Below are 144,179 nucleotides of genomic sequence, written 5' to 3' on the forward strand. Positions count from 1 at the left end.
TGGTGAGAATGTGGAGAAATTATAACTCTTGTGCACTGTTGGTGATAATGTAAAATGATGCAGTCATTATGAAAACAGTATGGAGGTTCCTCAAAAACTTAAAAACAGAAGGCCTATATAATCTATCAATTCCACTTCTGGGTCCAAAAGAACTGAAAACAGGGTCTTGAAAAGGTATCTGTACACCCATGTTTATAGCAGTGTTATTCATAGTAACCAAAAGGTGGAAATAATCCAAGTGTTTCTCAATGGATGAAAGGTTAAACAAAATGTAGTATATACATATATTATGGAACTAAATCCTTGTACTGCCCCAAAATTCATATGTTGAAACTCCACCAATGGGATGATATTAGGAGGAAGGCCTTTGAAAGGTAATTAGAATTAGAAGAGACCATGAGGATAGAGCCCTCATGAATGGAATTAGTACTCTTATAAGAGTCATAAGAGAGCTTGTTTTCTCTCTGCTCTCTTCCATGTGAAAATACATTAAGAAGCTGGCAGTGCACAACCCAGAAGAAGGCCCTCGCTGGAACTCAATCATGCTGACACCCTGATCTCAGACTGCCAGCCTCCTGAACGGTGAGAAATAAATTTCTGTTGTTTATAAGTCATCCAGTCAATGGTATTTTTAATTTTGTAGCCCAAGATAAGACAGAAATTGGCACCCAAGAAGTAGATGTGCTGCTTTAACAAATACCTAAAAATATAGAAGTGGTTTTGGATAATGAGCAAAAGCTAAAAAAGTTTTGAAGTGTATAGTAAAATAAACCTACACTGTCATAAATGGACCATTAAGGAAGATTCTGGTAAGAGCTCAGAAAGAAAAGAAGAAAGCTGTAGAGAAAGTCTCAGTCGCCTTAGAGAATACCTAAGTAATCTTGAACAGAATGTTGGTAGAAATATGGCGAATGAAGGCCATTCTGGTGAGGTTTCAGACAAAAATGAGTAACGTGTCACTGGAAACTGGAGGAAAGGCAATCCTTATTATAAAGTAGCAAAGAACTTGGCTGAATTGTGTTTGTGTTCTAGTATTTTATGGAAGGTAGAATTTATGAGAGATGAAATTGGCTATTCAGCTGAAACTGTTTCTAAGCAAAGTGTGAAGAATAAAATGTGAGGAGAGATGGGGTGCCTGGGTGGCTCAGTCAGTTAAGCATCTGCCTTCGGCTCAGGTCATGATCCCAGGGTCCTGCTTCTCCCTCTCCCATCCCCCTGCTTGTATGCTCACTCTCTCTTTCTCTCCCAAATAAATAAAATCTTCTGAAAAAAATGTGAGGAGAGAGAAATGACTTAAAGATGGAATTGTTAAGCAAAATTAAGCAGAATTTTTGATGGAGTATTTTGGGTTTTCTATATAGATTATTGTGTCATCTGCAAATAGTAAAGTTATAGTTCTTCCTTGCCGATTTGGGTGCCTTCTATTTCTTTTTGTTGTCTGATTGCTAAGGCTAGGACTTCCAGTACTATGTTGAACAACAGTGGTGATCCCTGTCTTGTTCCTGACCGTAGAGGAAAAGCTCTCTGTTTTTCCCCATTGAGGATGATATTAGCCGTGGGTGTTTCATATATGGCCTTTATTATGTTAAGGTATGTTCCCTCTAACCCTACTTTGTTGAGGGTTTTTATCATGAATGAATATTGTACTTGGTCAAATGCTTTTTCTGCAACTACTGAAAGGATCATATGGTTCTTATCCTTTCTCTTGTTGATGTGATGTATCATATTGATTGATTTGCAATTAATGAACCACGCAACATCCCAGGAATAAATCCCACTTGATAACAATTTCCTTAATGTATTGTTGGATTCGGTTTACTAGTATTTTACTGAGAATTTTGCATCCATGTTCATCAGGGATATTGGTCTGTAGTTCTCGTTTTAGTGGAGTATTTATCTGGTTTTGGTATCAGGGTAATGCTGGCCTCATAGAACAAATTTGCAAGTTTTCCCTTTTTTTCTATTTTTTGGGATAGTTTGAGAATAGGTATTAACTCTTCTTCAAATATTTGGTAGAATTCAACTATGAAGCTGTCTGGCCCTGGACTTTTGTTTGTTGGGAGTTTTTTTATTACTGATTCAATTTCTTTGCTGGTTATTGGTCTGTTCAAGTTTTGTATTATTTCTTATTTCAGTTTTGATAGTTTATATGCTTCTAGGAATTTATCCATTTCTTTCACATTGTATAATTTGTTAGCATATAGTTTTTCATAATAATCTCTTATAATTGTTTGTATTTCTGTGGTGTTATTATCTTTCCTCTCTCATTTGTAATTTCATTTACATGGGTCCTTTTGCTTTTCTTTTTGATAAGTCTGGCTAAAGGTTTATCAATTTTATTACTTTTTTCAAAGAACCAGCTCCTGATTTCATTGAGCTGTTCTACTGGGGTTTTTTATTTCTATATCATTTATTTCTGCTCTAATCTTTATTATTTCCTTCCTTCTGCTGGCTTTAGGCTTCATTTATTGTTCTTTTTTTAGTTCCTTTAGGTGTAAAATTAGGTTAAGATTTTTTTGCTTCTTGAAGAGGTAGGCCTATATTGCTATATACTTCCCTTTTCAGATTGCATTTACTGCAATCCAAAAGTTTTGGGCCACTGTGTTTTCATTTTCATGTATTTTTTTTTATTTCTTCTTTGATTTTCTGGTTGACCCATTCATTGTTAAGTAGCATGTTGTTTAACCTCCATGTATTTGTGGTCTTTCCAGATTTTTTCTTGTGGTTGATTTCTAGTTTCATAGCACTGTGGTCAGAAAAGGTGTATGGTATGATTTCAACCTTTTTGTATTCATAGAGGCTGTTATGTGACCTAATATGTGATCTATTCTGGAGAAGGTTCCATGTGCACTTGAAAAATACCACTAGAACTGATAAACAAATTCCATAAAGTCACAGGATACAAATCAGCATATAGAAATCTGTTGCATTTCTATGCAATAATAATGAAGCAGGAGAAAGAGAAATCAAGAAAGCAATACCATTTACAACTGCACCAAAAACAATAGGATAGGAATAAACCTAACCAAAAAAATACTGATGAAAGAAACTGAAGATGACACAAAGAAATGGAAAAACATTCCATGCTCATAGATTGGAAAAATAAATATTGTTAAGGGGCGCCTGGGTGGCTCAGATGGTTAAGCGTCTGCCTTCAGCTCAGGTCCTGATCCTGGGGTCCTGGGATCAAGCCCCACATCGGGCTCCTGGCTCAGCGGGGAGCCTGCTTTTCCCTCTCCCTCTGTCTCTGTCTCACCCCCTGCTCATGCTCTCTCTCTCTGTGTCTCTGTGTCTCAAATGAATAAATAAAATCTTTAAGAAAAAAAAAACCAAATATTGTTAAAATATGTCTATACTATCCAAAGCAAACTACACATTCAATGCAATCCCTATCAAAATACCAATAGCATTTTTCACAGAGCTAGAACAAGCAATCCTAAAATTTGTATGGAACCACAAAAGACTATGAATAGACAAAGCAACCTTGAAAAAGAAAAGCAAAGCTGGAGGCATCACAATTCCAGACTTCAAGTTATATTACAAAGCTGTAGTGATCAAAACAGTATGGTAATGGCATAAAAACTGATGTATAGATGAATAGAACAGAATAGAAAACCCAGAAATTAATCCACAACCAAATGGTCAATTAAGCAGAAAAGAATATCCAAAGGGAAAAAGAGTCTCTTCACAAATGGTTTTGGGAAAAACTGGACAACATGCAGAAGAATGAAAGTAGACCACTTTCTTATACCATACACAAAAATAAATTCAAAATAGAACAAAGGCCTAAATGTGAGACAGGAAACCACAAAAATCCTTGAGGGAAGCACAGGCAGACCTCTTTGACATCGGCTATAGCAACTTCTTTCTAGGTATGTTTCCTGAGACAAGGGAAGCAAAAGCAAAAATGAACTGTTGGGGGGACGCCTGGGTGGCTCAGTTGTTAAGCGTCTGCCTTCAGCTCAGGTCATGATCCCAGGGTTCTGGGATTGAGCCCCGCATAGGGCTTCCTGCTCAGCGGGAAACCTTCTTCTCCCTCTCCCACTCCCCCTGCTTGTGTTCCCTCTCTCGCTATATTTCTCTCTGTCAAATAAATAAATAAAATCTTTAAAAAAATGAACTATTGGGACTTCATCAAGGTAAAAAGCTTCTGCAAAATGAAGGAAACAATCAACAAAATTAAAAGCCAACCTATGGAATGGGAGAAGATATTTGCAAATGACATATCTGATAAAGGGATAGTATCCAAAATCTATGAAGAACTTACAAAATTCAACACCCAAAATGAATAATCTAAATAAAAAATGGGCAGAAGACATGATACATTTTTCCAAAGAAGACCTACAGATGGCCAACAGACACATGAAAAGATCCTCAATATCACTGATCATCAGGGAAATATAAAGCAAAACTATAATGAGATTTCACCTCACATCTGTCATCATGGCTAAAATCAACAACATAGGAAATAACAGGCATTGGCAAGGATGTGGAGAAAGGGGAACCCTCTTGCACTGTTGGTGGGAATGCAAACTGGTGCAGCCACTCTGGAAAACAGTACGGAGGTTCTTCAAAAAGTTAAAAATAGAACTACTCAACAAATCCAGGAATTGCACTACTAAGTATTTACCTAGAGAATACTAAAATACTAATTCAAAGAGATATATGCACCCCAATGTTTATAGCAGCGTTATCTACAATAGCCAAATTATAGAAACAGCCCAAGTGTTCACAGACTGATGAATGGATAAAGAAGTGTGTATGTATGTATGTATGTATGTATGTATCTACACACACAGTGTAATATTACTCAGCCATAAAAAAGAATGAAATCTTCCCATTTGCAACAACATGGATGGAGCTAGAGAGCATTACGCTAAGTGAAATAAGTCAGTCAGAAAAAGACAAATACCATATGATTTCACTCATATGTGGAATTTAAGAAACAAAACAAATGAGCAAAGGGGAAAAAAGAGGGGGGACTGCAAACCAAGAAACAGACTCTTAACTATAGAGAACAAACTGATGGTTACCAGAGGGAGAGGTAGGTGAGAGTATGGGTGAAATAGGTGATGGGGATTAAAGAGTGCACTTGTGATGAGCACCGGATGTTCTATGGAAGTGTTGAGTCACTACTTTGTACACCTAAAACTAATATTATACTGTATGTTAAGTAACATACAATTTAAAAAAAAATACTTAAAAATAAGCAGAATTTAAAGATTTGGAAAATTATAAGCCTATCCATATTACAAAAAATGAGAACATTAAGGTTGCAGCCAAGCAAACCTTTCATAAGGTGATTAGTATAGATCAGCCATCTGAACAGAAGCCAGGAACTATTTCAAGGCAACTGAAGAATAACAAGGTAATTGAAGAATGACCCCCCAAATCAAATCAGACACTATCAGGGCTGCCACTCCCATCACAGGCCCAGTGTACAAGGGCCTGGGAGATGAGCTGGATTAACAGGAGGGGGACACCTATCCAGTAAGACAGGCCAGGATGCGGAGGGGGAAAAGATGGTGTAGTAGGGAACCCTATTTCAACTGGTCCCCGGAATTGAGCTGGACATCTACCAAACCACTCTGAGCACCCACAAAACCAGCCTAAGATGTAAGAAGATCTGGATCTCTACAAACAGAATAATCGCAGGTGGTTGGTTTTGAGGTACGAAGCGAGGAGCCGTGATTCCGCGGGCAGATATCGGATGATAAACGCCAGCGGGAGGGTGCCTGGCTGTGGGGATCCTACACTGCCAGTGAGTGACAGCCTCGCACGCTGTGGACCAGGCACAGACTCGAAGACCAGTAGCGGCGGGGAATGGACTCTAGGGCAGGCCCCCCGCCCCTCCCCGGGACGGAAACCCGGAGTAGCGGTGTCACGCGCGCGCTTGTGTGCAAACTGAGGGCAACTGGCGGTTTTAGAAGCACAAAGGGCAGGGCGCCTGGTGGCTCAGTTGGTTAAGCGACTGCCTTCGGCTCAGGTCATGATCCTGGAGTCCCAGGATCGAGTCCAACATCGGACTCCCTGCTAAGCAGGGAGTCTGCTTCTCCCTCTGACCCTCCCCCTTCTCATGTGCTCTCTCTCTCTCATTCTCTCTCTCAAATAAATAAATAAAATCTTTGGGCGCCTGGGTGGCTCAGTTGGATAAGCAACTGCCTTCAGTTGGAGTCCCAGGATCGAGTCCCGCATCGGGCTCCCTGCTCGGTGGGGAGTCTGCTTCTCCCTCTCCCACTCCCCGTTTGTGTTCCCTCTCTCGCTGTGTCTTTCTCTGTCAAATAAATAAATAAAATCTTTAAAAGAAATAAATAAATAAATAAATAAATAAATAAATAAATAAATAAATAAAATCTTTAAAAAAAAAAAAAGAAGAAGCACAAAGGGCAGAGACGTGCTCCAACCTGGAGGCAGGGCTGGGAGCGCTGCAGAGGGGCGCACAACCCAAAACGCTGCAGTTTATAGCAGCACAGACAGAAACGGAGATAGTGTGGCCTGGAGAGCTCACTGAAGAACAGACTGTGATCTCTCTGCTCTGAGGCAGAGGGTTGGAAACCGTCTCTTCTGCTCTGACTCGCGGAAGAGACGCAGAAAGCCCCCAGGGAAAGGTGCCAGAGAACAAAAGCCCCAAAGACTGATTCCCGCTGAGCCCATCCCCCACCACAGGGGGGCAGGGCAACTCCGCCCAAACAGGGTTGCCTGACTAACAGTGTGGCAGGCCCCTCCCGCAGAAGACAGGCTGGGGAAACAAGAGGCCAGCAACCCTAAGGTCTCAAGAAAACAGGTGCATCTTGCTTGGGTTCTGGTCAATAATTTGGACTCTATACATTCCCTCAAACACCCATCAACAGAATGACTAGGAGGAGGAACCCCCAAAATAGAAAAGACTCAGAGATTATGACTTAAGCTGCAGATTTACAAATGGATGCAGATATAACCAAGATGTCAGAGATGGAATTCAGGCTAGCAATTGTGAAGACAATGGCTAGAATGGAGAAATCAATTAATGGCAACATAGAGTCTCTAAGGGCAGAAATGAAAGGTGAATTGGCAGAACTTAAAAATACTATCAATGAGATCCAATCCAATCTAGATAATCTAACAGCTAGGGTAACTGAGGCAGAAGAGCCTCAGTGACCTGGAAGACAATAGATAAAAAGGGAAAGGAGGACGCCAGGGAAAAACAACTCAGAATCCATGAAAATAGAATCAGAGAAATAAGTGACACCATGAAGCGTTCCAGTGTCAGAATAATTGGAATCCCGGAGGGAGCAGAGAGAGAGAGAGAACTAGAAGATGTATTTGAGCAAATCGTAGCTGAGAACTTCCCTAATCTGGGGAATGAAACAAACATTCGAGTCCTAGAGGCAGAGAGGACCCCTCCTAAGATCAAGGAAAACAGGCGAACACTCCGGCATGTAAGAGTAAAACTTGCAAATCTTAGAACCAAGGAAACCATCTTAACGGCAGTTAGGGGGAAGAGATTCCTTACGTACAGAGGGAGGAACATCAGAATAACGTCAGACCTATCCACAGAGACCTGGCAAGCCAGAAAGGCCTGGCAAGACATATTCAGGGTACTAAATGAGAAGAACATGCAGCCAAGAATACTTTATCCGGCAAGGCTTTCATTTAGAATGGATGGAGAGATGCAGAGCTTCCACGACCAACAGAAACTGAAAGAATATGTGACCACTAAGCCAGCCCTGCAAGAAATATTAAGGGGGGTTCTATAAAAGGAGAAAGACCCCAAGAGTGATCTACAACAGAAATTTACAGGGACAATCTATAAAAACAACATCTTCACGGGCAACATGATGACAGTTAATTCATATCTTTCAATAATCACTCTCAACGTGAATGGCCTAAACACTCCCATAAAACGGCACAGGGTTGCAGATTGGATAAAAAGATGGGACCCATCCATATGCTGTCTACAAGAGACTCATTTTGAACCTAAAGATATATCCAGACTGAAAATGAAGGGATGGAGATCCATCTTCCATGCCAGTGGACCTCAAAAGAAAGTTGGGGTAGCAATTCCTATATCAGAAAAATTAGGTTTTAAACTAAAGTCTGTAATAAGAGACACAGAAGGACACTATATCATTCTTAAAGGGTCTATCCAACAAGAAGATCTAACAATTGTAAATATCTATGCCCCCAACATGGGAGCAGCCATCTACATAAGCCAACTGTTAACCAAAATAAAGAGTCACATTGATAACAATACGTTAATTGTAGGAGACCTCAATACTCCACTCTCAGCAATGGACAGATCATCTAAGCAGAAAATCAACAAGGAAACAAGAGCTTTGAATGATACATTGGACCAGATGGACCTCATAGATATTTACAGAACATTCCACCCTAAAACAACAGAATACTCATTCTTCTCGAGCGCACATGGAACTTTCTCCAGAATAGACCATATACTGGGTCACAAATCAGGTCTCAACCGATACCAAAAGACTGAGATTATTCCCTGCATATCCTCAGACCACAATGCTCTAAAACTGGAACTCAATCACAAGAAAAAATTTGGCAGAAATTCAAACACTTGGAAGCTAAACACCACTCTGCTCAAGAATGTTTGGGTCATCGAGGAAATCAAAGAAGAACTTAAACAATTCATGGAAACCAATGAGAACAAAAACACATCGGTCCAAAACCTATGGGATACTGCAAAGGCGGTCCTAAGGGGGAAATACATAGCCATCCAAGCCTCACTCAAAAAAACAGAAAAATCCCGAATTCACCAACTAACTCTACACCTTAAAGAACTAGAGAAAAAGCAACAAACGATGCCTAAGCCATGCATTAGAAGAGGAATAATTAAAATTAGAGCAGAAATCAATGAATTAGAAACCAGAAACACAGTAGATCAGATCAACGAAACTAGAAGTTGGTTCTTTGAAAGAATTAATAAGATCGATAAACCACTGGCCAGACTTATCCAAAAGAAAAGAGAAAGGACCCAAATTAATAAAATTATGAATGAAAGGGGAGAGATCACGACTAACACCAAGGAAATAAAAACAATTATTAGAAATTATTATCAACAACTATATGCCAATAAACTGAGCAATCTGGATGAAATGGAAGCCTTCCTGGAAACCTATAAGCTGCCAAGACTGAAACAGGAAGAAACTGACAACCTGAATAGGCCAATAACCAGTAACGAGACTGAAGCATTGATCAAAAACCTCCCCAAAAACAAGAGTCCAGGGCCTGATGGATTCCCTGTGGAATTCTACCAAACATTCAAAGAAGAAATAATACCTATTCTACTGAAGCTGTTTCAAAAAATAGAAACAGAGGAAAACTTCCAAACTCATTCTGAGGCCAGCATTACCTTAATCCCCAAACCAGGCAAAGATCCCACCAAAAAGGAGAATTTCAGACTGATATCCCTGATGAATATGGATTCCAAAATCCTCAACAAAATCCTAGCTAATAGGATCCAACAATACATTAAAAGGATCATCCACCACGACCAAGTGGGATTTATCCCCGGGATGCAAGGGTGGTTCAACATTTGCAAATCAATCAATGTGATAGAACACATTAATAGGAGGAGGGAGAAGAACCATATGGTCCTCTCAATTGATGCAGAAAAAGCATTTGACAAAATACAGCATACTTTCCTGATTAAAACTCTTCAGAGTATAGGGATAGAGGGAACATTCCTCAAGTTCATAAAATCCATCTATGAAAAACCCACAGTGAATATCATCCTCAATGGGGAAAAGCTGAAAGCTTTCCCTTAAGATCAGGAACACGTCAAGGATGCCCACTCTTGCCACTACTGTTCAACATAGTACTAGAAGTCCTAGCAACAGCAACCAGACAACAAAAAGAAATAAAAGGTATTCAAATTGGCAAAGAAGAAGTCAAACTCTCTCTTTTCACAGACGACATGATACTTTATGTGGAAAACCCAAAAGACTCCACCCCCAAATTACTAGAACTCATACAGCAATTCAGTAATGTGGCAGGATACAAAATCAATGCACAGAAAACAGTTGCTTTCTTATACACTAACAACACAACTGTAGAAAGAGAAATTAGAGGAACGATTCCATTTACAATAGCACCAAAAACCATAAGATGCCTCGGAATAAACCTAACCAAAGAGGTAAAGGATCTATACTCTAGGAACTACAAAACACTCATGAAAGAAATTGAAGAAGACACAAAAAGATGGAAAAATATTCCTTGCTCATGGATCGGAAGAATAAACATTGTTAAAATGTCTATGCTACCCAGAGCAATCTATACCTTCAATGCCATCCCAATCAAAATTCCAAAGACATTTTTCAAAGTGCTGGAACAAACAATCCTAAAATTTGTACGGAATCAGAAAAGACCCCAAATCGCCAAGGAAATGTTGAAAAAGAAAAAGCTGGGGGCATCACGTTGCCCAATTTCAAGCTATATTACAAAGCTGTGATCACCAAGACAGCATGGTACTGGCACAAAAACAGACATAGGGACCAATGGAACAGAATAGAGAACCCAGATATGGACCCTCAACTCCATGGTCAAATAATCTTTGACAAAGCAGGAAAAAACATGGAATGGAAAAAAGGCAATCTCTTCAATAAATGGTGCTGGGAAAATTGGACAGCCACATGCAGAAGAATGAAACTCGGCCATTCTCTAACACCATTCACAAAGATAAACTCAAAGTGGATGAAAGACCTCAATGTGAGACAGGAATCCATCAAAATCCTAGAGCAGAACATAGGCAGTAACCTCTTTGACATCGCCCACAGCAACTTCTTTCAAGATACATCTCCAAAAGCTAGTGAAACAAAAGCAAATATGAACTTCTGGGACTTCATCAAGATAAAAAGCTTCTGCACAGCAAAGGAAACAGTCAACAAAACAAAGAGGCAACCCACAGAATGGGAGAAGATATTTGCAAATGACACTACAGATAAAGGGCTGGTATCCAAGATCTATAAAGAACTTCTCAAACTCAACACCCAAAAAACAAATAATCAAGTCAAAAAGTGGGCAGAAGATATGAAAAGACACTTCTCTGAAGAAGACATACAAATGGCTAACAGACACATGAAAAAATGTTCATCATCATTAGCCATCAGGGAAATCCAAATCAAAACCACATTGAGATACCACCTTACACCAGTTAGAATGGCAAAAATGGGCAAGGAGAGAAACAACAAATGTTGGACAGGTTCAGAAGAAAGGGGAACCCTCTTACACTGTTGGTGGGAATGCAAGCTGGTACAGCCACTTTGGAAAACAGTGTGGAGGTGCCTCAAAAAGTTAAAAATAGAGCTACCCTATGACCCAGCAATTGCACTCCTGGGTATTTATCCCAAAGACACAGATGTAGTGAAAAGAAGGGCCATATGCACCCCAATATTCATAGCAGCAATGTCCGCAATAGCCAAACTGTGGAAAGAGCCGCGATGCCCTTCAACAGATGAATGGATAAAGAAGATGTGGTCCATATATACAATGGAATATTACTCAGCCATCAGAAAGGAAGAATACCCAACTTTTACATCAACATGGATGGGACTGGAGGAGATTATGCTAAGTGAAATAAGTCAAGCAGAGAAAGTCGATTATCATATGGTTTCACTTATTTGTGGAACATAAGGAATAGCATAGAGGACATTAGGAGAAGGAAGGGAAAAATGGGGGGCGGGGATTGGAGGGAGAGATGAATCATGAGAGACTATGGACTCTGAGAAACAAACAGGCTTTTAGAGGGGAGGGGGGAGGGGGGATTGGTAAGCCCGGTGATGGGTATTAAGGAGGGCACGTACTGCATGGAGCACTGGGTGTTATACAAAAACAATGGATCGTGGATCACCACATCAAAAACCAATGATGTATTGTATGGTGACTACCATAACATAATAAAATTAAAAAAAAAAAAAAAAAGGCCAGGATGCCCCTGCCCTGTGCCTCAGGGATTGGACCCTCCAATGAGCTTAGTGTAGGCTATACTCGGCAGAGCCATGAGTGGCATGGCTACCTCAACCTAGATTTCAAAGGATGTGGCTGTGCATTGGAGCTACAAGCTAGGACCCCAGACTAGGAGAGCTAGAGGCACAGGGCAGAGAGCCCTGAAGAGCCACAGGGCCCAGGCAGAGAGCTGCTATAGGGGTAAAGCCACTATAGAGCCACTGTCCTACTAAGCTATGGGGAGAAAACTGCCACCCAAGTGGGACTAGAAAGTGGAGCATCAAACCAAAAAGTATTATACTTGAGCCTTAAGGTTTATTACTGTTTGTCCTGTTAGGTTTTAGACTTACTTGGGATCCATTACCTCTCCTTGCCTATTTCTCCATCTTGGAACGGGAATGTCTATCCTATGCCTGTCCCACCACCATAATTTGGAAGCACATTTGTTTTCACAGATTCACAGCTGAAGAGGCATTTGCTTCAGGATGAGCCATACCTTGAGTTTCACTCATATCTTATTCAGATATTTAGGTAAGACTTTGGATTTTAGACTTCAGAGTTGATACTGGAACAAGTTAAGACTTTTAAGGTTGTTGAGATGGGATAAATGTATTTTGCATGTGAACAGAACATGAATTTTGGAAGCCAGGAATGTAATGTTATGGACTGCCTGTTTGTCTCCTCCCCAAATTCATATTTGGAAACCCTGTCCCCACTGGAATATTAAGAGGTAGAGACTTTGGAAAGTAACTGGGATTAAATGAGGTCATATGGGTAAAGCAAATACGAAGAAACCAGTATGCAGAGAGAATCAGAGTCAAATGTTGAGGAAATCCTGATACTGTCTAAACCTGGATTCCAGCTATCCAGAGCCACTGCCAACACTGTTCTTGAAATTTGGCATTGTGACTTACTTTGTCTCACTGAATTGATAATGTTCCTTGAATTAGAAAGAGAGCTAAGAATTATGACTTCCTCTACCCTGCTTAATGGCAGGGCTGGAAATGTTGCTGTAATGGCAGACAAACATCTTAAGAAGGGGCAACTAGGGAGTCACCTTCCAACATCTATAGTTGATATGGCTATACTCTCTCAAGAATTATTAATGTGTGGTAATAAAAGCACTCTATGTCTATGATTCACTTTACAGGTTTTAAAACATCTTCCACACTTACTACCCCAAAATACTAACCTATAAACAGTTAAAACAGATTATCAGCAAACCAAGACAGAACGGCCTGGCTTGAAACCCCATTTTTCCCCACCATCCATCCATCCATTCTTTTCCACAGAATAATGCTTCTGGATTACTGATCTCATAGAAATTCAGAACACTGACTGCTTAGTAAATGTTCTTCGGGTTCATACACAGAAGTATTTCATTTCTCATACAACTCAAGTATCAATAGCTTACTTTTAAATCAAGCACACTTCTATTCCCTCTGGTCATCTGGACTTCTTATTTATTTTATTATCTCCAAACTCTGATACATATTAAAGATAATTTAGAATAGTGATATGACATTTTTTTCTCCCCCAAGGTTGGGATTAAAGGCATAAACAAATTTAACCCAATAGATACTCAAAATTTAGATAGTGAACCAGCTTTTAAACTTCTCACAGAAATTAATCCCTTGTTTGCCTTTATACCACAGGCAATTAATTTGACTGAAACAAATATTCTTTGATGACCATCAAGCAAAAGCAGAGCAATTTCATATGATAGAATTATTATTGGCAGGGGAATATTATGCAAAATTGGTATAACCAAGCAAGATCAAAAAGGCTTCTGATTGTAAAACATCAAAGGCTTCAGGCAAGTCCTTCCTCAGAGAAAAGCCTAAAATATTGGAGAACCCATTTATACCATTACATTAAGGAATGATTTTAATGATGGCCCCCTGAGATGACAGACTGAGGTGAAATTTCAGAATTGCACTAAATCAATTCCATGGACTGCTTAGTTAGGGAAATGGTTCACACTAAGCATTTGTCACTCAAGCCTGTACACATTATTTTTAAATGCATGGTACTGGGAAAAGTATATGATTTTTAGTTAGTCCCAGTTGGTTCAATTACTAGACATGTGACCCCAAGTTATTCTCAACATTTCTGAACACTTTTTTCCTTTGTGAATACATTTTTGTGAGAATTGAAGGGACAAACTATGGAGCAACCAATAACCATTCATTTATAAGCATGAATTTCTATATGAATGTTGGTTACTATTATCTAGGCTATATATTTCTGAAGTAACAGATAAGAACAAATTTCTTAAACTTCCTTACTGGAATTAAACAGGTTAAAACAGTACTTTGGAACTCTGTTTTTAATAGAAGTCAATAAATGCCTAAAACACACACAGAATATGCAAATTTAATGTTCAAACAAAGTAGCAAAACCCTTGTTTACCATTTTAATATCTCCCTGTATACCTGAAAAAATACATATATATATAGATATATATATTTTTGCCAAGCACTTAACTTTAAGTCAATACACATGTCTCACACAATTCTCCTAGTCTTATGCGAGCCTAATATATCTAAGAATCAATACTGCTGGGGAAGTAACAGAGAGAAGAAGCACATTTAGTTTTACTAATGTGCAATACTCTGGAGCTAAATAGTAACTGCTAACTGACTCTCTCAATCCTGCTTGAGTCTTGGCAAAAGGGGAGTACAATGATAAACAGGGTCAAATAGAATTTAACTACCTGTTTTCTTACAACATGTGACAAGAATATAAATTCTATTTCCAATCATTGAAAGAGAAAAAGATAAATGAGTTAAAATGGGTCAAAGTGTAGAGTAGCATGTAGATTATATGTTTCTGTTTCATTTTGTAGTAAAATATACCCACTGTGTTAAGATATTAATACTTCATATATTTGGATTCTTATCAGTAAATATTCTATGTTAGTATTTGTTAAAATCCTAAAGAGAGTGTTCTTAACAAAAAATGGCATAGTCTGTCCAAGTCTGTCCTTCCATAAAGTCAATAAAAACACTGGCAAAACGTGTCCATCAACTTCTTTGGAATTCTGGAAACAATCAGAAACTTGCAGCAAGTAAGATAATGTGTAATCAAGAAAAACTGGGAGTATTAATAAAAAATGAGAGCTTTGTGGTATTTGAACTTACCCTTATCCCATTACTCAATAACTGGATCAGATTTGGCCTTGAAGATAACAACTCACATCCCAATGCAGAGAGCAATACCAGAGAGAACAGAACAGATCCCATTCACAAGGAGATGGGGGTGTTCTGTTGACCTGTCTGGTGCTCCTTAGATCAAAGGGCTGGCCTTTATGTTACCTAACTCAGGATGTTCACAGCACTGAGTTGGCTATCTGAGGAACAGTGACTGTCAAATTTACCAGGAAATATATTAGTCACATCTGCCAAAGGACAATGGATAACAGTTTGGAAAATAACAGACTAACCAAAAAGCTTGAGAAAGGTTGAGAAATGAGATGCTTTGAGGAATAAAGGTTTTCAAAAGATCCAAGATGTTACTGGTAATCTAGGAGGCCATGTTCATACCCAGACTGTGCACATATTCAGTAAAGACATGAGAAGGCCCTACATGCTGAGCTCTGGCTTTCTTCAGGCTTGTACAAACAGGAAGTAAAGGCTGAGGTAGAGTTGTAAAATGCTTGGCTGAGTGTCAAAGATATGCCCAAACTCACTCAGAGAGCCCATCTGAAAAACTGGGAGATTTTGTTTTAGTTCCAGTCATTTAACAAAGTATTTGTCCAATCATCAGCTGATCAATAAATTAACAGAACAGAATTCAGTGGCCAAACATGATAAAGAATACCAATTTTACAAAATTAGTTTAGAAAAGCCACCAAACAACCATCACTATAAAAAGCAGCGACAAGAAGCCCAGCAAAAAAAAAAAAAAAAAAGAAAATATGATTTCCAAATTTGCATGATCATAACATTCAAAATGCCCACTTTTCAACAAAAACTGCAAGGCATGGGGCCCCTGGGTGGCTCAGTCAGTTACATGGCTGCCTTTGGCTCAGGTCATAATCCCAGGGTCCTGGGACAGAGCCCCACATCAGGTTCCCTGCTCAGCGGGGAGTCTGCTTCTTCCTCCCCCTCTGCTGCCCCCAGCTTGTGCATGCTCTCTCTCTCTCATAAATAAATATAATCTTTAAAAAAAAAAATACTGCAAGGTATGTAAAAAAAAAACAAAACAAGAAACTGTGGCCCATACAAAGCAAAAAAAGGAATGAATAGGAACTTTCCCTGAAGAAGTTCAGGCACTACTAGACAAAGATTTAAAATAGCTATTTTATATATATTCAAAAAACCAAATAAAGTCATGTTCACTGATGAAAGGAAACCATGTACTAAAGCATCTTTAAAAAATACTTTTGAAATAAATTTAACCAAGATATGCCAAGACTTGAAACCGAAAAATACAAAGCATTATTGAAAGAATTGTTGAAAGAATTAAATAAATGGAAAGACATCCCGTGTTCATGGATTAAAAGACTTAATATTGTTAAGATGGCAATAATCTCCAAATTTATCCATAGATTCAATGCAATCCCTATCAAATGTCCAACTTCCTTTTTTTGCAGAAATGGACAAGCTGATTCTAAAATTTATATGGAATTGCAAGGGACCCAGAATAACCAAAATAATCTTGAAAAATAAAAACAAAGACAAAAGATTCAAACTTCCAAATTTTAACACTTTCTATAAAACTACTGGAATCGAAACAGCAGGGTATTGGCATAAGAACAGACATATAAATCAATGGAATATAATTGAAAATCCACAAATAAACCAACAGAGTCGATTTTCAACAAAAATGTTAAGACGATTCAATGAGGAAAGAACAGCTTTATGGGGTAACTGGATCTCCACCTGCAAAAGAATGAATTTGCACTCCTACATCACATAACAAAAAAATAAACTCAAAATAGGGGTGCCTGGGTGGCTCAGTCGATTAAGCGTCTGCTTCAGCTCAGGTCATGATCCTGGAGTCCCAGGATCTAGTCCTGCATGAGGCTCCCTGCTCAGTGGGGAGTCTGCTTGTCCCTCTACCCCCTCCCCCCTGCTTGTGTCTCTCTCATGTGCTCTTGCCTTCAAATAAATAAAATCTTTTAAAAATAAATAAATAATAAATGTTATGACTCAAATTTAAGAGATAAAACTAACATTCTTAAAAAGAAACGTGTAAATTTTCATGACCTTGGATTCGGTAATGGTTTCTTAAACAGGACACCGAAAGCATAAGCAACCAAAGAAAAAAATAAACTGGATTTCACCAAAACTAAAAACTTTTGTGCATCAAAGGATACTATCAAGTCAGTGAAAAGACAAATCACAAAATGGAATAAAGTATTTGCAAATAATATATCCGTTAAGGGTCTAGCATCCATAATATATAACAAACTGAGTTGTACAACAAAAAAGACAATCTTTTAAAAATAGGCAGAGTTTTTGAATAGACATTTCTCCAAAAAATATATACAAAGGACCAATAAGTACATGAAAATATGCTCAGTATCCTTATTCATAAGGGAAATGAAAAACCAAACCACATGAAGCTACCATTTCACATCTACTAGAATGGCTGTAATTTAAAAAAACAACAACAGAAAATAAAAAGTGTTGACAATAATGTGGGCAAGCAGGAACCCTCATACATTGCTGGTGGGAAGGTAAAACAGTGCAGCTGCTATGAAAAAAAATTTGGTAGTTACTCAAAAGTTAGACATAGGGTTAACAGCAATCCCATTTCTAGATACATATCTAAGAGAAATGGAAGCATATATCTACACAAAAATCAAAGATGAGTGATCAGAGCATATTATTATTAATAATAGCCACAATGTGAAAACAACCCAAGTGTCCATCAATCACTGAACAAATAAAGAAGATATGGTATATCCATGCAATAAAGTATTATTCAGCTCTAAAAAGGACTACAGTCCTGATACATGCTAAAACAAAAAACAAACAAAAAAAAAAGAGGATGAAATCATCCATAATATCTAGCTTGCTAAAATGTTACACGGAGGCCGCTGGGGGCGATGGAAGGTTTTGGAGGAGGGCGTAGGCCTTTGGAATGCCAAGGCCTACGTGACCACTCTGCCACAGGGATGCTGCAGGGAGCTGCCTTCCCCAAAGCTTTCTTAGCCCAAACAGCTGCCTGTGATCTAAGAGATGTATGTATTTCCCTAAGCTATGTTTAGTAGAACTCATAGAACACACTGATCAGCACATTGTATCTTTCCCGTAATCAGACTCTTCTATTTTCTGTAAGACCCCTTGCCACACATCACTCGTTTGAGAAACAGAGTAATAAAGATTTATGATTAACCTGAAGCACCAATAAAGGTGAGAACAAGGAAGAGTGAAGGGTCTTCGTCTCTGATTGTTGACCCCCTTGCCTTCTCTCTTTCACAGCAAAGTCTGGAGTAATCTTTCATCAGTCAGTACAGGCATTACTGGCCATTCCTGGCAATGAATCTTAAAAACATTATGCTAAATGAAAGAAGCCAGACATAAAATACTACATATTGTATGACTTCATTTATTTGAAATATTCAGAATAAACAAATCCATTTATACAGAAAGTCGATTACTGCTTGTGAGTAGCCTGGGGAGAGGGAAGAATGGGATACGACTGCTAGTGAGTATAAGAATACTTTTTAGGGTGATGAAAACATTCTAGAATTAGATAGTGGTATTGGCTGCACAACTTTGTGAATATACCAAAAAACACCGAATTGTATACTTGAAAATTATTGAAGTAGTGTATTTTATGTTGCATGAATGTTCTCAATTTTTAAAATCTTAATATTCTTTATGTTTAAAAGTTAAACATTAAAGTTAAATGTAAATAGCTAAGTCTAATATTAATGAGAGGTAAATGCATATGTTCTGGAACTTTTTTGTAGTATGGTTATACAGGTAGCACATTCTGGATCAGAGGTTTTGCTAAATACTTCTTTATATATATACTTTTTCAAGATAGCTCTTAAAGAAACTTATCACTCTATTCTTATATTACTGTTTTTTATTTTTACCCTGTCTTATTCTGAAGAAGATTTCAAAAAGTCACAAGGAGTAGGAAACCTTATTGTATCAGATTCAGTTATCCAAGACATATGACAAGAGAGAGAAACCACAAATATATACCATATCTTGGTAAAGAAGAGTTCAAATTGTAGTTCAGACTTACTGCTACATTAACTAGTCTAAGAATTCTAGCATTACCCTTATTTAGACACAGTTAATAGTACAACAAGCACACCTTGTTAGATGGCTTCCCTATTTTCGACACAAAACTTTATTGTATCAAGAAGTCACAATATTTTTGGAAAAAGACTCTATATGATGAGAATTAATTTAAAGACATAAATTCTTGCTTACTTAAGTGTATTCATTCACATGAACTGAAATTTTCTATTGAAAATAATGCCAAAGAACATCTTTTCAAAATGTTATTTCCCAAATCATTACAATTTGGACATCTTCTTGGATTCTTAGAAGTCTCCTGAGAAGATGATCCCTGTCTTCTGAAAAAAATCATACGAGCAGCTCAATACAACTGTTGCCAGGTCGCTCTTTCTCCATAGTGAAGCTTATCCAAAGGTACTGTTGGCCTATTTTCAATTACTTTATACACTCAAGCAGAAGCTAAAACAGATGCTACTGTACACATAATTAGCCTTTGTAAAAGATTTTGTGGTTTCTCTCTTGTCACACTTCTTGCTCATTGCCTGATTCCCCAAACATATCAAGTGACTGATTGCCAGGCAACCAAGCAATGCCATCCAGAGAATTCTCCTATCCATCTCAACAGATGCCATCTCATTTAGATACAACAGGGTTCAAAGCTTCAAATTTGTTTATGTGACCCAATAAGTCAATGTTATTTTGGTGGTGCATTACTGATGAGTAAACCATAAAGGTGGATCACACTGAAAATGCTGATATTGAGACCCTTTATAATCAATACTTCATGATTATACTGTACCTGTAAATAGTAAAAAATTTTGGAAAACATGTAAATGAAATTTAGCTAATTTTTAAATAGCACTTTTCGGGGTACCTGGATTGTGCAGTCAGTTAAGCGTCAGACTCTTGGTTTTGGCTCAGCTCATGATCTTAGGGTTGTGGGATCAAGCCCCACATATGGCTCCATGCTGAGCCTTCTCCCTCTGCCCCTCCTGCTTGTGCGCTCATACTCTCTCTCTTTCTCTCACTCACTCTTTCTCTCTCTCTAAAAATAGATTAATAAATCTTTAAAAATAAATAAATAAAATAAAATAACACTTTTCTCACTCCTGAGACAAGCGCTAATGCCATGTAGGTTTTTGCCTTACTTGTTTAGAAAGCATATAGTTTAGAATCAATTAATTAATAAATTAAGAAAATTGATAAATACTGCATTCTATAAGATCTAATACAGTAAATAGAAGCACTTGTAAAACATTAAATTGTCTGCTTTAGAGACCTGAGATGGCTATGTTTCCCTAAAAGTGTGATTTTTCCCAACTGCTCCTAAATTTATCAAATTCAGCTGCTACCTCTGATTTGATTTTACTCTTCATATAATTGAGTATTACCTTTTGTGCACAGTTAATCAACTCTTCTACAATTTTTTTTGACATATCAGGTCTCTTTATAGACACTAACTGATGTTCAGATCAAAGAGAATTCAATAAAAAAATGTCTTTTGTAGTATTCTTTTAGTGAGCTATTTATAGCAATCCTTTGCAAAGATTGTTAGGACCTGTTAATATATGACAGAATCTTTTATTACTACATCAAGTAAGCAACTACAAAATATTAAAGTAAATGATGGCATCTCTGTGAAAGATGACAAGCTCAAATATTTAATTTTTCTCCCTCTTACTTCAGGGTTCCTTTCCAAATCTTTAAAGAAATTGTGCTTTTAAAGCAGTTAGTTGTCTCAAACATAGGTTTCAACTCAGAGGTTACCCAAAGTAGATGAATGAGGCTCAGAATTCCAAAAGAGCAGATTAAGTCTGCAATACCCCACTGTGAAGACCTGACTTTTAATTAAAAAAGAATGAATCAACCAAATCTGAGAAACTTTCTCAGGTGCCAAACACGAGAAAAACTGCATATTAAAAGCAAAATAGAAATGCCTTTCTTGTTGAACAAAGAGTAATAATTATATATTTATTGTGAAAAATAATTATGATGACTACCATTTGCCCAATAAGGGTAACTGGCAATACTCTTTGACCTAGTTTTTTTTTTTATTTACTCAAAACAACCATATTAATAGATATGTATTTCTATTTTAAGAAAGAAGAAACTAAAGTTCAGAGAAACAAAGATCTCAGGATAAGAACCCTGACCATGTGACTCACAAATCAGGGTTTTGCATCTACACTTAAATCCTAATAGGTAATGACATGCACTTTAGAAATTCTTTTGAATAAGCCGCTCCTTTTTACTTAAAAATTCAGAAATAATGTCACATTTTTCAATATTTAATATAATCTGGATGCTAAAGAAGTTAAATTGCATATTAGGGCAGATATTAGAATCAATCGGGCAATCACCACCACAACAAAAATATACTAAGATATTTTGGAAAGGAACAAATTCATTACATCAAGGACTTCATGCTCCTCTGTAAACAGATTCACAAAGGGAAAATCAAATTAGAGATGCTCAAAATAAACTCCAACAGTCAAGCAGTTTCATAAAATCATAAACCTGACCATGCACTATTTGTTTGCAGATTTGTGCCACCAGTATTCAAATCCTGTGTTACAAACAAAAGTTACTTTATGAGGCCGAAACTCCTTTTCTGCCTTATTCAGATTCTATGAAGCTTTTATGTAATAAAACCATCTGCATTTGGTTTCTCCTAGGTAGATCCACCTTGAATTAAAAGTATTTACACTAGCATAAACATGGAATTAATATGTGTTTGAAAGTTACCTGTATTTTAAAATTGCTGATTCTTTGGAAAAACTAGGGTTAAAATTATTCCTACTGAGGTTTTTCTTTCAGTAAATCAATCACTGTAGAGCACGCCCAAACAAAGCTTTCTTTTCTCTTTCAATACAAAACCTGATGTGAGCTATAACTTAAAGTAGTAATGATGTACATTGAAATGTGGAGGCAAAAAGACTCAACTGATTTTCTAAAAAGCATTTTCTTACAAACAAAGAAAATCATTATCACATGACTTTACTTTTATAGTCATATAGCTGCATCAAAAATCTCCAGAGTCCTATACATTCAGACTGAATGCAATTACTTCCAAATCTTGTGAACTTCTAAGATAGCATGGAGAGCAGCTTTAAACTAAGGGGAAAATTAAAGATGTAGTGTAAGAGCCTATATTAAAAAGCTGTCCTTTATAGGTCACAGCCAGACATCTGCTATTACCATATGGCTATTTGATTGGCACATACTTGATAGATATGAGAATATTGTAGTCCAACTCATTTTGCAAAATTTCAACAAAAGCTATCCTTTAAGCCTGATGTATAAGTGAGAAAGCTAATTGGTTTATATATGGAAGCAGGAGATCAGTTTTTGTATGTATTTGAAAAGAGCAAAAATTTAATCAGTGTATTTTTTAAATCTATACAGGAAAAAATATTCTGGACTTGCTATCAAATTGGAACTGCAAGGGGAATGTTTAAAGGAGGAAGTACATTACAAGAGAAGAGAAAGAAGGTGGTCTTAAAGTACTCCAGAGAATCAAGATAAACCCAAAGACCGTCTTTACCATTTTTTGGCAATTAATCATGTACTGCCTACAATATTTCTAGGTTGTTACACTGAACTATGATTTAGTCCATGTACTTTTTAACTGTTCACATTTTTTGTTGTGAAATTTAGGGTGGCAATAGGTTGTGGCAGTAAAGAAAACAAGCTCTACTATGAGTAGAAATCTCAGCTTTATTACTTAATAACTGTGACTTTAGGTAAGTTCATTAAAATCTTTAGGCCTTAGTTTGCTTTGTGGTTAAATACAGGTAATAACTACATCTACCACATAGAGTTTTTTGTAATGATTAAACTATAATGTTATATATACTTATATATAAAAATATATAAATTCCTTGGCACAGTGTTAGACACATATATCAACATATAATATTGTTGTTGATGGTCTCAAAATTAGGAGCAGTAATACTGGTAATGTCTTGAAATCAATCTATAAGCATATTGGAAACAAGAGCTCTTTCTAATCAATCACTCTCAAATTTATTACACATAGCAGGAATAACTCAACTCAACTCAAAAGGTTGGTTGATTTATTGAACCTAGTAATACTGCTATTGTAACTCTTCAGAAGCAAGAATTATATGCCCAGCCAATAAAATATTAAGGCAAAAAGATATCTGCTTAAGTGTAATATATAGTAATTTGGATACACCCAGTAGCTATCCATTCAGGATCCAATTTGGGATCTTGACAAGATCAAATCAAGAGGTCAAATATAACCCTGTGAGCAACAAACGATATTTGGGCACTTAATTTATCCTATTTTGTTCAAGATTTCTTGCTTAAGGATTTCATCATTGATCACATTTTCAGCACATTCCCCAAAAAAAATTTATAGTAGATAAAATTTCACACTCTCAGTATAGAATCACATTTTATGCACATAAGGCACTTTTTATTGCTAAGGATTGATGGCCAATGCAAATTTTGACCACTATTTTGAAGTAGAAGAATAAATCATGTGTATATAAAATTTAGAAATAGTTAAATGCACAGACATCTACAAACTGTGTGTGGCACAATACTAGAAAATCCAAATAATTGATTGATATGCTTTGAAAATGATGAAACTACATAACAGTTGATATGTTTTCTATATCTGGATAATTTGAACACATTTTAAAAGTTGATTCTTGTCTTGATTGAGTTTCAATGCATTATGGAATCATGAGTCTGGAAAGTTTCATGGGAGATTACTCAACCTAACTCAGCGCATTCTATTTCATTCTATTTATACAGTCATTCTTGCATTAAAACTTTGTGTCCAGGGATTGGCTAGGGCTTGGAAAAAAAGGTTAATCTTGTGAAGAAAAAAGACATATGAATTTAAAACAATAACACACTTGGTAAGTACCAAAAGGAATACCACATTGGATGGGATATCTGGAGTGTTGTCACTGGAGAGGACAGAAGTTAGCTATCAGTGAAGGCTTTAGAAATGAGGTGGAATTTAAATTGTGTCCACACCAACAAATAAAAAGTATGAGAGTTTTCCTATGAGAAAAAAAATATGTACAAAAGCAAAAAGATGTAAATAATTTGGAAGAACTGCAAGTAATGTGGCATTAATGAGTGCATTTGATGAAGTAATCAGAAATGAGACTGGTTACTTGGAGGGAGGATACAATGAAGGGCTTCAGGTGCTTCCAGATAAAACAAATACTGTGTTTTAAACATGGAATCATATCTGCATCTTGGAAATATTCTTCTGGAATCATGGTAGGGAATGACTTCAAGAAAAGGAATCTAGTTACGAAACTACTGTACTAGCTCAGGCAAGGTATAAAGAGATAGCAGCAATAGGGAAGAGAGAAGAGAGAATATAACAGATGTTCAGGAGGTAGGCTCTATAGTAGTTAATGACTGGAGGAAAACAGAGAAAGAGAAATTGAAGAGAGTATAAAAGTCCGGTTTTATAATTTGAGTAACTTGGGGGCTGGTGATCATATTTATCAATAGTAAATGCAAGTTGGGGAAAGAAGCCAAAAAAGTAAAATAAAACAAGAGACAAAAAAATAGTTATATTAATACTAACAACTGTACTTATTGCAAACTTACTGCATGCCAAGGATTACAAAAATTCTTTCCATATTATATTTCATTCAATCAGGGGTGAGCTACAGTAAGAGTGTAAATCAGAAAGTGACTGACACCTCTGGGTAGACCTCTACCAAGTATTACCTTATGGGTTTTGGCCAAGCATGTGGGTAACAATTTAGGCGTTCTGGGGATATTGTTTGATGGGCATACCACTCCAAGCAGTAGAAAGCAAAAGGAGGTGTTAAAGTCCTAAAACAATAAAAAGGGTCAAGATAGGGAAATCAAGGTCAATCTCAAGTCAAAAATATAGGCACACGCCTGAAAATTAAGAGCTAAAGTCAATAAGGAGTGGATCAGAAGTTTCAATAATAGTCCTTGTTGACCATTAGCCACAGGATGTGAGGGTAACAGAAGCATAGCTAGAGGGGGCCACAGGTAAGTTAACAGAGAACTGTGGGTCTGGGTACTTTCTGGAAATCTGGAAACAAAAAATTGTTTCTAGCTTAACACCATTAGGGTCCCAAGAACATACTGTGTATGACTCCTATTGCTTTAAGTTTGTAAAGTTTATTTTATGGCCCAAATATGGTTAAGGTTGATAATTATTCCATGTACATTTGCAAAAAAAAATGTGTATTCCTCTCTCTCCCCCCCTTACCCCATGTGTGTGGGGGGGGTAGGGGTGTGGGTGTAGGTGTGCCTGGAGGGGTAAATTAGGTCAACTTATTTGCTATTATTCAAGTCGTCTATATCCATGCTCATTTTCTATCTGACTGTTGTATGTTAATGGAATATTGAAATCTTCAACTAAGATTGTTTATTTGTTTATTCTCTTAAATTCTATCAGCTTTTGTTCTTTTTTTAAGTGTATAATTATTTATAATTGACAGGCCTTCTTAGAGAATTGATCTCTCTGTGTCATGTAAAGCTCTTCTTCATTTGTGGTACTACTTATTCTGAAGTCTTATTTGTCTGATATTGATACAATTACTGTAGCTTTCTTTTTCTTATTATCTATATGTTTTTCAATCTTAATAGTTTATCTTTTCTATTTTTAAAGTGAGTTTCTTATAGAGAGCATAGAGTTGGGGTTTTTTGTTATATCCAATCTGACAATATATGACTTTTAATTGATGAATTTAAAGCTTTTATGTGATTGATAGGTTGTAGTAAAATCTGCAACTTTCTAGCTATTTCTATGTGTTCCATCTGTTTTATTTCCTTTTTTTGCCTTCTTTTGCACTAATCCAGCATTCTTATGATTCTGTGTTATTCCCCCTCTTTTTATACATTGTTATTATTTTGCAGTGATTGAACTAGATTTTACAATATACACTCATCTGTAAGCTGCATCTTTAAATAATATCCCCATGCTGTAGTGTAAGGACCTTACCATAGATGTTTCCCCAATGTTTACCCTACAACATTTATACTAATGTCATATATTTCACTTTTATATGTTCTAAACACAACACATAGCTATAGTTTCTGTTTTAAATATCCAGCTATCTTTCAGAGCAACTGAAAATCAGAAAATAAAAATTTTTATTTTCATTTATTTTTGAGCATTCTTCATTTCTTTGCAAAATCCAAATCCTTTGGCCTGAAATACTTCCTTTACCATTTCTTAGGTAACAGGTCTGCTGGCAATGAGTTCTCTCAGTATTTTCAATACTTTTTCATTTTGGAAAAGTCTATTTCTTGTTCTTTTTCTGAAAGATATTTTCTATGGGTATAGAATTCTGAGCTGACAGAGTCTTCCTTTCAATATATTTTTTTAAAGATTTTATTTATTTATTTGACAGAGAGAGACATAGCGAGAGAGGGAACACAAGCAGGGGGACTGGTAGAGTGAGAAGCAGGCTTCCCATGGAGCAGGGAGCCCGATGTGGGACTCCATCCCAGGACCCTTGGATCATGACCTGAGCCGAAGGTAGACGCTTAACGACTGAGCCACCCACGCGCCCCTCCTTTCAATATTTTAAAAATATCATTCCAGTGTCATCTGGTACCAAGGCTTCTAATACAAAGTCTGCTTTAATTCTTATCTTTATTCTTCTGTATATGCCTTTTTTTCTCTAAATGTCTTCAAGATTTTCTGTCTCTGATATTCATTAGCTTGAATATGATATGCCAAGATGTCTTTGGTATTTATCTTACTTTGTGTCCTCTGTGCTTCTTCATCTGTGTTTAGCATGTGTCACTAGTTCAGAAAAAATCTCAACCATTATTTCCTTAAATATTCCATCTGCCCAGTTCTCTCTTCTCCCTCAGAATTTTAATTATGTTTATATTAGAGATTTGGTATTTTCACAAAGATCCTGGATGTTCTCTACTCTACTTTTTCTCCTTGTGTTTATGTCTGGGTTATTTCACTGACCTATATTCAAGTTCCCTGATCCTTTTATTGATATATCAAGTCTACTGATAAATCCATCAAAGGCTTTTTTTCATCTCTGTTACTGTGTTGTTGTTTTATTTCTAGCTTTTCAATTTGACCATTTCTTATAGTTTCTATATTTCTGCTGATAGTACCCATCTGGTCATACATGTCCACCTTTCCCAATAAGTCCCCCATCAATCAATGTTATTTTAAGCTTCCTATTATTTCTAGCTTCCTGTCATATCTGAATCCAGTTCTGTTGCTCACTTGACAATGAGTTGTTTTTTTCTTTTTTTGGTAAGCCTCATAATTTTGCTGCAAACTAAATGATACTAGAGATTGAGGTAAATATTATTAACTATTAGAAATAAGCATACCTTTTCCTTTGCTAGGCCTTTAATGTAGAGGTTTGATCCAATATAATCAAGAGTTGAGCAAGGTTTGGGATTTTTGTTTCCACAGCCACTGTCTGTACCACAGGCTTCAAATTCCTCTAACATTACCTTATGTGTATGGTGGGGACTGATTTGTCAGAGAGTTTTTGTCAATGTAACTCCATTCTCAGCTTTAGATGTTTCTTTTGTGTTGTACCTTAGAAAGAGTCTCTCTACTTTCTTGTAATTTTCCCAACACAATTCCATTATTAAATGTTCTTTGACAAGTTTTAGCCTGGTGGTTGGAGCTCTCATCGCCATTGTTCTGATTAGTCTTCAGCCTTAGAAGCAGTGTCCCTGTATCCTATTGTAGCCTTCTCAGTGTTCCTGCTCCTACATCTGTTGCAGTTATGGACTCAGTACACATTTCTTCACCTCCTCCAGGGTTAGAGTGTATTTCTTTTCTCTTCCCCTAACTGAAATGGTTTTCCTATGTCCTAAGTGTGACAACATCTGCCCATCCCCCAGCAGTTTAAGATGATACAAGGAAGAAGGCTCTCAGAAGGATTTTGTCCCTTTGCCGAGGTGGCTACTCCCCTCCCCACTTCTGGCCTATACCATAAGGGACACTTTCTTAAGACTCCCACAAATCTTTTTGTGAGTACCCCATGAGGTCATGGAGAAGAGCCTACAAGTGAGTGCAAATTCTTTTATATTTTTATCTTTGGGCCTCAGGGGTTCCATATCCTCTTCCAGCCCAAACTAGGCCTTACCAACTCCTTAACAATTTTAGCTAAAGGGGGCGCCTGGGTGGCTAAGTCAGTTATGTGTCTGCCTTTGGCTCAGGTCATGATCCCAGGACTGAGCCCCAAGTTGGCTCCCTGCTCAGTGGGGAGCCTGCTTCTCCCTCTCCTCCCTGCTATCTCTTGCTATCTCGGTCGCTATCTCTCAAAAAAATAAATAAAATCTTTTAAAAAATCCATATTTTGACTGCTTAACAACTCTACCATCACCACTCTAATCTAAGCCACATTCATCTCTCATCCAGATTTTGTGATGGCTTTCTAACTGATCTTCTTGCTTTTGCCCTTACCTCTCCATGGCCTTTGTATAACACAGAAACTAGATGATATTGATAAAAATCAATTCAGATCACACTATCTCTACTCAAAGTAAAAGCCAAAGTTCATAATAGTTGCCAAAAATGTCCTGTATGATCTGTACCACCTTTCACTGAATGCTCAAGCCACTATAACCTCCTTCTTGTTATTACACATGGCAAGAATGCTCCTCTTTCAGGATCTACACTCTTACCTCCTTTGTACAAATTTCACCTTCTCAGTTAAGCCCTTCCAAACCACCTTATTTTATGAACTCTTCATTAGTAACCATCACCAGAATCTAACTTCCATGGAAGTAGGTATTTTTGTCTATTTCATTTAATACTATACCTCTAGAACCTAGAAAAGAATTTGTCATCCTATTCTTTTTTTAATTTTATTTTATTATGTTATGTTAATCACCATACATTACATCATTAGTTTTTGATGTAGCGTTCCATGTTTCATTGTTTGCATATAACAATTCTTAATAAATAATTGTTGAATTAATGAGCATTTCGTTTTAAGATTTTATTTATCTATTTGAGAGAGAGAGAGAGAGAACACAAGCGGGGGAAGGGGCAGAGGGAGAAGGAGAAGGAGACTCCCTGCTGCTGAGCAGGGAGCCCGATGTGGGACTCGACCTGAGGCTCAATCCCAGGACTCCGGGATCATGACCTGAGCCAAAGGCAGACACTCAACTGACGAAGCCACCTAGCTGCCCCTTAATGAGCATTTCTAAGTTGAAAAAAGGAACCAGGGAAAAGGGATAGAATAACAACACAGAATAGATCATTATTATGGATATAATAAGAAACTAGAGGTAGCAGGATGTGATGGGGTACAGAACACTAGAAAATGAATCAGTCTTGACACCCTTCCTCTATAATTGCAGTATACAGACGTAGATAAATTTATAGGTAAAGGTTGGAAAACTGAGAGAATTTTTGTTGGGTAGCTCCTTTTTCCTTCTAATACAGCGTCATTTGCTGAGATTTGGGCTGAGGAGAGCAGGGATCAAGTGGACATTCAAAAAGCCAAGATCATTCTTGTGTTCTCCTGGATTACATAAATTCTACTAAATGAAAGGTAAGCACAAGTTTAAGGAATTATATTCCTATACACTATCTATGAAGCATTAAAAGTTAAACCCTGAGGGGGTGCCTGGGTGGCTCAGTTGGTTAAGGGTATGACTCTTGATTTCAGCTCAGGTCATGATCTCAGGGTCCGAGGTCAGGCTTTGCCCTCACATGGAGCCTGCTTGCTCAGGATTCTCTTTCTCTCCCTCTCCTTTTGCCCCTCCCCCATCCCACTCTATCTAACATCACTCCTTCAGGCACACTCTCTCCATCTCTCCATCTCTAAAAAAAAGTATAACTCTGGAATGACTGCCAATTTTATCTTCATGCTATCTATAACCTCAAAAATAAAAGCAATTAATTTTGTGTTGCTTATCTTGTCTTGAAGTATAGTTAAAACGTTTCAAGGTTTTCAAGCTTAAACACTGTTTTAAACACCAAATTTACTTGCATTCTGCATATAGAAGAAGATTATGAAATATTTGCTTTGCATTACCTACCAACCATCTTCAAGTAGAAAACATAAATTCAATTTAACTAACTTCGTGTCTGAATTATTGGATTTGGTCAAGGCTGAAACTGACATACCAGAATATCTCAAAATCAATTATTTTTTTCCATTTTACAATCATTTTAGAGCTGTCATATTGGTGCAGCTGCAGAATTTCTGGTTTTCTGTGCCCTGTCTGCAAGTTTTGGCAGGTGGACACAAAGATAATAGCACTTCCACTCTTGGGGGTCATATTATTAATATTCCCTAGCAACTGTGAATGACTTCATCTTTCAACCATGCCTGATTCTATCACAGATATGCAGACCTTGTCTTTCTATAGAGTAAATCCATATGCAACTTAATTAGAAAAATATAAGTAAATCTCTGTTATATGGGATGTCTTTTCAAGAGGATATCCAGGAATCTAATGCCATTGGTCTTTTGCTTATTAAATGCCCATAAAATGAATGTGTTTGCTTTTGGAGTTAAACAACAATGCTATAAAATAACCTGTATAAATCATATCCCTCTCTACTATACCTGCTAACTACAAAATCAATACCATGGATTTCTTGACATTTAAAATGGACAGATACATATTTACCAATCTTAATCAAGCAGGTATGTAGGCTGAAGTAAAGTACACAGGCTCAGCATAAGAAGGAACAAACAATTAATAGGAAATGATGAAGATATTTTGGTGATAGCAAAGAACACAGACCCAAGAACACAGTACATTCCATGACAACAGGATTTGCAGTCTGATAATAGACAAATGGAGCAAACATTTCACAATATCAGCCGCCAGCTGTGTAACTGAACAAGTTTCTAAAACAGTCCAAGATTCAGTTCCTTCGTCTGGTATATGAAGATAATGAGACCTACTTGACTGGTATCCACATACCATTAAATGAGATAAGTGCATATAACAATTGCACAACATTAACCTCACACACAGTATGTATGTACTTACTTAGCAATTATTAGTTCCCTTTTTGCATTCTCAAGCCTCAAAAATTTGGTTCAGAGACCATTGATCATTTTATGAACAGATATTTTAGAGTATGAATTGAATCAAGAATTTCCTTGCATTATCTAGATAATAGGGTTATAGATAAAACTGATAATAATGTGGGACGTATTATTAACATTTTATAGATGAAGACACTAGGTTCAGAGAAGTTCAGTAACTCATAGGAGGTCACACAGCTAATCAATAGCAAAGCTAGAATTCATGACCTCATAATCAAAGAGTTAAGTTCAATATAATCTCAGAAATAGATCAAACATATTTTTTTTTTAGATTTAATTAATTTATATATGGTCTCCTTAGCCCTCAAAAACTAAAAAAGTAAGAAACCTCAGGATCCAGCTCCTCTTCACACTCAATCCCACCTGGGAAAACTAACCAGTAAATATAGTTTATAAGACAAATCTGAATATGTCCCAACAGAACAGCACTTCGGGGACCATTAAGTCATAACTTCCTTATCAGCTATCAACACTATCTTCCTGAATATATAACCAAAATATAGAAGAAATGGCCATGCCCCTACTGCTGAGTGATTTTTTTTTAATGTTACTCCTATTAAAACATCTAACAAAAATGAGATACAGTATGGAAATGCTTGTATCTTTAATCCTCGATGTTTCTGCTTTGTAAACCAAGAGTAAAGGATATTTGGTTAATTGAGTAGGGAACGTTGCAAAATAAAAACTTCACCCCAACAAAGCATTCAACCCAGCATTAACCAAAAATGTTCAACACAAACACTGATTAAAAAAATGTGAATATTCCATTAAGACATCTTAGTTGTTTTTATTAATGACAGTAACTGCCATTTATTGTGGAACTATTATATGCCAGACATTGAAAATTAACTTGCCTGAGTAAACACAACTACTAAAAGGGAGAGCTGGGAATTAAAACCTGTGCTATATGACTCCAAAACTAATACTCTCACCACAAGGGCAATGTTGCCTACACTATTTGGTTACCTAATAAAATGATAGGAAATTTTCCTCATCCATTCCTGCCAATGCTACAACTAACATCTGCACAGATTGTTGATTTTGTTTTTGTTTATAGACAACTGCTACAATGGCACTGCTATGATATACTATCTTATTTCATCTTAAGGCATCCCAGTTCTTTTTAAGATAAAGCATCAAGGTATTTCTCTCTGGTTCTGCTTCACGGGTGAAAGCACAGTGCTATGAATTCATCAAGTCCCAGATAGTAAATATAAAAAGCCACAAAATTCTGCAACCTAGTACATATCACTTCCCACAGAACCATATTAGAACTATGTCTGTGTTGAAGCATCACCAATATTCCATTTACAACAGCACCAAAAACCATAAGATGCCTCGGAATAAACCTAACCAAAGAGGTAAAGGATCTATACTCTAGGAACTACAAAACACTCATGAAAGAAATTGAAGAAGACACAAAAAGATGGAAAAATATTCCTTGCTCATGGATCGGAAGAATAAACATTGTTAAAATGTCTATGCTACCCAGAGCAATCTATACCTTCAATGCCATCCCAATCAAAATTCCAAAGACATTTTTCAAAGTGCTGGAACAAACAATCCTAAAATTTGTACGGAATCAGAAAAGACCCCAAATCGCCAAGGAAATGTTGAAAAAGAAAAAGCTGGGGGCATCACGTTGCCCAATTTCAAGCTATATTACAAAGCTGTGATCACCAAGACAGCATGGTACTGGCACAAAAACAGACATAGGGACCAATGGAACAGAATAGAGAACCCAGATATGGACCCTCAACTCCATGGTCAAATAATCTTTGACAAAGCAGGAAAAAACATGGAATGGAAAAAAGGCAATCTCTTCAATAAATGGTGCTGGGAAAATTGGACAGCCACATGCAGAAGAATGAAACTCGGCCATTCTCTAACACCATTCACAAAGATAAACTCAAAGTGGATGAAAGACCTCAATGTGAGACAGGAATCCATCAAAATCCTAGAGCAGAACATAGGCAGTAACCTCTTTGACATCGCCCACAGCAACTTCTTTCAAGATACATCTCCAAAAGCTAGTGAAACAAAAGCAAATATGAACTTCTGGGACTTCATCAAGATAAAAAGCTTCTGCACAGCAAAGGAAACAGTCAACAAAACAAAGAGGCAACCCACAGAATGGGAGAGGATATTTGCAAATGACACTACAGATAAAGGGCTGGTATCCAAGATCTATAAAGAACTTCTCAAACTCAACACCCAAAAAACAAATAATCAAGTCAAAAAGTGGGCAGAAGATATGAAAAGACACTTCTCTGAAGAAGACATACAAATGGCTAACAGACACATGAAAAAATGTTCATCATCATTAGCCATCAGGGAAATCCAAATCAAAACCACATTGAGATACCACCTTACACCAGTTAGAATGGCAAAAATGGACAAGGAGAGAAACAACAAATGTTGGACAGGTTGAGAAGAAAGGGGAACCCTCTTACACTGTTGGTGGGAATGCAAGCTGGTACAGCCACTTTGGAAAACAGTGTGGAGGTGCCTCAAAAAGTTAAAAATAGAGCTACCCTATGACCCAGCAATTGCACTCCTGGGTATTTATCCCAAAGACACAGATGTAGTGAAAAGAAGGGCCATATGCACCCCAATGTTCATAGCAGCAATGTCCGCAATAGCCAAACTGTGGAAAGAGCCGCGATGCCCTTCAACAGATGAATGGATAAAGAAGATGTGGTCCATATATACAATGGAATATTACTCAGCCATCAGAAAGGAAGAATACCCAACTTTTACATCAACATGGATGGGACTGGAGGAGATTATGCTAAGTGAAATAAGTCAAGCAGAGAAAGTCGATTATCATATGGTTTCACTTATTTGTGGAACATAAGGAATAGCATAGAGGACATTAGGAGAAGGAAGGGAAAAATGGGGGGCGGGGGATTGGAGGGAGAGATGAACCATGAGAGACTATGGACTCTGAGAAACAAACAGGCTTTTAGAGGGGAGACTGGGTTAGCCCGGTGATGGGTATTAAGGAGGGCACGTACTGCATGGAGCACTGGGTGTTATACAAAAACAATGGATTGTGGATCACCACATCAAAAACCAATGATGTATGGTGACTAACATAACATAATAAAATTAAAAAAAAAAAAGTTAAAAAATAAAATAAAATAAATTGAAGATAGGATTTAGCTTCTCTCTGCAACTCCAAATAAAGCCTTTTAACTGTGTGAAAAAATAAAAAATAAAAATAAATTTAAATTAAAAAAAAAAACAGTATAGTACAGGCATAGAAGACACATGGAGCAATGGAACAGAACAGAGAGCCCAGAAATAAACCCATGCCTATATGGTCAATTAATCTACAATATAGGAGACAGGAATATATGATGAGGCAAAGACACCCTCTTCAACAAATTCAACAAATGGTATTGCAAAAACTAGACAGCTACATGCAAAAAAATAAAACTGGACCACTTTCTGACACCATATACAAAATAAATCCAAAATGGATGGAAGACCTGAATGTGAGACCTAAAACCTTAAAACTCCCAGAAGAAAACATAGGCAGTAATTTCTTTGGGATCTGCAGTAGAAACATTTTCTAGATATGTCTCCTCAGGCAAGGGAAACAAAAGCAAAATTAAACTATTGGGACGGCACCAAAATAAAAAACTTTTGCACAGTGAAGGAAACCATCAACAAAACAAAAAGGCAACCTACTGAGTGAGGAGATATTTGCAAATGACATATTTGATAAGGTTAATATCCAAAATGTATAAATAACTTCTACAACTTAACACCAAAGAAAACACAAATAATCCAATTAAAAAATGGGTAGAGAACCTGAATAGACGTTTTTCCGAAGAAGACATATAGATAACCAAAGAGACACATGAAATGATGTTCAACATCACTACTAATCAGGGAAATGTAAATCAAAACCACAGTGAGATATCACCTTACACCTGCCAGAATGTCTAGCATGAAAAAAAAAAAATCTTGACAAGGATGTGAAGAAAAAGGAACCCTTGTGCACTGTTGGTGGGAATGGAAACTGATGTAATGTGGTAATTCAAACAGAATTACCATATGAACCTTTTGTTTAAATGAATGTGTTAATTTTTACACTGGATGTGTGGGTTCACATGAAATCTGCAAAATAAAAGGATCAGGGACATTATTTTACACATATTGCATTATATGTATGTATATGTTTAGGTAGAGTGATAAATGAGTAAGTTATACCAAGCAATTAGAATTATGAGTTTATGTATATGCTTTATGTTGGAGGGAAAGTGGGTATAATATCATGCTTGATATGGGGTCTGTTTAAAAATTCTGCCTTGCTTCTGAATTTTTTCTTTTCCCTTCCTTTTTCATCAGATCTACCAGTCATTTAACTAAAAATTCCTGGATTTCTACAAAACTGAGTCTGCTGACCATGTCTTTAAAAATAAGGGGAGGGGCAGCCAAAATAAAAGTTACAAGTTCTCCTGAATGAACCCTGGTACTCTAGTGAGACAGAAAGATGGCCACACATCATGGTTTGCAAACAATGGCTGCAGGGAAATCTAGAGGAGTCAACCAGAATACTCAATATTAAAATCCAGGTAATGTTGCTATGGACTAAATTGTGTCCCCTCCACATTCATATGTTGAAACTGCACCTCCCAGTGTATCTATTTGGAGACAGGACCTTTGGGATGTATTAGGTTTAGGTGAGGTCATGTGAGTGGGCCTTCATGATCAAATTACTGCCCTTATAAGAAAGACACCAGAGCACTTGCTCCTTCTGCTACGTGAGGACACACAGAAAAGGTGCCTTCTGCATGCCAGGAAGAGATGCCTCACCAGAATCTGACTATGCTAGCATCCTGATCTAGACTTTCAGACTCCAAAACTGTGAGAAAATAAATTTATTTTAAGCCACCCAGTCCATGGTATTTTATAATGGCAACCCAAGTATATGAATACAATTGTTTAAATTTTTTAGCATTAAATTTGGAAGAAAATAATAACTATTATTATCAGCAGCCATAAACTGCTGAGCCATAAATCTTTAAATTTGTATGTTTGAATTGGGAGCTTATTTAAAGAGAATAAATGTATGCTTCCAGTCCATTCATCTACTTTCTGAATATTCAGTTTCCTATGGATATCAACAAGAACAAAATTTTCCATGTGTGCGATCAAATAAAAATAGGCATCTTTACCCATACCAAGGAAAACAGAGAAATGAACCTGGATGTACATCACAAACACCATAAAAATTTCAGTTACGGGGATATAATCATGATGACTTGAGAGATAAGTAACCCTTCCATATTCCTGAATGTCTTAGGAAGAACTGAATTTCCTATAGAAATTCTACAGAATCTTAAGGTTCCTTCTACTCATGGTACTGCAAAGAACCTAATGGATGTGCTGACATCCATTTGTCTGATTCCCCAAGATCCATTCCTCTATTAAACCATAAGACAGTAAAGCACATTTACCACATTATCTCAGACCTTCAAAGACTTGTTTTCACTGAGGCACAGCTTAATGTAATGTTCTTTGCCTCTATTGAAGGTCGATACAGGAACCATTCGTTTGGGCAATGTTTTTTTATGTTTGAAGATTTTATTCATATATGTTCTCCGTATAAAGAACCAGAAAACAAATTTCCATTTTTTTTGCACACACATGCAAAAATTATCCTCACATCTTCCTATTGTCAAAAAACACAAATAAAAATTGTTAAACTCTGCATTTATATTTTTTTCTTTTCCTTAACATCTGAAAACTTAAAGCCAAATCTCACGGCTTTTTTCTTGGTTTTGCTTAACCCAAGATACTGTAATCTATTTAATCAGAGTGCAAAAAATTTTCTACTCTTGAGACATATAATGCAATGTACTTCTTAATAACATGAGTTAGCATTTCTGTAAGACACAGGATATGGTAGCTGAAGTGAAGTAATTTCCTTTATCCAGGGATTAAATCCTATTACATTTTACCACAGCTTTTCACTGCTGCATTTTGAAAATAATCAAAAATCAAATGCAATTATTTATTCCAATATGGCATTTCAAAGACTATGTCATCTAAGAAGTGACTTGCACTTACCAGGCAAATATTGAGCTAAATTGAGGCAAGTACAAAATGCACTAGGGATTCAGTACAATCCAAATAATAAGGCCATTTCACTAAATTTATGACTTAAGGCTTGTTGCATAGTGCCTCACAAGTCAGGCAATGTAACTGCTGAAAATAAGTTGAGTAGGAATCCTCCACATCAGTCATATACTAGAAAATTAGAAATAAACTCTGACCACTGCAGATCTCCTCCTCCCTACTCTTCTACTCCTACTCCTGCATCTTCCTACCAACGCCATGCTATACTAGTAAGGTGTAACCCATTCTAAACTTCTCGAATTAAGGGAGCTATGTGGAAGATCCCCAATTGTTCTCATTGAATTTCAATTCAAGATTGGGTATGAGATAAGATAACTCATAAATTCTTTATTCATGATAGCTAATGTGAAAATCAGTTTGGAAGTGAAGGGTAGAAGTGACACAAAAATACGTTAGCTCCAAGTTACATTTTATCAGATAACCACATAGATGCCTATCTTTAGGCACAAAGACAAAGATGCCTATCTTCCAAATCGTGGCACATTTGACTTACTCATCCTAACAAAGGTAGCAGCTGTACAAGTTATCACGATAAGGAACACCTAAAGTGGGGACTAAATTATACAATCTTGCTATGTTTTGTTGGCCAAATAATTCATGGAACTGTCAAAGCCCCTTCAGCTAGACCAGCCCCTGAAGTCAGCTCAGGGTAACTAGTTTTTTCCATTATCTTAACCTAACCACATTAAAATGCCCTTTTTCTTTATACATTTGAGGCCATTTAAATATTACCCTGGGAAATTAAAACAAATTAATGAAAACTCTGATAAACACAGCAGACTGAACATAATCATTTATCTTCAGCCTCCAAGAATAACAAGAAAAAAATCATTAAAAATGGACAAAGCACAAGTGCAAAGCAAATGAAAGAGTTAAGTAGAGTTCATAAGATACATCAGTAAAGACGTAGAAGACAAAAATAAGATTCATGAGTGGTAACTGTCCTAGAAGAGGGAGACACTTGAAACCAATTCTAACCATAGAACCCTAGGGACTCGGTGACTGAATGTACAGGTACTTATATAGGCAGATATGTAGGCGGAAATAGAAGATGGGTCTGAAAAAGGTAAGATTTATTGAAAATCTTTACAAAGAGAATTTAGAGCCTCATATCAGCTCCCTTACCACACAGAAATCTGGAGTTAAGTTTCTGGAAAATTTGAACTTAAAAACCTGTGGATTTGAGGCTGCACAGATGAGGACAGGAATACTGTGCCATTCTGAAACAGGAAAAGTAACTGAATTATACATCCTAAAAAAAGAAGCTAGCATTCCAGTTCTCATGCTCTACTCCCAGAATGCTATCAGCCAAGTTTATATCTCTCTTCTGAGCAGGGGGTTAGAGTAGTCATCCACAAGAAGTCTGATCAGAACTAGGAAACACAAAATATATGTCAAATTGTTATGTTGCACATCTTAAACTTATATAATGCTACATGTTAATTATATCTCAATAAAACTGGAAAAAAAAAAACCGTATCTACAGATACTGACTTAGGGCTTTTCCCAATGAAATGGTCAAGTCCCTACCAAATAGTGCTAAAGAAAGATGACAAGCTCTGTAAAAAGAAAGATCTTCTAATTACCTTTTAAACACCTCACTCTTAAAGAGGAACAGATTATCAAAGCATTACAAGATATTTCAGGACTGTCTCTTAATGAAAAAGAAAAAAGAAATAAACAGGGAAAAGGCACCTTGGAGAAGTAAAGAAAATGCTAAAGTTTCATCATTCATGTGTTCAGAGAAATGGTAAGTTATTGAAATCACGATGTAAAAACAGATTATAAAACAGAAACAGAGAACAAGAAAGAAAATACAATTGTACAGCAGAAATAAGAAATTTAAGAGAAGGTTTTGAAGTTAAAATTGAAAAACTTATCAGAAACACAGAACCAAAAAGAAAATAATTAAAAAATGGAGGGGGGAAAGAAGAAACATTATAGAATCAATTCAGGTGTTCCAACATTCAACTGATTAGAGTCCTAATCCAGAATCAAAGCATAGAAAAAGTAAAGGGGAGTAAATTATCAAAGAAATACTGTAAGAGGGGTGCCTGGCTGGCTCAGTCAGTAGATCCTGTGATTCTTGATCTCAGGGTTGTAAATTCAAGCCCTATGCTGGGTGTAGAGATTACTTAAAAATAAAATCTTAAAGAAAAAAAAAGAAATACTATAAGAAAATTGTCCAAAAGAACTTGAGTTTCCATATTGAAACGCTCCTCCAAGTGCCCAGCAAACCAAATAAAAAAGATCCAAACTAAGAAGATTGTCATGAAATTTAAAAACAGTAATGATAAAGGAAAGATGCTAAAAGCATCTAAAACAAAACAAAAGAATTAATCACAAAGAATCAGGAATCAGAATGATATGAGACTTTTCACCAGCAATACTAAAACCCAGAAGACAATGAAGTAATAGTTGCAACATCTTAATCTAAGAGAACATGATTTCCAACATAGAATTTTATACAAAACAGTAACAAATTTTACACAAGATCTTTTTTGTCTTCTCCCCACATTTCCTCCTGTTTCCTGCTTTGAGTGCAGAGACATCAGAGATCTAGCAGACATTTTTTTGAACATCAGAAGGCAAGCCGTGCATAAGCATGGTGTCACAAAAAGACTTGGAGCCAGAATCCAATGACTTTTGGAGCTATCATAACTGCAGAGAACTAGCTCTCTATACTTTTACATCAGCAAAAAGTCAGTTTATTACTTGTTTAAGTCACTAATGTTTTGGTATCTGTTACAAGTAGCCAAATGCAATTTATAGCCAATACACACAAACACAGGAAATGGGTTTTACCAGATTACTGAGGCAAAGGAAATTCTTAGTATGACAAGAAGCTGCATAATGACACCTTTATATCTAAGAGAGTAATCAGTCCATACTGGAGCAGAAGGACGGAGGAATACCTCCCAGAGAAAATGGAGCTGACATATTAGCTGATGTCTTTGACATATTAACAGAGGTTTTCTAACTCTGTCAGTGAATTTACACACAAAATGAAGCAAACTCATACATACACACACAATGCAATCAACTCCCAATAAAAACAAAGCTTGTATGGAAAGACTAAAATAATTGAATGATGTGTAATTTCAGTGGTAAATAATATTTAAAAGCAAAACTCACCATTTATAAGATGAAATTAGTAGTTCTCGACTGGAGGAAATCTTGTCCTCTAGGGGGTATTTCGCAATGCCTATAGATATTTTTGGTTATTACAACTGGGAAGTATTACTGGCATCTGGGAGGTAGATGCAGGGATACTGCTAAACATCCTACAATGGACAGTATCACCCTTCCCAGGGTGATAATTTCATACACTGAAATAAATAAAATCTTAAAAAAAAAAAAGAATTTTTTTCAAAAACATCTGTTTTCCCTACCTTAATTCTCACAATAAAGAATTATCCAGCCCCAAGTGTCAACAGTGCCAAGACTGAGAAACCCTGAGTAATGGTTATACATTAGAAACTCACAAAAATGATTTAAACAAACACTGTAATTTTGAGAAGATAAAGTATAGGTGTTTGATATGTGTGTGTATGTATATGTATGTGCATGTATGAGAGTATAATAGAGTGAAAGCCCATCTTTCTTAACATCGAATCAATTCATAATAGCTAACATTTAAAGACATTTAAATATATTCTTTAGGGGCACCTGGGTGGCTCAGTTGGTTAAGCGTCTGCCTTCAGCTCAGGTCATGATCCCAGGGTCCTGGGATCGAGTCCTGTATTCTCCCTCTGCCTCTGTCTCGCTCTCTCTCTGTCTCTCATGAATAAATAAATAAAATCTTAAAAAAATAAGTAAGTAAATATATTATTTAGAAATATGCAGGCAAATACTTGTCTTGATAACTTAAAGCGATGAGGGTGGCTGCTTTTGTATAGTGGGAGTACAGGGTAAGGAGGAACAGGGCAGGATATGCTGCTGCTTTTTCTTATAAGCTGCTTCAAACTATCTGAATTCTAAAACTATATTAAATTTACACTTGTAATAAACCAATATAAAATAACAAAATTGGAAAATGTAACAATATGAATTATAGAGCCAGATTTACTGCTCTAAAGCAATGTAAATTTAATCACAACTTGTCTTGGTTAAAGCAGCCTTTCAGGTATAAAGACCCTCTTTCTTTTTCTTCTATCTTCCTTGGCTTGATCACTAAACAAGTCCTTCAGCTCAGCTGTCACATCTATTTTGTTCATCTTGTCTATTTAGTGCCCTCCATGTGGCCTCAAACAGAACATTGGTCAATAAATAATTTTCTCATTGTTATTAAATTGAGATGAAGTTTTAATATTTTTTCGGGTAAGATGTATTCATAAGGGAGAATAGGTTGAAGACATCAAACAATAATAGGGAAATTATATGAACAAACAATTCACAAATAAATGTATTTGTCCATAAATATAAGAAGTTTATCTAAAATTATTTGTAACTATACACAGTAAAACAAAAATTATTTTGGATTGCCACTGAGATTGGTAAAGGGTAAAAAAGAATGATGACAGTGAATTAGCCAATCAATCTCCTTCACATACTTCAGGGTAAAATACATATACCCTCTGTGGAGAGTTATTTGACAACGTCTATCAAAAGCTTTAATGTACGTTTATTTTAAAATCAGTAATTCCACTTTGCTGAAAATGCTTTAAAGTAATAAATGGATGAGATTCTAAAGATTTACGTACAAAGATGTTTATCTTGACATTATTTATGGAAGTAAAACATCTTAGATATCTAAGAATGTGATATAAATCATAATGACTATATTAAAGTATATGCATATACCAATGAAATGCAACCCTAGATATGTATTGACATGGATAGATATTCACAGTATATTAAGTGGGGGGTAAAATTTAAATATATATATATATATATATACACACACACACACACATAAATATACATACATATTTACATTACATAAGCCTGAAATATATATATACACACATGCACAGAAGTACTACAGCAATTTTTCTCTAGGTATAGGACTGTAGGTAATTATCATCTCTCCATACTTTCATAAAATTTCTAATTTATATTTTGTCACAAAAACATATTTTTGTATAGTTTCTTAAAATGCTATTTGTTTTGAAAAAAAATTTGGCCCACAACCAAATTTCCAGGCTGAGGGATTCTTGGATCTCAACTAAACTATAGCACAGAGACCACTGATAAAACCTAAGTCCAAAGAAAGCATCTTCCAGCTGTCCTGCCCACTTCCCCAGGTCTCCTCTCATTTCCTCTCAGTCTCTTCAGAGTCTGTGGAAGAGCTCTGCAAAATTTTTCAGCACTACAATAACTTACACATTCAGTAACAAAATTAAGAGGGATGTTCTGGTAGAAGAAGAGTGAGAGGTACTCAATAAACAGTATTTTCATTTATTAAAGGTGCCTTTGCTAGGAAATCATCACAGATCTAAATGCTCATAAAACAGTGCTTTCTCTTTGACTTTGTAATTCTGTTCTATAAATTTATCTTAAGAAACTATATTAAGTGGACAAATGTTCAAGAATGTAATCACATTAGACCCACCCCTACAATCTGCAAGGCCCAAAGCAAGAATACAAATGAAGCCCACATACCACATGTCTGAATACTTAAAAATTACAAACCAGGCTAACACACTGTTAAATAAAAATATTTTTCTTCTGCTTTGATAAATCTACCTTCATTATTTTTTAGAAGTGGAAAAATATGTATAAAACTATATTTTTATGTGACTGAAATTAGGTAAAATATCAAAGATGATTGAATTTAATCAATATAGTGTATATCTGAGTGTTCTCTTTTGAGGCGGCAGTGTTTGGCCATGTAATAAACAAAGGCATACCTAATTCACAAATTATATTCCAAAGTATTTTTGCCTTTATTTCATCAAAATCACAAATTATTTTTATAAGCAATATCATAATGTTATTTTTGTTCTACTGACTGGAATGACCTAAGAGTTAAAATATAAAATGTCATTGTATTCAAAGCATCCAAATTTTCAGCGTCTTTTGATCAAACACGTAAATTAAAGCAAAGAAATTAACCATTATAGTAATGTGGTTTGTTTAATATTACAAACCAATTCTTAGCTGCACGCAAATGCAGCAAACTGTGTACTATTTCTGAGTGCCTCCAGAACCAGGAATTAGAACACAGAGGAACAGAGACTATAGATGCTCAGAACTACTGGGAGTAATACTTTGTCATGCAAGAATCTATGACATTTTCCCATGTGAGAGAAAGAATTTGACAAGTTAATATCTTTTTATTTTCTTTTACCTAACCACTTGCTCAAATCAGTCCTGCACTTTGAAGGTATATCCATCTATGATTTTGACAATGGCCTGACACAAAAATCTTCATGGCATTCAGACACTGTCACTTTTTGTTTCAAGGACATGGTGCAAGAGATGAAGAGAAGCATTTCTCTGGAGACTGAATGGATGGGTAGGTATATGGGTGAAACAAGATACTGATTTGAACTGGGACAGTAGGTTTTATTCTCTGTTTGGCTGGTAAACTACTGTGTGTGTTTATGTGTGTATGCATGCATGTATATGCAAGTGTTTGTGTTTGGTTTTAGTAATTGAGCATTTTGGCCTTATATATGCTGAAAACAGAGTACACAGCGACTAGAGATTAAAATTTAGGAGTAAAATAAGTAAATATAAAAGAATAAATCTGTAACCCTTGACATTCTGATTAAATACTAGAATGACAAGCCTCTATTATTTCTGTTAGTAGGATGCTAGATGCAATGTTGAGAAGAATATTCATTTTTATATGAAATAAACATCGATATAGAATATATGAATATAAAATATTGCCATGTTGACATCCAGGATATATACATTAAACAAACATATATATACATACATATTTTATATATATACACACACACTGAATGTCAACACTGCAATATTTTTACACCATGAAAGCATTTCCCAAACTATATTCTACATATTCCACAAGGTTGATTCATTAGTTATTCAACAAATATTTCATGGCCCTACTATGTGTCCAGCAAATTTAAACCATTAGAGATACAAAAAGGAAAAAAATAGTCTTTTAGTTATTTCCTCCATGAGGTTTTAAATTTGTTCATATGGTCTTACACATTTTTACTGAGATTATTCCTAGAAATTTCACATATTACCATTTTAGTGTAATTTTTTGTTCTTTTTAATGTTTATTATTGATAAAACCACTTATTTATAATATTTATTTGAAAGTGGCCATTTTACCAATGTTCTTAGTTTTAATAGTTTTCCCACTGATATGCTTTGCTTTGCCTAGTAAACAGTATCATCTGCAAACAGCACCTGCAGATACTGAAAGCTTGCAATCAAATATACTCTCTTAAGTTACCAAGAAATGTTGTCTTTTCATTACTTTCTATCAAATAAAACTATTCCTAATACAGTATTTAAAAACTAGATATATTAGTTCTATTCATTCTCTGAAATTTTCAGGTGGGAATTCAATACAAAACAACTTTTATATCACTTTTTAGCATGCATTCTTGTTAAAGTTTTCTATTCTTTCTGCCCCTGCCTATGCACCATTTAATAAAATGCATATGAAGCACATTAATATTTTTTTATCATAACTTAAGTGAGAAAGAACTTTTTAAGAGGTCCCTTTTTCTTAGGTAAAGGAATTATCTAATTACACACTGAACTTACAATACTAAGTTCAGATAATTTAATTAAGTTACCAAACAAATTAGAGTACTATAAAGTGTTTTATTTTAAACTATAATTTTCATTACTTGGTTTTATATTTATGATTTTTCTAGTGCTTATTAAAAGACTTTATTATTCTATTATAAGCACTATGAGAATACAATTTATACTAAGAAAATACTATTATATTTATGATCCATTATAGAATTTTCTACTACTAAGCCCCAGTTTTACAGAATTATAGTAAAATATGCAAATGCAGGCACACTTTATTGATGACACTGAAATTCTGTATTCACCCTCTCTTTCCTACCTTCTTCTTTCTCTAACTAACCAGACGTGGTAATTAAGAGGGAGAAGAATGATTAAAAAAAGATATTTTGGGGGACGCCTCGGTGACTCAGCCGGTTAAGTGCCTGCCTTCGGCTCTGGTCATGATCTTGGGGTCCTGGGATCGAGTGCCGCATCAGGCTCCCTGCTGTGCTGCTTCTCCCTCTGCCTGCAGCTCCCCCTGCTTGTGCGCTCTCTCTCTCTAATAAATAAATAAAATCTTAAAAAAAAAAAAAAGAATTTTTTTCAAAAACATCTGTTTTCCCTACCTTGTCTCTCATTTTTGATCAGTACTGTTTCCCATCCTTGGTTTCTTATTTTCTTGTAAGAATTGCATCCTAACCTCAAAGGCATCAGCAACAAACGAGAAATTTTTTTTAGGAATAGTAGGAAATTTGTTAGGTCAGTCAACAGTCCTCCTCACCCACCATTCCCACCCACTGCCACACAAACACATCTACTTTCAACTCTGGGTCCTAAAAAGTTTATTAAGGCACCTAATGCAGTAAGCAATTTGCCTATACAATGATATAGGTCACTGTGGTAAGGTATTAACTAGTAGGAAAAGAAATTCTGATTTCATTAAGGTTTTATCTAAAACTCACAAGGATTATCAGTTTAAAAAATACAAAATTCATTAAATCAGTTCCTCATTTCCTCTTTTATAACAACAAATAATTAACTTGATATTTGCTTTACTAAATTGACTGGCTCTGTGTCTCCAAAACACTGAATAACAACTCATCCAAAAAAAGAAAAGAAAAGAAAAGAAATCAAACTGGTTGCAAATAGTTTCATGCAGTCAAAACTTCATGTTGAAGTTTGGGGCTAAAATAATTAAATCAACCATATACTCTGAATGCTTTTTGTTTCTTTTTTCTTGTTGTTGTTATTGTTTGAAATAAGATCTCAGACTAACAATTTGCATTTAGTTATTTGGAGTACATTTTGAGGAGTTTTGAAAACTTATTTTTTGAAAACAATATTCATTGCTCTAAGTCTGGTTCCATTTGAGTCACACCTTCAAAAAAAGCCAAAATTCACATGAAAAATTTTTAATTTACTCTTCTTACATTTCACAGACTTCTGTATTTAGCATTCTTTGCCATAACTTTAAATCTGTCTCAGGCTCGCACTAATTCTTCTACACACAATATAAGTATACATACACGTACTTAATTAGTTTTTTTAAAAAACATTCATTCCCCAAATAAAATTAGCTGATTCTATTCTAGATACATATAGAGAACAATAAATTGTATTCTCAATAATTATAATATGAGTAACTAACATTAGTTAAGATTATTACACTCAGCTCATCAAAGCAACATTAGGAAGTGGGCCTATTTATCTTCATTTTACAATAAGAAAACTAAGGTACAGAGAATTAAGTAATTTCCCTGTATTCGTCTTCTCAGGCTGCTATAACGATTGCCACAGATTGGGTGACTTATACAACAGAAATTTATTTTCTTACAGTTTTGGAAGCCAGAAGTCCAAGATCAAGTTTCCAGCTGATTCAGTTTCAGGCAGGGCTCTCTTCCTGACTTGGTATCCTCCCATGGCCTTTGCTCTGTGAAGGGAAAAGAAGGGGGAGAAGAAGGAAGAGGAAAGGAAACTCCTCGGTGTCTCTTCTCATATGGACACTCATCCTGTTGGATCAGAGCCTCACCCTTATGGCTCCATTTAAATTTAATTACTTCCTTAGAGGTCCCATCTTCAAATACAGCCACACAGGGAATTACGGCTTTAATATACGTATTTTGAGAGGACACATTCAGTCCGGAACATTCCCTAAAGTTACACAGTTAGTAAACTGTAGAACCATGACTGAAACTCCAGCAGTCAGACTCCAGAGCCTGACCTCGTAACCATATTCACCCTTTATTGCGCTCCTTATAATCAAGCTTTTACTGCATATTAAATAGATTAAGAATTATCGGTACTTCTTACCCACCCCCCAATTTTATATTGGAGGGAAGGGAGTAGAAAAGAAAGCATACTTGGCCCTACTCAGTGGCAACTTCCCGTTCCATAGGGTTAAATAAGAATTTGAGGAAATAAGTTGTTCTGGAAAATCCAGGTGTAGCTGCCTCGTATGTTGTAACTGGTAGAAGGGTGATGTGAAGTGTGAAGGCTCCTCATGCCCTCAGACACACCCGAATATCAGCCTCAGACTATGTCCTGGATCCCTGCTGTGGCAAAAGTGCCACTTCCCTTCCTGCTTCTGTGGCCCGCCCGGCCGACACCGCTTCGTGATAGTGAAGACAAGCAGGAAGAGCGACGGGCGGAACCCAGCACATTGGCGAAGAGGACAAGCGGCTCTTCAGTCATCTTCCGGATCAGCTGGGCTCAACTCCTACACAATCAGCTTACCAGCTGGAAGTAGGAGACCTGCACCGGAAGTTGGCCCCGCCAGCTCCCAGCTGGGCGCTTTCAGCCACACGCTTCCGGCGAACGGCCTCTCTAGCCCCGCCGTCTCGCCGGCTCCGCTGGGCGGCTCCCGCCAGTGAGAAGCACCAGTGTACCCACATCTTGATAGGTTCTTCTCTTTCCGGATTTATTATCCCGAGGAAGAGACCATTCATTGCTATTTTGCCTAACTTTGAAACTGTCTCACTTTTTTCTTTCATAAATTCCTAAATATTCTACAGGTGCCACGCCAAATCTTCTTTGCTGCGTATCAGTGGATACGTGCTATAGGTAATGCCCAACTGGATGTTTCATTTTCAACGTGGTGAACACTGAATCTTAGTTTCTCAGATTGACTGAAATCATTATCATTGGCAAATGCTTTCCTTTATTAGAAGTATTTAAAGTACTCTTTATTTAGAAGTATGATTGCCTTTATTTCTATACATTTGCTCAGTCTTAAAATAAAAACTTACCTATTTCTACAATTAAAATATATGCCAGTTCTCTCATTTGTGTAAAGAATTTAACAACACACAAATAAGTTAATTTCCTATGCCTTTATTGAAAAGCGCTAACATTCAATGACCCTTAATGTATATATAGTTAAATCAAACCACCCTTCATGTTTTATAAATGTTATTGGCTAGCTTCATTTCCTTTGGTGATTTTTGACCTTCATAATTTTGAGACATCTTCTCTAATTTAATTGGCACTAACATTAATTCCATAAAGAGAACTAGCTAATTTAAAGCAGCTGAAATCTTAACATAATTTTGAAGCTATTTTATGATATCCTATTAAACAAGCGTATGGTACTAGAGAAAGCAATAGATTGCATTTCAGCAAGAAGGGTTTAGGATAAATATGATATTTCCTGATGGATATTTCCCATTATTTTACATTTTAAATTATAGAAGTAATAAATATCCTTTTATAGGAATGTTAAAAGCTTTCCTTTTCCTTGATACATAAGGCATCTATATAGAATGGACTGTGGGTGCCAAAAATAATACTTAAAGAAATATATCCCTAAAACTGGCCCACCTGCAGCCAACAAAAATCTAAGCACTATTTGTATTTGTAGTAAATGGATATTTGGTCTTTGTCCCCAGTTCCTGACACAGAGTTTTTAAAATTCTTGGAATTTACTGAATGATAGGGGTGATAATAACATTCATAACAAGCCCCTTTCAGCCAGTTAATGAGGTAACTCTTAGTAGGCCCCCAGAGATAGCTTTAGGAGGGGGATGATTGCCAGAGAACCTAATCATATTTTTAGAGGATTGGAACTTGCAGCCTTACCCTCAGACTTCTGGGGAGGGAAAGGGGACTGGAGATTGATGACCAATAATTTAATCAGTCATGCCTATATAATAGAAGCTCCACAAGAAACCTTAAATGGCTTATGTTAACTATAGTGAAATTAAAATTTTAAAAATACAAATGTGAAAAAAAAACCCTAAATGACAAAGTTCAGAGAACTTCTGGGTTGGTGAAACATCCAGATGCTAGGAAGGAAGCATGGAAAAGAGATGTCATGAAAGCTTTGTACCCCTTTCCCCTATCTTGCCCTATGCATCTCTTCCATTTGGCTGTTTCAAAGTTATATCCCTTATAATAAACCAGAAATAATAAGCAAAGTGTTTTCCTGAGATCTGTGAACCATTCTAGCAAGTTATTGAACCTGACGGGGGTTATAAGAAGCCCCAACTTGTAGCCAATTTGGACATAGTGTGGGTAATCTGGGGACCTAATACTTGTGATTGACATTTGAAGTGAGGGCAGTCTTATGGGACTGAGTCTGTAAACTCGTGGTGTCTGACACTAAAACTCTGAGTAGTTAGTGCCAGAATTGAATTGAACTGTAGGGCATCCAGTTCATATCCTCAGAATCAGGGAATTGGTTGTTGGTGTTGGAAAACTCCATAGAACTCTTTAAACATCTTCAAAGATGTACATAATATAATGCAGAAAGTCTCACCACAGCCATCCTATACTTGTTATTTTTGTCCAGCCTGGTCTAGGCCACCATCACCTGTTACCTCTCAACTCTGTTTTCTCAACAATCTCTTCTTTCCAGAGCAGCCTGGGTGATAAATGTATAAATCATCTACTCAAAATCCTCTTCCCATACTAAGAATACAAGCAAATGCCTTACTGTGTCATAAAATATCACACATTCCTCTTTAAACTGCTTTTCCTTAGGTCTTCTCCTCCCTCTTCTTTAGCCCCACTGGACTCTTGTTCTTCCTCCACAAATTCCACCTCAGAGAATTTGGCCTTAAATGTACTTCCTCAAATAGACTCCCTCCCCATGTCCTTCAGGACTCCGCTCAAATATCACATCATCAGAGAACTTCTTCCTGATCACTGCTATGAAAAAAACCCCTTCACACAATATGTCTCCTATTCTTGTTCTTATTTTTTTACAATGAAAATACAAAGTATAAGATGGTCTCTATCCCGCTTCCAACTAGAACACAAGCTCTGTGTTTGCAGGCACATTGTTTTGTCCCCTACTATATCTCTAGCTCCTGGACAGAACCTGTTACACACATGAATGAGTGAATATTATTTGGCAAGAATACTGGGCAGTAGTGGAGGTAAACTATTTATTGTCATTTTTCCATACATTTGGATTTAGTAGAAGCTACAGGTATGTGACAATGTATTACAAGACCTAAGTCAGTGTTCTTAAGAAGTTGTATGGGGACCAGCTGTATCACCTGAATTTGTCATTGTTAGGAGAAAAATTCTAGGCTCAATCCCATACAGAAAAATCAGTCTCTGAAAATGAGGACTGGGAAGCAAACTTTCTTGGAGATTGCTTGGAAACTGCTGCCTTAGAGAATGAGTTTCAAAAGTAAGGCCTCTTCATCTCTCACTAGTCCCTAGCGCATTTCCATTTTCTTCACTCAGGGCACACCCTATGCTAAATTCCTACACAACCAATTCCATGATTTCCCCTGCAAACATCCCGCCACATACCTTTTACTTTGCTTGCTCCTTTGTTCATTTCAGCAGTTAATGCATTGAAAATATTCCTGCTCCCAAAAGTACCTATTAGAAATCCTATTCATCCTTAGAAAGCCATGTCAAATGCCCCCCTCTCCAGGAGTTCTATCTGGAAAACATTAATCAGTCTTCTCATAACACTTTCATCATCAATACTGTATATATCTATAAATTCGTGTAAATTTATGTATCATCTATATCATAGAGCCAAAAATTCAATTCTCAGTATTTTTGTAAGAGAATCCAAATATTGAGATGGGTTTATGTGAATCTGGAAAGAATTTTAAAAGCCTTTTATTAAATATGGGCATGACCTAGATTTTTTTCCCAGAGTTTTTGAAAATATGGAAAAGCATAAGTTGTCATGTCCTCATTGCAGTGCTGAGACACAGTTTCAGTATTGGTGAACACAGGAACAGAAAAGATGCCACATCGTCCAACACTGAGCTACTAAGTAAGCTTAGACACACAGATACCCCAAAATTTGCATCTTCTTCAAAATAATTTCTAAATTTTTAAGAAGTTCTCCTGGGAAAAGTGAAACTTTTCTTCCAGTTCAGACAACTCTAGTTTGCTTGCTTTCAAATGAACAAAAAGTGAAAATATTCAGTCTTAAAAAAAAAATCTGCTAACACAAACCATTGGAAAGTTTAATAAGTATTATTGCTCTCACTTTTTCCCTGAAGAGATTCAACACAATTATTGCTAGAATTTGCCCTCGATTTTTAGGCAGCTGCTGCAAGAGAAAAATAATACTGTCAACGGAGTTAGTTAAAGCTTGTGTTAATAAACTACAGTGGAGTAAAACAAAAAATGGCCAATAGTTTTCAGTATTTCTCATTGGCAGCAATTACATTTATTTTTAAGAATATGTAACTCCAGTGACGCCATCCATAATTTTCATGTTGGGTTCTCTTTCCAAGAAGACCCACTCACTTACTTCCTGATGTTTCGTAGTATGTCAATCTAGACAGCCCATGAAGATGTGCTTTCCATGTTAAGACCTCACAATGCTTCCTTAGATGATAACGTATTTCCAGGTATACCATGTATCCCTTCAGTTTCCCTTTATTAATTTCAGAGGTAGGATTCCATTTTCTTCCTCCATTTTTTCCCATACAAATACTCACAGCCTTAGTCAAGTGAGGACTGCCATGACAAAATACTGCAGACTGGGTAGCAGAAATAACAGACATTTATTTTCTTGCAGGTCTGGAGGCCACAGTCCAAGACCAAGGCAACATCAGGGTTGGTTTCTGGTGAGAGCGTGTTCCTGGCTTGCAGACAGCCACCTTCTCACTTTCCCTTTCTCCCATGTGCAAGAAGTGAAAGGGAGTAAGCTCTGGTGTCTTTTCCTCTTCTTATAAGGACAGCAAATCCTATCAAATTAAGGCCCCCATCCTTATGACCTCATTCAGCCTTCATTGTCTCCTTAAAGACCCTATGTCCAAATACATTATATTGGGAGTTAGGGCTTCAACATATGAACTTTGGGAGTGGGGGGGCACAAATCAATCCATAACACTCACTTATTAGGTTTATTTAAAAATCTAAAAATTTAGAAGTAAGTTTTTCACATATTAAGAACCTCAAACAAGTTATATCTCAGCTTGAAAACATTCCTTTTATAAGCCTGTAGAGTCTTCAGCAGAAACCAAATAATAGCATAGAATTGTATATTATCATATATCAGAGTATTAGAACTTCAAAAGTTAAAAATTTACTTTCTAATACCTGGGTTCATATACAAGACCCTTATTTCAGAAAACAGAGTTCTCTCCATTTGGAGTTTTCTGTTTCAATATTAAAGCAGCTGTTAATATTCATAGCAGAAATATAAGAAAATAATATTCAATAAATCCCCTGGTATCTACAAAATGAAAGTCAAATCACTGTGCCCAAATCCAAGGCTACTATAATCCTGATGTGTGCAATCTTACCTCCCATCCTGGGGAGTCAGGGCCAGACTTCCCAGGTTCAAATCCCAACCCCATTTATTTTTAGATAAACAACCACGAACACGTTATCTGACTTCTAAGTCTCATTCTTGCCCTCAACTCATATATCTCCCTTAACCTCTCCTTTGTAGTCATGCCAGTACATACCTAATTCCTTACCTTTGCTCATATCACTGCCCTACCCGGAGTGTTTCCTCATTTCCTACTCTACCAGACCATCTTTCTTAAAGCACCAGCCAAAACTACTCCATAGTCTTTGATTATCCCCTAGTCATCTATAAACAATCTACTTCCCATACATCAAGCTCTCTGAGGTCCTCTCATTAGATTCTACTCCCTTATTTTGGTTCATATCAGTCTGTGTTTCATGTATGCATGCATCACCTTCTAGTTAGGTCATGGACTCGACGCTTTTTTATCACACATAGCACGTAGCAGAGTGTATAGTACATAGTAGATGCTTAGTAAATATCTGGTTTTTCTGTGTCATGTTAGGCTTATCTATCAAATTTATGAATATTTTAACTAACCTCCCCTCCTAACTTTCAGAAAACAAGAATATTCTGTTTTTGGACATCTAGTGTAGAGCCTTAAAAATAGCGAACACTCAAAAAAATTGTGGAATGAAGATTTCCTTCCATTATCAGCATCTTTTTTTTTTTTTAGATTTTATTTATTTATTTTGACAGAGAGAGACAGCGAGAGCAAGAACACAAGCAGGGGGAGTGGGAGAGGGAGAAGCAGGCTTCCCACAGAGCAGGGAGCCCGATGTGGGACTCCATCCCAGGACCCCGGGATCATGACCTGAGCCGAAGGCAGACGCTTAACGACTGAGCCACCCAGGCGCCCTCCATTATCAGCATCTTAAGCAGCAGGCTAAGGACTCCTGGGAAAATGGAAAAAGCTGATCAGTGAGCAGTGCCTTGTGCACCTTAAGATGTGTACAAATTCACGGAGAATGGTTCAATATAGACAGTAGCAGTTCCTCTGTTGAGGTGACTGGAAAGAAAAGAAGGGGACTGACTGAAGGTTTCAAGGGAAGCTGGTGAGAAACTTTTAGCACAGGCTCAAGGCTCCATGATTTCTAGTCCCCTAAAAGGAAAAGTCAGTTGACTGCTTAATTATAAAAAAGTCTCTAAGAGAACAGAATTGTAAATGGTGTAAGGTTAATCATCACATTTAAATGACACTGTGAATAAAGACTTGCTCACCAATAGGACTAAGCCCATTGTATTTTATGCGACAATTCAAAAATACGTTTTTTATTCTTATGTTTCTCATACACTTAATTGATTGTTGGAACTTTCCATTCTGTCCAAGTAGCTCTTAGAGGTCTAAAAGAATCATGATCCCCATCTTTAAGTATAATTAGTCAATTGCCATGTCAGCTGAAACATGAGTTTTCTAGGCATTATATGTGTTATTGTCTATGAAAGGCAAATTCAAGCAGAAAGAAGTACTTAGAAAATGTCCTCAAGCATGATTATTAAAAAGTGTGTCCAGTTTCTATGTGGGGGGAAAAAAAACCTACCACAGTCAACCCAATCTAGCACTATTTTACAACTTCTCCAAACCATCTATGAGGTTAATATTTAAAAAACGGTCATAGCTACAGCCCCACAGCGGATAGCCAGCCTTAAGGGTACGTGGTGTGGGAAGGCCAGGCTACCCATACAGCAAACTGTCATCAAAGCTGTCTTGTGAGCACTCCAGCCTCTCAGCCCATTTCTCTCTATTTCTCCCAATTTTATGACACTTTGTCCTTCTTCCATCAAGTGTCCTCCTCTTCTCTTTACTCTTCTTCCATCCATCAGACACTGCTCTTTGGAAAAGATCTTTTCTATCTTGGTATGAATTTGAATCAAAATGGTCCCTGTCCCAGAGACATTTATGTTTAATTTTCTTTTCTCATTATAGAAGAGAATGTTTTCCCATATGAAATTAATTTCTGCACTAGGAATGAGGTTGTGGTATTTTCTTCACACTAAGTTAAGTAGAGATGCCCATTAAGGCTTCAGAAGAAAATCATCATCCTTCCAAACACTGATTGTGGGGAAAATAGACTTCTCAACCCTCTTCCTCAGTGAAACCTTTCTAGAAAGCTTCAGTCTGCTGAGATCATCCAGCATATAAAGATTCAGATAGACTCTGAAAAAATAGAGTACTTTTAATAAAAATGAAAATGTAATCCCTGGATTTGGCCTCCTTGGTCTCTGGGTCAGTGAAGCTTCCAAGCATCTGGTGGCTGAAACACTAATACTACCAGAAAAGTTAAGAAAACTTCTCAGGTCACTAAAACTTTCAGGCCTGGAGGCAGTTTTAATCTTATCTCTGCAACTGCACTGAAGGCTCCTTTCTTTTTTTTTTTTTTATTTCTTTTTTTAAAATTTTTTTATTGTTATGTTAATCCCCATACATTACATCATTAGTTTTAGATATAGTGTTCCATGATTCATTGTTTGTGCATAACAACCAGTGCTCCAGGCAGAACGTGCCCTCCTCAATACCCATCACCAGGCTAACCCATCCTCCCACCCCCCTCCCCTCTAGAACCCTCAGTTTGTTTCTCAGAGTCCATCATCTCTCATGGTTCGTCTCCCCCTCCGATTTCCGCCCCTTCATTCTTCCCCTCCCGCTATCTTTTTTTTTTTCTTAATATATATTGCATTATTTGTTTCAGAGGTACAGATCTGAGATTCAACAGTCTTGCACAATTCACAGTGCTTACCAGAGCACATAACCTCCCCAGTGTCTATCACCCAGCCACCCCATTCCTCCCACACTCCACCACTCCAGCAACACTCAGTTTGTTTCCTGTGATTAAGAATTCCTCATATCAGTCATATGATACATGTCTTTCTCTGTTTGACTTATTTCGCTCAGCATACTACCCTCCAGTTCAATCCACGTCATTGCAAATGGCAAGATCTCATTCCTTTTGGTGGCTGCATAATATTCCATTGTATATATATACCACTTCTTCTTTATCCATTCATCTGTCGATGGACATCTTGGCTCTTTCCACAGTTTGGCTATTGTGGACATTGCTGCTATAAACATCGGGGTGCACGTACCCCTTCGGATCCCTACTTTTGTATCTTTGGGGTAAATACCCAGTAGTGCAATTGCTGGATCATACAGTAGCTCTATTTTCAACTTTTTGAGGAACCTCCATACTGTTTTCCAGAGTGGTTGCAACAGCTTACATTCCCACCAACAGTGTAGAGGGTTCCCCTTTCTCTGCATCCCCGCCAACATCTGTCATTTCCTGACTTGTTAATTTTAGCCATTCTGACTGGTGTGAGGTGGTATCTCATTGAGGTTTTGATTTGGATTTCCCTGAGGCCGAGCGATGTTGAGCACTTTTTCATGTGTCTGTTGGCCATTTGGATGTCTTCTTTGGAAAAATGTCTGTTCATGTCTTCTGCCCATTTCTTGATTGGATTCTTTGTTCTTTGGGTGTTGAGTTTGATAAGTTCTTTATAGATTTTGGATACTAGCCCTTTATCTGATATGTCATTTGCAAATATCTTCTCCCATTCTGTCGGTTGTCTTTTGGTTTTGTTGACTGTTTCCTTTGCTTTGCAAAAGCTTTTTATCTTGATGAAGTCCCAAGAGTTCATTTTTGCCCTTGCTTCCCTTGCCTTTGGCGATGTTTCTAGGAAGAATTTGCTTTGGCTGAGGTCAAAGAGGTTGCTGCCTGTGTTCTCCTTTAGGATTTGGATGGACTCCCGTCTCACATTGAGGTCTTCCAACCATTTGGAGTCTATTTCTGTGTGTGGTGTAAGGAAATGGTCCAGTTTCATTCCTCTGCATGTGGCTATCCAATTTTCCCAACACCATTTGTTGAAGAGACTGTCATTTTTCCATTGGACATTCTTTCCTGCTTTGTCAAAGATTAGTTGACCATAGAGTTGAGGGTCCATTTCTGGGCTCTCTATTCTGTTCCATTGATCTATGTGTCTGTTTTTGTGCCAGTACCATACTGTCTTGATGATGACACCTTTGTAATAGAGCTTGAAGTCCGGAATTGTGATGCCGCCAGCTTTGCTTTTCTTTTTCAACATGCCTCTGGCTATTCGGGGTCTTTTCTGTTTCCATACAAATTTTAGGATGATTTGTTCCATTTCTTTGAAAAAAGTGGATGGTATTTTGATGGGGATTGCAATGAATGTGTAGATTGCTCAAGGTAGCATTGACATCTTCACAATATTTGTTCTTCCAATCCATGAGCATGGAACATTTTTCCATTTCTTTGTGTCTTCCTCAATTTCTTTCATGCGTATTTTATAGTTTTCTGAGTACAGATCCTTTGCCTCTTTGGTTAGATTTATTCCTAGGTATCTTATGGTTTTGGGTGCCATTGTAAATGGGATCGACTCCTTAATTTCTCTTTCTTCTGTCTTGTTGTTGGTGTATAGGCATGCCACTGACTTCTGTGCATTAATTTTATATCCTGCCACTTTACTGAATTCCTGTATGAGTTCTAGCAGTTTTGGGGTGGAGTCTTTTGGGTTTTCCACAGAAAGTATCATATCATCTGCAAAGAGTGAGAGTTTGACTTCTTTGCTGATTTGGATGCCTTTTATTTCTTTTTGTTGTCTGATTGCTGTGGCTAGGACTTCTTTTTTTTTTTTAAAGATTTATTTATTTATTTGAGAGAGCGAGAATGAGAGAGAGTACATGAGAGAGGGGAGGGTCAGAGGGAGAAGCAGGCTCCTCGCTGAGCAGGGAGCCGATGCGGGACTCGATCCCAGGACTCCAGGATCATGACCTGAACTGAAGGCAGTTGCTTAACCAACGGAGCCGCCCAGGCGCCCCAGGACTTCTAATACTATGTTGAATAGCAGTGGTGATAGTGGACAACCCTGCCGCGTTCCTGACCTTAGGGGGAAAGCTCTCAGTTTTTCCCCATTGAGAATGATATTTGCTGTAGGTTTTTCATAGATGGCTTTTATGATATTGAGGTATGTACCCTCAATCCCTATACTCTGAAGAGTTTTGATCAAGAAAGGATGCTGTACTTTGTCAAATGCTTTTTCTGCATCTATTGAGAGGATCATATGATTCTTGTTCTTTCTTTTGTTAATGTATTGTATCACATTGATTGATTTGCGGATGTTGAACCAACCTTGCAGCCCAGGGATAAATCCCACTTGGTCGTGGTGAATAATCCTTTTAATGTACTGTTGGATCCTATTGGCTAGTATTTTGGTGAGAATTTTTGCTTCCATGTTCATCAGGGATATTGGTCTGTAGTTCTCCTTTTTAATGGGGTCTTTGTCTGGTTTTGGGATCAAAGTAATGGTGGCCTCATAAAATGAGTTTGGAAGTTTTCCTTCCATTTCTATTTTTTGGAACAGTTTCAGAAGAATAGGTATTAATTCTTCTTTAAATGTTTGGTAGAATTCCCCTGGGGAGCCATCTGGCCCTGGGCTTTTGTTTGTTGGGAGATTTTTAATGACTGCTTCGATTTCCTTAGTGGTTATGGGTCTGTTCAGGTTTTCTATATCTTCCTGGTTCAGTTTTGGTAGTTTATACATCTCTAGGAATGCATCCATGTCTTCCAGGTTATCTAATTTGCTGGCATAGAGTTGCTCATAATACGTTCTTATAATTGTTTGTATTTCTTTGGTGTTGGTTGTGATCTCTCCTCTTTCATTCATGATTTTGTTGATTTGGGTCATTTCTCTTTTCTTTTTGATAAGTCTGGCCAGGGGTTTATCAATCTTGTTAATTCTTTCAAAGAACCAGCTCCTAGTTTCGTTGATCTGTTCTACTGTTCTTTTGGTTTCTATTTCATTGATTTCTGCTCTGATCTTTATTATTTCTCTTCTCCTGCTGGGTTTAGGCTTTATTTGCTGTTCTCTCTCCAGCTCCTTTAGGTGTACGGTTAGGTTGTGTACTTGAGACCTTTCTTGTTTCTTGAGAAAGGCTTGTATTGCTATATACTTTCCTCTTAGGACTGCCTCTGCTGCATCCCAAAGATTTTGAATAGTTGTGTTTTCATTTTCATTGGTTTCCATGAATTTTTTAAATTCTCCTTTAATTTCCTGGTTGACCCATTCATTCTTTAGTAGGATGCTCTTTAGTCTCCATGTATTTGAGTTCTTTCCGACTTTCCTCTTCTGATTGAGTTCTAGTTTCAAAGCATTGTGGTCTGAAAATAGGCAGGGAATGATCCCAATCTTTTGGTACCAGTTGAGACCTGATTTATGACCTGATGTGATCTATTCTGGAGAATGTTTCATGGGCACTAGAGAAGAATGTGTATTCCGTTGCTTTGGGATGGAATGTTCTGAATATGTCTGTGAAGCCCATTTGGTCCAGTGTGTCATTTAAAGTCTTTATTTCCTTGTTGATCTTTTGCTTAGACGATCTGTCCATTTCAGTGAGGGGGGTGTTAAAGTCCCCCACTATTATTGTATTGTTGTCGATGTGTTTCTTTGCTTTTGTTATTAATTGGCTTATATAATTGGCTGCTCCCATGTTAGGGGCATAGATATTTACAATTGTTAGATCTTCTTGTTGGATAGACCCTCTAAGTAGGATATAGTGTCCTTCCCCATCTCTTATTACAGTCTTTGGTTTAAAATCGAATGTGTCTGATATAAGGATTGCCACCCCAGCTTTCTTTTGGTGTCCATTAGCATGGTAAATAGTTTTCCACCCCTTCACTTTCAATCTGGGGGTGTCTTTTGGTCTAAAATGAGTCTCTTGCAGACAGCATATCGATGGGTCTTGTTTTTTAATCCAATCTGATAGCCTGTGTCTTTTGATTGGGGCATTTAGCCCATTTACATTCAGGGTAACTATTGAAAGATAGGAATTTAGTGCCATTGTATTGCCTGTACGGTGACTGTTACTGTATGTTGTCTGTGTTCCTTTCTGGTCTATGTTGCTTTTAGGCTCTCTCTTTGCTTAGAGGACCCCTTTCAAGATTTCTTGTAGGGCTGGTTTCGTGTTTGCAAATTCCTTTAGTTTTTGTTTGTCCTGGAAGCTTTTTATCTCTCCTTCTATTTTCGATGACAGCCTAGCTGGATATAGTATTCTTGGCTGCATATTTTTCTCATTTAGTGCTCTGAATATATCCTGCCAGTCCTTTCTGGCCTACCAGGTCTCTGTGGATAGGTCTGTTGCCAATCTAATGTTTTTACCATTGTAGGTTACAGATCTCTTCTCCCGAACTGCTTTCAGGATTTTCTCTTTGTCTCTGAGATTCGTAAGTTTTACTATTAGATGTTGGGGTGTTGACCTATTTTTATTGATTTTGAGAGGGGTTCTCTGTGCCTCCTGGATTTTGATGCCTGTTTCCTTCCCCATATTAGGGAAGTTCTCTGCTATAATTTGCTCCAATATACCTTCTGCCCCTCTCTCTCTTTCTTCTTCTTCTGGGATCCCAATTATTCTAATGTTGTTTCATCTTATGGTATCACTTATCTCTCGAATTCTGCCCTCGTGATCCAGTAGTTATCCCTCTTTTTCTCAGCTTCTTTATTTTCCATCATTTGGTCTTCTATATCACTGATTCTCTCTTCTGCCTCATTTATCCTAGCAGTTAGCGCCCCCATATTTGATTGCACCTCATTAATAGCCTTTTTGATTTCTACTTGGTTAGATTTTAGTTCTTTTACTTCTCCAGAAAGGGTTTCTCTAATAACTTCCATGCTTTTTTCAAGCCCAGCTAGTATCTTTAAAGTGATGATTCTGAACTCTAGATCTGACATCGTACTAATGTCCGTACTGAGTTGGTCCCTGGTAGTCGGTACTACCTCTTTTTCTTTTTGTTGAGGTGATTTTTTCTGTCTTGTCATTTTGTGCAGAGGAGAATAGATTAATGAGAGAACAAAATGCTAACAGGATAACAATGTTCCTAGAAAATATATTCTAAACAAATCAGAAAAGACCTGAAGCAGTGGGAAAAGAAATGGAAAGAGAGAAAAAAGAAAAAGAAAAAGATAAAGATAAAGATAAAAGCAAACAAAAACAGAACAAAACCAAAAAAAACAGAATGTGATCAAATATGATCAGGCTGGTATATAGATCAGTGCCACCCACTAGATTTTGGGTGTATTTTGGTCTGTTAGAAGAAAGTGCCTCCCAAAATTTTAAAGAAAGAAAAACTTATATATGTTCAAAAATAAGGGTTGATATGATGAGGGGATGGAATATGACTGTAAAAATGGAAATTATAAAAAATTTTATAAAAGGAATTGATAAGAAGTTGTTTGATAAAAGAAAGAGGAGGATTTAAAAAAAAAAAAGGAAAAAAAAGGGAGAGAATGTGATCAGGCAGGGGAGTAGAAAAAAAACCATACACTAGAGATTTAGGGTATATTTTGATCTGTTAGAAGAAACTATCTCAAAATTTTAAGGAGAGAACATCTTATAAATGTATGCCAAAAATATGGGTAACTACTATGAAGGGATAGAATATGACTCTAAAAATGAAAAATAAATTTTTTTTAAAAAAAAGGGATTGATAAGATGTTGGTTGAAAAAGGGAAAAAGAAAAATTCAAAAAAAAAAAGTTAAAAAAAAAAAAACTTAACTTTGAAAGACTACAGAATCATGGTAAAAAAGCCATGAATTCTATGTGCAGTATTCCCCTAGTGCTGGCGTTCTGCCGTTCTCATTGATTGGTAAACTTGGTCTTGGCTGGCTGTTCTCGCTGATCTTCTGGGGGAGGGGCCTGTTGCCATGGTTTCCAAAGTCTTTACCGGAGGCAGAATTGCCCCGCCCTTGCCCGGTCCGGGCTAAGTAATCTGCTCGGGTTTGCTCTCGGGAGCTTTTTTTCCCTGCGAGCTTTCCATACAGCTTTGGAGGCCAAGAGTGAAAATGACGGCCTCCCACTCTCCATCTCGGAGGAGCCGAGAACTCGGGCCCCACTCCTCAGTGCGCCTCAGAGAAAAGCTGTCAGTCACTCCAGTCTCCCCGGTCTCCGGCGGCACTCCGTGCTCACCCAGCCTGTGACCACGCGTTTCTATCTCTGGTACCCGACCCCGGGTGGAGTCTCCAAACCTAGCAGATCCCTTCGGTGTGCTCCCTCACTGCTCCTCCCAGGGGAGGAGGGGGAGTCTCCCCGGATCTGTCGCTTGTTGGGTCCCTGTTGGAGGAGCAGTGGCCCGACTGTGCCGCGGATCACGGTTTATGGAAACCCCGAGCTGAGAGCCCACTCCTTGGCTCCATCTCTGCAGCTGGCTTCCCTGCTCCGATACCTGGGAGCTCTGCCGCACTCAGGCACCCCCGGTCTTTCTGTGACCCCGAGGGTCCTGAGACCACACTGTCCCGGAGGGTTCCACCCCCCGCTTAGCCACGGGAGTGATGTCCCTCAGCGGAGCCGACTTCTAAAAGTTCCGATTTTGTGCTCCGTGATTCTATCATTTGCCAGAAGCGGCTGACGGAGGCCCCTCCCCCGCCGTCTATCCTCCCAAATATTGCCTCGGATTCACTTCTCCACACGTCCTACCTTCCAGAAAGTGGTTGCTTTTCTGTTCAGAGAGTTGTTGCTATTCTTTTCTCCAATCTCCTGTTGAGTTCGTAGGTGTTCAGAATGGTTTGATCCCTATCCAGCTGAATTCCTGAGAGGAGATGAAATCCAGCTCTCCTATTCCTCCGCCATCTTGCTCCGCCATCCTGAAGGCTCCTTTCTTAAATACATTCTTCAGAATGGGAAGAGAACTTCAAGTATATAAAATTCCCTTTGCAGCGTATCACTGGGCTATTAGGTGTCATACGCTGACTGGAAGTTTTATTTTTCAGTGTGGTGATCATTGCTTCATACAAAGGAATTAGGTTTCATACCCCCTTAGAGAGAGGATGAAAGGACGCTTTGACAAAGAAGACAATAGCTATGTTTTCCCGTAGCTTATTTTGGTTTATTTTTCAGCTAATGTCAAGATCAAACTATACATGAGAAGGAAAAAAAAAGGCATATTAAATGTTTTCAAACTCTTCAAGTATAAGGAATTTATGACTCTGATTTAGAGCCAAAAGAATGAAGTGCTGTGAACATCAGTTTAAACCTTTGCAATTTTACCATTTCTTCATTTTGCACAGGGATCCATCATGTCCGTCCAGGCTCATGCAACTCTTCTCTATCACAACTTCAATGGTGAAAATAAGAATGCAAATGCAGAGGCTAAGGACTAATAATGTAAGACAGCACTTAACATTATGTTTCTGTAGTAACACGCAAACATCTGTGTTGTCTTAAATATATACATCTACACACACATGAAAATGTTTATAAACAGCCCTAGATGAAGTCACAATTGTGAGACATTCATAAAGAAAAAGACACATGGAAAAATGTTTTCTCTGCCTTTCTAAGTAGCTGAAGAGCATATTAAACAAAGCTGGCTTTCCTCTCTATGCATTTTACAGATGCAGTTGCTGTTCCCGTGCAAATCCTTTAAAAAACAGTTTAAAGACCTCTGTATCTTAAAGATAAGAGTACAGTCATTTCTTAGAAAACAAAACAGTCCACTCAAATCTGTCAAGCTTATAGCACATAAAGTTGTACAAATGTGATTACCTTTCAGTTTATCCATGAGAAATATTTGGAGGTATACTGGCTTATAATTTCAGACTGGAAAATGGTGTCATCTATTTCTAATATGGGAATATAGTTGCTATATATAGAAAAAAGATTGTCAACACTTAGAGTCTGATGGGTGTTGATTTTTTCCAGTTTCATAGTAACTTATAATCAAAAGCATTACTGATGTTTAAAGTAAAATGTTATGTAGTATATATTATTAAAAACTATATAATAAAATTTACATGATATATTATGGAGACTAAAAAGCCTATTAAATTAATTGGACCTATAAAATAAAGTTTCTTGTTTAACAATCTGACTTAAGTTAATATTTCAATATATGGTTTCCTGTAGCCATTTTATATCACTGCTATAGACTAAATGACAATAATGTGGTTTAAAATTTAGAATTTAGAATTTCCTTAACCCAAAGTGTTCTTGGCAAAATGTATACCAAGAGTGAACTCAGATTTACAAGATAGAAGTCATATGAACTATTTGAGTACATCCTCATAACCAGAGTAGATATTTGGTAATGGTACACATTTGAGTGACCGTAGAAGGTGTTTTCTTCTCTAGCAAAAATACTTCCCTTATATCTCATGCATTCATTTATTTATATTCAATCAACTTAATATTTATTGGGCCCCGTAATTATGCTAAGTATCTACTGGAGGAAAAGTGACATAATAATCACAATATAATTTGATGAATTTGATAATAACAAAATACGCAAGATGTTATGGAGAAAAGAGAGTGTTTTAACCTGCCCAGGCTGCGAACAGGAAACATAGAGAAAAAATAACAGAGAGTCTTTTTAAGACAGATTATAAAAGATTAGTAAGTGTTCTCCAATTAGAAAGAAAAGAGAAAGGATCATACCTGTAAACAATAGCATACACAAAGACCAAAAGCACAGGAAATTCTGAAAATAGCAATATTGTTACATGAATACATTGATTCCACTCACAAGAGATAAGAATGGAAAGATAGTTGGTGCCAGGTTGGGCCGATCTTTGCATACCATGATTAGGAGTTTTCTTTTTATCTATTGGGCATTAGAGAACTGTCAAGAGCTTGTTTATAGATGAATAATGATGAGATCTTTATTTAACTAAGTCATGGACTGGACTAGGTTGATACCATAGACAGAAGGCCCAGGTCATTGCAGTTATCTGATTGAATAGCACCAGAAACATGGAGCAGGAGGAAAAGGTAGACTATGAATCTGTAGGCAAATGATAAGGCTGAAATAAGAGACTAATAGCATTTATAGTATAGTAACTTACTAGAGAATATTAAGACAAGTTTAAATGAAAGCTAATTCTAAGGTTTCTAAAAAGAATAGGAAGATGAATATGTTACTGAGACAAAAGGTAGTGAAGATGATAGAATGGGATAAAATACCACCTTCAATTTGTAATCTATAGTGTTTATGGTATTCCTGAAAGGATTTTGAGGCACTCTGATAAACCAATCCACAGTAAGGGTCACATATTTAATGGAATTCTTTTACTTATTTTCTGGCAGGCAAGCTGGGCTAATGGAGAGCCCTGGTTGATAAGAGGTCAATGGGCGGAGAAGGAGGTTAAGCCCTGAATTAATGTTAACTAACAAGGAAGGTGAAAACCTTAAAGGCATACTTGACCATCATCAGAATCCTCACCCAAACAACTTTACACAAATGTTTAGAGTGCCTATATTCTTAAAAAGCAAACACTGGAAACTACTCAAATGATCTTCAACTGAATGAATAAATAAACTGTGATACCAACATACAATAAATACCATTCAGCAATAAAGGAAATGCAATCCTGATCTATGCAACAACATGGTTGACTTTCAAATGCTTTATATGAGGCGAAACAAGCCAAATAAAAAGGGCTAAATATTATATAGTTTCACTTAAATGAGATTTTGGAAAAAATGAAACTATAGAGGCAGAAGCAGATTAATGGTTGCCAGGAGTCGTGTTGGGGAAAGAGTTGGCTGCAAATGACCAATACAAGGGAATTTTTTGGTAATGATACAACTGTTCTTCGATTGTTGTAGTTACATAACTTTATGCATTTGTCAAAACTCATAGAATTTTTCTGTCTATAAATTGTATTGCCATAAAAATGTGGAAAATAAAGTTTTAGATTAAAAGCAATTCTCATGCCTTTATCCAAAAGCAACTATTATACATGTACTGGCAATTTTTGTTTCACAGAAAAAGGGTTTCCTGTGTCACTTAAAACATTCAACTGGTGGGGTACCTGGGGGAGCTCAGTCAGTTAAGCAGCTGCCTTCTGCTCAGGTCATGATCTCGGGGTCCTGGGATCGAGCCCCGCAGAGCCCCGCATCAGGTTCCCTACTTATCTGGGAGCCTGCTTCTCCCTCTCCCTCTGTGCCTCCCACCTTCATGTGCTCTCTCTCTCTGTTCAATCTCTCTCTCTTTCAAATAAATAAATAAAATCTTTAAAAAAAAAAAACCCAACTGGTTGGCTCTTGTGTCTTTTTGATCTGTCCCAATCATTTTCTAAACACTTCCTTACTTTCTGACACCACAATATGTTCTAGTTTCATCATGTAATTTCTCTGCTTCAGCTACAGAACCAGCCATTTCTCCAGGGAGTTCTTGTATCTTTTGTTGGAGACCAATGTTTAGCAACTGAGACGTGGTTGAGTGATGTGCTCATTCATATTGGTGTATTATTTCTTCTAGATCCTTTCAGTGACAGAGCTAAGAAATATATATTGATGTGCAATGAATCATAGGTTCATGCCAAGTCCTCCAGTTCTGATCTACTAAAGAGAGCACAGCGCTCACAGGCCATACTATTCTGTTGAATATAAATACAGAATCCCAACATCAAAAAAGGTAACTGATAAAGTGAGAGAAAACAAGACTACTTCATAATTTTTTCTTAACACAGACAAAAACAAGGTCACTGTGCCACCCACAAAATACCAAATATCCTTCTCTCCAGGCTGAAATAAATGGTTGCTACTTCTTTTCCGATTATAGTATTCCTCCCACTCTAGTCTACCTTCCCTATAAATACAAGTATTGAGATACCCAAAAACTGAATTGCCCCACTCTCTGACAGCATTCAATCTAGAGGGAACCCCCACTTCTGTAGACTTTCAGTTCACTCCCCAAAAAAGCCAAAATCCTCTGCTTGGCTCTTTTTAAAAATTCTCCGAAACACTTCATGGTTCCCTCTGGTGTGTGTTCTTCCTTCACTGCAATGAGTAACAAAACCAACTTGTCAACTATAGATGTGTTCTTGGTGGTGTTCTGCTGAACGGCTCTGACAGCAACAAGATTTATTCTAGCATTTCACTTTTCCTTTATTGTAACTCCTCTTTTGGACAGTAAAAAGAAAAAAAAAATCTGGTTGTCATGGTGCACAATGTATTTACTTATTTGCTTAAATTTAGAATACACATGAAATAGTTTCAGAATTGTTCATCTAAACACCTGTGAAAACCCCATCTACTAACTCAAGTTCAATATGTGTGTTTAATTCTTTTTATCTTTAGCCTCAGAGTATATAGTGAAAATTCTGTTTTTCAAAATTTCTTAGGTTAATTCCTTTTTTCCCCTTCTCCCCCTCACTGTGGTCATGCTTTTTATTGTAATACATATTTAGGTTCATTTGTTTCTATTTGTTTTCCATGTTGGCTTCCTTGTATCCATGTCAATTTTAATAATCCATTTTTAAGTTTATGAAGCATTGTCTGTTTCTAAAAGTCAGAACTAAATGGGAAGATATATTCAGAGAAAAGTTACCCCCACCCCTTCTACCCTATTCCATGTCCATTCCACTATCACTTATTTCCTATAATATAAGGTTTATATCATTAGTTTTTGCTTTATATCTTCCGTGTTTCTTCTTCCTCAAACAAACACATGTACATTTTTTTTATTTTCCCTTCTTTCTTACATGAATGATAGCATATTCATTTTATAGACACTAATTTTCACTTAATAATATATCCTGGATTTTTTTTTGCTTTTTTAAAACTTGATAATATATTCTGAAAGTTGCTACATATCAGTTTTAAAGATCTTTCATATTTTTTTTTACAGGCACATTATGCTTCATTATGTCTAAATATCATGGTTCATTTAATCAATTTCCTATGTACAGTCATTTAGTTCGAGTCCTATAATTTGCAATTCCAAACAATACTGAATAACTTTGTGCATTTATATCTTTATATTATTGGAGGTGTATCTTGAGGTAAATCCTATAAGTGGGATTACTGAGTCAAGAGGCAAATAAGCATGTAGTTTTGTTAGATATTGCCAAATTCCTATCCAATAGGGTTACATATATTTGCATTCCTACTCACGTTATATGAAAATTCTGGTTGTTTTTCAGCCTTGTCAACACAATCAAGTCATACTTTTTAATTTTCACCAATTAGAAAAGGTAGTAAATGGTATCTGTATAATTTTTATTTTAATTTTCCTAATTATGTCTGAAGTTGGATGTCTTTTTATGTTTTTATTTTGTTTTCTTGCTATTGCCTTAAACAACTTTACTGAGGTATAATTGAGATACAAAAAAACTGCATATATACAATTTGATGAGTTTGGACATATGCATATACCCATGAAACCATCACCACAAACAAGGTAATAACCATCTCTCCCATCTCCAAAACTTTCTTTGTCCCTCTTTGGGTTTTTGTTTTGTTTTGTGTTGTGTTGTGTTTTGTGGTAAGACTACTCAATATAATAACTACCCTCTTAAATTTTTAAGTGCATATCACAGTTTTGTCAACAATGGGTGTCATGCTCTACAGCAGATCTCTAAAACTAATTCATCTTGCATGTCTGAAACTTTATGCCAACTGAAGAACTGCTTATTTCTCCCTCCCTTTGGCCCCTGGTAACCACTGTTTTATTTTCTGCCTCTATAAGTTTGACTATTTTAGGCACCTCATGTAAGTGGAATTATGCAGTATTTGTCCTATTGTGACTAGTTTATTTCACTTAGCATAATCTCCTCCAGGTTCACTGCTATAACTCAATAGCAAATAAATAAACACACAAACAAAGGCCTTGAAAAGACATTTCTCAAAAAAAGAACACAGAAATGACCAATAGGTATATGAAAGGATGCTCAACACTACTAATCATCAGGGAAAGACAAATCAAAACCACAGTGAGATATCATCTCATACCAGTAGGATGGCTATTACTAAAACAACAAAAGATAGCAAGTATTAGTAAGGATGTAGAGAAACTGGAACCCTTTTCATGTTTAAGGGCTATTTTTATTATGAATTTTCTATTTATGTCTTCTTCCTAATTTCTACTAGATTTTTTTTAATTTCCCCTCTAATTTTAAGAGTTTATTATGTATTAGGGATATTAAAACTTTATGTGCGATATATCTTAAAAATATTTTCTCCAAGCTTATCAAATGTCTTTGATTTTGTTTACAATTTTTTCATGTATTTAAAAACATTTTGTATAGTCAAATTTATCCATTTTTTTTATTGCCTGTCATTTTACAATTGTTGGACGACTAGTATATACTCTGTTGGACAGAAGACAGGGTACTGTGCTTGACAGCTTAACCAAAACTGTTAGGTAGAATAAGAGCAAGTACCCAAATAAAAATATGCTGGGCAGACAATGAGCAGCAAATATCTATACAGAATAATCCCAGACTGGGGAGCTCCTGCTCCTCTCTTCCTTTCTAACCCTCACCCATTCTAGTCCCTGTGTTTATTCCATTCTTCACAAATGGAGATTTCGAAGACCAACCTCCCATTTGTGCCAAATGGCAACGTAGTATTTACACAGCTGTACAAAGAGATTCTTCTGTCCCTAGAGCAAAACTTCAACTGGGAACAAAACCAACCCAGAATTTATGGTGCTGCTTTTATTACTTGAAGTGTTACAAAAACAAACAGCCAGTGAAACCAGCAGCTTTCGTTCTTTCTCAGTACACTTGAGCTGGAAATTCTGTCAATACCAAATCATCCAGGCCCCATTTTCATGTCCCTTGCACACTTTTATGATCTCAAAAATTGCCTTCAGAAGAGAAAATGACCAATATCAGTTTGGTATCTGAAAGTTGGAAGAGATACCAAAGTTACAATGGCTAATGCATTCTGAAAAGTGAAATAAGGTGTGTGTGAATACCCTGACCTTTCAATATTTAGACTTGTTGGCATTTCTTCTTGCCCTTCATCTCTAGATAACAAGACTGTAAACAAAAACAATGAGCAATGAGTGTGCAATACAGCAAGGCAGATAAGATATTTAATAGAAAATTCACAACTTATAATCAACAATATGCCCATTGCAATAAACCAAAATAGAAATAGATTGGTTTTCACCTTGCATCTTTTCAAATCTCATAAAAAGGAAAATTAGGCTGCACATGAATTTTTAGTAAGAAATTGACATAAAATGATATTTTTCTTTGTTCATATAGTTTTCATTTTACCTTCACATAAATGCCAAAGTTTTTTGTGAAAGCCAATATTCTTTATTTAATCTAATGGAATTTCACATCACTTTCATTCCATTTTTACACTGTTGCTATAAATCAGCATCTGTCTCTAGTTTGCATTCAAAAAGAAACAGGGGCACCTGTGTGGCTCAGTCGGTTGAGTGCGTGACTCTTGATTTCAGCTAAGGTCATGACCTTGGGGCTGTGGGATGGAGCCCCACATTGGGCTCTGCGTTCAGTGGGGAGTCTGCCTGAGATTCTCTCCCTCTTCCTCTGCCCCTCCCCTATTTTAAAATACATAAAATAAATAAATAATTTCTTTAAAATACATAAATAAATCTTTAAAATACATAAATACATACATCTTTTTAAAAAAGATTTTTAAATAAATAAATAAATAAATAAATAAATAAATAAATAAATAAATAAATCTTTAAAAAAAAAAATGGCAGAGGAATTGAATAGACATTCTTCCAAAGAAGACATACAAATGGCCAACAGGTACATGTAAAAATGCTCAACATCACTCAACATCATCAGGGAACTGTAAATCAAAACTACAGTGAAATACCTCCTCACATCTGTTAGACTGTCTATTATCAAAAAGACAAGAAATAACAATTGTTGGTGAGGATGTGGAGAAAAGGTAACCTTTATGCATTGTTGGTGGAAATGTAAATTGGTGCAGCCACTATGGAAAAGAGTATAAAGGATCCTCAAAATTTTAAAATAAGAACTACCATATAATCCAACAAGTCCACTTCTGGGTATGTAACTGAAGAAAATAAGATCACTATCTTGAAAAGATACCTGCACCTCCCCTATTCATTGCAGCATTATTCACAATATCCAAGACATGGAAACAACCTAAGTGTCTATCAGGAGATGAATGGATAAAGAAAATGTGGTATATCTGTACAATGGAATAAAAAGAAAGGAAATACTGCCATTTGTGAAAACATGGATAGACATTGAGGGCATTATGCTAAGTGAAATAAGTCAGACAGAGAAAGACAAATACTATATGATTTCACATATATGTAGAATCTGAAAAAAAAACAAAACTCATAGATACATAAAACAGATTGGTGGTTGCCAGTGGCAGGGGGCTGGGGTTGTGTTGACAGGGAATGGGTGAATATAATCAAAAGATACAAACTTCTGGTTACAAGATGAATACATTCTGAGGATGGAATGTACAGGATTGTGACCATGGTTAATAATACTGTACTGTATACTTGAAAGTTACTAAGAGTACATTTTAAAAGTTCTCATCACAAGAAAAAGTATCTATAACTATGTAAGGTGATAGATGTTAGCTAAGCTTGTAGTGATCACTTCACAATATATACATATGTCAAATCATTATGATGTACACCTAAAACTAATGCAATGCTATATAACAATAGTATCTCAATAAACCTAGAAATAAAAAAGAAAACGCTATCTTTTAGTAAGCATTACAAGTTACGATGGAAGCTTGGTCATAATCAGAGGCTGTTTTTGTCAGTACATTACATCCTGCATGGTTGGATGGATCTTTGAGACCTGAATCAAATCCTTGAATTCACTAGAATAGATGTCTTTGCTGAGGACACACTAGCTGTCAAGGTCAAAGAGAAATCACTATCATCACACCCACAGCCAACTGGATCCCTCCCAAATAAAGATTTCCACGCTTTCTCGTCTCAAATCCCAGTTCTTCCAATACTAGCTGTATGATAAGACATGTACTTTTACTCTCTGAGCCTCCATTCCTCACCTAAATAATGTTGAAAATAATTAAAGCCTCTTAATTTTGTCATGAGGATGAAATGATACACTTTCATCAATGTATAAGGTTTGCCTTATACTTCATTGTCCATTCCTTTTCAAATCTTTGTTGCTTCTATCTCCTCTCTCCAATTCCTTAATGTTGGATTGCTCCAGAGTTCAGTCTTTTCTTCTCTCATTATTCCTTGGTGATTTCATCCTGTAAAATTACTTGAAATACCATCTAGATCAGCACTATCCAACAGAACTTTCTTCCATGGTGGAAATATTCTATATGTGTATTATCCAATACAGTAACCACCAGCCACATGAGGCTGCTTGAGCACTTTAAATATGCCAGTGCATGTGGCAAGAAGCAGTTGTGTTGGACAGGGCAGATCTACATAATGACTCTCAATGTATTATTCCAGATCATATATCTGTCAGCCTACTTGAGATTTCCAGTTGGAGACATCAAATATACATCTCAAATTCTGCATGTCCAAAACTGAAATAATCTTCCCTCTCACTCCATCTGAAGTGATACAAGTCCACTTTCCAGTAAGCCAAGACACAAACTTTGGAGTCATCTTTTATTTTTGTTAAAGATTTTATTTATTTATTTATTTGTCAGAGAGAAAGAGAGAGAGAGAGAACGAGCAAGGGGGAGGTGCAGAGGGAGAAGCCGGCCCCCTGCTGAGCAAGGAGCCCGATGTGGGACTCGATCCCAGGACCCTGGGATCATGACCTGAGCCAAAGGCAGATGCTTAACCAACTAAGCCACCCAAGCGTCCCTGGAGTCATCATTTACTCCTCCTGCTCTCTCATACCCCAAAGTATATCTAGGCTCTGACCACTTTGCACCATCCTCTCTGATATCATCAGGGTTTAGAGTCACCATCATCTTCTAAGAAGACTACTGTGATCAAATCCAGTCTTCAATCCCCTCGTCCTACCTACAGATTTTCTTAACTTAGTATGTAAAACTATCCTGTTAAAGTATGTCAGATCATGGCACTCCTCTGTTCAATACTGTGCAGGGACTCCTTGTTTCAGAATAAAAGCCAAATTATTTACAATGGCTTGTGATTTCTGCATGGTCTTTGATATTCTACTACTACAAGCCAATTTATTCACTGTGTTCCAGTCACACTTTTTGTTTTCTTGAATATAATAGGACACACCATTCTTAGCACCTTACCTGTAGAAAGCCTGAAATGATCCTATCCCAGATATCCTCTTGAGTAATGCCTTCATCTCCTTCCAGTTTTTGCTTAACTGTCTCATTTTTTAATGAAACCCAACTAACCATCCTATTTAATACTGCAAATTATCCTCTCACTTCTGACAATATTGATCTCCCTTACCATGCTTTATTTTTTCTTCTTTTTTAACCCTTATCAGTTAACACCAGCCAAGGTTGGTAGAAAACCAATAGTATGATCAAATGGAGGAGATTGAAGTTGAAAGTGTTACTAGGCAAATAAAAGGAAAATTAATAAATGGTGAAGCATACTGGACGTAGAACATCAGGATTCTGGGACCGCTCTAGGTTAAAAAGGCAAGGGAAGGTATAGCAGTTTTCTTGACCACGGGAAACCTATTGGAGTATTACAAAGGTTGAGTCAGTTGCTAGAAAGCCCAGCCATTATCAACACTTAGACCAGCAGGAAAACAGAAAAACTTTCATGCTCCTCCCAGTCTCTGATCTCTTTTCATTTCTTCTTATTGGGTGAACTTACCTGGAGGCCAGAAGATAACAGAGCCCTTGATTCATCTGTAAAAGTCAGACTCTCAGAGCTCTGGGAAGGAAGAGGAAAGGATGAAATAAATTTAGAGAAGCAAACAGAATATCAATCACATTCACTTCTAATGTACTATATATTTTACTTATGTACTGTTATTTCTTTTTGCTTGTTTATCATCTGTATTCACTCCTAAAATATAAACTATACAGGGGCAGGAATCTTTGCTTTGTTCACAAATACATCCCAAGCACATTGGACACTGTGGGCTCATAGCAGGTGCTCAATAAATATTTTTGAATGATTGAACACCTAGAAATGAAAACATCTAGAAATTTCCTAAAATATGGTAAAAACTTAAAATTCTGTTTCTATCCCCTTCCCCCATTGTCTAATACTTCATCAGCCAAATATTCTTACCTGATATTTACAGTTGGTTATGAAGACATATAAATTTTGCCTGTATAATAACTCATGTATCTACTTCCTCTTTTCCACCGCTACTGCTCCTTCCATTATTCTAGGCCCTCAGGATATCATCCCTGTGTCATAATAGCTTCCTAACTGGACTCCCCACCCCTTGCTCTCATCCCTTTAATCCATATTAATAAATCTGCTTGGACTTTAATGCAAAAGAAAAAAACAGAAGGTAAAAGCATCAAAATTCAATTGTTTTAAAAAAAACTGTTGAACTCATGGTAGACATCATTGAAAACTTAAAAATAGAAAAATGCCCTAGGAAGAATAAATGTCAAATACAACTTTTACAAAGAGATAATATCTACATTATATGGAAAATTCATATGGATTAATAATGAGAGTTTTAATCCAGGGAGAACTCAATGGACAAAATTCAAGGAGATATAGATATAGATACGGATATAGATATAGATATAGATATAGATATAGATAATTATATATATAATTTTTTTTTACCTAAATGCACTTATCCAATAAATATTTTGACTCTTCAAACTTGATTCATCTCTACCTCATGGTTGTCCTTTGCCTTTACATTTTCCCCCGTCTGCCTCTTCCTCCTCCTCCTGCCTTATTTCTCAACCCTCTGTTTTTGGCCCTCTGTCATCCTATACAGTCTCCCTTGGTGATGCCATCCATTCAAATATTTCAAATACCATATATATAAGTGACTTTAAAATCTTTAGCTCTCTCCTGAGTCTGCCAACATGTAAAACTCAATATGACCAAAGTTCCTTTCACTTCCTCCCTGAACTATCATCATAAGTCTAGGTTTCTCTACCTCCAATAATCTGTCACTCTCAAATCTCTCCTCCTTAAGACTGACAAAAGATTTTTTCTAAAGTAGAAGTCGCATTGCATCTCGCATCTGTTTGAAACCCTTCAATGACACAATGGTTGCCTCCATGACAAAATCTAGTTCCTAAACTGGGCACCCAAGGCTCTTCATTATCTGCCCCATTTTAGCCTTAAAGCTGAGCTTCTTTCACACTGACTTCCAATCGGTCCTTATTCCCTTATGACCAGCAGTTCCCAGGACTTACCAGACCTCCATGCCTTTGCACCTCCTGCTCTTCCTTTTGACTGTAATTCTTTCTGCTTTTACACACTTGGTTATAATCTACATGTTCTCAAGACTCTGTAACAGCATCACTTCTTTCATATATTGAAAAAACTTCTGAGCTATTAGGAATTCACCATTGTCATTTCCTCACTATACTCAGCTGCTATAGCAACTGTTACCCACTTGTTTTATTTCATATCTGTCTCCACTAAAATATAAATTTCTTTAGGCAAGGGATCATCTCTATGCTGTGCTGCTTTTACAAGAAGGAAAAAATCACATGTTACTTCACTCGTTTCAGTTGTTTTAATAGCAGAAAAACTTGGAAACTCTCTAAATAAGCATCAAACAACAGAAGAAGTTTTAAAATGTAACACATTCACCAAAAGAATTTTTTCCATAAATTGGAAAACAATTCTATCCACATCTTGGTTGGCACTATCTATTATTTGTATGAACACAGCATCTGTATGAAAAACCTGAAAATTAAAACATTTTCTATAATTGAGCAATGATATTTTGGACAACTTCTTTCTTTCTTCTTTATGAGTGGTTATTTTATTCCATTTGCATGATAAAATAAATAAAAGAAAAATGGTGAAGAAAGCAACACAAAAACACATTTCATGCGGGAAGAGCAGGGAGAAGGGGATTGCAAAATGTCTTTTTGTCTGTAAAGAACTGTCTTCCTCCTCATATGGCAGTTCTAAAAGCATTTGTCAAGTTCCTAAAAGTCAGTGAACCCAGGAAAATTGCTTACAGCTCTCCAAAGACACACATTCAATGGTAGATTGACCTTTCAATATCCAAAATCCATAATGTCTTGGTGTCATCTCCCCACAACTATACAAAGCCAGGAAAAGAAAAGAAAAGAAATCAGTTTTGAAAGTTCTGGTGTAAACTATCCAATCCAGAACACTCTGGGGCATCTGTTTCATATTGATAAGTTACTCTCTTAAAAATATCCTTCCTTCCCTCGTTACCATCCAAAGAGATTAGCACAGGAAACATTTTCTTAGGTGCTGAGCACAAAGATATTGACTGAGTCAAGTTGGCCCCAGGTCTGTGTCTCATGTTTCTGCTGCCACAGCCATCCCAGCTTCTGCCCAGGCTACAAGCACAAACAGAGCTGGGAAAATTGTATCTTTGGCAGCCATCCCATGGGGTGAAATCCAATACACTCTCTAGAGTGCATAGGAAGCCAAAATTAACTCTGTGCCACTGACTTGTCATTGCTTTTCACCAACTCATTTAGAGAATTAAAGCTCTCTACTGTACCAAAGAACAGCTTTTGTTTTGTTCAACAAATATTTGTCAAGAACCCACTGTGTGCAAGGCCTTATGTTGAACATTGATTATTCCATTTAGTTGAAATGAGAGGGCAGGAGTCAATGGCTGCTGAATATCATGTACATTGCCAAACGACTTCTTAATATCCAGGCAGAGAGCTCTTCCTGGAATGTCAGAACTCAAGCACTCTCACACAGCTACTCTCTGCCCCAAGGTAAAGCCTTTCTGGGCAAATGATGATTTTGGCTCAGTGCTTTCCACTCAGAGGAACTCAGGGATCCCGTGAGCAGGTAGGATTCTCTCTAAGCTCAACTCCACTTTCACCTGACTCATATAATGGGCTTCTTTCCATTACACAGGCATTTGGCAACTAAAACACACACACACACCTGGATCTAGGTTATTTCCGAAAAATATCTTTCACAAATACAGGTCCATCTTTTTTTTCCCCAGAAATATCTTCTACAGTTTACATTAGGAAATTGTTTCTACTTCACCCAAATCTTCACAGTAGCATGTAAGTATATTTGTTGGGGTTTTTTTTGTTTTTTTTTTTTTTATGCCTTTAGTCAATAGTAGATGTTGATCATCACAATACCTGCTGTGAAAGCTACTTTATACCCTTTAGTGCAGCTAGCTATAAAGTCTTTCATTAGCCACTTTTTGTCCAGGCTAAATACTTACACATTCCAATTCTAATTTTCAGCCTTTTGGTCCTCTATGGGCTCCTTCTGCTTTAGGCTCTCCTTAAATTCACCATGACAGAGTAAAACTCATCAGACTGAGAGTCACAAAAGCCAAGTTCTGATATGAGTTTTGATACAAATTTGGTATTTGGCAATTTAAAACCTCTTTGACCTCAGCTTTCCTATCTGCTAAGTAAAAGTGGCAAAGAGCAAGACTCCTGAGATTAGTTTAACTCAATCTTCTCATTAGCTATAAATACCAAGGAGGCTATGTACCCACCCATAGATGGTGGGTTCTAAAACCAATAATTTAACCATCTCCTAATTAATACCAAATTCCCTTAGTAAAATCCAGTATCTCTATGCTCAAATAAGCCTTCGAAGTCATTACCCTTGGAAGAGAAAGAGGTAAAGTTGGTTTCAATTCACACTTGAAAACATATGACTTATTGCACCGCCTTCTCTAAGAGCAGTGTGAGAAAGCTACAAGTCCACTGGAGAACCAAGATTGTACTTGGTACATTATAGATACTCAAATAAATATTTGCTCATAAGTGATGAACCCAAAAGAGGGACAAAGACAAGGGAGTGATGGCAGTGAATGAAAAAAGCTTATAAGGAAGTTGGCATAACTCGGTGACCCTACTATCTAGTCATTTCATAAATATATTCTGAGCACATTATTCCCCTTTAATAAATGATTGTAGTATTGAAATATTTCATGGATCTCTGTCATTTTTTATTCTTCTCATAAAAATCTTTGGAGGCTAATACGGTCAGTAAATTCCTTATATTTACTACCCACTATGTGGAAAAGCTGTCTATCCATTGTTATTGCAATTTGAGGCAGGCAGTGCTTGCAGGTCGTTTACCAGCTGTTGAGTTTTCCTGTTGCTGGTTCTGGCAGATGTTCGGGTTCCCATGGCTCCGTCAGCACCAGCCCAAATCCAAATCCTCACTGCCTCAATGTGATTCCCACAAGATATGACACAGGCTTCAAACCAGCCAATGTGTAGTTATTACCACAGCTAGAGCTTCCATTCTAAATACTCACCGGCTCCTCACCCACCCAGGCTGAAGAGCATAGAATTCCAAGAACCCTGAGAGCTGACCCAGAGGTAGTCAAGCTGCCCTCCCTGCTTCCTCCCACTGAGCCCTCACGCTGGCCCAGGTTATCCCTCCATTAAGCCCTGCCTGGCAAAAGACACACTCAGAAGTTACCACTGCCACAGAAAGACAGGGGCAAAACTGCAGGAGCAAGTAGCTTTTTCTCATATTCTCACAAAGGCTCAGGCCTCTAGAATGGCAGCCCCTAGCATATGTTCTTTTTGGAACCCTTCTTTCTGATGTAATTTGTAGGCAGCTCGGGCCCTCTGCTTTGCTCTACTAACCTTTCTATAATCACTTGGGGAGAGCAGGCATTCAGATTTGAATTCACGAATACTGTCCCCACCACATACAAGCTGTGTGACCTGTCAAAAATCATTAAGCTTCTTTGTTTTAACTTCTTTACCTGTAAAGCGGAGACAATAATAGCATAACCACTCATAGGGCTGTTGTAAAGAATAAATAAGCACTTAACACTTAGCATAGAGCTAATCTCAATGCTGCTGATGCTTTTAATAATGACATTGAGTACCGACCACCACATGCCAGGTGCTGTGCTAGGCACTTGAGATTTATAGACAACAAAACAGTCTCAACCTCTCAAGAGCTCATAGCCCTGCACAGGTATAAGCAAACATTTCCCGTTAAAGGTCAGATAGTAAATCTTTGGGCTTAGCAGGCCATACAGGCTTTGTTGAAACTACTCACTTTGGCCACTGCAGCAGAAAGGCGGCCATAGACAATGCATAAACAGATGCGTAGAGCTGTGTTTCAAAAAAACTTTATTTACAAAAGAACAAGGAGTGGGCATGGTTTGGCCTTCAGACCAACCCCTGTTTCTGGAGGAAAGACACACAATTAAAATCAACAAACATTGCTACAATGCAAGTATGCACAAGTCTCAATGGGGCTAAAAGGGAAAGGCCACTTCAACTCATTTCCATCCTTAGTTATTCATACCATCGGTTAGCACTTCCAATAAGGTGGCAGAAAGAAAGAACAAGAAATTTAATGGGAGTGAAAAAAAATCTAAAATTAATGGATAGGTGGATTCGATGGGAGTTTCAATTTTCTGAGCTTCCTCTGCCTTATATCATCCTTGCTTTCAGAAAGTTAAGCTGAAAAAATCAACTTCATCATCATGTCATTTCATTCACCTGGCAACCTATATTCTTCAGAGACACTGAAGATCAACATCATAAAAGATACTATCCATTCGCCACAATTCCCAAAATTCAGTCTATTCCTGGTGTATCAAGACCACAAGATCTCGAAAACTAACTATAATAGAGCATTTTGCCATTCGTAGACTTGAGTTTGGGCTATAGTAGGATCTAACTCAGCCATCAAAATATGTTCAGGAAGAATGTAGCAATGCTACCAGAAAGTATAAAAATATTTTGAAGATCCTTACATGCAAGACTGTTTATTTTTTAAGTGAGCATCTTTGGCTCATTAAAATGAATATTTCAGAGAGCATAAGATTTGAAATGCAATTCACAATGGTAAATAGAATTGCTGACTCCTTTTGGCTTTAGGTAATTATACTGGAAAATAGTTTGTCCCAGCAGCTGTCAGAATTGTCTGAAATGTGGGCATATGAGACTCTTGCATAAAGCTGTGTACACACAACCCAGATGCCCCATCCTAGTCTCAAGCTATATGCACTCCCAGTCCTTCAGCCGTGAGCCTAAGGAGCGCAGGAACAACAATCAAGTCTCAACTGCAATGAAAAAAAATTATATGGTATTTACTCCTTATTATGTATTTTCCTATCCTCTCCAGATGAAACTGCAGCTTATTCCAGAAAGATAGAGCCAAGGCCTGGATCTTACAGGCAGTTTGTCCAGTCTCAGGGCGAAACTAGAGATTTGCTTTTCTTCTTTCTCCTTCCATCCCTATCTCAAAAGACTGGTCAATTCACTGCTAGTTAATGCCCTTTGTTTAAGGGAACGAAAAAAAATTAAGTCAGAATCAGTCTCACTTTAGCTACTTGCTAACCAGTCTAATAAAGGTTGCTAATAGATAACACAGAAATTATTGCCTAAATGAACATGCTAATCCCTCTGGACTTCATTGTCCATGTTAGCTCAGTATCTCTGAGTCATATCATCATAAACTCGATATCAAACTTCACTTCTGCAGAATCTTCAGGAGGTGGATGGGAGCTTTGAGGATCACTTGCATCTTCTTGGAGAACATACACCTAAAAATTTTTATAGATATGAACTATAAAAATTATCTACCAGAGCTCAAAATACCCATTGCTGAGGGGTTCATTACAACCTTCTGAAATGAGGGTTAAACAGACAAACCAAAAAATTGTGTAAAAACTCTTCATTTATTTTTCATGTTCCAAATCTCCTTGGAAAGAAGTTAGCATTGCTATTTAAAAAAAATAAGAATTTAAATAAGCCATTCCATAGATGAAAAATGATGTCTCTTATTTTGTCTTCTGCTAAGTTGCTTCGGACTCAACATAACTCTATGAAAAAAATATGAGCATGATTTCTAAAACTGGTAAAAATATTGGTAGAGTAGTGGCCATTGTGTCAACTCTGTTTCTTTAAGGGTTAAAGTGATTTATAAGGCATACCATAGAGAAGGTGGTAGAGAGAAAATAAAATTGGTTAGGGATGTAGAATACTTTTGTGAAGAAGATAAATCATAAAATCTATCAACTTTACCCAATTCTTCCTCCTGGGATTGTTTCCTTTCCTAAATATTGTTACTCCTTGAGCTCACAATTTCATATTCTCTGCTTCCTTGTGCTTTGCTTCTACTATGAAATCTAACAGATGATAGCATACTTCTTACTAATAGGAAAAAAATCCACAACATTTAAATTAGGAACCAGAGATATATCAACTCTGTTGACAGAAATTCTCCTACTAAATAATGATGCCAGTAACTACTCATTGAATTTAAGCCCAGAAATCTGCTAGGAGTGAATTTTTTTCCATACTAATGCTGCAAAGGATCTTGAAAGATATTTAATTCCTTATGCTAAAACAACCCTTTCATCCTTGTCTCTGAAACACCAACACTGAAAATTAAATACCAGTTTTCAGCTTATTGTGACTGTCCTCTTATGCACCTGCACAGGAGGGACACTTGGCTTTACTCCCACAGCTGGGAGACCCTAATTAGGAATCACATCCCACCATTCTTCACCTGAAGACAATTATCAGCCAACAGAGGCACGGGCAAGAATAACACTCCCCAGGCAGGAGGCTCTTTTCTTATTCATAGAGACTTGAAATTCAATTTCAGTTTTGCTGCTACTGGGAGGATTCAATAAACAAACAAACCAAAGCAAAAAATAGAACATAAACAAATACCCAAATAGACTCAAATGCACATTCTCATCTATCTGCTTGTAGAAAGAAGGAGCAGTAGAGATGAGAAAGAAAGAACACTAAGCGGAGGCATGAGCTTATAAGGATTCCAAAGTCTGTGTCAGGAAAGAGGGAAGAGCATATGCAATGGACTAGAAATAACAGAGAACCAGATGACACAGAGCGTGAAACAAATCCAGGTTAGCTGATCCTGGGGGGAAGAAGCAGACATGGCTAGAGATGACCCATGAAAGGAAGTGGACAGGTCCTCTATGTGAAGAAGTTGATAGTTACCCTGATGGCAATGGGAAGTGATTAAGCAGGGAAGTGATATGATTGGACAAGTCTTTTGGAAGTCTCACTCTGATCTCAGAAAGAACGGAATATTGAGCAGGAGCACATCAGCTGGTGAAAAGAACCATTAAGAGAGTATCAGAGTCACACCCCCGTCTTCCCCCTCTGATTCCTAGGGAGAAAGATTTGGATAGAATACTAATACAGAAAAGTTATGCCAAGAGAGGCATGCTTTCTGGAGAGACTGTGATTTGAAAAAGCATACGATGAAATAAATAAAGACACACCAACTTGGGAAGGTTCATAGAATATTCTAAAAGTCCCCCCTCTGATTATCTTCAGTAGAATGGAAGACTATTCATCCTGTCACCATTTATATCCCTACTGTCTTTATGGCTGCCACTGCTCTAGTAATAGGCTGCCTAAGATTCCCACTTAGGATGGAACAAAGAGAGACTTTTACATTTAAACATACTAGACTGGAATCACGTATACTTCTGTTTTTCTGTCTATATGGATTTTTTCATCCCCATCACCAACTTGCAATTTTGTCTACACAAGGCCAAGTATCTTGGTGATAAATGGAAGATTCAGTCAACCACTGCGCTGCTTTGTTTACACTGTGAATATCAGCAAGCATCTGGACCATCAGCTGAAACCTGCCCTTCTCCATCTTTCGCTGGTTGCTATGCAGGCACAGCCCCTGTTTTGAAACAGAACTAATGAGTTTCATTTTTCTTGTTTCTCTGTAAAATGTATATGATCCTGACCCTAGGCAAATTGGAATACAGTTTGAAAGACAAAAGAAAGATTTGTTCTTGTTTTTGTTTGTTTTTTTTCTCTATATCTCCCCATTATACTAGTCTTCTATTTGTAGACATGACATCACTACAAAACTGTCTCTTCCCTATGAATAGAGTGTTTGGGTTTCTCACAATAAATGTGTGGAGAAGGGCAGAGATTTTGCACTTATGATATAAAATTTTAAGATCGGAGAACTTAAGCGATTAGCCCAAAATCACAGAGTTGTAAGTGGCAGGATTAAAATAAAAACAAAAGAAAAACAGAGGAGGCCAGCTGTAATTTCTTTTCCCCACAACAAGTTCAAGAATTTCAGGAAAGGAATGTTGAGAGGATCTTTCCAATAAAGATTTGTTAACTTTCCAATTAACAAAAAGGAAGAGAGGCTCTAACAGGTATTTTTAGATTACAGACTGACAATTTAAATTTACACTGATATTCTTTATATTAGCAAAATATAAGAGACCACCACTAATAATAGAAAAAATTTTAGGTAAATTATTTTTACATAGACAAGATGAAATATGTAAAGTTGCTAAAATTAGGGGTAAATCTTTATTTTTAATATGAAGAACTACTTAAATCATGTTAGTGGATGCAGCAATGTATGAAATGATGTTTTTGGTGTAGTTTCAAATATGTAGGAACTATAGATACCCGGGAAAAAGGAGGGAAGGAAATACACCAAAATAATAACAACAGTTCAAGCTGAGTCATCACTTTTATCTTTCTTTTTACACTTTTTGTATTTTCTAAATTTTATAGAATAAACAGTGCATGCTCTGTGTACCACCCAGATTTGCTGTCCCCCAGGCCCCTTTAGGGACTGAAGCACTGATGTTCCTTTTCCTGCCCCCGGCTACTGGGATAGTAGGTGGTCCACAGTTCTCAGGTGAGTGCTTCTCAGGAATCTGCCCTGGCCTGAAGACAGCTGCCTCATCCAGAGTTGCCTCTTTCCCAGGGGCAGTGGACATTCAATGACTGACCTACTAGGGCATATGAAAGCCTAGACCCTCACCGTGATTCACCTCTGAAGCACCATACCAACTCCAGAGCTCCCTGTAAGATCAGCTGAGACTTCTGATAATGGCATCACATTTCAACTTCTCCCTCTGCACCATTCTTCCCACTTCAACCCAGTAGGAATACTGACCCCAGCAAGACAGCCTAATACACTTGTGCATGAAGATCTCCTTCTCAGCATCTATTTTCTGAGAGAACCCAATGTGCAATAGTTGGTGCCAGGAGTGACTCAAAGACATGATCTACAAAATGGGATTTGGCTGCCAAATCACCTGCTGATTAGTTAGAAATAAAAACTTTATCCCTGGTGGTATCTGCTAGCATGCAGTAGTGGGGCGATTACTAAAACTTTCACTAACAGTGAGTTGAAAGGATCCTGGGAGAAGAGAATACATTGGTGGATACAATATCTCAGCCCTTAAGATATATGGAAGAAATAATTATAAAGACTATGAAATCAGTTGGCTGTCGCTGAGAGTAATCAATTTCTTTGGTCTGAGAAACAGGCATATAGCTGGACCTATGAGAGTAGGTATGAGGGTGAAGACTTTTGATCACTTGTTAACACCCATCAGAGAGCATCCACCTCAGAAGAGGCATTAAACAGCCAAATAGAAAAATCTGACCAGGTGACATCAACTGGCTTCTGTCATCAACCACACAGTGTTGACACAGAGGATGCATGAATTGAGTAGCCCCAGTGGCAAGGATAAAGGTGATGCATGAGCCCAACAGCACAAGCTCCCACTCAATAAGGCTGATCTAGCTACTCCTGCTGCTGAATGTCTAACATGCTAACAAAGAGACCAAATCTGAGCCCCTCATATTTCACCATCCCTCAAGAAGACTATCTAGCCTCTTGGCAAGTTGATCAGATTGGATTTTTTTTTCCCACATGGGAAGAGGCAGCAACTGAACTTGAGTGGAATCAGTATACATACCATGAGTTTTGCCTTTCCTGTCTGCAGGGCCTGCCTGGTCACACTTTCCAAAAGCTTACACAGTGTTTGATTCACTGACACAGTGTTTGATTCACCGACACAGTGTTTGATTCACCGACACAGTGTTTGATTCACCCACGTACTTTTTGGTGATTATAGGACCGAACAATCCACAGGTACTACCACTTACTATGCCATCTAGAAGTTGCTGACCTAGTAGGGCAATGGAATGGCCTGATGGGGAAGAGCTAAAGCACCAGCTTGCAAATAATACCTGGGAAAATAGGGGCTCTTCCTCCGGCATGTTGTATAACACCCTAAATTAATGACTTTTTAATGGTGCTAGTCTTCCCAACTGGTAAAACATGAGTCCAACCAAAGGGTCAGAACTTGAGTGGCCCAGCTTACCCTCACACTCAATGACCCAAGTGAGGAATATGTATTTCCCTTCCCCTTAATGCTAGACTCTGCAGGTTTAAAACTTCTGACTCCCAGGTAGGAATGCTTCCACCATGGGATGCAGCAGAAGTGTCATTGAACTTTAAGCTATGGATGCTGCCCCTGACTTTACATTTCTTGTACTAAAAGACCAGTTGGCAAGGAAAGGAGTTACATCTTGGCAAGAGTGACTGGCCTAATCATCGGGAAAAAGTAAGACTGCTGTTACACCATAAAGGAATGGAAGAACATCTTGGCACCCCAGTGACCTTTACCAGTGTCTCTCCGTACTCTGGCATAATTTTGATTATAATGGGCAAATTTACAGACTATGAAAAACATATTACCCAGGGCTTAGGCCCACTGAGTCATCCTAGCAAGCAAGTCATCTAGACCAAGAGTTGCTAGCCAAAGTTAAGTGGAATCTAGAATAATTAATAGAAGACAGAAATGTTATGTGGTAGCCTTGAGACCAGAAGAAGCAGCTAGAGCTACTGCTCATCCCACTAAATTTACTGTCATAATTTTTCTAGGAGAAGTCCATTAGGATCCAGGAGGAGCTGCTTTCTGAGTGTAATATATGAAGCTTATGGATCTGAGCAGTGTAAACGGTAGGTGTTGTGGATGCCATGGCACCCTGCCCAGATCAACCTTCAGGACTGGGTTCATCACTCATTTCCCTACCTTCTGAATGTTGGCATCTGATGGCTTTCATCTGAATTTATCTTTTGGAATCACCCTGAACTGAAGAAAGCTATCTAAGATACAGAGAGCCTCCCTGTCTTAGGTCACTCCTCCCAACCCCCAATTTCCAGAGGCAGCTCACATGCAAATATTGGTCAGTGTGGTAGTATAAGGCCCTAGCTCTTTTCACCTCCAGGTGGGTCAAATCCATAGGGCCATTTCACTCCAGATCTTCCTGCTGGTTCAGCACAGACCTTCATTATGACTACATTCCAGTTCAATTTCTCCCTCTGTCCATCCTAATTTCCTTCACTGTCCTCACAGGTGTGGGTCCAAGAGCACTCCCAATAAATTTCTTGTGCAGAAAATCTCAATCTGAATATTTTCTCCAGGGAATCCAACCTGCACCATGAAGTATTACTTTAGAAAAATATAAATTTAAAGTTTTATTTAAAGTACGCTGCTATATCTATCCTCCTCTTTATGCAAAACATCATCACCCAGGATACTTTAAGCCCCAAGGACACTTCAGGGTAGAATATTGAAGAGAGGGGTTGAGCAAGGTGGAATGAATGACTTCTGAGTCAGATGCAAAAAGCTAAGAGAACCACTTTAAGATTAGAAAGCAATGAATATCATACTCATGGTAGGAAAAATGAAGATAATCTGTGAAATGTGCATGACAGTAGAGTTTAAATAATTATTTTTTTCATGCTGAGCAGGACTTTACTGGATGATAACTTCTTGACTTTATAAGACTTTGTCATGCTAAGAAGGAACAGGGAGGGAGTATAGTAAGAACAAGCTCATTAGCAGAACAGGTGGGTAGGCAGCTAGCTGAGTAAGCAGGGACTAATGCAAGCAGATGTCTTTGGTTTGAATTCTTACCTTATGTTTCTTCAAGACAACTTGCCTTTTGGAGATTTGTAAGTTTTTTATGTCTTTAGTAAATTTTAAATAACTTTTTCAGATTCCAAATAAATTACAAGAATGTTTCATGTGTAACAAGCAAGTATCAATCTTTCTAAGTGTGATTGTTTCGTATATTTTAATTTGATTTGTGACACTAAAAATTTACTACAAGTACTCGATGTTTTGGAGTATTTTAAGGGAAATGTGTTCTCTTTTTCATTCGAGGTAAGGTTAATTGAGTCCATAGATTCAGCGAAGGCAGTGTGATGCAGTGAGGGAAAGCATGGCTGGTGCTGAAAGATTTGCCTTCATGTCCAGCTGTGAAGCCTTGGGTAAGGCAGTCTACCTCTCTAGATCTCCGTTTCTTCATCTATGAACCAGATGAATAGGACTGGATGATTTCTAAGATTTCTCCCCCTAAGATATTATAAGTGTGGTGTTACAAAGTCAAATGTCCTGCTAGAAAAGCTTACTAACCTAAAACTGTTTTGTGTGTTTTTTTTTTTTAGATTTTTATTTATTTATTTGACAGAGAGAGACACAGCGAGAGAGGGAACATAAGCAGGAGGACTGGGAGAAGGAGAAGCAGGCTTCCTGCGGAGCGGGGAGCTCGATATGGGGCTCGATCCCAGGACCCTGGGATCATGACCTGAGCCGAAGGCAGACACTTAACAACTAAGCCACCCAGGCGCCCCTAAATGGGTTTTTTTTTTAAGAAGAAGCATTCATTGCAAAGAAAACGAATTAACATAACACATGAGATATGGAACATGAGGGAGATAACATTTTGATACAATCAGTAGACACCTACAAGGTTAAAAGTACAAGCTTGGTAAAGAACAGCGTGGGTGGGGTGCCTGGATGGCTCAGTCGTTAAGCTTCTGCCTTTGGCTCAGGTCATGATCCCAGGGTCCTGGAATCGAGCCCCACATCAGGTTCCCTGCTTGGCAGGAAGCCTGCTTCTCCCTCTCCCACTCCCTCTGCTTGTGTTCCCTCTCTAGCTATGTCTCTCTCTGTCAAATAAATAAATAAAATCTTCAAAAAAAAAAAAAAACAAAACAGCGTGGGTTTCCATTGACCTCCTTGCAGAAAGATTCAGGTAGTATGCAGCATGCCGTATTTTTGATGAAGACCAAAAACAGCTGCAGGCACCACTAAGCCTCAAATTCCTAGGGTTTGGACATAAGAAATAAGCCTCACAGATTCGTGGTCCTCAGATTTCCACTACTTCCACACTCCTTTTTTCAGCCTAGTTCCCTACTGAAGCACACAGCCCTGAAGTTCAATGACAAAGGATACACACAAGGGAAGATTTTCTGGATGAGTGAAGAGACTTTGGCTTCAGAGAATCCAAAACCCAAGCCTCAGACAACTCAGGAAGACCGTGGTTCAAACTTTCAGACCAGCTTCATATAAAAATATGCACAGGATCCGTGACAGATTTTTAGCAGTACGTAGCAAAGATGCTTTCCTATCTCATACCCTACCCCCAAATTTTCAAAACGTATCATATTACTGACTAAAAATTGACAAAATGTGAGCCATCTGTTCTTCAGTGTATGCACATTAGCTCTACTGGCCAGGATTTCCTTTTCAGGATATTTAGTGAGATATTCAGAACTGGCACTTAGCAAAGTGGAATTGTTTGTCTTCCATGTCCCTCTCCTCCGCTCCCAACATTAGCTATCCCAAATCCTCCCGCAGTCTGTCTGTCTCTTCCCCTACTCAAATCTTCCTCTTAAATTAACCCACCTAATATTCTCAATATATAAGATGTTGATGTATCTAACTGAGAATCTAAAGGCCTATCACATTTTAGCATCAATCAAAGAGCTTAAAACAAACAGATGAGACCCCATTTGGTAAAATAGAGCATTTACAGATAAGATGTTTTACTGTTGTGAGATCCCTGAAATTGGTCACGGGCAATCACCAACTAAACTTATGGACCTACTTTAGATGATTTATATCCCTTCTTCTTCTTTCAATCATAATGGGAATTCCATTCCTTTTCATATCAAAAGTGTTTTTAGAGTCTAAGAAATTTTACAAACAGGAACCAATCTCCCATTTGCTTCCTATAAGACACAGTAAAGAGTGAAGTTTTCTGTAGACATATATTGAGAGTGGTAGATCACAGATATTGTGACGAGAACACAATGAAATGCTAGGTAGAATAATAAAATACTGGTAGAAAACCTCTCATTTGGACACTAAATTTAACAGGTGTATAGAAAAAGCTGAAAAGGAAGCTGCCAAATGACAGAATAACCCAACTGCCTTCGAGTCCTCACAATTTTAAGCTGACTTGGAATACATGAGAGGAAAGAATAGAAAAGAACTTTTAAATTTTCCTCAAGTAAGCATGAATAAATGGACCATTTCGGGAAAAACCTCAGACCAGAAGAACAGTAATGGTTTAAGTTTCCTAAAAATACCTGGAACAATGACAAAAGAACTTAAAGCTTTAAGTTTATTACAGATACCACCTTGTACTCATATTGAGCCTTCTGAGAGTGAATAGTACTTAGTGTTCACATATGAAAATGTCTCCCTTTTTTTTTCCATCTGCTCATTGCATAGCCAAAACAGTCATTGCTTGCAGGGGTACAATCGCATGGTTTCTAGAGGCAGCCTTTATAGCCAGACTGCCTCCAAGGCTGGAATTTGGGACAGAGCCTACTGAACATGAACAAGGCTCGCCATTGTGCCCAACAGCTTTGGTGATTAGCAAATCTCTATTCAAACAAACACATAGCAGCAACTTGGTCAACAGAGTCCTTGACAGAAACACCTCTGAGGTAAAATTCTATCAGTTAGTTATGACGTCTGTAGCTAAAATCATATTATGTGTTATTCTCATACCAATAAAAGGTGATATTATAGAGTAACTTTCTAAAGTATAAAGTTATTTAAATATAGCAAGAGATTTTGCTGGAAGTCAAATTATTAAGGTAATTATTCTTTTTTTTAATGTCTGAAAATATGCTCTCATCAGTGTTATCCAAATTGTGTTCTACTAAACAGATGTTCTGTAGGGGAAAAAAATAGTTTTCATGGTCAAGTAAGTTTGGGATATATCCCCCTCTGGGTTATTCACCATCCTTATTAGAATATTAATTAACTCTAGTGAAGATTTTTAAAAAGTTTTAAGGATTTGCTTGAACATCTGGAGACAGATGTATGTTCTTTGGAAAACTTGGCAATACAGGATCACTCACAGTAAAAAAAATATATATTTTTTTTCCCTCAGATAACTAGATTCACTTCGTTTTGTTCAAATTTTTTATTCCTCAAGTTCAACACATTAACCTTCAATTTCCAAGGTTTTTGTAATGTAGATAAAGAACTGTGATAATAGACTCAAGTTGGAGGCAACCATGCTAATCTGAAGCCAAGCACAGCTGGAAGAATGGAAGGGCTCCCAGCAAGAGCTCTAAAAGTGATCACCTCAGAGTGATGACAACTTCCCATTTCCTTAGCTACAAAATGGAAGGATAGGTTATAACAAACCAATTCCAAATAACTTATGAAAAAATAGAAGCCACTTAAAATGGTTGAAACTACCCTAGGGTCTTGCTGCTAGTAACCGAATTACCATAATAATTTCTTTTATAAAACTTCCTATTTGCTCATTCAACTGTGGCTATATGCTAACTGATTTGAGAGATAAGGATAAAATTTAGCTCAGTGATGAATTGATTTTCAAGTTCTTAGTAACTTATTACTAATTCAATGGCCAAATAAATTTTCTATGGTTTATATGTGGTTTATATTTGGAGGCAGAGTATTTTTAAAATAATATTCCTTCAAAGAAAGATGTGAAAATTCTTCATATCTTTTTAAAACTTTGAAAACAAAGGTGAATTAAATTAAAATTTCAGAAATTCAAAAATATACTGTATATTTCTTTTCTTTTAAATGAAATAGATACAACTATGGAGAGATTTAAGATAATTATTCTTTTATTCTGAAAGAAGAACAGCTATAGAACATTTATCATGAAGCTAAAAAATACCCGTAAGTTGTAAAAGGCCACTGTTTTTCAATGAAAGGAGCTTCTTTAAACTTACCTTTAGAATATGTCATTGGAATCATATGCTATTCCACTAAAATAATAAACTGAATAATTTAGCTTTCACACGTTTCATGTGTAACACCTATAAAGTTACACAATGAATTTCATATTTTTAAAATACCTATTTTCAAAACAAAATGTTAAATTCACACAATACTCTTCAAAACTAACACAAAATCAGTTTTTTAGGAAATCAACATAATGCATTTAATTATGGGTATTGCAGTCTTTATATTTCTTTTTCTTTTTCCCTTTAAATTCTACTTAATGTGATGACTTTTGAAATAATCAGCTACTAACATAAAATAGACCCATTCTGCTTTGCACTATTATAATGTTAATAGGGATATCCTATTAGAAATTCCCTGCTTTTTTACAAATAATAGAAATCTCTCTATACTTTTAGGCTACTTATTCACATGATAATGTGGTTTGGATATTTTTCCATATCTGTGAAAAAAACCTACCTCATTTTTAATGAAAATTATATTGTATATTCTATTAATTGTGTGAATCATAACTGACAGATATTTAGATTGTTTCCAGATTTGTGTGTGAGTGGTTGTTACAAATGTGTTGTGATGGACATCCTAGTAAACTATCTATGTTTTTGTTCATATTTCTATAGGGTTGAACTCTTTTTTCTTATTAATTTATGAATCCTTTACTAAAAAATAAAATCAGCCTGTTCTTATATGCTTTTCCAACTACTTTTCCCCATGGTTGTCATTCATGTTTTAACTTTAGTTTTTGTATTGAATGAACGATTAAATCTTTATGCTCTTAAATTGATCAGTCTCCCTTCACGACTTCCAAATTTTGCATCATGCTTAGACGGCCTTCATATAGCAATATTCTAATGTTTTTCTCCATTGCTTTTGTGATTTTATTTTATGTGATACTCTTTGATTCATCTGCAATTCATGTTAGTGTAAGAAGTGAGATAGAGATCTCACTTTCATTCTCCAAATGTCAAACCAATTTATTAAACATCACTTATTACCTAATCCATTCTCTCCACCATTTATTTGAATTCTACCTTTATCATATATGAAATATTCATATATTTACACTTCTACTTCCACACTTTTCAGTCTATTCTTAAATCAGTAACAAACTCCATTTCTCTAGATTTATAACTCATGTTAATATTGGGTAGGGCTTTTTTTCCCATGTTACTCTGTCTTCTTTACAAACTTTCATTTTAATCTTACTGTTTATTTTTCCAAATGAAATTTAGTATCATATTGTGTATTTTCTTAAAAGCAACCTTCTTGTTATTTTGAAAGGAGTATGTTAAATGTACAGATGTGAGAAAAATATACATTTTTATACCATAGATAATTCTTTAAAAAAAAAAAAAGATTTTGTGTATTTGACAGAGAGAAACACAGCAAGCAAGGGAACACAAGCAGGGTGAGTGGGAGAGGGAGAAGCAGGCTTCCTGCCAAGCAGGGAGCCCGATGTGGGACTTGATCCAGGACCCTGAGATCATGACCTGTGCCGAAGGCAGATGCTTAACGACTGAGCCACCCAAGGTGCCTTACCATAGATAATTCTTCTCTCAGAAACACACGCTGACAGAATCCCAAATTATCAACTGCTCCATTATCTCATACACACAACTTAAATTCTTGTCCAAAGCATGTCTTTCTCTTTATTTAATACTACTTTATTATCCATAGAAAGGATTTTAAGTTTTTGTTTGTTTTTTCTAAGAGAGAGAGAGCATGGGGGGGCGTCAGGGGGAGAGGGGCAGAGGGAGAGGAAGAGAGAGAATCTTAAGCAGGCTCCATGCCCAGTGTGGAGCCTGGTGTGGGGCTGGATCTCACGACCCTGAGATCGTGACATGAGCCAAAATCAAGAGTCAGATGCTTAATTGACTGAGCCCACCAAGGTGCCCCTAAAGTTTTTTTTAACATAAATTCTACACATTGATTACTACTCCCAGACATTGTATGCTAAGTGTTTTATTCCATTACTTTTTTTATTTTTAATGTTAATGATGTATTTCATTTAACTCAATATGTTTAAATATTTAAATATTTTAACACGTAATCAATATAAAATATGGTGAATGATACTAAAAAAATTTTTTTTCATAGTAAGTCTTCAAAATCTAGCCTGTATTTTACAGTTATAGCACATCTCAGTTTGAACTAACCACACTTTAAGAGCTCAAAAGCCGTATGTATTTAGCCGTGATTGTATTGGACAGCATGGTGCAGACAATTCTCCTTTACTATTTAGCGTGGAATGTCTGAGGTCTGTCTGACTTTTTCCTCTTTTTGGAGGTGACTAGCTTTTTCTGAGACCTGAATAATTATTTCTTCATTTTTTTTTAATTTAATTCTATTATATTATGTTAATCACCATACATTACATCATTAGTTTTTGATGCAGTGTTCCGTGATTCATTGTTTGCATATAACACCCAGTGCTCCATTCAATAGATGCCCTCTTTAATACCCATCAATTCATTAACATAACAGGGATATATATCAATGTAAAGAGTTCTATGCCTCATTTTCATGTTAATTCACCGTGCAGGTGTAGTTTTTCATTTCAGGGGTATCTTCTCATAAAACCTCTTTATAAAACTACTTTTCTCATGCCACTTGTTATATGGCATATATTGAAGCTTTAGTTTTATCTTAAAAAATAAATATTACTCTAAAGCAACTGTATCTATTAAATTGATCGTACCATTTTCCTCCATCTTTTAATATGGTAAATTACATCACCAGTTTTCCAAATATTAAGGCATCTTTCATACAGCTCTATTCTATTTGCCAATAATTTGTATTGCTTTTTTGCTTTCATGGGTTAAAATAGTCTGTCTTTGATTTTCCCTTTCTCTTACCATTAATCAAATTGTGATATCAGTTTAAACTTTCCTTTTTTATATGATATAAATTTATTTGACAATATTAGAATTATTTCTTTCAAAGTTCCAAGTATTTGAAAGACTTCATCTGTAAAATCTTCTGAGCATGATGTTTGTAGGGAATAACAAACACTTCTCAATTCTCACCTTGAATTTTTGGGTCATTTAGTTTTTCCATATCTTTTTATTCTTTTTTTTTTTTTTTTAAGATTTTATTTATTTATTTGACAGAGAGATAGAGAGAGAGCACAAGTAGGCAGAGAGGCAGGCAGAGGGAGAGGGAGAAGCAGACTCTCCACCGAGCAGGGAGCCCGATGCGGGGCTCGATCCCAGGACCCTGGGATCATGACCTGAGCCGAAGGCAGCCGCTTAACCAACTGAGCCACCCAGGCGCCCCTTTTCCATATCTTTTTGAGTAAATTCTGATAACTTCTGAATTCTTTTCTTAGAAAAACTTTCATTTTTATCTAGGTTTTCAAATAGAATTAGAGAATATTGTAAGATACTCACTTTTAACTAATTTGATTTCTTCTTTAGGTGCAGTTGTTTGTTTATCTCCTCAGTTTCATTTCAAATTTAATCTGCTTTATCTGTTTTGTTTTAAGAACCAGGCTTTGGATTTATGTATAGGTTCTGTTTCATTATATATAAACTTCTGCTTTTGTTTTGTTAAATCATTCCTCTACTTTCCTTAATTCTTACTTGTTGATCTTTTCCAGAAACTTGATTTGAATAATTACTTTACTTACTGTTAATCTTTCTTACATAAGAGTTTAAGACTATGGGAATTGTGCTGTACATGATTGTGGATATATCCCATAGGTCCTGAAGCTTATTCCTTTCATTATTTTATAAACATTGCAGAATCAAGGTTTTGATTTTTAACCAATGAGTTATTTAAACACAGAAATTCCATGAGTTATCAAAATATCTGTTACATTTTGTTGGATTGATTTTAGATGGTTATATTGTAGCTTTGATTTAAGTAACTAAAATACCCAAACCAAACTCTTTTTGAACCATTACTGATTGTCAGATAGCATTCACATGTCTTGGAAGTATAAAATTTCTCTCCTATAAAATGAAAATAATAATACTTACCTCATTGGTATTCTCTGTAGACCTTGTTTAAAACTGAAGCCCCACAGATAGTGCTCCATATCCACCTATTGTGCTGTTCTCTAGAGCATTTTTCACGGTCTAAAAATTAAACATATATTTTATTTATATGTTTACTTGCATTTGTGTCTCTCCCAACTATAATATAAGTTCCACTGGATATAAGAAAAGACTGACATATTTACACTTCCTACTTAAATTTAATATCATTTTGTCAGATGTCTCAAAAAGTTGGCATTTTATTAAGATTGTGTTAGTTATACAGCTTAATTCATGATTTGGAACCTTTGAAATCTGAGTACACATAGCAGATAATCATATATATTTGTGTGTGTGTGTGTGTGTATAGTAAATAAATTTTCATTGAGGAATCAGAGAGAAACCTTTTGGGAAAGCAGAGCTAGGTACCCATCCCACTCCAGTATAAAAGGTCTGTTAGTATACAACCTGACCTATAGCTATTCATCTCACATGGGTGAGGAACAGGTACTCAGCATATGTTGGTTTCCTTTCTATCAGTCAAAGGATCAGAACTGGCCTCAAGAGGCTCCCATCTCTTAAAGAGGTTTTTTTTTTTTTTGGAATAGTGTTTTGTTTGTTTGTTTTTGTTATTTTTAGATATTATTTATTTATTTGAGAGAGAGAGACAGATAGTGACAGAGATAGCAAGGAGGGAGAAGCAGGCTCCCGTTGAGCAGGGACCCTGATGCGGGGTTCCAACCCAGGACCCTGGGATCATGACCTGAGAGGCTAGGCAGACATTTACCTGACTGAGCCAACCAGGCGCCCCTCTTGAACAGTTTTATGTCTACATATTCATTATAGCACTCAAAAGGAGATAAACAGAATTTTTTCAAAAACACAATTTCTCTGACTAGTCAAATTTTGTTTTGACCTGGAGCAAGTCTCTTACAGAGCCTCATAAACACATGCATAAATTAATCACTGAACCAACCAAATCAATCAGATCAAGTTCTATTTCCTGGTCATTTTACCTAAGAAAGTGGAAAGTCACTGAGATGACTAAGGTTACGATGAATGAAATAAGAGCATCCACACATATTCATTGGGAATTTGCTACTAGTTATTATCAATGCCGTTGTGTATGTGAACTTAAGCGAAATTTCTCTATTAAAGAGAAATTTGGTGGATTCATTTAATTTGAAGTAATACAATCCTCTTGTAGAATTAGTGTGTTTATAAACACTCTGAACTAAATACACAGAGATCAGAATGATGCTGATCAATCTACTCAGAGAGGTTTTAAGCAGAGGTTTCTTGATCCAGGCTCTCGATCCTCTCAGAGTCTCAGAAGGTGGTCAGATTCTCTGAAGTTGATTCAAACCAACGGTGGCAATAGGGGAAAATATATTCACTTTGGATAGGACTTTTCTATCTCAAAAGTTGCAACAGCTGCAAACCAAAAACATTCATGCTCTTCAGTAACACCATGTTTCCTCTGGGTTCAAGCAACTGATTCTTTTCACATCCATATGCATGTTTTACATTTACTGTTTACTTATTGTTGGTTAGGTTGAGAGGCGTTATGTTTCCTAACTGGATTTAGGAGACATCTCAGCGGTACTCATTAACAAAATATTTTGTAAAGTGATCTACTCTAAATTTATTCATTCGTTTATGTTATTTGCTTGTTTGCTCATTTATCAAACATTAAGTGAGTGCTCTACAAAAGGACTTTTGCCAGGCACTGATGAAAGAGTAGTAACCCACAATCCCTGTTTGAAGAAGGTCACAGTATGGAGGGGAAGGCAGACATATAAAAAGATAAGTCACAATATGGTGTGACAAATGCTTTGACAGGGTGCTACAGATAATATTGTAGCTGTCTCATCTAATCACGTTTTTGTTCATTTCACTTGTTTCCATTGAAGAGGCTTTTTGGGAGGAGAGATGAGGAACAAGGGTGAAGCGTCCTAAATGCCAACTCTAACCTGTATTACAAAAATGCACTTTTTTAGGCAAGGAGAACTATTAACCGCATGTTTAACATGCAGCTACAGGAATCGTTCTTCCTCTTGGCCAAAAATAACACAAAGGTAAAAGTGGACCTCAAAGCAGACAAGCTCATATTCAATGGGTCGTATCTCCAGGTCTCTGTAGCCCAAATGAAGGTCACCAGGATCTCAAATATCTCCTACTTGGAACGAGGATTCACACCTTCATGAAAAAAGCCAAATTACCTTGTGGAATTAGGTAAAATGAATTGTCCAGTCCAGCAGTGTTTGACACCAAAGGCTGGTGACATTTTAAGGCCTCAATGCCAAAGATCAAGGGGCTGTCCAAATCCTCCACGATTTGTCTTAAGTACTATAGGGCATCCAGAAATATGTGAGGACAGAAAATAAAGAAATGGTTATTAGAAGCCCAAACCTTGTGAGCCACAGTTGACAGCGAATTTTAACTGACCACAAGGCCAGGGTTCAAAATTTGCCCAGACAAAGCAAGTAACCAAATACTAGAAGAAGAACTCCAAAGACAAGGTACGATGGAATGGTAAAACACATTTCATAGCTGAGAGTATATTTGAGCTGAAAACCAACCTTCTGCATATCTTTCTGACCTAGACGTAAGTGAACAGGTTCATTTGAAAAGGTGTTGTTCTACCAAGTTTCTTACCAGGTAAGCATTTTGAAATTACTCTCCAAAGAGAATAAGAATGATGTATTATAGAACATAAACATTTTAAAGTTCTTATTAGATATAACCTTTTTTTCCCCTGCTTCAGCGTAGGTCAGAATTATGCACCATTATTGTTCAATAACTACTAAAAAGAACAGAGTAGCAATAACTCTTTTGAATTTCAGAGCTTCAAAGTAACATTTCTTCCCACCATCATTAGAGATACTTACTCATCAGCAGACTGTGTCCTCATTCTAAAATATTGCCTTTGTAAGCACAAGAGTTCCCAAAGGAGAGTATCAGTGATTATTGACTTCAAACCACTGACGCAGCAAATGACATTCATTTGTTAAGAAGGGAAGGTCGAGAGATTGGCACAAGGTCAGTTTCGCTTCACAACTTAACGTATGTACCCTTTGCTGTCACTTTACTTCCATTTATCCCAAGAGATTGATTAGCAGCCTTTCTCATAAACTCTCAATAATTGGGAGGCTAAATTATTTTCCAGTTTGTGTCATTTTAAGAATTCTTATTGATGATGCTGAATTTCTAGAAAATAATATGTATTTCCTGGAAAAGATAGAAAAGTATTATTCCTAGTTTTTTAAGCTTAGCTGTATCACTCAAGTTTAAGTAACTCTTTTTATCCTTTGAAGAACAGAAATGCTGAATAAATTGAAAAATGCTAATTATACAATGTTGCATTTAAAATGGAAATTATTACAGTTTATCTTCAGAGGCTAATTTTTAAATTATTTGAATGACTTCTAGGAGGATAAAAGCATAGAGCTTTTTCTGCAGCTGCATTAACTCTTCCTAGACACTTGGATCCTATTAAAGCTATTCATTGACATAGTCATACTTGCCTGAAATTTGGATATTTTGGATAAGAAAGAAAAAAAGATTTCTGCCTGTAATTTTTAAAAATTCTTCATTTATACAAGCGATAGCTTTTCTCTTTTAAAAATAGCCATCTCTTCCATAAGCTGGGGTCATGAACATAGCTGTTCTCTAAAATGAAATGTAGAATGGAAGCACTCATCTGAAAATTTTCAAACATAAGACTATTAGTTCTTGAGGAAGTAATTTTGTCTTAATTGCTTTAGTCCCATAGTCTAGCACAGTTCCTGGCATGTAGTTGGATGCTCAAAAAATATTTTAAGTATGTAAGTCAAAATGATGTTCTTTTTGTCCAATGTTTTTGACATAATGGATTATAATAGCCAACAGTTATTGAGGGTTTGTTATGTGCCAGGCACTGTGACCACTTAATATATATTAGCTATTTTAATTCAAGAATTAAAGGTCTTGAATTAGGTCCTGTAACCTCTGGACTATTATTATCCCCATTTTACAGATGGGGAAACTGAAGTATAGAGAGGTTAAGAAACTTGCTCAAGATACACAGCTCCCATTTAGGTAGAGACAGGATTCAAACTAGGCAAACTGCCCCCCAGCCTTCTCATATAATCATGACATTACATTACCTCTCTGAATATCATTGATAAGATCAAAAATTGAAGCAGGTTCCAAATATTTGCCATAGTAGCTGGTTACCCATTAAAAAGATTTCATGTGGGTCCAATTTGTTCTTGCCATCTTAAAATGATTTAAAATAGGACATGGTATACCCTGGAGCTGGCTTAAGATAAATAAAATATTAAATCAGTCAAAAGTAATTATTTAAAATTTAAAATGTTTGACTAGTTTTTTAATAGTATTTACCAAATTCATTTTGACTTCTGTTTTGTCCTAAAAAGAATCAAGTTATTTTGCTTTACTAAGTTGTTTTTACATATCATTTTCTGAAGACAAACAAAAGCAGAATGTTTCATAGGACTGAGGAAATAAAATGCACTGACATACCTACAGAAGTGCGAAAGAACATAAAAGGTTTTGACTTGAATTACATGGATTCAGTCCACTAATTTACTTAATATATATAGACAATTAAAATTCGGCTAATTTACAGGTAGAAAGTGCAACTGAGGAAAATTGTGCGTAGAGGTCATGGAGCAGTAAAGTGAGATCACTGAAGTTATGTGGCTGAATTAGATTTTAGTCCCCACTAAAAGGTGACTTATCTGGGCTGAGGCTTTGGGTCCTAAAGATTAATTTTCATGAGGTGAAGGGTGTCTGCAAAAAGTAGCTTTGGATGCACTAGAGCCTGGAAAAAAGATGAGAAATAGGAGACTTTGTGCCACCTTGACCCCAACCAGCTCCAAGAAAAGCACTTGAGCCAAAGGCAAGCAGGGGATTTCTCTCCATTTCTGTGATGAATACATATGGCACACTGAGGACTCTTCTGATGCCCCCCTGGATTGGCTGATTTTGAGGCTCGTGTCCTGCAGTCAGGGCAAGAGCCTTAAAAAAGAGAAGCAGCAGAAGGTGTTGTGGATAAAAGTAGTGATTAATGTTTATGGAACACTTACTACATGTCAGGCATTCTTCAACTACTCCAAATGCTTTCTCTTAATCTTGAAACAATCCTCACTTCCCAGATAACAAGCTAAAGTTAAGAGCACACAGCTTGTAAATAGTAGCACCAGGATTTGAACCCAGGTAGTTTAGTTCCAGAGCCCACTCTCCTGAAAAGAAAAATCTGGAGAGAGAATGGATCCCTGGTAGACATGGACTTTATGATTCCACATAAAAATACTCCCTTAGAATTCCCAAGAATACTTTCAGGGATAGTGGAGTGGCAGTGGTAAGGGAATTTTCTGGGATGCTGACTTCCTGCTTGAGCAGATAGGAAAATGTCCCAGCAGGATTTGAACATAAATTCTAATGTGAACTCATTATTTCCGGACTAATGAGGCTTAATGGATACTTGGACAATACATATTTCATGTATTTTTATATTTTGGGGGAAGAAAGCATTTAGACTTAGCAGAGATTAGTCAATATTGCTGCACATGTTCAGAATTTCAGTACTGAAGTAGCAGGCTAGCTAGAAAATTAAACAATATGATTCATCTAGACTAAGGATTTGGCTTGAAAGAAATGGGACCAAATGTTTATTCAATAAAGCATTTGTACAAACATATTGAGAGAATCTAACGTAGAACGTCCAGTGAATTTCAGTTAGCCATTGACATGAAAAGGAATAAGGCAGCCCGCTGCAAGTCTGACCAGATTGTGCTCAAAAAATTCCATCTGTAAACCATTTTTTCACGTGGGAAGCATATCCCTTAAAGAAAATATTAAAAACGGTGATTGGATATTGGGCCAGGCCATCCACAGAAATCTATTTAACTTATAAAAAAGTATTTGAAATTCAGTTTCAGAAGCACTTTGACATTTACTGCCATTACAAGTCTCTCCTTTTCACCTTAAGTCATTTTTGGAATAAGGTAGGAATTAAGTAAGTATAAATAAGTAAAAGATTTCTGTAGGAAAATGCATTGGGAAATCCAACTCAGTCATGCTCCAAACACATTTGTTGCCCATCTTTTAATCAGTGAGTCTGGAGATTTTCCTGCTCACAGGTGAGAGTAGATGAGTTTGTAGGGAAATGACTGAAGGGAAAGTGAAGTCTTTTGCTTTTGGGTGTTAAAAAGAGGAAAGCAGCCTGCTTAGCCAAGGTCTACAGTCAAATTTTAAGCATATCCTAATAAGAGTATAGTATAATATATTTAAATATAGTATATTTAAGGCTATCCCAATAAAAGTATAGTATAGTATACAAGAGTATAGAGAGAGGCAGATTTTAAATGACAGACAATGATCACCTGGATCAAACTGGCTTGAAGCCATTACTTTTGTACATTTCAGTTCTGTGACAGTAAATTAAACATTCACTTTTTTTTCTCAGTTTGCTCTGAGTCATTTAATTTGCATTTGAAAGTCTCTGGATGAATACAGGAGGCTCTAGGAGTGTAAGGAACTGTGTGGGAACTTATGTTGGGGTGAAGAGCAGGGATGGCATAGGGAGGGAGAGCAGTATAATGGGTGGTAATTCAGCCTTCAGATGGCCCTTGGAGGCAGGAAAGAGGAGCAAGGGGAGCTAGGAAAGTTGCACATAGTGATACATAGGGTCTCCTTATCATACATCCCTCACTTTCCCCCTTTTTGTCCCTGGGATTTCCCAGGAAAAACTGGCACTGGAAGGAAAAGAGAACAGGACTAGTTCAGGAATCAGTATGCTGTAGGCAGGGGTAATAAGGGTTTCTCCATACACTGGGACAAAGTTTGCAGCTGCAACAGTAGGGTGAATGAAGATTGGTAAGAAAAGTTCCTTTAGGGGGGCGGAGCAAGATGGCGGAGGAGTAGGAGACCTGGATTTCGTCTCCTCTCAGGAATTCAGCTGGATAGGGATCAAACCATTCTGAACACCTACAAACTCAACAGGAGATCGAAGACAAGAAGAGCAACAACTCTCTCATCAGAAAAGCGACCACTTCCTGGAAGGTGGGATGTGTGGAGAAGTGAATCTGAGGCGATATTCGGGAGGATAGATGGCGGGGGAGGGGCCTCCGTCAGCGGCTTCTGGCAAGTGATAGAACCACGGAGCACAAAATCGGAACTTTTAGAAGTCTGCTCCACTGAGGGACGTCACACCGGTGGCTAAGCGGGGGGTGCAACCCTCATGGGACAGTGTGGTCTCAGGACCCTTGGGGTCACAGAAAGCCCGGGGGTGCCTGAGTGTGGCAGAGCTCCCAGGTATCGGAGCAGGGAAGCCGGCTGCAGAGGCGGAGCCCAGGCGCGGGCTCTCAGCTCGGGGTGGCCATTGACCGTGATCCGTGGCACAGTCGGGCCCCTGCTCCTCCAGCAGGGACCCAACAAGCAGCAGATCCGGGGAGACTCACCTTCCTCCCCCGGGAGGAGCCGCGCGGGAGCGCACTGGGGGGATCTGCTGGGTTTGGAGACTGCACACGGGGTCGGGTGCCAGAGACAGAAACGCGCGGTCACAGGCCGGGTGAGCACGGAGTGCGGCCGGAGACCGGGGAGACGGGAGTGACTGACGGCTTTTCTCTGGGGGCTCACTGAGGAGCGGGGCCCCGAGTTCTCGGCTCCTCCAGGGCGGAGATTGGGAGGCTGCCATTTTCACTCTCCGCCTCCAAAGCTGTACGGAAAGCTCGCAGGGAACAAAAGCTCCAGAGAGCAAACCTGAGCAGATTACTTAGCTGGGAGGGGGTAAGGGCAGGCCAATTCCGTCTGCGGCACAGACATTTGGAAACCACGGCAACAGGCCCCTCCCCAGAAGATCAGCGAGAACAGCCAGCCAAGACCAAGTTTACTGATCAATGAGAAGGGCAGAACTCCAGCGCTAGGGGAATACTGCACATAGAATTCATGGCTTTTTTACCATGATTCTTTAGTCTTTCAAAGTTAATTTTTTTTTAACTGTTGGTTTTTTTTCTCTTTTTTTATTTGAATTTTTCTTTTTCACTTTTTCAACCAACATCTTATCAATCCCTTTTTTTAAAAAACATTTCTATTTTTCATTTTTAGAGTGATATTCTATCCCTTCATAGTAGTTACCCATATTTTTGGCATATATATATAAGTTGTTCTCCCTTTAAAATTTTGAGATAGTTTCTTCTAACAGATTAAAATATACCCTAAATGTCTAGTATATGGTTTTTTTCTACTCCCCTGCCTGATCACATTCTCTCCTTTTTTCTCTTTATTCTTTTTTCTCTTTTTTTAAATCCTCTTCTTTCTCTTTTCAAACAAATTATCAAGTCCTTTTTTAAATTTTTTATAATTTCCATCTTTATAGTCATATTCCATCCCTTCATCATATCAAACCTTATTTTTGTACATATATAAGTTTTTCTTTCTTTAAAATTTTGGGAGGCACTTTCTTCTAACAGACCAAAATACACCCCAAATCTAGTGTGAGGCACTGATCTATATACCAGCCTGATCATATTTGATCACATTCTGGGTTTTTTTGTTGTTGTTGTTTTGTTTTGTTTGTTTATGTTCGTTTTTATCTTTTTCTTTTTCTTTTCCTTTTTTCTCTCTTTCCGTTTCTTTTTCCACTGCTTCAGGTCTTTTCTGATTGGTTTAGAGTATATTTTCTGGGGACATTGTTACTCTGCTAGCATTCTGTTCTCTCATTAATCTATTCTCCTCTGCACAAAATGACAAGACAGAAAAAATCACCTCAACAAAAAGAACAAGAGGTAGTACCAACTGCCAGGGACCTACTCAATACGGACATTAGTACAATGTCAGATCTAGAGTTCAGAATCATCACTTTAAAGATACTAGCTGGGCTTGAAAAAAATATGAAAGTTATTAGAGAAACCCTTTCTGGAGAAGTAAAAGAACTAAAATCTAACCAAGTAGAAATCAAAAAGGCTATTAATGAGGTGCAATAAAAAATGGGGGCACTAACTGTTAGGATAAATGAGGCAGAAGAGAGAATCAGTAATATAGAAGACCAAATGATGGAAAATAAAGAAGCTGAGAAAAAGAGAGATAAACAACTACTGGATCACTACGGCAGAATTCGAGAGATAAGTGATACCATAAGACGAAACAACATTAGAATAATTGGGATCCCAGAAGAAGAAGAAAGAGAGAGAGGGGCAGAAGGTATATTGGAGCAAATTATAGCAGAGAACTTCCCTAATTTGGGGAAGGAAACAGGCATCAAAATCCAGGAGGCACAGAGAACCCCTCTCAAAATCAATAAAAATAGGTCAACACCCCGACATCTAATAGTAAAACTTACGAGACTCATAGACAAAGAGAAAATCCTGAAAGCAGCTTGGGAGAAGAGATATGTAACCTACAAGGGTAGAAACATTAGATTGGCAACAGACCTATCCACAGAGACCTGGCAGGCCAGAAAGGACTGGCAGGATATATTCAGAGCACTAAATGACAAAAATATGCAGCCAAGAATCCTATATCCAGCTAGGCTGTCATTTAAAATTGAAGGAGAGATAAAAAGCTTCCAGGACAAACAAAAACTAAAGGAATTTGCAAACACAAAACCAGCCCTACAAGAAATCTTGAAAGGGGTTCTCTAAGCAAAGAGAGAGCCTAAAAGCAATTTAGACCAGAAAGGAACACAGACAATATACGGTAACAGTCACCTTACAGGCAATACAATGGCACTAGATTCCTATCTTTCAATAGTTACCCTGAATGTAAATGGGCTAAATGCCCCAATCAAAAGACACAGGCTATCAGACTGGATTAAAAAACAAGACCCATCGATATGCTGTCTGCAAGAGACTCATTTTAGACCAAAAGACACCCCCAGATTGAAAGTGAGGGGGTAGAAAACATTTACCATGCTAATGGACACCAAAAGAAAGCTGGGGTGGCAATCCTTATATCAGACACATTAGATTTTAAACCAAAGACTGTAATAAGAGATGAGGAAGGACATTATATCCTACTTAAAGGGTCTATCCAATAAGAAGATCTAACAATTGTAAATATCTATGCCCCTAACATGGGAGCAGCCAATTATATAAGGCAATTAATAACAAAAGCAAAGAAACACATTGACAACACTACAATAATAGTGGGGGACTTTAACACCCCCCTCACTGAAATGGACAGATCGTCTAAGCAAAAGATCAACAAGGAAATAAAGACTTTAAATGACACACTGGACCAAATGGACTTCACAGACCTATTCAGAACATTCCATCCCAAAGCAACGGAATACACATTCTTCTCTAGTCCCCATGGAACATTCTCCAGAATAGATCACATCCTAGGTCATAAATCAGGTCTCAACTGGTACCAAAAGATTGGGATCATTCCCTGCCTATTTTCAGACCACAGTGCTTTGAAACTAGAACTCAATTACAAGAGGAAAGTCAGAAAGAACTCAAATACATGGAGGCTAAAGAGCATCCTACTAAAGAATGAATGGGTCAACCAGGAAATTAAAGAAGAATTAAAAAAATTCATGGAAACCAATGAAAATGAAAACACAACTATTCAAAATCTTTGGGATGCAGCAAAGGCAGTCCTAAGAGGAAAGTATATAGCAATACAAGCCTTTCCCAAGAAACAAGAAAGGTCTCAAGTACACAACCTAACCCTACACCTAAAGGAGCTGGAGAAAGAACAGCAAATAAAGCCTAAACCCAGCAGGAGAAGAGAAATCATAAAGATCAGAGCAGAAATCAATGAAATAGAAACCAAAAGAACAGTAGAACAGATCAACAAAACTAGGAGCTGGTTCTTTGAAAGAATTAACAAGATTGATAAACCCCTGGCCAGACTTATCAAAAAGAAAAGAGAAATGACCCAAATCAACAAAATCATGAATGAAAGAGGAGAGATCACAACCAACACCATAGAAATACAAACAATTATAAGAACATATTATGAGCAACTCTATGCCAGCAAATTAGATAACCTGGAAGAAATGGATGCATTCCTAGAGATGTATCAACTACCAAAACTGAACCAGGAAGAAATAGAAAACCTGAACAGACCTATAACCACTAACGAAATAGAAACAGTCATCAAAAATCTCCCAAAAAACAAAAGCCCAGGGCCAGATGGCTTCGCAGGGGAATTCTACCAAACATTTCAAGAAGAATTAATACCTATTCTTCTGAAACTGGTCCAAACAATAGAAATGGAAGGAAAACTTCCAAACTCATTTTATGAGGCCACCATTACCTTGATCCCAAAACCAGACAAAGACCCCATCAAAAAGGAGAATTACAGACCAATATCCCTGATGAACATGGATGCAAAAATTCTCACCAAAATACTAGCCAATAGGATCCAACAGTACATTAAAAGGATTATTCACCACAACCAAGTGGGATTTATCCCTGGGCTGCAAGGTTGGTTCAACATCCACAAATCAATCAATGTGATGCAATACATTAACAAAAGAAAGAACAAGAATCATATGATCCTCTCAATAGATGCAGAAAAAGCTTTTGACAAAGTACAGCATCCTTTCTTGATCAAAACTCTTCAGAGTATAGGCATAGAGGGTACATACCTCAATATCATAAAAGCCATCTATGAAAAACCTACAGCAAATATCATTCTCAATGGGGAAAAACTGAGAGCTTTCCCCTAAGGTCAGGAACATGGCAGGGATGTCCACTATCACCACTGCTATTCAACATAGGACTAGAAGTGCTAGCCACAGCAATCAGACAACAAAAAGAAATAAAAGGCATCCAAATCGGCAAAGAAGAAGTCAAACTCTCACTCTTTGCAGATGATATGATACTTTATGTGGAAAACCCAAAAGACTCCACCCCAAAAATGCTAGAACTCATACAGGAATTCAGTGAAGTGGCAGGATATAAAATCAATGCAGAGAAATCAGTGGCATTCCTATACACCAAGAACAAGACAGAAGAAAGAGAAATTAAGGAGTCGATCCCATTTACAATGGCACCCAAAACTATAAGATACCTAGGAATAAATCTAACCAAAGAGACAAAGGATCTGTGCTCAGAAAACTATAAAATACTCATGAAAGAAATTGAAGAAGACACAAAGAAATGGAAAAATGTTCCATGCTCATGGATTGGAAGAACAAATATTGTGAAGATGTCAATGCTACCTAGAGCAATCTACACATTCAATGCAATCCCCATCAAAATACCATCCACTTTTTTCAAAGAAATGGAACAAATCATCCTAAAATTTGTATGGAACCAGAAAAGACCCCGCATAGCCAGAGGCATGTTGAAAAAGAAAAGCAAAGCCGGCGGCATCACAATTCTGGACTTCCCGCTCTATTACAAAGCTGTCATCATCAAGACAGTATGGTATTGGCACAAAAACAGACACATCAATCAATGGAACAGAATAGAGAGCCCAGAAGTGGACCCTCAACTCTATGGTCAACTAATCTTTGACAATGGAGGAAAGATAGTCCAATGGAAAAAAGACAATCTCTTCAATAAATGGTGTTGGGAAAATTGGACAGCCACATGCAGAAGAATGAAACTGGACCTTTTCCTTACATCACACACAAAAATAGACTCCAAATGGTTGGAAGACCTCAATGTGAGACGGGAGTCCATCCAAATCCTAAAGGAGAACACAGGCAGCAACCTCTTCGACCTCAGCTGCAGCAACTTCTTCCTAGAAACATCGCCAAAGGCAAGGGAAGGAAGGGCAAAAATGAACTATTGAGACGTCATCAAGATAAAAAGCTTTTGCACAGCAAAAGAAACAGTCAACAAAACCAAAAGACAACCGACAGAATGGGAGAAGATATTTGCAAATGACATATCAGATAAAGGGCTAGTATCCAAAATCTATAAAGTACTTATCAAACTCAACATCCAAAGAACAAAGAATCCAATCAAGAAATGGGCAGAAGACATGAACAGACATTTCTCCAAAGAAGACATCCAAATAAATAAAATCTTTAAAAAAAATCTTTAAAAAAAAAAAAAGTTGATAATAGAGCTACCATGTGACCCAGCAATTGCACTACTGGGTATTTTCCCCAAAGATACAAATGTAGGGATCTCAAGGGGTACGTACACCCCTATGTTTATAGCAGCAATGTCCACAATAGCCAAACTGTAAAGAGCCAAGATGTCCATCGACAGATGAATAGATAAAGAAGAAGTGGTATATATATACAATGGAATATTATACAGCCATCAAAAGGAATGAGATCTTGCCATTTGCAATGACATGGATGGAACTGGAGGGTGTTATGCTGAGCGAAATAAGTCAAGCAGAGAAAAACATGTATCATATGATCTCACTGATATGAGGAATTCTTAATCTCAGGAAACAAACTGAGCGTTGCTGGAGTGGTGGGGGTGGTGGGAGGGATGGGGTGGCTGGGTGATAGACATTGGGGAGGGTATGTGCTATGGTGAGTGCTGTGAATAGTGCAAGACTGTTGAATCTCAGATCTGTACCTCTGAAACAAATAATGCAATATATGTTAAAAAAAAAAAAAAGAAGATAGGAGGGGAAGAATGAAGGGGGGGAAATCGGAGGGGGAGACGAACCATGAGAGACAATGGACCCTGAAAAACAAACTGAGGGTTCTAGAGGGGAGGGGAGTGGGAGGATGGGTTAACCTGGTGATGGGTATTAAAGAGGGCACGTTCTGCATGGAGCACTGGGTGTTATGCACAAACAATGAGTCATGGAGCACTACATCAAAAACTAACGATGTAATATATGGTGAGTAACATAGCAATAAAAAATTTAAAAAAAAAAGCTCTTTGCTCAAGATGACTTAAATATCTAAAGAAGACAACAGAATCTCATGACCCGACTTTTTGAGACTTTAGGTAACCTCATTTTTTGTCACTGACATAGCCCTACAGTCCACAAAAAGCATGTGAACTACACAGAGGGGAACACTCATTTTCCAAAACTCAAGAAGCAAATAAAGATCTAGTCATGGATTTATTAGAATCTAACAGGAAGTCATTAGCTATAAGCATGGAAGAAAGTATGTCAACAGCAGAGATTAATTACATTTGCTACACTATGAACAGTCCTATACCAATTATTTGGGAAGCATTTTCCAACTACAACAAAATAGCCTGGTGATAGGTAGGGAAGTTACTCTGTAGTGCAGGCTTTAGGAACATCCAGCAAAGAGCAGAAATTTAAGGAAGGATGGAAAATTCTTAAGGAACTCCATAATGATGGCTCAAGATAAAATAATTACCTTTGTGTTACAATAACTTGTGGAGGAATTTTCCAAAACCAGAAAAGAATGAAATCGCCAAGAGGAGAACTTACAAATATTTTTTTTATTGCAAAAAGAAAAATAGGAGAGAAAACATAATAAAAAGGATAATTCCCAGGATTGAATTTAATAGCTTACCAAATTTACTGAATTTACTAATAGGGCTTTACTTTTCTAGTAAGAATGAGAATCACCTGCAATTACAAATTAAATCTCAATATAGAGACATCACAACATTTAAAAAAGAGAACACGTGATATGTATAAAGATGAGAAGTCCATGTGCCTCAGTGTTTAAGTGCTAATTTGATTTGGGAAATTTTATGCACTTACTAATTACCCCCTTTCTCCTTGTTAATTGGTTCCCTACCCCCATCAGCACTTCCCAAGAGAAGAGTAAAATGAATTTCTTCAGCACTATTTTTAGAATTGTTAACACCTCCTATGAAGTTATATGTTGTCCTTCACAAATAGGAGCAATTGGAGGAAGGTATAACTTTGGCACTCTTTCGGTGGTGGAAAAGAATCCCTGGATTAAGGCAAATAATATTTTATCAGATTTCAGGCATGGTTTTGGATTCTGTCAAACCTAACTGTTAAGCTTACTACATAAAAAATCTAAAATAGCAGAAGAGGGAAAAAATATTAACAAATTATCTGAAAAGAGATAAGAAAGATGAACTCAGAGTTATATAGAAGTAATTCCAAAGATTATATTTTTACCACTTTAAAGGCTGGTAAAATCTTTAAAAACTACTACAGGTGATGTCAGCAAGATGGCAGAATAAGAATTTTATATTGTCATCTTGCCACAGTGCACCAGTTTTAACAAACACCCTGGATGTATCTTTGTGGGACTTCAGCAGAGAAGTTCCAACACATCATTGGAGCTAAAAGTCACAGAGCAGACTCACTTCAGAAGGAAAAAGGAACAATTTCACTTTACCTATAGTCACTTTTCCTCCAAAGTGGCACAGTTCGATGCCAAGAAAGACCCCCTCAGTCCTCAATCCCTCCCATGGTGAATATGAGAGGATAGTGAGTGCCCAGCTTTCCTAGTTGTGTGGGACACTACCTAAGTGACCCACCTCTTTCTTGTCCTACCCAGAATTCTGAGAGGATCAGCATGGTTGAGTGGCTAGGAAACACTGGGATCAGGGAAGAGTGGAAAAGACTTAGAGCAATCAGAGTTTGTAGCACAACAGAGTCATGTATCCCACTACTGTTTTGTAGACTCCATCAAGAAGCCGGCCCATGAGCCACTGGGGATGCTTTACTTGTGGACCCCCCAAGTGGCCTATGGGTACCCCCAGTGCTCTGCACCACACCTCACCTCCCTCCCAAGGCCCGTGGCCATTTCCCTGAATGCACTCTTGCAGACTGTGAATGTGATCCTTTGTAGATAGCTAGGGAGCATGAATAGAAAGCCAGCCTGACTGCAGGATTGGGAGTAGTCTCAGAAACTTGAGTATTTCAAGGCATTGCTTTAGGAAAAACAAATGGGAGGGTCTCAGCATTCAGCTTGTGTTTCCAAGAGAAGGCATGGAAACTTAACAGCCCACCCCCCAACCCCAGGAAGGAACAAGAGAAGTAGAGCAAAAAAAACCTTGTGGAGAGCCTGGGTGGTGTAGTCAGTTAAGTTGGCATGATCTCAGGCTCCTGAGATTGAGCCCCACATAGGACTCCATGCTCTGTTCCTCCCACCCCCCCACGCTCTCTCTCTCTCTCTAAAAAATAAATAAATCTTAAAAATAAAAATCTCTTGTGTTTACATTTGACCCACTCAGGATAATTTCCCTAGCTTAAGCTCCATATAAGGTAACATATTCACAGGTTCCAGGGATTTGGACATGGACATTATTTGGGGTCCATTATTTTACTTACCACCAAAAACAAATTGCTAAAGGAAATGAAATATTACACTAAGAAATATTCATTTAATGCAAAAGAAGACAGTAAAGGAGGAATTAAGGAAATAAAAAGATGAAGCATATAGAAAACAAAAACCAAAATGGCAGTCCAACTATATCAATAATAATGTTAAATGTGAATGAATTAAACAATCTCATCAAAAGCAGAGAATGTTGGGTTGGATTTTTTAAAATGCACAGAATATATGCTATCTACAGCAAGCACACTTTATTTTTTATTTTCTTTTATTATTTAAATCTCATGTAGTTAACATACAGTGCGATGTTGGTTTCTGGAGTAGAATTCAGTGATTCATCAGTTACATACAACACCCAGTGGTCATCATAACAAGTGCCCTTCTTAATACCCATCACCCATCTAGCCCATCCCCCACCAACCTACCTCCATCAACCCTCAGTTTGTACACTATCGCTAAGAATCTCTTACGGCTATTTCTCTTCTCTTTTTCTTCTTTTCCCCCTTCCCCTATGTTCATCTGTTTTCTTTCTTAAATTCCACATATGAGTGTGATCATATGGTATTTGTCTTTCTCTGACTGACTTATTTCGCTTAGCATAAAACACTCTAGCTCCATTCATGTTGTTGCAAATGGCAAGATTTCATTCTTTCTGATGGCTGAATAATATTCCATTTTATACACACACACACACACACACACACACACTACATCTTTATTCATTCATCAGTTGATGGACATTTGGGAACAAGCACACTTTAGATTTTAAAATACAAATAAATTAATTCTTTAAAGCAACTCTTTAAAGACATAACAGATATCTAAAGAACAATTCACTCAAAACAGCACAATTCACATACTTCTTAAGTGCACATGGAACATTCTATAAGATTGATATGAATCTATGCCATAAAATAAGCTTCAGTGAATTTAAAAGGACTATAATCATACAAAGTATGTTCTTGAACCAGAATGGAACAAAATTAGAAATCAAAACAAGGAAATTTGGGCATTTCAAAAATGTGTGGAAATTAAAACAAGCCTAAATAACTAATGGGTCAAAGAAGAAAACAAAAGGGAAATTAGAAAAAAATTTAAATGAATTAAAATGAAACACAACATACCAAATTTATGAGATGCAACTCAAGCAGTTTTCTGAGGGAAATATATAGTTGAAAACACCTATATTACAAATAGAAGAAAGATCTCATTCAATAACAATAAACTTCCATCTTATGAACTAGAAAAAGAAAGGAAAACTAAACCTAAAGCAATGAAAAGGAAGGAAATAACAAAGATTAGAGCAGAAATAAAGAAAATTGAAATGAAATAAAATAGAAAAACAATTTAGACTGAAACAAGAAATTAGTTTTTTGAAAATATCAACAAAATTGACAAGCTTTACATAAACTGACCAGGAGAAAAAAAAAGAAGAAGAGAAGAAGAAGAAGAAGAGGAAGAAGAAGAAGAAGAAGAGAAAGAAGAAGAAGAAGAAAAGAAGAAGAAGAGAAGAAGAAGAGGAAGAAGAGAAAAAAGAGGAAGAAGAGAAAAAAGAGGAAGAAGAGGAAGATCCATATTACTGAAGTCAGGAATGAAAGAGGGACATAACTACTGATTTTGCAGAAATAAAAAGGATTAGAAAGAAATACAACAAAGAATTATATGCCAACAAATTTGATAACTTAGATAAAATGGACAAATTCCTTGAAAGACACCAACTGCCAAAACTAACTCAAGATGAAACTGAAAATCTGAATAGACCTATAACAAATAAAGAGATTAAATCTGTAATTTAAAAATTTACCACAAAGAAAGCCCAGGTCCATAAGCCTTCACTATAGAATTCCAGCAAATACATAAAGAGGAAATAATACCATACTCCACAAAGTCTTCCAAAAACTAGAAAAGGAGGAAACACTTTCCAATGCATTGTATGAGGACTAAATTATCAAAACTAAAGACATTGGAATAAAAGAAAACCATAGACTGATAACTCTTATGAAAACAGATGCAAAAATCTTCAACAAAATACCAGCAAACTGAATCTAGCAGTATCTAAAAAGATTATACACCATAACCAAATGGAATTTATCCCAGAAATGCAAGGTTGATTTAACATACAAAAACCAATCAGTGTAATACAATATATTGATAGAATAAAAGACAAAATCCACATCATCATTTTGATAGATGCAGAAAAAGCATTTGACAAAAATTGAACACCCCTTCATTAAAAACACACTAAAAAATTAGAAATAGAAACTTTCTCAACCTAATAAATGGTATCTACAAAATAACTACAGTTAAAATCATCCATAACAGTGAAAGACTGAAAGTTTTTTTCCTCTTAAAGTTAGGAACAAGACAAAGATGTCCAGTCTTGCCACTTCTATTAAGCATAGAACTAAAGGCTCTACCCAGGGCAATTAGGCAAGAAAAGGAAGTAAAGTAACCCAGATTGAAAAGGGAGAAGTTAAAATATCTCTCTTTGCAGATGTCATAATCTTGTATATAGAAAATTGTAAGAAATCCACAAACAATATTATAACTAATAAATTAGTTCAGCAAACTGCAGGATACAAAAGCAATGCACAAACACAATTGTATTTCTATATACTACCAATAAACAATCTGACAATGATATCAAGGAGTCAATCTCATTTACAATAGCATCAAAAATATTTAGGAATAAATTTAACAAAAGAAATACCAGATGTACACTGAAAAGTACAAAATATCAAAGAAAAAAATTAAAGAAGACCTAAATAAATAAAAAGACATCCAATATTCATGAATGGAAGACTTGCTATTAAGATGAAAACACTCCCCACACTGATCTGTAAATCCAATGTAATCTCAGCTTTTTTTGTTGTTGCAAATATTGACAAACTGATCCTGATATTCATATGAAATTACAACCTAAAATAGCCGATGAAAATGAAGAACAAAGTTAGAGAATTCATACTTCAAAACTTAATACAAAGCTATTATAATCACGATCTGTGGCAGTGGCCTGAGGATAGACATGTATATCAATGAAATATAATTGGGAGTCCAGAAATGAACCCTTACATTTGTCCGACTGATTTCCTGCAAGGATGGCAAAACAACTCAAATAAGGTTGAGGAATCTTTTCAGAGTTAATGGAAATATTCTAAAATTGTGGGGATGGTTGAACAACTCTGTAACATTACAAAGAGTCATTGATTTGTACACTTAAAATGGGTGAATATTTTGGTATGCAAATTGTTCCTCAATAAAGATATTTAAAAATCAACTGATTGAATTCAAATATACAAATATTCCATTTTAAGGGTGGAGAAAAGAGGGTTAGGGGTTTTAGACTTTTGTTAGTTAAAATCCTATATTCAGATGAGTGTCTCATTTCACAGACTGAGAAATTGAGGAAGACTGGGAGAATCCCTTGTGTGCCAACTTATTCCAATGAGATCTTGGTCAGTGCCAGCATTATCTGATAAAGAAAGCCAAGAAAAGAATCATTGTGGGAAGCAAAAGACAAAGATTAGAGGCAGCCATTCTAGGTTTGTTTCAAATCAGCACACATTTGGATGTTTTTAATACTGAACATTTTATTAAATGCAAGCAGCTCACTGGGCCAGAGAGAATCCTGAGCTATTTGTGGCCTCCAGCTCCCTGGTCTGAAAAATTGGAGTGAATATCAGTTCATTCTACTTGAGGCTTAAGAACTTCTCTGAATTTATGAAATTGGAAACAGATACTTGAATCGCTTGATACCATTATTCATCCATAACATGGACATAAGTGTTTTCGGTATATTTTCCCTTGAAGTTGAGTAATGTAAGAGTAAATCCCTAGCATATTCTAGACAGTTTGACCTTTTTATGAACCGAAGACATTCTGTGAGTTTGTTTCGATTACCTTATCTCTAAGTCCCACCAATTCTGAGCTTTGTCTAACAGTAGCAGCATCGTTACCAGAACCTGAAATTCTGCTTTTCTGGGATGTTCTGATGGCAGAGAGTACAAAGAAATGACTTCTCTGGAATTGTTCCAGGACAACACGCTGTCAGGGCAATCTGAGGATGATATGTACAGTCCAGTGAAGGCTGAATAATAAATAGTCTGAATGCTATTTTTAACTCACTCTCATGAGTTACACCATTGGCGCTGATAAGCTATTACAATGTGCTCGGATACATATTAAAAGTGATTAACTAAGTGTCATGGACCTAGTGACATAATATCATATCTTCAAGTTTGAAGGTTGAGTGCTGCTTCCAGGGTTCTTGTTTATAGTGCTGTTTACTCATTCTCATCACTTGGAGAGATGACAGAAGCCTGTCTTCATCACTGGGAAATCAATCCTATGCAGAGGGAAAGAAAGTCACTCAGATCAATGCTAGGTGCCCAAGTCAGTACAAAGCAAGTGACTGCCAAGGGTTCTATAGATTCACTGTGATAAAAATGAAAGTGCCTTTATTTCCACTCTAAACATTTCACTGATATATGCTTCTCTTGCACCTACAATAGCTTGGTAATATTTATTTCTTTCAGAAACTTTCCTCCAATGGCTATTAAAATAGAGTTGCACTTAAAAATCAATACAAAGTTCATTATCTGAGAGATAAATGGTGAGTGGCATGAAATCATGAATGAGTAAAATTGTTAATATGTTACACTCCTGTGCTCCCAGACACTCTAACATCCTTATTCTGAGTTTCCCTCATTCCTAGAATCTTTCTCCCTCCTACTTCATCTTCTCCCTTCAAGCTGGACAAATTTTAAACATGAGCCAAGTGAATGAGCCCTTTTAAGCATGTGTGCTTTCCCAGTTTCCCTGAAAGAACTCATATCCCCAGATAGTGGTGAAGGAAAGAGGTAGTGAAATACCCAAATGATGCTAGAAGGAAAAGGTCGAAAGTGTCATACAGAGGTCTGAGGGCCTCTGTCATCACCTGGAGTCTACTTTATAGCTCCCTCTCAGGTCTTCAGGTCAGGGATTGACTGGAGTCGTCACAACACTCAACAAACTAACAGTGACCCATGCTTCTCTTCACTATCATTTACCAGGCTTTATAAGATTCTGTAAATTATCATTTTTGAACTGCTTAGAAGATATCAAACCACCTAAAGTTGTGAGAATGAGCACATCCTTGCAACGTTGTGCTTTGGGGCTAAAGCAAACCTCTAGGATAGGTTAATTTCAACCCCTCTGTACACTCAAAGCCTAATGGGTCCTGGGTGCAACTCCAGCTTAAGAGCATGGAGTTCTCTATGTGCTCCAAAGTTCCCTCCATTGACTTGAGCATGCAAAGCTACTAAAGGGAAGCCAGGACATCTCTCAGTGCTGGCGTGGGTGCCCACAGGTCTGCACTGAGGTCCTAGCACGATTAGCTCAGTCCCAAGTGACATTAGTTAAGTAGGTTTAAATACTTTGACCTGGAGTAAAAGGAAGTAAGCTCAGATATTTGGATTTCTAAGAAAGAAAACCCTATGATGTTTGCAGAGGTAGGAAATGAAGAGTACCAACTCGGAAATCATACTGGATATAAATCCTAGCTCTCTAACTTTATGACCTTGAGCAACTGTCTAACCTTTCAACACCTCAGCTTGCTCAGCTATAATATTGTGGTAATACAATACTCTTCTTCATAGAGTTATTTTGATGATTCGATGAGACTATGTATGTAAACTGCTTATCCTAGAGCCCGGCACATAATAATTTCTCAATAAATTCTCCTAGGTATTAGTGTGAGTATGAATATTTGTGTCATTTATATTACTTGGTGATGGTTGAAAGTATGAGAGTCAAGATTCCAAAGAACAGATCAATAGCTCCTCAGAGGAGTCTCTGGACTGCATCTCAGATAAAGCCTGTCTTCATCACTGGGAAATCAACCCTATGGCTGTGCAGCCTGCAGCCCGCAGTGTGACTAACTGCCCCCTGAGGAAAGTTTCTGTCCTCCAGCCATCCATAACCAGTTCCCTGCAGCCCTCTAGGGAGGGAGAAGTTTTGAGACGCATTGGTTCACCTAGAATATTCCAGAGGGAGTAAAAGAGCATGAAAGTGGTGCTTCTTAGCCAAGACATGGAAACAGCCTAAGTGTCCATCAATAGATGAACAGATACAGAAAGCCATGCTATGATATATATAGATAACACATTCTTTATATGTTTCTAAAAGTTCAGTTTTTTTAGATTCCACATATAAGAGATTTCATATAGTATTTGTCTTTCTTGGACTTATCTCACCTAGCATAATGCCTTCAGAATCCACCCATGTCTTTGTAAATGGCAGGATTTCTTTCTTTCTCATGGCTGAATAATATTCCATTGTGTATGTATATACACAACCATACCTTCTTTATCCATTTATCCATTGACGGACAGTTAGTTGTTTCCATATCTCGGCTATTGTGAATAATGCTGTAATAAACATAAGAGTGCAGATGTCTTTTCAATATCCTCTTCATATCCTATGGATATAAGTGGGATTGCTGGATAATATGGTAGTTTTATTTTTAGTTTTTTGAGGAACCTATATACTCTTTTCCAGAGTGCCCACCAACATACACAAGTGTTCCCCTTCTCCAATTGCTCACTAACACTATCTGTTGTCTTTTTGATAATAGCCATTCCAAAAGGTATGAAGTAATATCTCATTATGGCTTTTTAAAAATATTTTTTAAAGATTTTATTTATTTGCCAGAGAGAGAGCGAGCACGCACAAGCAGGGGAAGCAGCACGTAGAGGGAGAAGCAGGCTCCCTGTTGAGCAGGGAGCCCGATGCGGAACTCAATCCCAGGACCCTGGGATCATGACCTGAGCTGAAGGCAGACGCTTAACCAACTTAGCCACCCAGGCATCCCTCATTATGGTTTTGGTTTGTGTTTTCCTCATGATTAATGAGGTTGAGCATCTTTTCATGTACCTGTTGGCCATTTGTATGTCTTTGGAAAAATGTCTATTCATTTCCTCTGCACATTTTTAAACCAGATATTTTTGTTATTGAGTTGCATGAATTCTTGCTATATTTTGGATACTAACCCCTTATCAGATATATGCTTGTGCAAATATTTTCTCCCAGACAATAGGTTGTCTTTTCATTTGTTCAGTGTTTCTTTTGCTGTGCAGAAGAAGTTTTTGGCTTAGGATAATCCCACCTATTGATTTTTACCTTGTTTCTAATACTTTTGTATCATACTCAAAAAATTATTGCCAAGACCAATGTCAAAGAGCCTTTTCCCTGTTTTCTACTAGGAGTTTTACAGTTTCAGATCTTATATTTATGTCCTTAATCTATTTCAAATTCATTTTTGTGAGCAGTATAAAATAGGGGTCCAATTTTATTCTTTTGCATGTGAATATCTAGTTTTCCCAACACCATTTATTGAAGAAACTATCCTTTCCCCATTTAGTATTCTTGGCTCCCTTGTCAAATATTTGTTGACCATATAGATGGGGGTTTATTTCTGAGCATCTATTCTGTTCCATTGGTCTATGTGTCTATTTTTATGCCAATATCATAGCTTGTTGATTATTTTGGCTTTGTAGTATAATTTGAAACCAGAAGTGTGATGCCTCCAACTATTCTTTCTCAGGATTTCTTTGTCTATTTGGGGTCTTTTGTGGTTTCATATAAATTTTAGGATTGTTTTTCCTATTTCTGAGAAAAATGCCATTGGAATTCTGATAGGGATTACATTGAATCTATAGATAGCCTTGGATAGTATGGACATTTTTACAATATTAATTCTTCTGACCTATGAACACAGGGTATCTTTCCATTTGTTTATGTCTTCTTCAATTTCTTTCATCAAAGTCTTATAATTTGCTTTGTACAAATCTGACATTCCTTGGTTAAATTTATCCCTAAGTGCTTTATTCTTTTATTTATTATTTTTTGATGGTCTGTGAATGATACTGTTTTCTTTATGTCTTTTTCAGATTGTTTGTTGTTAGTGTACAGAAATACAACTGACTTTTGTTATATTGATTTTATATCCAGGAACTTCATATATTTTATATATATATATATAAGATCACATCATCTGCAAATAAAGACAATTTTACTTTTTTCTTTCTGATTTGGATGCTTTTCTTTATTTTGCTTGATTGCTCTAGATGGGACTTCCAGTGCTATGTTGAATAGGTGTGTGTGTGTGTGTGTGTGTGTGTAGTGAGAATTTTTAAGATCTACTCTCAGCAACTTTCAAGTATTGTCACAGTAGTTGACACAGTATTGTCAACTAAAGTCACCATGCTATATATAGATTTCCAGAAACATATTCACTTATAACTGGAAGTTTGTATGTTTTGACCACCTTCACCCATTTGACCTACCCCACTTCCCAACTCTTGCCCCTGGCAACTACCAATATACTCTGTTTCTGTGAGTTGATTTTTTTTACTCCACATATAAGTGAACTTGTACAGTATTTGTCTTTCTTTGTCTGTATCCTGCAACTTTATTGAATTCATTTATTAGTTCTAACAGTTTTTTGGTCGATTCTTTAGGGTTTTCTGTATATAAAATCATGTCATCTCATAATAGAGATAATTTTACTTCTTCCTCTCTGATTTGAATACCTTTTATTTCTTTTTCTTGCTTGCTTGTTCTGGATAGGACTTCCAACATTCTGTTGAATAGGAGTGATGAGAGTGGGCATCCTTGTCTTGTTCCTGATCTTAGAGGAAACACTTCAATCTTTCACCACTGAATATGTTAGCTGTGGCTTATCACATATGACCTTTATTATGTTGAGGAACATTCCCTCTATATCCAGTTTATTGAGAGTTTTTATCATGAAAGGATATTAAATTTTGTCAAATGCTTTTTCTGCATCTATTGGGGTTGATCATATAAGCTTTATCTTTTATTCTATTACTGTGATGTATCACACATATTGATTTGCATATGTTGAACCATATTTGCATCCCAAAAATGAATCCCACTTGATCATGGTGTATGATCCTTTCAATGTACTGTTTAATTTGGTTTGTTAGCATTGTGTTGAGAATTTTTGCATCTATATTCATCAGGGATATTGGCCTGTAGTTTTGACTTTGTCTTATTCGACTATTGTATCAGGGTAACTCTGGCCTAGTAAAATAAGTATGGGAGTGTTCCCTCCTCTTCAATTTTTTGTAAGAGTTTGAGAAGGACTGGCATTAATTCTTTTTTGAATGTTTGGTTGAATTTACCAGTAAAACCATCTGGTCTTGGGTGAGCATCAGGATTTGAAAAGTTCCCTAGGTGATACAAATATGCAACCAGGGTAGAGAACCACTATTTAAGAGCCTTGATATCTCTATCCAGAATGTAACAGTGCCTCTCCCCACTTCCTCCTTTACCCTACTGCTAGAGAATCTTTCTAAAATAAAAATCTGTTTTGGGGGCGCCTGGGTGGCTCAGTCGTTAAGCGTCTGCCTTCGGCTCGGGTCATGATCCCAGGGTGCTGGGATCGAGCCCCACATCGGGCTCCCTGCTCAATGGGGAGCCTGCTTCTCCCTCTCCCACTCCCCCTGCTTGTGTTCCCTCTCTCGCTATGTCTCTCTCTGTCAAATAAATAAATAAAATCTAAAAAAAAAATCTGTTTTTGATATTTCCTTAATTTTAATATGTCCCTATGGATCCCCATATATCCTGAATATGGATATTATTCATTATCCATCTCCCCAACTATACCTCCTCCACATCCCCATCACACTGCCATACTGACCTAAGTGGCATTTTTCAGGTGAGCTCACACTTTCATGCCTGATATATCCCATTTCCTCAGACTAGAATACTTGGTTCCATTGGTGCATTTGACTAACCCTAACTTGTCCTTCAAGACTCATTTTCCTCTACATAGAGAGATGCCTGAGAATGGGAAGAGGGGAAAATGGTCTGTAATTGTATCTAACTGGTTCTATTTCATTATATCTTAATAAAATCCTAACCAAGATCCAACTAGTCACCATCTCTACTGGCCCCCTCTTCAGTACTCTCTAAGCACACTGTAAAAATTTTTTTCAATAAGTGAATCATGATGCATAGTAACTTAACCTTAACCTTGTGAAGTGAGGATCAGTGTCTAATTCATCTTCTTACCTATAACAGAATCAGAATCTAAGGTGCCTCTAGTTGCTATAGAAAAATGTAACTTGGTATATCAAATGAATAAATGAAGCAAGCACAGGAGTCTCCAAGGACCTCATTCCACTCCTGGCAAGATCTCTTTCCATCCATGGTTTGCTTCTGTGGCATAATACTGTACCAGCTTTAGATCAGGACTTTGAAAGCACTTGTGGTATCAGAATCACTGTAGGGAAAGGAATAGAGTCCTCAAATCCAGAGATTTCAATCCATCTATGGCAGTTGAGGGCAAAGTAAACAAAAGGCTCGGGTGTCTTCACAAAGGCCTCATCTAGTAAGTGAAGAGGAGAATTGTATACTCACGTTAGAATGAAATATATAGATTTTTTTTAATTCCTCACTTTCTTCTTGGAATTATAGACTTGCCACAGGGTATTTCCTGCTATATTTCTGCCTGCCTTTTATAATCAGCCTGAAGTTGGGGAAATCATTGCACTCCAATCAACTAGTAAAGCCCATATCCAGATTGTGTAATCACACCAACCCCCTCAGGAGTCATGGGTACACAATGAGAAATTAATCAGACCAGTGACCATTTTCAGACCACATCTACACTTTTTCTCTCCTGAGTGAATAGCTCCTCTGAGACCTATAAGCACAGCTAAAAGTGACTTAATTTAAATAGAGAAGTTTCTTTTAAAATAAAAAGTAGAAAGGCATTATTAGTTTCCTTCTCAGTGACTAAGAATGTCCAGTGAACATTTTATCCTAAAGACTAAGAATCAAAGCCCAAAACATGTCAGTCTCTTAAGAGAAAAGCCATAGACAAATGACTGGACAAGTTTTATACTTTAAGGGTGATAATTTCCATTAGAAATTTTGTCCCTTTATCCTTTTATCCAAATTCCTTTAATCCAAAGTAGGCATTGCTTTCAGTCCATTGTTTCCAATCAACTTAAAGTCAAATATCTCAGCATCAACCTTGAATTCTCTGAATTAAACGGGACCTATCTTCAAAGGATATCCCTGGTCTATGATTTATTAGACCCAAATCTGTGCCACCTCTTCTCTTACCCTTGCAAGAATCCTTCCCCCGAGAAAATCAATGGACACTGAAATCTCAACCACAGGGCCAACATCCTTTATACTTATTCCATCCCTGTTGGAAGGGCACGAAGTGGAGGCTGGGTGCCATGTAGTCAGGGCCAAAGCTCTAGGCTGAGCACTTGCCTCTAAAGCTCTGTGTCTTTCCTGGATTGTGAGTCATGGTTAATGATATCATCTTATCTTCATAACATACATGGCAGGAAGCAAGAACTCTCTCCTAATTCGTGTTTTACATAAAGACACAGCACAGCAAAGTCAGAATGTGCTGAAGGGACATTAGGAGACTCCCATCAGGAGAAAAACAGTCCAGTAACTCACTACCAGACCCAGTTTCCCAGGACTACTTTTGATACCCTTTTGACAAGTCCTCTCATGAGTAATAGTCTATGCACTGGGGCTGCTGAATGGCCAGAAAAGGACACAGAGCTACCACCTGTTGACCTCAAATCATCACCGACTCTGAATGCATGAAAAAGTAACATCCATCCAACTTGACGCAATCCAGTGTTGAGTAGGAGAAAGAGCATGTTTTTTTGTTTTTTGTTTTAATATTTTATTTATTTATTTGACAGAGAGAGATACAGCGAAAGAGGGAACACAAGCAGGGGGAGTGGGAGAGGGAGAAGCAGGCTTCCCGCGGAGCAGGGAGCCCAATATGGGGCTCGATCCCAGGAGACACTTAATGACTGAGCCACCCAGGCGCCCCAAGAGCATGGGTTTTGATGCATATGAGCTTAGGTCCAAATCCTAGTTTTGCTACTTTTTATTGCCTTTAATTTTAGGCACATCTATTAATCTTTATATGTCTAGGCTTCAAGTCTATAAAATGAGTTCTAAATGAAATGAAATATATAGATTGCCTAGGATAAATAGCAGGCACACATCCCATATGTGTGCACCTCATTCTATATCCAAACTTGCTCACACTCCTGGCACAGGAATATCACAACCCTGTGTCTGTCTATAAACATGAGTGTGTTCATGCATACCCAAATACATCAACTTCAGATTTTCTTCTGAAGCCCTGCAAAATCATCAGTATATCCTCATCACAAATGCAGGCCCAGAAGACACGGTGCAGCAAAGTTCATGTTCTCTTTATACACAAACACAAATATGGTTCATTACAATACCAGGCCTATATGGAGAGTGAAGACTGGATGACATATATTTTATTTGTAGGCCAGTAACAGAGCTCTTTTTTTTTTTAAGATTTTATTTATTTATTAGAGAGAGAGAGAGAGAGAGCACAAGCAGGGAGAGCGGCAGATGGAGAGGAAGAAGCAGGCTCCCTGCTGATCAAGGAGCCTGACGCGGAGCTCATCCCAGGACCCTGAGATCATGACCTGAGACAAAGGCAGATGCTTAACCGACTGAGCCAAACAGTGACAGAGATCTTAAATCATATTTTTTGCCAAACACCAAAAGACAAAAAACAAAATTTTTAGGTTGATTTAAGTCCATTCCCTGAATTGCTCTTCTGTGTTCTTCCTCATCAAGTAAGGTTCCAGTCAGGAGGCATTTCATGTGGGAAATCCCTGTGCTGCTATCTCAGCTAAAGAGAGATTCCACTGGCAATGGCAGGAGCAATGGCATCCCCCCTGGGGCTGCTATTCATACATGTGTATGGTGCCCTTGCTCAGCTCTTTGGACATGAACTATTATGGGATGTTTGTATTTGTGGGTCTGCTTTATGTGTGGACTTCAATTGTTTGGTTGCCAGCAGCCTCACTAGTATCTCTCTGAAACACTCAAATCATATGCCAAATAAACATATTACTCTTGCAGGTTAAGGAGGAGGCAGTACAATTCCAGACACAGATCAAGATATTTCACAAGGTTTTGGCTGGGGTGCAGAGGATGGCAAAGACTGTCACATATCTGAAGAGGCTGTGTTTACTATTGGTATGTGTCATATGGCTCCCTGTAATATGCCTCAGAAGGAAGTATGGCCAGGAGGCCTTTCCTTGCTTTCCCATGAAAACAAGACAGTGAGTGGCAAAGGCCAGGCATCTCACACCACAGGAGTTTGTGTCAGAGTCTGCTCTGCTCTTGTCTCCAATGTATCTTCTTGGACTGCGTTGACACCACTCAAGACACTGGTTCTCATCGTGGCCCCTTCCCTTCAGATCTGTGAGTGGTCAGCTTGCAGACTTCTACTATGTAAAAGCTATGTGCTATAAGCCCAGTTAATAAGGGAAGAAAGAGAGAGACAGACAGACAGAGGAAAACCTTCTAAGGAAGAATTTGAAGACTAGTGCCCTATAGACAACTTTTGTCCTTAACTGTGAAAGCATCCCAAGTGGGAGATGCTAGCCGGGATAAAAATGTAGCACCAATTTGCCTCAGCAAATTTGTAAAGCTGTAAAGTTTCTCCCCTTCCTAATGAGTACTGAGGTATCTGAGAGAGGAAAAAAGGAAAGGCAGGGAGAGAAAGGGAAGGAGAGGAAGAGCTGAACAAGGGATCTTCAATAGTTAAGTGCTATTTAAAGTCAGTGTGGCTTTAAATCTACATCTACATGACATCTACAAGTCATGATGGAAGAATAATCCTTATGCTTCATTTAATTTCCAGTTTATTTTCATTCTAACAGTCTGTTGTTACTTTCAAGAAAGACTTCGCATTTCTGTTTATGAAAACACACTTTCTGGGTACAAGTTAAACTTAGAAGTCCTGACCGAAGCTTTGGGAACTGAGCTTGCAGGGGGTGTCCCAGCATGGATTCCTTTATGAGGTCTGGGAGGACCACTTTTACAACCATCTATGTCATATTAATGCCTCTGTCCTATAGGAATCCCATGAGAAGAGAAACAGCTGAGAAAGGAATAAAACTGGTGGTTGTTGACTTAATGGGAAGCAAGGGAATTTGGCTCTCCGTCCGTCTTCACCAGCTTTAGTGCAGAGCTGTAACAAAGGAGTGGGTAGGAGCAACCAGGAGAGCTCATTTTGCCTTCCAGACCAGATATCACTAAGTCTGTAAACAACGAAAGTGATATTAATCTTTTCTCTCTACATGGGACTTTACAGTGCACAAAGAACATTATATATATAGAGAGAGAGAGAGAGACATATTTATATGTACACACATAATATATAAATATATATACATATACATAAATATATACGTATATTTGTGTATATGTATATATATGTATATGTGTGTATATGTGTATATATACACACACATTTAATCCCCATTAAAAACAATAAAAAACGGGGCACCTGGGTGGCTCAGTTGTTAAGCATCTGCCTTCGGCTCAGGTCATGGTCCCAGGGTCCTGGGATCGAGCCCCACATCAGGCTCTCTGCTCTGCAGGAAGCCTTCTTCTCCCTCTCCCACTCCTCCTGCTTGTGTTCCTCTTTCGCTGTGTGTCTCTCTGTCAAAGAAATAAATAAAAAATCTAAACAACAACAACAACAATAAAAACTCTTGGAAGCATTGATCTATATTCCTTATTGTACAGATAAAAAGGTGGGGCTCAAAGAGGTAAAGTGATTTGTCTAATGCCAGAGAGGGAGTAAGGTGTAAGCCTGGACAGGAACTCAGATCCTATGACATCAAGTCCAATGCACTTTGCATTTGCATTATACCCAGGAAACAGAGGCACTGAAAGAGGTTTAGTAACTTATCCAAGGGCATGTGACTGGTTGGAAGCAGAACTCAAACTAAACAGATTTCTCTGAGGTGATAGATTTTACAGAGGGAGAATGGGATTGATTGGTAAGGTTTGGTGGACATTCCCCACTCCATGACACACTCATCCTTTGAAAACCAAAGGAACATAGGCTTAGAAGATGAGAAGGAAGAGAAAATGCAACTGTTCACTCATGTCCTCCCCACAGCTTCTTCATACAGGCTTAAGGAAAGTTCTTCCCAGGATTTTTAACATCTCACAAGTAAGGATAAACAACAGTCAAAAGGTTCAAGGTGAAATTGAGCTTACCCATGCTAGTCTCAGCCTGATCCTTCCTCACTAGCACCAGGAAAGGGGGGTGTGGAGGGGACACCTCAGCCACTGAGGCATGAGTCAGGGAGTATCACGGAAGTCCCTTGGCTTATAAACTCCTGCTGGCAATCATAGCATTTGTAATGCACACCCACTGCAGCTACTAGAAATAAATGTAGTATATGTGGGGGGGGGAGGGGGTGGCAATGCCTGGAAGGCTTCCATTTCATTTATGAGCCTTCATGGCTAGCCACACTCATAACTAAGGTGCTATTTCTGGGATCTGACCAATTTAATTTTGTGGTTTCCAGTTTTCTTTCATTTTGGGGAGAAGTAATTGCAGCCTTATTTGGAGTTTCCAAATTTAAAGCTGAATCGAAGTTTTTACTCTAGCCTTCTATAAATGGAATCCTAATCCTTGTGAGGGCCTACAAAAAATGTGTAAGCACGAGACTCATCTTCTTACACATTTCTATTTCCCTTCTATAAACTGGGAACAATGGTACCTACTGTAACTACCTGGCAGGTTGGGGGAGGGGTGGCATCAGCATATCACTGAATCTCACCCTTCAGGTGAGATTAGCTTACAAAAAAACGACCTCAGACTCTTACTTCAGGAAGTACAATTGCCTAGCGGTAAAAAGCCCCCTGTAGAGAATTTATTTCTCTGATTTTTCGTTTCTTTGCCTGTGTAAATGAAGTGATAGTATCTGCCTCCTAGGACTGTTGAGAGGATTAATTAAAATTATTTATGTTAATTATAGAGGTCCTTGAACATTCTAAGTGTCCACTAAAGTTCGACTATTGTCATTGTTATTAATATCACTGTTACAAGGCTGCTATGAGCAAAAGATAATGAGAGTGTACATTCATAAGAAAAAATGCACTGTGAAGCTTTGGTGTATAAAAAATAAAAGCAACTGCCCATCTAGAGGATATGTTAGGGGACCATCATAATTTGCTTGTAATAAACTTAAATTTTCCATACTTCAACTCCCCTTGAAGCAAAGAATTTCGTGTTTGCTTTAGGCCAGTGAAGAGATTACTTCGTTGTGGACGCCATGCTTGCAGCGAAAGGGCCTAGCACCCTGGAGAGAACTTACTGGTGATTTCTCTGAGTGGAAACGAGAGGGTCCTGCTCAACAGCTTAAGAATGGAAACTCAGGGGTGCCTGGGTGGCTCAGTCATTAAGCGTCTGCCTTCGGCTCAGGTCATGATCCCAGGATCCTGGGATCGAGCCCCGCATTGGGCTCTCTGCTCAGCGGGAAGCCTGCTTCTCCCTCTCCCACTCCCCCTGCTGTGTTCCCTCTCTAGCTGTGTCTCTGTCAAATAAATAAATAAAATCTTTTAAAAAAAATTAAAAAAAAAAAAAAGAATGGAAACTCATTGTTGAAGATCTAGTGATTTGGTTTGAGAGTCACTGTGAAGATTTAACAGGCTCAGCAACAGTGGCATCCCACTTGGGCCCTGGTCCTGTGAAAATATAACTGGAGCAAGGAAGAGTCGGCCCAAGGTGACTTGCCCAGAGTCTCACAGCTAAGAGGGCACAGAAGCACTCCGGTTTCAGAACCTTCTGAGCAATACTACTGCTACTTGGACTTTTGAAACATGCTTTATACTTTTGTCATTTTTCTTAGTAGCAAGATCTGAGGAAAGTAAAGTTCTAATGCCATCTTCCAGAAGGAAGGGGGGAAATTGGCTGTTATCCTGTTGTGAACCTGGGGTGTCCTCATGATGCAGGAATTGCTGCATAGTATAATTTTGCAATCACTTGCAGGCATCCTTCAAGGGTGCCTCTCTCAGTGGGCTGTGTGACAATCCCATCAGAAGGGGGCTGAGGACTTGGTGTCATTTTGAAGCTTGGTCTCTTCAGTTCTAAGAGTTTCCTGAGGAAAGATGGCTCTACGAAGAGTTTCAAACTATAAACGAAAGCTTGAATTCATCCCAAAGTGTGGAGTCAGACCGCTATGCCCAGCACTGTGGTATCCCAACAGTGACAGCATGGTTGGTTAACAAATAAGCATTCTATTGTTGTTCACAGTTCTTGCTGTAACATCACTTCTTCAAAAGGGGATTTTGTGCCTCAAAAAACTATTTAGGAAAAACACATGATCTTCATGGCCTATTTACTGTGGGAAGTCATTCTAGAATCATTACCACCTCCCTGCAAAAGAATAGATTTTTCCTTCCCATGGAGGCAAAAGAATAGATTTTTCAACACAAAGTCACCATGGAAAACTTTTCAATGATTTCCTGTCTTATTTTCTGATGCATCAGAGCAAAAGAATGTATAAAATTGTATTGATTAAGATCAAGCATGAAGTATGCAGCAAAACTTTATCACCATTTTCAAAACTGACAAAAGCAAAGCAGCTTGTAAATGGATTTAATTGAGTTCAAAAAAAAAAAAACCTCGACAGTTCCCTCACTAAAGAAACTTGTATTGTTTTCCCTCCCATGTCAGGGAGGGCACATGTTTGACAAGTTTCAAAGAAATCACCTCACAACTTTTCCCTTTGGAGAACAGCAAAGGGAAGCGTCAGGCAAGCATGGTGGGTGCTGGGTAATTGTGACATCCCTTCCCATCCCAGTGCCATACGCATGGACCATGGACGGGGCCACGGTCTAGGGGTTCTTCAACCCATGGAACATCAGTCAATGCCAGCTGGACAAACATGCTCCTTATTTCTAGAGCCTGAAGCAGGATGCGGTGCCAATTTTTGATGGGTTTATGTGGCAAGAACAGCCTCATCTGCAGAGAATAACATGTCAGGGCATGGCCTCTCATACTGCAGATACGTGTGCAAACTGCCCACCGGCTGGGAAACTCAGGAGGATCTCTTTCCGTGCTAGCCTGTTAGCTCCATGTCTCCTAAGCTAAAGGAAACCCTGGATTACATTAGAGTTCTCTTTTTCTCTCTGCTATGTGCTAAGCAGTTATAGCTGCTGCTGGTTTTCCTGGCAAGTCTGCACCCATGAAAAGAACTTCATTTTCACCCCCTGAAATTCCATCTCCTCAAGAACAAAGCAATTTCTCTATATAAATATTAGTGCCACTTCTAGAAATATAGATTGTTTCCCTGGGAAAGGCAGTCTCACATCACATCCCACAGACCCTTGGGTTCTCCTGGAATTTCAAGAGCATTTTATGAACTAATAGGTTGCAGTTTGTGCTGCAGTATTTCATTCAGCACTTAAATCTGCCCCTTGCCTTCACAGTCATGTACTGCTTTACAGTCTAATTTCACACTCTTCTACTTTCATTGCCCTTCTTCTCCAATCACTCAATTATTTATTTAACCCTGATACAATCCTCAGGAGTCAGGTGAGCATTGTCCTCATTTTTGAAGCTGGAAAATGGAGCGGGGTGTGCCTGTGGATAAGTATATGGGTCTATGAGAAGAGAGGAGGATACCTGTATTCATTCACAGAATCAACTCAGAACATGGAACCAGAATACACAGCTTCCTCAAGTGGTCATTTACTATGTCCCTCTGCTGATAAATAAATATAAATGAATTTATATGTGAATATATATGTGCATATATATATTATATGTGCGCATATATATATGCACACATATGCACACACATGCTGCTGACCATATAAATGGTAAGTTACGAAAAATAGAAACTAAAAAAAACTTATTCCATCTGGCTGCATACCTTGGAAACTCACCAGAGACATATATAGTTCTATTCAGATAAACCTTTTTTATTATTTACTTTCTTCAAGGATGTTAATGGGTGAAAAGCAAATTGATAACAAGTCATTGTAGGATTCTATTATTCCATCATTAATTCTCCTGTGGTTTAAGCTTAGTGGTGTGTCCTTTTCCTGTTTTTTTGTTTTTCCTTTGAAATTACAGAGCTGGAACAATATGGAGAGGTAACTATATTGCATTTCAAAGAGTCACGTGGATTAATAATTCAGTCAGACACCTTCTTCATCTCCCCTCTTATCCTCAAATCCAGATAAATCCTATGGTATAAAATAATTAGACTAATTATGCCTCCATCCTATAATCACTTGGACTTAAAAACTTGATTGTTTTTAATTTCTTGAAAATATCTTAGCTGAAAGTTATACATGATATATGAGTCAGTACATATTTCAGTGTTACATTTTCTTTGATCTTTGCTCCCCATGACAGGCAAACATTAGCAGCTAATAGTGTTGAGTGAATTCAGTCATGCACAATTTATCATAGAAGCAGCAAGGCTACATCCAAGGAAGTGAAATGACACTAGGTGACAAGAACCTTCTCAAATAATGCAAAGAAAGCATTTTTTTAAATGTTACTTTAAAAATGATTAGTTACATTGGCAGGATACTCTTAAAGGAAACTAGATACCTCCATTTCAATTCCATAAAAATGGCCACCCCATCTTCATTATCCTATATCTGTGTCATTTTTATCTGTGCCACCTCTATTTTCATTAGGAAGAGAAGTACAGGAAGAGATGGGTCATAGAAGGAAGTATTAAAGATGAAGGAGGATTTTGAGAATGGCCAGACCCAGGGACAAAGTTGTAGTCTGTAGGGGACAAGGGATTACCTCTGGTGGAAAAGCAGAGGAGGGATGAGAGAAAACCACAGGAAAGTTACAAAGTGTTAGTAATGTTCTAGTCCTTGGGGAGGATGATGGGATCATGGATAAAAATATATATTATATATATATAAAATAAATTGACTTATTACATATACTTTTGTATTATCAAATATTAAATTCCAAATTATGTCAGCTCCATCACAACGGACAGAAATGGGAAGCCAGTCTTCCATGTAAAATTTCTACTACTTTTAAAAAATTATTATTATTTTTTAGCTGGGATTATGAAGTGAAGGTTTCTTGAGAACTAAGAATCTAGGGCAGGGCTGAAACATCCTAGTCTCTGTCTGACTCTGTAATAGAAAGTATTTTTCCAAATAGGTACAATAGGCCTTTCATCTGTTTCACCAAGAAGGCCCTCTTATATAGATTCTTACTCCTTCTTTCTGTTATTACTTCTACTAGCCCATTTCAATGCCAAAAATTTTACACGTTAGAAACTAGGGCATTTTTCCCCATCTGTTACATACGAGAGTATTCCATCTGTTGTGTCCAAGTGTCAAGAACAATATAGCTCTCAACAATTTCATCTGAATTCATCTAACACAACCTTTCTAGTTTGATACCTAGCTGAAGACTCTTTAGAAATGGAATTTGAGACAGGTAAGTTTTTTGTTTGCAGGCAAGGGGAAATGGAAAGTTAACAAATAAATCCAAAACTGAGGCACTGTCCTGGAAAACAATACTGAATTATGGAATCTGTCAAGTCAATACGAGCTCTGGGATTTGGGGAAAGCAAGATATCCCTAAATCATGGAAACCAGAGCTGTGGTTTTTGGTCCCTTTTCATCCTATAAAATATACTACTAGCCTTCACTTGGTGGGCCCATTGTTTAGGAGTGACAGAAGCACAAACATGTCTAAGCATGAAAAACACCAACACTGAACAACCACAAACACGGCGGTCAGCAAACTTACTTCAAGACAACAGTAAAACTCTCTCTTAGGACCTGGGGATTCCTGAGCTCAGGAGAAAGTGGATTTAGGCATTTTCGGAGCAGCATGAAGATAGTAGGAACAATCTCTTCTGGAGCAAACTCTTCAAAGTTGCCTCACTATGTTAGAGAACATCATGAAACTACTCAATGTCCCCTTCTAGTTGAGGCAAGACTTAAGGATGAAATCTAGGTTGGGGTGTCCAAGGACCAGGGACAAGGCATATGAATGATCAGGACTAATTCTTAGCTTACAGATGGAGCAAGAGAGAACTAGGTTTCCATCATAAATAGACACAGCTTTAGTGAGATCATCTGTAACTGTCAAGATCCCAGAAGGAAAAAAACCCAACTCATATGGCACAAGAAATTTTCACGAAAGGAATATTCATAGACATTTAGGCACCACTAAAAACCAAAGGATGTTGAGGCAACCAGCGACTACCAATAGCTAGAAGACATTACTGACCAAGACTGAAAGGAACAAAAGGAAAAAACAGTGTTATGGAAGCTCATTAGAACTGGACCCTCCCCAATAGTATATGAGTTGTATTGATGAAATGATACAGCTACTTCTAAAAATACAGCTTCATCTAGAAATGAAGGAATACAGCTACTTCCTTCCCCTGGTGGGAAGGAAGCTGTTGGGGAGGGTGGACATTTGACCACTGATGAGACCAGCTAATATTAATCATCTTTGACATGGTCACAGAGTCTTCACTCAAGCGTCACGGACTTTCCTTCTCAAATTTCCTTCTCAAAATTCTCAAAGAGACCTCTACACATGCTATTCTCTCTGCCTACATACACCAAAGCCCTCCAATTCTTCTTTCAAACTGAACTAAATACCTCAGGGAACCCTTGACCTCTCTGGTAAGGTCATCTTCACCCCAACAAATGATCTTATAGAACCATATACTTTATCTTCACAGCACTTTTCACTTTTCACATTTGCAATTTAATATTTGTGTGATTCTTCAATTAATGTTTGTCTTCCCCATCATACAATAAATCCTATGAGAACAGAATTCATGTCGATTTTTGTTCACCATTGCATCTCTAGTGCTTAATATACAGCAGGAACTCAGGAGATATTTTTTGAGCAAATAACATTTTTTTAAAATGAGAAATAAATATCCCTAACTCATGCAGATGGGTGGCTTAGCCAAGGGTTGGCTCCATAAGTGAACAAATAATATCTAAGCTGTGCCTTTTTATATTGTGCAAAAAGAAAATGTTACATTCCAGGTGCACCATGTTAAAGAGAAATTGCATTCGACACCTGTTAAAAATGGCAGGACAGATTTTATACAAGCTACTGCAGTAGGAGAAAGAATACTTCAGTACAGAATTCAGCTAAAGTCCAAGTTAAGAAAGACTAGTCAAGAATATTTCAGTAGGGGGTCAGGATTAATTCAAAGGGGGAAAGATACTGAACTCAAATCTGTTAAAACAAAAGTCAGGAGAATTTTAAGTACTGGTGTGAGGTAGTGGGAAGGTCCTGGAGGATATTGGGGTGGGGGGAGGATGTCCAATGTGATTGGCCATCAGTGTTTGCCAATTGTCACTAATCAAAGTTAAGCTCCTACCTTCCCACAAGGACAGGGAGACAGGGACAGTTGTGTGCCTTGATTACATTTCAATGGGCTGGCTTGCAGATCCTGGAAAAAATATTCCTGGGTTGTAGAAGATTTACATCTCAAAGGGGCAGAGAAAGAATTTGCAATTGCAAGTTTTTGAAAGTGAATGCTTAAAGAAAACAGTGGCCAGGGGCTTATCATCAGGAACTTTTACAGGTTTTAAACAAAATAACCTGTAAGCAGAAAGACTGTCAGAACTAGTACATGTCCTTACTCAGCATGAGAAGTACCTGGTACAAGTGAGTGGGAGGAAAAAATTATATGATGATAGCAAAAAGCCCCTTAAAGAAAGAAAATAATCTGTCTCTGTGGTTTCCAATTACATCCTCTTAGCTATTGCACTGAAAATAGAATCATGCTTGGTAATTATGGAAGAGATATCTTGGAAGCAGGAGGTATTTACACTAGATGCCAAGTCAGGAGGCAATGGCATAGGAAAATTATTCCATCCCCTTGTGCTGACTTCCACCCCAGAGTCAGACGTGCAGACTGCATACCTGCCTGCTCCCCAGCCTGGGAATCCCAGGGACTGCAGGGTGTCAGCAGCAAGCCCACAGTCCACTGCAGACCGAGAACACAGAGAGAAAACATCACATCAGGTAGCAAAACAGAAAAAGCTTTAAAGAAACCAACTGCAACTAACAGTATAGGTCATTAACTGCTCAGACCCTAGTGAAATCCTTGCTGCAGTTAAAGTTTCCTCTAAAAAATAACCAGTGGGATAAATAAAGTAGCATATACAGAATGGGCATGGAGAAGCAAAACTGGTGTGGATTGAGTCTAAAGCCCGCATTGAGTCTATAGACCACATTGCTGTTCTAGCTATCTAGAATGTTCACTCAGATATGGGGACTCCAAGTGGAGCCATCTCCCTCACCTGCACACTCGCCCCTCCCGGGACAGGCCACCCCACCCTCAGCGCTAGCCCTTCTGCACTTGCAGCTGTTCAGCAGATTCCCGTTTTCCACTTGGAGAGAGCAAGTCTGTTCATTAGTCTTGGTGCTCTGAGCCTCTGCTTATTTCGACTAATTAGCTCCCGGTCTCAGCTGAGAAAAGGGCATGAGGCCCAGGCTCACTCCTCTCTTCTTCCCTCTCCCTCTTTTGGAGAATGGACATCTAATTTCTTTCCTTTCTCCCCTTTTATTGTTCGCAGAACTGTAGAGATTGACATGGCTGACGATTCAGCAATTTTGATGTCCTGGAAAATTTAATGAAGAGGAGAGGGAGACAATACTATTCATTAAGGTGACTTCAGCTTCGGTAAAATCGAGGGTCTGCGGTGCAAGTTTCATTTGGTTGCTTAAATGACCACCAGCCTCAAAGCGGAGCTTGTGCTCTGGAGGGTCTGTGTCTCCCTGTAGCTTTGCTTCCCACCTCTTCTTCCTGCAATAGACAGTGAGTTTTTCCCCCGTCTCCCTGCCTGCCCTCCATTCCTCTGGCTCTGGATGAAGCCCATTAACTCCGTTGACTCCTAGCCCATTCAGCAAGTTAATGATTGAGCTGCAGGGAACCCTGGTTGCCTCACAGCTCACCTCCACCGACAGCCGGGCGGGTGTAGGGCATGCCTTAGCGTGCGATAAATCCTGCAGTTCCATAATGGACAGTTCATCTTCATGCTTTAGAACTTCCAAAGATTTTAAAGAGATTGCATCAGCATCTCCTAAAATCCCTTTTGTTTTGCTGACAGCTTTAAAAGATCGTCTTCCCTGGCTGCAAAATTACGGATGTCATTTTTAATGATCGATGTTATTTGTCATCCCAGAGGATGATCTCTGGTGAGAATTACAAAGATGCCTTTCTGAGACAGGGCCAGGAGCCCAGAGTAAATCAGCGGATGGTTTTATGGCGACCCAAGTGACAGAGCTGAAGTAATCGCGTGGAAAGCGACACCATACTCTAAATAACACTCCCTTCCACATCGCCTCTGACCTACAGCTCATTTGTTCGTGTTGCCTCTAACCAAATATGTCTTCAGCACAAAGTGTGGGAGAATACTCAGTGAATCATTATCTGATGGACAATGGCCTTCAGCCCCTGCTGTATCAGTAACCAGCTGTGTGACTTATTCCACATCAATTAACCGCTCTGAGCCTCAGTTTCCACAAGTGTAAAATGATCTCTATTTTAGTGCAAAGGTTCTGTGTTGCTGTGGTATGTCCTTCATGAGAAAAATCTCTGTGGTTCACTAACCATATTCTTCAGTACCAGAATGAAGGCTGGCTGAACATCTCAGATGCTACAAATCTACAGCATCACAAACTATACAGGCATACTCTCTGGAAAACATTACCCCATGATCAGTTTAAGCAACCATTCCCTGCCTAGTTAAGGAAGCCTGACAAACACTAATTATCCTTATTACATTAATCTGGTTTCCCAGACCTTCTCTGATACCCAGAAATCAAAGGCTACCCCCCAAGCTAGAGTGTTTTTGGAGGAAACCCACAAATGAAGTTTCTAAGGCCCAACTTCACATACCTACCAAAATAATGCTTTTTTACTTTCCTTTTATATGAGGAGAATGTACAATTGGGTACGAGGAAATGGGTTAGACTTATCACATCCCTGTGCAGGCCTGCCTGTGACATTTGTGGGGCCCGGAACCAAGGTACAAATGAAGATCCACCTCCTATATTGGCAGTGTTTATGCTCTTCAGAACCCTGAGTAGCTTGGGGCTCACAGCTGGGGCCTTTCTACTCAGACCCAAAAGCTGCCCTGTGTCTGTGTGACCGGCATGATCCTTGGTGGATCAAAGGAAGCTAGAGTTCATTCCCAAAGGGTTGCTTCACTCATACCTTACCTGTTAGTCTGGGTCCTCCAAGAAACAGAAATGTCAAGACAGGACTTAAGGTGCAAGAAAGTTAGTAGTGGGAATTCTTTGGAGAAAAAAATGGGGAGAAATCAGGAGAGGCCAGAATAACTTTTGGACAGCAGTGCATGTCTGACTCCAAGCAAGAAGCAAGGGGAGGAAAGAAGGTTGGACGGAAGTGTCTTATACCACAGGGCAGTTCTAAGCAAAGCCCGGGTGAGGCCACTGGGTGGAGCTTAAGGTAGTCTCTGTCAAAGAACAGCCTTTCCCAGGAATGCACCTGCTTGACTATTCCTACCACACTCAGTCCCTGGCTGGGAGCAGCATGGGAAGTGTGCCATAGGTGTGAAGGTTCTGACAGATTTCAGAGAGCAGCACCTGGAGCTGAAGTTCAAGTCTATCCTCTGAAGTCTCAGATCCAAGTGGCTGCCATAGGCTGTTTTACTCACATGGACCTTCTCTATGTTACCGCAGAGGAAGCTTTTTCTCAGGATTGACAAGCAAGCTACTGGTAGTGTGCGGTATAAACTCTTTTAGCCTTCGAAAGTCAGTAATGCAACCAAGTGGCTAAGTGCCTCTGTTTCCAGAAGATGGTCTACCCCTATTTAGGTTACAGGTTTATCTATCCAAGGAATAAAAAATCTAAAGAAGAAATGCCATCGGCCACATTGGTCAGAGTCCTCCTGTCCCACTCCACTCTCTGTCCTGCGGTGACCAGGTGGCTCTCCTTTGGGGAGGACATGGGCTCTGACTCATAGCCCATACCTCCACCCACAGTGATATGTCATCAGTGCCCTTGTGAAGATAAGAGCCCTAATGTGGATATTGAATGAAGTTTCTATTACTGAAAAGCCCAAATCACCACAAACCTAGTGGCTCAAAACAACACCCACCTATTATCTCACAGTGTCTGTAGGCCAGCAAAGTGTGGTTTGGTTCTCCGCATAGGGTCTCACAAGGCCAAGATCAAGGTGTCAGATAAGCTGGGTTCTTAACTAAAGGCTTAGGGACAGAAGCCACTTCCAGGGTCATTCAGATAATTGGCAGAATTCAGGTCCTTGCAGTTGTAAATGTGAGGTCCCCCTTCCCTTGCTAGATGTCGGTTGGGGGTTACTTTCCGTTTCTAAAGGCTACTTGCGTTCCTTAACACATGGACCCCTCCAACTTCAAAGTTGCTGACTTTGAATCTCCTTCATGCTTCAGATCTCTGCTTCTCCTTCTGTTGCTTGACAGAGAAAACTCTCCACTTTTAAAGGTCGCATGTAATGAGATTAGGCCCAACCAGATAATCTAGGAAAATCTCCCTTTCTTAAGGTCTGTTAATCAGTCATCTGAATTACATCTTCAAAGTACCTTTTGACCCACAACATACCATACTCATGCGTGTGATATTTTATCCTATTCACAGTCATGGGGATTAAGGCAGAAAATCTTGGGGAAGGTGCATTTTTAGAATTCTACCTACAGTAGGTATCTGGACCTAAACGTCCTCTAAAATTATCTTCCTTGATAAAAACCTTACCAACATAACTCTTAAAGAAGAGATGAGAATATTGGACACTTTGAAGCCTGTAGACATGCCTGTCAAGGTGATGGATAGGGGCTGCTTCAATCAGCACGTGCTCCCAAAGAGGACTAGAATCCCCACCAACTCTGGAACTCCACAAAATGGATCTAGAGGCATCAATGAAACCACTCCACAAGACACTCTGCTAAGCAGAGAAAAATGCAGGAGAAATGACACAAGATTGCAGTTTCAAGATTGCAACTTTAGGGGAATTTAAAGAAGCCAGTCAACTTGATAAATAAGGAAAAATCATGACAATTCAGGAATATGGAAAATAGTGCAATGCCAGCATACCCCATAGCATCAACAGCACCCAGATACAAAGGAAAGCTCCCGAAGATGCAGCAGACCCAAATAGAACCTACTTATAGAAAAATAAAAGGCAATCCAGTGTCAGAAAATAATGTTACAGATTTAAGAGCTAAATAGTGGGGAAATGTATCTAATAAAATAACAGATAAAATGTAAGTGGTTTATCTTCTATCAAGTTGCCAAAAGGCTTTTTAAGATCAAAAGCAGAGAAGGAAGTCAGAAAGGAGCATGATGTATCTACTACCTACATTTTAAAACTCCTATACAGCTAAAAACAACCACAAAGAAAATTAAAATGCAATATGAACTATGGGGAAATAAAATATATGTATTTTATTATATGATATATAACAAACAGTGGCTAATAAGTTTAATATATAAAAGGTCATATAGATTAATAATCAAATTAATAAAACAATAGGAAAATGATCAAAGGACCCAGGCTAGCAATATACAAAGGAGGGAATACAAATGACTACTAATCATATGAAAAAAGTCTATTTCATCAGTAACCAAAGTAAATATGAAAATAATATAAACAATAAAATGTCATTTAATACCTGTCAAATTGATAAGTATACACACACACACACACACACATATAGTTACCAATGTTAACCAGAGTGTAAGGAAGTAAGTGCTTTTATGTGATGTTAAAGTGAATGTATATTGATTCAATCTTCCTATAAAACATTTTTTGAAATAAAACATTAAATGTGTACATACTCTTTCTTCTAAAACATTTACTTCCAGAAGTTTATTATAAGGAAATAATCAAGGGTGTACATAAATATTTATCTACAGAAGTCTTCATCCAAGCATTAGTCATTACACTAAAAAATTTGGCACAATCTCAGTGTCAAGAAATAGGGAATTGGTTAATAAATTATGGTGCATTTCATGTAGCCATGAAAAATCAAGCTCTAGAAGAATATCAAATGGTGTGGAAATGTGGTTCATTACTATTGTAGGAGGAAAATAAGCAACATGCAAGAAAAGAAGTATGTACACATAGTACCATTTTGTAAAGAAAGATACATTATATGTAATAATAATGTTTTATATGGAAAATAGATTAAAAATGTAACAATGATAACCGTTTTCACTGTTGGGGTTGAGATGATGGAAGTTCTTTGCGCTTTTGTGCACTTTCCCAAGTTTTCTATAATGAACATATTATCAAAATAAAAAATTAATTTTAAAAACAGTTAAAAATAAATGCCCAGAATGCTATAAACTTCAGTGTCTCAATATAATTGGAAATGAAGACAAATCATTGGGCAGAGAGGAAGATGTAAATTCTCAAAAAGTGACCTGTGGAGGCTAGTTCCTGGGCATTTGCCCAAAAGCAACAGGTATGTTCATGGTGTCCAAGTCAGAGTGATAGTAATCCGTTGGCTCTTAAAGCTGTCTGCTGGCCTGGCTGCCTTGTAGGAATTTATCCTGGTCGTTTTATGGACATCCTACTTTAGTTAGCTTTCCCTTGCCCAACTTCTCTCTTTGGAAGACTGTGGTTCTTCTAAATCCTTTTCTCTGCCTGTGTTTCACTACAATTGTTAAAAGACACTAAATTGGGGGCACTTGGGAGGTAAGCAATAGCAAAAACTCAGGGCATTCATAGTAAACTTTGAAATAATCTGAAAATAATGTGTCCAGGGAAAAGCATGGGGTTGAGAACATCTGAGTCCCTGAAATTGCCTTTAAGTCAAGTTCTATCACTCACCTGAGCCACATTTTTTCCTTTCAAGAGAACTTGCCTGGAAACAGTGTCTCCAAACTGCCTGTGGATAAGGTTTTTAACAGGGGCTCTAGTTATCTGCTGAGAGTCAATTTGAACTACATGGGCACCAATTTCATTACTAATGTTAATAGTAGTAAATAATAAGAATTAGCTTTAACTGAGGTCCAGGAATTACGCTTAGCTCATCATAGGTATGATATAATTTAATTCTCCTAAAACTCTGAAAATTAAATGCTATTATTGGCCAACTTCAAAAATGAAGAAACTGAATTCTGAAAAGCTCAAATCTAACCATCGCCAGTCTTCTTAAATGCAAATCCTCTAGGAAAAAATTAAGCCTTTTTTATTGGAAAGTTTTCTACTACCTGGTTTGTGCTTCCTTGTCTGTCTTTGGACCCTGCAAGCTCCACTTGAGCCTATGGAATTAAAAGAAGTCTCATTATAATGGCATTTTAGCTCAGTGTATCTGGCCTGTCATCGCTACATACTCGGCAGGGGTGCCTCTGTAGTCTCACCTGATAACTTCTAGGAAACTCAAGTGTGCCAGCAGGGGCTCACTCTGAAGTCTGCTCACTCTGCAGTCTTTCTCTTCTTCCTTTTCTTTCTCTGTGAATGTCCGCTGCCCTCAGAGCTCCTGGAGGACAGAGCTTTGTCCCTGCAGCTGCTCTATCCACAATTTCTATGTGTTCTCCAAGTTGAAAGACCTGCCATGCTGCCTTCACTTCAAGCCCAAAGGGGCTGAATCACAGTGTGTTTTGCACAAATATGGAAGAAAGTGTTCTCTTGTTAAGGCTCAGATGTAGACTTTAGGAGTTCCTGCACGGAGAGAGGCAGCTGCTTATGCCCCCCTCCACTTTCCCCTGCACAACACTCCTTCCAGCCAGGTCCTTTCCCACCCACCTGCCAAGCTGACCAGCTCCTGCAGAGTAGTCTGAGCATTGCTAGAGCTCCAGGTCATCGGACATGGCCAAACCAAACTTTGGCTCATGTTCAGCTACAGCCTTCTAATCAAAAGTTAAAATACCCATCTCTTTAAAGACAAAGGTATGCCATTATATAGATGAAAATATCTGGAGAAAAGGACTATGGCTCAAGTATCAAATTCTTGCTGGCAATAAAAAGTGAAGACCATATGAGACCTAGTTTATTTTACCAACGCCACCTGATTTCATTGTGGACAAATTCTGTTTTACTAGTCATCTCACTTTGTATTCTACTCACTTTCATTGACATTTATTTGATATTCAAAGGTGTTATTAAAAAGGTAAAAGGACTCTACAGGAAGGGCATTATATAAATGTTGTGAATTCATTGATTTGACTCTTCTAAGCAGTAGGTGGCATTGAAAATGGTACTATAATTGAATTTTAATCATTGAAATATTTCCACCTAATGCCTTTTCCCTTTTTACAGCTGAAGAGCAAATGTAATGTTTCTGTTTAAGAGAAATCGTGTGTCTTTAATTCAGAATTAGTGTAATTGGTGAGTTAGGGATTTCAAAACACATCCAAGAGTATTTGGAATTTTAAGAAAAATTAAGAAAATCAAAACCATCCTGGAACTTATAGACTATTGATCTGGCTCAGAGTCAAAAACTAGGATTCACAGGTCAAATTGGGCCCACTGCCTATTTTTGTATAATCTACAAGCTAAGAGTAATTTTTACTTTTTATTTTTATTTTTAAATATTTATTATTTTACATATATATTATTTTATTTATAATTTTCATTTTTAAATATCTAGGTAAAAACAAAGATTGTTGTGGGGCACCTGGGTGGCATAGGCAGTTAAGCGTTAGACTCTTGGTTTTGGCTCAGGTCGTGATCTCAGGGTTGTGAGATTGAGCCCCGCATGGGGCTCCATGCTCCGTACCAAATCTGCTTGAGATTCTCTTTCCTTCTCCCTCTTCCCCTTCTACTCATGCTTGCTCTCTCTCCCTCTCTAAAATAAATAAGTAAATATTTAAAAATAAAACAAAAAGCAAAGATTGTTATATAACACATGATAATTTATAAAAATTGAAATTTTGGTATCGATAAAGTTTATTGAAACACAGAAAAGCTCACTTGTTTGAATATTATCTATGTGACTTTTGCAATAGAGCAGCAGAACTGAGTTGCTGTGACAGAGACATATGGTCCACAAAGCACGAAATATTTACTATCTGCCCTTTACAGAAAAGTTTGCCAATCCCTGATCTGTTTGATTGATTTTGATATTTGTAATTAGGCATAAAGAAACTGAAAATAGAAACATGTGGAAAAAATATCCTTCAAAATATTTCAGCTTCAAAATGAGGTAAAAAAGAGTATATATTTTTAGTATAACATTTACATAGATAACTATTAAGTTCTAAATTTTTAGGGGTGCCTGGGTGGCACAGTCGGTTGAGTGTCTGACTCTTGATTGCAGCTCAGATCATGATCTCAGGGTCATGGGATCAAGTCCCATGTTGGCCTCCATGCTCAGTGGGGAGTCTGCTTGAGATTCTCTCTCTTCCTCTCCCTCTGCCCCTCCCCCTGCTCGCTTGCTCTCTCTCTCTCTAAAAAAATGAATAATTTTTTTTAAAGTTCTAAATTTTTAGAAAACTTTGGCAGACAGATAGAAGCAGGGGAAAATATATAACAATGTTAGAAAGAGTGTCAACTTTGGATCTTAATAAAAAACTGGGAGTAAAACCTAGCTTTAGTACTAGCTATACAACTTTAAACACACCACTTAGCCTCTCTGAGTCTGATTTCTCAACTGTGAAATGGAAATGAAAATTCTCACCTCATTAAAGTCAGAGTGAGGACTATTAATAATGTAAGTAAAGTGCCCTATTTCCATGACTGGAATCTACTAGCCTTTCAGTGAATAATATATATAGTGCTGTGGTTTTGGTCAGTCCTCTTCAGTAACATGCAGTCCTGAGAGAGGTCTTCAGAAAAGAAGTTCAGATTAAAAACTTCTGAATTGCTTACTTGGAAAAACTTCCAAGACCTTTTACTATCACCATCCACCCACATGTACAGGCATGTATTCTGCTTGGGGCATCACCTTGATGAATATAGGAAGAAAGCTTTCAAGAATTTCAGACTCTGAAGAGAAAAGCAAAGTCAAGAAAGAGTAACCAATGCACAGAAATGCCTCCAAAGATGGTAGGCTGGGAAAGCCTTACAATGGCTAAGACTCTGAGCTCTGGAATTAAAAAGACCAGGGTTGAGGCTTCGTCTTTGTCACTGACTAGCCATGTGTCGTTGAGGAGGTCACTTAAGCTGCTTTACTCTGTACCCTCTTCTACAAACTGAGAGTCATATCAGTACCTATCACACTGAAACTTTGGAGGATTGAGAAAGATACTATGAAGTGCTTGAGATGGTGACTGGCAGATAGCAAGCATTTCATTCTTTTATTCATTCAACATACAGCTAGGGGCACACCTGTGTACCAGACACTGTGGCCAATGTTAGGGAGAAACCAGTGAACAAGAGTTGTGGTATCTTTTGTAACTGATAGGGAAGCAAGGCAGTATGCAAGTAATGAACAAGTCAGTCAGGCAGAAGTCATAAGTAATTCTATGAGAAAACAAATCGTGCTGAAATTCAGAAGAAAACAGGGGTCTGTATTAGCTGAAATGTTCAATTAAGGTTTCTCTAAGAAGATGACATCCTCCTGAAGCTAGGTAACTGGCTAGAGTTTGGTTAGCATGGGAGAAAGTAACAGAAGATCAAGTCAGTGGGACAGGAAGGAGCTAGATGATAGAGGATCTTTGAAACCATCATGAGGAAGTTGATTTTGTTCCTACTGCAAAGGAAAACATTTAAATGACTTTAAACAGAGGAGTAATATCATGGGGTTTATACTTTTAAAGGGCTGCTAAGTGAATGGAGGAGGGCAAGAGGAGAAACAGGGAGCCATTTTGGGAACCTGTGCAGGAGTCCAGGAAAGAAATTTGTCACTGTCATCTGGAGAGTTCCAGAGCAGAGGAGAAAGTGGAGTTTGTCTGAGCAGTTGGAATAGGCAGGACTTGCTGATGTATTAGATACAAAAGAGAGGGTCTTTCAAGAAAAACTCCAGGTTTGAGAGGGTGGGCTCCCCTGCCATTTCCCCAAATTTGGAAGACTATGGGGAGAAACAGCTTTGAGGGTGAAAGTAAAGAGTTCCATTCAGGACATGTTCCTGAAGTTCACCACTTAGAGGTGGGGTGGAGGAAGAGATACCACTTAAGGGGGCTGAAATAGAAGGAAATTCAAATAAGTGTGAAACTAGGAAGTCAAAAAAGGAGAGGAGAGGACTTCAAGAAAAGGATGGTGGCAAGTTGCATAAAACACCACCATCATCGTTATTCTTATTATGAAGGAAACATTGGTTTGGGGCTTACGTGTCCCCTCCTCTAAGCAGTGATCTGACTATGACAGTTAGCCCCCTCAGTTGGGCTCTATCATATCACCATACTCATTGTATCCAAATAACATATCACAGCTGGTAAATGCCCTGTTTAATTGTTAACAGTGTCGATCTTCTACTTAGAATTTAGTTTTACACAGACAGGCACCCTGTCCTTTTTGTCCTCACTGTATTCTCAGTGACTAGAAGAAAGCAGGGCACATAGTAAATGTCCAGTTAATACATGCTGAATGAGTGAATGAATGAATGAATGGACTTCAGCTTCCTATTCCTATCTCTTTCTTTTCTCTTTCTCTATCTCTGCTCTTTCCTCGATGGTGTCCTCAAAGTCACTTGTCAGCCTCACTTAACTCATTATATTCAAATTATACTTTAAAACATTTATATAATTTGTCTCTTCCTTCTGCCTTGTGAGGATGGCAGGAGAGACATCCTGCCTCCATTTTACAGAGAAGGCAGCAAAATAGTGGAAAGAAAA

Source organism: Mirounga leonina, unplaced genomic scaffold (assembly GCF_011800145.1).
Source record: "Mirounga leonina isolate KUSES-001 unplaced genomic scaffold, KU_Mleo_1.0 Mir_125, whole genome shotgun sequence".
In the NCBI taxonomy this organism is placed as follows: Eukaryota; Metazoa; Chordata; class Mammalia; order Carnivora; family Phocidae; genus Mirounga; species Mirounga leonina.